Source organism: Adiantum capillus-veneris, chromosome 22 (assembly GCF_014529385.1).
Source record: "Adiantum capillus-veneris isolate H3 chromosome 22, ASM1452938v2, whole genome shotgun sequence".
Lineage (NCBI taxonomy): Eukaryota > Viridiplantae > Streptophyta > Polypodiopsida > Polypodiales > Pteridaceae > Adiantum > Adiantum capillus-veneris.
In genome coordinates, this window is record NC_140952.1 from 123693146 (window position 1) to 123837324 (window position 144179).

The 144179-nt window shown below is 43.6% G+C and overlaps 1 protein-coding gene across 2 annotated transcripts; it reads right to left on the bottom strand.

Annotated features, from left to right (window-relative positions):
* Positions 1-32456: 32456 nt before the first annotated feature.
* On the bottom strand, positions 32457-107465 carry LOC147430150 (uncharacterized). Of its 2 annotated transcripts, XR_015185845.1 has the most exons (3): positions 106896-107465; positions 52952-53516; positions 32457-32802 (listed from the first exon to the last, which is right to left on the bottom strand). XR_015185845.1 is itself a non-coding variant. In XM_086495484.1 (2 exons), the coding sequence occupies exons 1-2, from the start codon at positions 107424-107426 to the stop codon at positions 32749-32751; spliced, it is 585 nt and encodes a 194-aa protein (XP_086351610.1). In that variant the 5' UTR covers positions 107427-107464; the 3' UTR covers positions 32457-32748. The 2 variants fall into 2 exon arrangements, 1 of the variants encoding a protein (XP_086351610.1); XM_086495484.1 differs by lacking the exon at positions 52952-53516 and having other exon boundaries at positions 106896-107464.
* Positions 107466-144179: the final 36714 nt, after the last annotated feature.

A 144179-nucleotide genomic window follows, 5' to 3' on the forward strand; every position in this document is an offset into this window, starting at 1 on the left:
CTCTCTCTCTCTCTCTCTCTAAGCCACCAGAGTATGGTCAAGTGCTCCTAGGCGAGGTAGGAGCGATGCTCCATTTTTTCTAACGAGGCAAGGATGAGGGTGCCCTTTCTTTGGTCCTTTCTATGCCTATAGAATGAGATCCAATTGTTGGCTTTCTAAGCATGGTGGGTGTGCCCATGTTTTCTATGATGGGCCTCATAGACGAGCGTTGAGCACGCAAAAAAATGTGAACTCTATGGATGTTGCCATTTCCCTCCTCGCCCCCTTCTCTCTCGTGCTTGCTCACCTTTATAATCACTTACAAGATTTAGCTTTAGCAAGTGTTGTGATCTCTATCTCAAAAATATGGAGACATAGACCCTTAGAGATTCCACGAGGCAGGGGTTGTCTTAGAGAGGTTTTGTACTTGACAATGGTGGCTCACTGCCCTGGCGAGGGATGGGAGTGAAAGGCACACTTGTCTGAAACAACATGCATTGGTCGAGAGGTCCAAGGGAAGGGATTGAAGAATCTTCTAGCAACAATTTATTCTTTTAAATGAAGAGCCATATGAAGTGCACTTATATGATTTTTTTTTTTAAATGAAGAGCCAATACGTGGGTTCAATTTTGGTTAACTAGTTTTTTAATGATAATCAGGGAAAGATATGCTATGTGTATGGGGGGCTCCTAGCTGGTACCAAGCGTTGCAAGGGGCAGGAGAGTGAAGGCAGGGCTAAGTGGACGAGCGGAGCTCACGATTGAGCTGCAACATGAGGTGGACTTTTCTTTTCACTATCTAGAGTGATGAATGGCTCATCAAAGCTACAAGTTAGTCTTCTAACAAAATCTTTCAATCAAATTAATGAATATTTTTGAAATTCTACTAGTATGTGTGAACGATTGGACTCATTTTTTTGAGGGGGATGCCCCTTGGCGGTTAAAGTGCAAACAAAAAGTCTCTCTCTCTCTCTCTCTCTCTCTCTCTCTCTCTCTCTCTCTCCAGGTCATGCAACATATATTTTCCTCTCTCCTTTTTGCTATAGGTCATAATGCAAGTCTCATTGTAGATCCTCAATGTAGCAGTTTTGCATTAGCTAGAGATGCCTATCCCTCTATCTCTTCCGTTCTACCCTACATGATCTGTGACACCAAAGCCTACCCATCACTCTATGTTGTGTAATCTCCTACACGTAGATCCGTACATAGTTGGAATGCCTATCTTCTGCCTAATACACTATAGATGTTACACACAAGACAAGGGTGGGGGAAGGAGTTTGTATGTGGACTCAGGATAAGTCATTCTACCCTACATGATCTGTGACACCAAAGCCTACCCATCATTGTATGTTGTGTAATCTCCTACACGTAGATCCGTGCATAGTTGGAATGCCTATTTGCTGCCTAATACGTTATAAATGCTACACACAAGACAAGGGTGGGGGGAGGAGTTTGTATGTGAACTCAAGATGAGCTTGTCGTGGACATGAGGAGAGCCCGCGGGGCGTTTTTTTTTTTTATTTTGTTGGGGGGGGGGGGGGGGGGGGGGTGGGGGGGGGTGTGTTTTTTTTTGGAATCTCAAAATATTTTGCCTAATAGATACGAAAGAAAGCTAGTATATAGTCTAGATCTCACAAATTTTTTATCTTAAACACAATGAGACTAAACACAAAAAAAATTCCATAGACACAATGAAACTCAACATTTAGTGTTGAATTCAAAAATTGCTTGGACTGTGGCAAAATAAAACCTTTTAGCATCATGTGCACCAAGGTTTTGGACCTTTGTATTTGAAGTACTTTAGGTTTCTTAATATTCGACTCCCAAGAATCACAAGCACTTTAATAGTGCGAAGAAATAATTCCAATACATCCAGTAACAAATACAAGCCGGGCATAAAGCTTATGTCATTCTCACTGTCACCTTTCAACACTCGTCGTTGCTACTTGCTTCAGTGTCATTGCAAATCGCGGTCATCACATTATAGCACAATAGGTCATGGTCACTGTGTTGTAGCATTGCAATCTTGGTTGTAGGAACAGAGGAGGACACCATTGTCATGGTCATCTCTTTAGTAGCCATTGGATGCTCAAAGGAAGGAGAGAGAGAGAGAGAGAGAGAGAGAGATTGTCTCCATGTCGTAACAATAACCTCATCTAGCTGCACTGCTTGCCTTGCCCCCACTGCTACAAGTAGGGGGGGCAATTAGGTTGTAGCCAGCCAAACATGCTACTACAACCTGCTACAAGCATGTCGTAGCTAGTCAAATGTGCCTCCAAGTGGACACCAATTGAAGGGGAGAGAGAGAGAGAGAGAGAGATTCATTATCATCCTTGGAGGTCAGATATGGCCCATGGGACCGAGAAAACAGGCATACAAAGGCACTCTTCTTACGAAGAGGGTATCGAGTTTTACAACCGGCAAAGGCAAGTGTGGCAAAAGGGGGGGGGGGGGGGGGGGGGGGGGGGAAGAAGATGGTTGGAGGCATTTATAACAAAATTGCAACACATGTCGCATATAAGATTGAGGTGGCTACTATGAAAAGAGGGGGAAGTATACTAGAGGATGCTAGGGGGCTTTTTGTGCCCTAAACTCCTCAATGATGGCTTTACCACGAGAGAGAGAGAGAGAGAGAGAGATGTGCCTGCGGCAAAAAAAAGCCAATCTTTTCACTCAAAGATTGGCTTCTTTTGCACAATAGGTGCATCTCTCCCTCACACACGCACACAACCCATTAAAAAATTCTAGGTATCTAATCTGTCGTACCTTCGAAGAGCAAGAGGAAATGAAATTTCCTTTTTCAATTTTGAAAAAAATTGTGGAAGCTAGCTCACATTATGTGCATGCCTTAACTACCTCATTTTTGTTCTAATTTTTCATATTTAACACTCGATTTAGTGCTAGAATTCATTGTGATTAAGTGTTCCAAGAGTTATGAGAGGAACTCACTACGTAAATCATTGAAATGATGTATACGTGTGAGGTTTAAAATACTTGCATTGTAGCTACATCAAACCGCATCCCTATTGCTCGGTACTTGTGTGTGGTGTGGCTACGTGGGAGCATATATGCATACCTAGTTCTATATCAATCCACTATTTGGCACAAGCGATGTTAGAAATGTGTCAATCAGGTGAGCAAAAATGCACAAGCGATGCGAGCAAAGAACAACAAAAGAGAGAAAATGGAGATGTCTATTGAAGAGTATTTCATAGAGAAATATATGAGACTGGCATACAGAAGGTGCACCCACATCAAATTATGCTTAATCATAGTGTACACACATTGAGTTTAAGCATAATGATACAGGTAATATTTTAAAGCAAGAAAATAGGATCATTAAAATCTCTCGATATTGAAAGGGGGTTGCATTGCAATTTTATGTAATGCCAATACACAACAAATGTGGTCACCTAAACAACATAATGTAGCAATAGTGAGATTCCTAAAAACCCACCGGGTATGTCAATTCAATTTTGCATTCATTAGTTTTGGTAGAATCTAGGGAGATACCTTTGTTTAGAGGGATATAAATTAAAGCTAAGTGTTTAAGTGTTTTAGTTTGAATAGGAAAGCGGGCAACCGAGTCGGGGTATTTTGGGAATTTTGGAAAATTTCAAGGGCATTTGGGAATTTATGACAAAATATTGTGGGGGAAATTTAATGAGATGCTGCTTTGCTTCGAGGGGGGGGAAAGAGGTGGTCGACACATGCAACGGTGGAGAGAGATGGCAAGAGTCGCAGAAGGCACAGAGAGAGAGAGAGAGAGAGAGAGAGAGCGACGTGATCACTGGGAGGTGCTACATGTGGAGGCTTGCATCAGAGATTTTCTTTTTCTTTTTTTTTTGTGTGTGTGTGTGTGTGTGACGTCCACATGCGGGACTCTGCCTCGCTCGCTCTCCATCTCTCTTGCACATCTCTTCACGCAAGGCAACACTTGATCTTTTCTCAGGGATGAGCTGTACAGAATCGCCCACTGCTACAAGTGGTTGCTGAGCATACATCAACAATGGAGAGGGGCGAGTCTTGCATGCGGCAGTGATCCAAATAGATGGGGCCTTGGATCCTCAAATGAGAGAGATGAGTTTTTGGAGAGCTCTCACTGCATGGCAAAATGTCTTCTCTGTGTCACAAATGGAGCAAAGAGAGTGCGAGCAGAAGGAAAACTTGTTGTGGTGGGTTCTAAGAAAGTATGCCATCGGATCTATAAATGTTATCACGTGCAAGTTATCTTACTTTTTATAGATATTCAAGGAAAAAAAAAACAATAATATTGAGTGTACATCCATAACACTTAAATCAACACTGTAACACATGGTTCGAAATTTTGCATTTTCTCATCTCTTCCCAAGGTCATATAACATTCTCATTGAAGTTTCCTTCAATGAACTCTTTGCCCAGTACAATAATATCGTAGTTCCACACCTTTGCAAGTAGAATGTAGATTGTTGAGCCCTTTCTAGTTTCTTTGTAGACATGCTTCCATCCGCCAAAGATTTGATGTCTATGGAAAAAAAACAATTACACATTTTGACATATATCGATAATTACTAAAAATCACAATATACAATATTTAATACGTGCATGCTCAAAAGCTTAGGTAGATGCAATACCATTTGGTAATTATCCTTTTAGAATAGATGGGAACTCACCCTTTTTTCCAAGTGCCTGAGCATCTCGATCCTTTTTTTCCTTAAGTGCTTTTATCTCCTCATCTATTCTTTTCTTTTGGTCATGAATCATTCCATAATATTTTAAACAAATCATTTTTATTTAGCAAGATTAACCGCTAAGATATTCTACAATAAAATTAATAAAATTATAAGAGTAGACTGAAAACACATCTTACCAAAATAAAAAATCCAAAACTCCAATCCTCTGAAAGCTTTTGAAATTCAACTGGCAGTTTTGGTGTGATCCATGAACTTTCAGTAGACAATCATTTACATGGTATGAGCGAGATTTTTTGAAAAAACTATTGTTCAACCAATTTTTCTAAGTCTAGTAGGACTGTCTTCTCCAATCGGAAAGTACTGAAAAGGTCACTTAAACAGCTAAATAAAGCCGATAGATCAAGACATGCCTGCCATAAGTATTAAAATCTTTACAAAAAGGGATATATTTATCACAAGCACAATCAAGAACGGTGTTGTGTCGTAAAAAATCATTATTGTAGACAAGATTCTTAATAGGTTGTTGATACTTCTAACCGATAAGTACATTATCAAGTATTTCATGGTTTTCAAAAAGTAGGTCAAAACACTCACAAAGTAGTGTCTTTGGGTGTACCCAATCTAGAATTACCTTTTGGAAAAGACAATGTTTGTAAATATAGTCTTTGCAAGAAGTCTTCTAGTAAGATGCATCTTTCCACATGTGCCAACAACAACCTGCACAGGATAAATTATCATAAGTCAAGAAGGTGCCAGATGGGGGTGTTTCTTTCTCTTCCCCTAGTAAAGCTACAAGATTTTCCTCTATGAAAATTAGAGGAAGCTCTAGGTGTCAAAAATGATGTGAATGAGTTGGGGGTGGCTAAAGAGTTAGGTCTTTTCAGCGAGGGGGAGTCATCATCTTCAATACATGGCTTGAGTAAAACTGGTGATAATCTTAACACCTTTGTAATTGGCATAATTGGTCAAATACATCCTAGGTTCATCAGATTTCAATTCTTTAAGGATATCCAACATAAGACCACAAAAAATATTCAAAGCAATCTGAGCAATCACTAATTGTTTAGCTTGGCCCCCTAACCAAGAACAGATAAGGGATAGATGAAAGTCCACCGGCTTCTCGGGGAAGAGCCGGTCAAGATGGTTGAGGATAAACCAGATAGCATGGTCAAACCACATAATGTTGGATTTTCACAATGCTTTAGTATCAAGAAATTTTCATGCACATTTAATATACGGCCAAAAAACATTCCAGATTGATTTCGTGTAGAAGTCAGGATTACTTTTAGCAAACTCCATGTTCCCTTTTGTCCGAATGTATAGACCTGTATTGGAAGAGCATTTGGAATGGTCAATAAGGTTAAGGTTGAAGGGGGCTTTAATGAGTTCTCCTTTGTCTAAGAACTATCCTCCTTTTAGAATCTTGAGTCTACAATCATCAACTATGGAGGCAGGAAGATTAGCCAAATAAACCCAGGTTTCACTAAGAATTGGTTCCAAAAAGGCTTTGTTAGGTAAAACCCAGAGCTAATGGTCCACACCAAAAGATTTAATTTCAAGTTTTCTAACTAATAGGAAAGGAAAAATCTTGAACACTTCGGGTACCATTTCCAAAATATTAGTCACTAAGGGAGCAAAGATTGTTTTAAAACTCCTTGAGAGTTTCAAGTGTCGCACTATCTCTGCAAAAGATACCACCGGTTTGAGGGACAGCTTGAGTAGTAGAGGTACTGATAAAAAATAGATTGAGCGCACATAATTTTTTCAAAAGTTTTAAAATTCGGCCCCAGAAGAAGAGAACAGGGCTAGCTCTTACTAATACCGTACAGAAAGTACAGGCAATTGGGCTATGTAATGGGAAATCGTATTAACCCCGTCTTTGGAGTCCTTGTCTAGGGTAGCCAAAATCTTGACTCAATCATTAAAGAAATCATGTGTAATATAGATAACTTTTTATCCAAGGAAGAGCCAAATCATATATTAATTGAGAAGCATCCAAACTGCAAATACATTTAAGGACAAGAGAGGTTGCCATACAGAGGGGCTCAGAAGATAGTTATAGGCCTTGCAAGAGAGAAAGGGTATGCAATAGAAAAAATTACTAGTAAGCCACGGATTATTTATGGTAATATGTAACATAGCATTTGGCCCGTCGAGCCAAAAAAGGTCTATTTCTAAGCGCCAAGGCCTTTTTTGGAGAATGGTCCTTTAGGTAAAACCTAATTTGTTCTAAGATCCTTGTATGCTTCTCCGGGTTGTAGATTAATCTCATGTGAGTTGTCAATTTATAATGTTTGTGATCCTGAAAGAAAATATATAATTAGTCTTGTAGGTTGGGCCTACAATCCTTAAACTGGCAAAGTCAAAGACTATAATAGCCGTGACCAAGTATCCAAAATCTTAGCCTATGAGGGACCACCTAACACCAGCCAACCAAAAAACGAATTATAGGCAGTGGGTCCAACTTAGAATTGAAATTTGAGCTAGTTTCCAAAGCCAGCGTCCTGGTTTTTCCAAAAATATGGAAAAACCTTATGTGTAGGATGTGTGTGTAGCTATTTTTACTTATATAATAAAACAAAAATGAACTTTAACGTTCAAAAGACAACTGGATTTAGAGAAAAGGCAATAATTAGTGCAAAAACAACTCAGTTTTAGAATTATCTTTTGTACATGGCTTATGAGAATGTATACAATGATAATGACTCATTAAAGAATTACTTTCCAAGTAGTAGGAGCAAGTGAAATCATGGACAGACATTTGATTCAAGCCAAAAAAATTCCAAGAAAGGATAGAGTCCTTACCTACATCCATCCAAACAAGACAATCGATACGTTAGTCTTGAATGCATTTTACAGGTGTCAATAAACTATATCAGTTGTTATCCATGTCCATCTTACAAGTGTATATGTCTATTAATCTTTGGAAAAAATTATTTTTAAGATTTGTAAAAAAGGTTATTCCCCTTTGAAATATGGTGATTGTTATAAGTATGGTTTCAATATAGCCCAATTTTTAATAGACCTTAAATAGATATTTACATAGATATCATTCTGATCAGAAGGCCACCACCCTTTCTGATCCAAGTGTCTCAATACCAACAATGGTTCAAGGTTACTTTGTGCCTACTCCTTAGCCATATATCTTGTAACATTTACATAGCAAGTTTGTTATGCTCTTTCTTAATATGGTAGAAAATTAGTTAAACAGCTCCTATAGACTAACCCTCTTACCACCTTCATCCTTTAAAACCATCAAAACCATCAGGAAAATCATTGTAGCCTTGTCAGATATAGCTTTCAAAAAAAACATCTTAAACATTTCTGTTTGGCTTAGACAAAAAAACTCAGCTAAGCATATCAAGCCAAACAAACCTACTAGACTAGATTGGGTAAGAGAAAACAAAACGGTACAAGTGTAATGAAGCCATGCCTTTATGTGAAGAAACCCATTAGATTTAGTCTATACAATTACGGTATTGTTATCACAGGACCACCATTACCGCATGTTGGACGACTCAGACCATAGTGTTCAATATATTATTTCAAATGCGATATCATTAACATGCTAGCACACCAACAAAAACCAAGTGTCAAATGCAATAAAGGCCTATCATAACCATCCCCTTTATATGTAGTGATTCTATTAGACCCATGGGTGATTTACTAGTGTATCTTGCCTGTTAGTGGCTAATACCGCATTTTTGAAGTGCATGGGTATGCCCCAATGCTAATTTATCCTTATACATCAAAAAGCACTTCCAAAAACCAATTTTATTAAAGTACATGTCATCCAAAGCCTTGTTGCAAAGAAACCTATAGCCATTCAATCATAAAAAAGCCTTTCTTAATTATGTAAACGACACTTTAAACCTAAGCATAAAACAAAATAAGGTGCACTAAACATTACGTAGTTAAAATTTGGGTTTGACCATCAGACAAGTACTTATTCGGCTTTTACTGTGCGTCCCCCTTTTTTTGCCTACAGTATCTAAGTTAGCCTATAACTATGTTTACGTTTGCGAGCGGCAAGGGTTTAACCCTCCAACCGTCATTCATCTGCTCATGCCAAATGACTTTCATGCCCAAAGTTTTAAAAAAATCAAGTAAAAAGTCTGTCGACAACTGTTTTTTTTTTAAATCAGAGCCTAGTATAATTGCGTCATCTAAAAAGACTAGAGAAAGCACGTAAGTAAATGGACCAGCTTGTTTTACTACTCATGGTTGATAAATACCAAGCCACACCATCTCTTAATTTAGTTTAGAAAATTTTCTTGCAAACCATATAAAACAAGAACGTCTGGTACAAAAAGCCAGTAAAAGAATACTATTATAGAATGCGCACCTGAGAAGCACCATCTTTTTCTACAAGCTCCATGGTTAGACAGTAGGCAGGCCTCCAGGAAATCCCTCAAATCTCTCTTTACTCCAACACAATCACCACGCAAAAGACTGAATGAAGGGCTCAAGGCCATCCTCACCTTATATAGTATTCCATCATTGGAAGGAGTGATGATGTAGACCTGCATATTTGAATTTTTCTCGGCTTCCCAAGTGTCTAGATACAAGTGGCAGCCACCATGGCCCTATAGAGGATAGAGTGGCAGAGTAGAGAGGAAAACAATCATCATGCAGCATGCGGGTGCACAGAGATCATGTGGCAGTAAGGTCGTGAGGTAGAGACTGTAAGCGACAAGCGTGAAATTCCTACTCAATATGCACATAGTCATTTAACTCGGTATCCAAAAATGAACACCAATTACCCTTATTTTGGTGTAGTGTCCCATAATTCATGCACCTTGAGAAGCCAAAAAATTATTAAAGTGATGCTTGAGGGGCCAGTCCCAAAAGAGGGGGGGGGGGGGGTTGTTTTGAGGGGTTTTGGGGGTTTTAAAAAAATTAGTCCTAAACCAAACCTGGTATAGAGTCAACTTTTGTACTGGGTTAAATACTAACTGTAAAAGTACTTAGGGGTGTGTGTGTGTGTGTGTGTGGCAAGAAAAGAGGTTGTATTCTATGTATGAAAGAGACTCTTGGAGATTCACAATGGCCTATCACCCATAGAAAGTACAAAAGTGGGCTAACAAGGTGTGTGTACAAAAGAGTTCCAGAGATTCACAATGGCTTATCACTAAGAATAAGTACAAAAGTGGGCTAACAAGGTTTGAGTTATATATACATCAAGGTGGCATGAATGATGAATGTAAAAGGAACCATTGTGGGGGTGCATAATGCCATGTGATGGGGCCATGATCTCAATGAAAAAGACTGATGATCTCGCCCAGATTTGAAGAAGGACGCATCAATGATACTCCACTACTCTGAAGGAGCCTGTTGAAGAATTCCACTAATTGTGAAGAGTATGCAATAGCTATGTCCAAATGGTTGTTAAAACGATGGACTTAGAGGAGGACTAAGAGCCAAGAATGTGGGTGCAACAACCCTTCCACATGGTCCAAAGTTTGATGTTGTATATTGTGGTGAAAATTGTGTCTTGGTGACAAAAACACCAACTCATGACCTGCATTTGAATCATCTGTAGAGTGCCTGGTCTATATCTTAAGGGAGTAATCAAGAAGATCATATGTGTTGGTGGCAATCTTTTAAAAAAGACGTGTGACCTTGGAAATTGCAAAAGCCATGCAATTTCCCCCACATCATAAACCCCTCTATAAAAGCAGCTTGTAGGTAAGACCATGATATCAACACTTTAAACTTGTTGCCGCAAGCATAATCCCAATATAATCATTGGAACTTCATATAGTTGCACCATTGTTTCACCATTAGTCATGGCATCCTTACCACTAGCTACCATTGCCAAGCTCCTAACGGTGATGTTGTCATGCTAAGGTACTTAAAGGATCTTTTGATGGGTCTCTTTGTGTCATGTTTGCAGTTTCCTTGTCGTTTGTTTTCTAATTGATTAGCATTAAATCTACGTGGAGACTTTAAAATATGATCGTGACAATGTTTGATGATTTTCCTTGCATTTTGTGTTACATGCTTTCAATGCGAGTTCCTATAAGCTTCTTACTGAGGTCATCTCATTCCTTGCTAATGATACACATCATAATGGTATTATGTTTCTTTTCTTGATCTCATAAGATGTAATCAAAAGGATTATGAGAACCCATGGATTTTATCTGACATTTTTGCTACTTTTTTGTGGAATACATCAAGGAAATTTTTGTCCGCATAACCAAATCATACATATTTCCTATTTTTATGAAATATATAGTCCTCAATGACTCTAAATAGCACCATCTAACTATATATGCAAACCAGTGAAGAAGCTTCTCTCTCTCTCTCTCTCTCTCTCTCTCTCTCTCTCTCTCTCTCTCTCTCTCTCTCTCTCTCTCTCACGTTGATGGTTTAGTGGCTTATCTTCTCGACACGCGGAGAGAGGATCCCTTGATGGTTTAGCGGGTTATCTTCTCGACACGCGGAGAGAGGAGCCCTTGACCTACAAACGCTATCATCGATGCTTGTTGGTGTGCTTGGGGGGGTCACTATAATAAAAAATGTATATCAGATGGGTTCAACAGTAGGGATTATTTTATTCTATATTTTCTCATAGATTTATATACAGAAGGGTGTTGAAAAATGATTTTGAAAAAAAAAATTACAGATTGCATAGGAAAAGGGTTCTTTTTATTGGTGAAAAATTCATAGCTAAGGGGTTTCATAAATAGTTCTTGAACGCACGTGATATATAGGTTTTACATATAATGGACTCCCCGAGCTGGTGTGGAAGCTGCCTACCGGCATCCACGTCAAAATCTAGAGCTAGAAAAATGTTTATCTTCTATCATTGCATATATTATCTTCTATTAATGTTTCTTCTTCCATCCCGTCTGAAGACCGGTTTACACACTAGTTTTGTGAAATTTCCTCAATGAATCTATCATGAAGGAAAATCGTATGATTATGAAATTAATTTTTCTTGAACACTACTCTGGGCTCTCTCTCTCTCTCTCTCTCTCTCTCTCTCTCTCTCTCTCTCCTGGGCTCTTGCGCCCACCCCAAGCTTCACATGTGCAATCAATAGCTCCCTCATATGGCACAACTTCTTTGAAGCCTTTCCCAACGCTCTTGCAAAATGTGCAGCTTTTACTCCAACAGTATAGTGCAACATTTTCTCTCACACCACGCAGAGGGCTGAGGTGGGTGCTAGCGCCCAGAGAGAGAGAGAGAGAGAGAGAGAAAGAGAGAGATATGGGAAAGGCATGGGTATCAAGCTATTAGATATCTCAATGCACCATAGATAGCTTGTATTAACACTAGTCCTGTAATTGGACACTTAAGTGTCCTAAGCCACTAAAGTGTCATGTTTTCCTACCAAGTTTTGGCAATTTATTTGTCAAGCTAAAAAGAAGTTTTTTACACCTTGCTTCTACCATAGGTTGGTTACAAGGGAAAGAAAACAATGGATTTTTTCCATGTCAAAATACAATCCCTATGGAGAGAATTATGTTAAGTTAAATTTTAGTAAAATTTCAAACTGTTTTTTTAGAAAAATCATAAAGTTGTTTTATCTTTTTGTAGAGATGACCTTTTTTATGTTTATAAAAGCCAAGTGTTAGTGCTTAGTGTTACAAAACAATGGAATGCCCTTCAAAGACTAGTTTCCAAGTCACATGGAAGTGTTAGGATTTGGATCATGGTAGGTATGGTGGATGAAAGAGAAACATGGTGCAAGTGTGTGAGTGTGTTTAAGCAAGCTTATCACTCAAGTGAATTAGGTTCCAAGATAGATTAGCTTGGACTCATAAACACAATCTTAAGTATTGACTTAGCTTAGCAAAAGCTCACCATAGACAAGCATGTAGTGCAAAATGAGTTGTTGTTTATTGATTCAAGAAATGAGCTTTAAGTAGCTCTACAGCCTTGCTCCACAGTATGTGGGATAAATCCACTCTCCTCTCCTTGACTCACACCTTAGGACAAAGCTCACACTTTACAGCAAGCATAATTTCATACTTGAGCAAGTGCTGAATAAGAGCATAATTTTGGTCTTAAGGTCCCCTCATGTAATTGGGGCTTTTCTAGTGTACTTTGAAACCTACAAATGACTTTATATGTTGAAACCAAGAAACTACATGTTTTTTTGACTCTCTAACTAAATTAAATCTTGCTGCTTGAACTCTATCTTGACTTTTTTATTGTGCAAGAAATCTTGAAAATCTTAAATTCTCCATAATAGCATTAAAATCAAGGTTTTAGGCGCCCTAAATGTGTATGTACCATGTACTTTGATACATTTGGTTGATTTACATGGAAAGTTGATATTAATTGAGGTTTTGAATGCTTATGTCTCAAGAATGAAAATATCAAATTTTTCTCTTATGCAATTCTAAATATTTAAAATGATCCAATAATTGTTTCATACCGAAGCCCTTCTACTTGCCACCTCGATTCCTCAATGGAAAGCGTTAGCAATGTATCACTTTTTAAAACTCACAAATACATCAAAAAAATAATTTTCTTTGACGTATACAATGGCCATATCAAACACGTAAAACTTTTCATTATTCTATATACTCTAAAGTGAATTCTTTTACACATAAAACTTTCAATATCTATATCACAGTTGTGGAAAAGTCACGTAAAATTTTCTACAAGGTCGTTTCATTTTTTCTTGAGCTTATTTACAAGGATCAACTTGATGGGTATAGTTCTTGATCATGGTAGATTTTGAATTGCAAGGATATATTATTAAAAGACCCTCTAGCTAACATATTTAAGTATATCAAGAGGTTTTTCTTAAAAACGCCGTCTAATGTAAGTAGCATTTAATTTAAATTTGTAAAAAAAGGAACTTAAGTGTCATGTTTTGGTACCAAACTAGTGTTCAAGTGCAAGTTATGGGTTTTTGTAGGATATCTATTCATGACAATTAGTTGCTTCATTAATGGAGCTGTTGCAACCTCTAAAACTTGCGGATTAATGGCAAGGTAATTAATTCACTAATCTAGAGGGAAAGGTGAGAAGGACGTGATCAGTGGATGCTATTGAGGTTGAGTGCAGGCTACCATTTTCGTTCCAAAAATAAATCTAAATCATGGCCATCCATGCAGACGGCCCATGACAAAGTACACTTAACGCAGTGGTTAGTTACTTTTTGAAATAACTATGTTTCATGCATGAGAGAGAGAGAGAGAGAGAGAGAGAGAGAGAGAGAGAGAGAGAGAGAGGTAGAAATGAAGTGAAACGGTATATTAAATGTCTTCAAAGGGCTAAAATGACATATGAGACCTAATTGATACAATCTTGGTGGATCTAATACAATGTTTGGGTACAGAACAAACATTAGTGTCCAAGGATTCCCAGCATTGTGTGATGTCCAAGGATGTACTACATCAATGCCTGAAGAGCATTGTCAATATACCCCTGGTATAGGTGGACTCTAAAGTCTGCTATGAAGCTTGTTCATCTTACTGCCGAGTCTCTACTCTAAAGAAGTCAATGATCTTCATTTGCCCACTATTTAATCTCCTCAAGAGACTCTCCCTGTGTCTAAGCAGCTCTAGCAAAAACAACCTGAGGCACCTCTAACTTGATATCGCGTGACTCTAGCTAGTGGTCCAAATCCCAATCTAAATAGGTAGTGAAAGTGGCCTCATATCTCATAGTATATTGGACAATGACATATGTGATGTAACTTTGTCTTTGGCTCTATATGACACAACTAGTCAATCTTGGTCTGTGTAAGTATTCTCCTAAATCTGCCAGTCTCAATATCTAATCAATGCAATGATGTGCACATCTAACCAATAGCACATCGTATCCCATTGGATAAATGAGTCCATATAGGCAAGTCTGATCGCATAGGCATCCTTGTCAGTTGGATAAGATGCTCTATACAAAGCCATCTTCATGCCAAGCTATTATGTTGGCTCTGTTCAAGTTGTTATTGAAAATAAAGTGACTAAAGAAGTATATAGTCATATGAAAAAATCTCACTAAAGATGCTACACAGAAAGCTAAAGTTTTTTATATAGAGAATTCCGTAACTTCGGTTGTGATGAGCACATCTCAAATTCTTAAGTTGGGGTGATTGTAAGGTTTCCACCTTTTCAACGGTGGAGAGATGAATCCTAAAATTTATAGTGAGAGCATTGGACATACAAATTGGTAAACCACTATTTCAAAAGTAGCTAAAACTGGTATTTTTGAAATCTTAAGCACGGCAAACCTATGGGTAGAAATTTTCAGAACCATATTCGGGCAAAAACCGACCCCGCTAAAATTTTTCACTGCTACTTTAAATTACTAAAATAATTGAAAGGTTTTAGTAATCATTAAAGTTAAAGACTTTATCTTAACCTCCTAGATATTTACTAGATATTTACCATATATTTATAAGAAAGCATAAAATTCACCCAAATGGTAAAATTGACCAACCAATTTTGGCAGGTGCTAGGGGAGGCCATCACTGATATTCCAGGGACACATTTAGTAGTAGGTGGTGCTAGGAGAGCTGAAGGGCTACCTTGGGGTGCAAGTAACTGCTAAATGCAGGCCTTGACTGCCAAAAACCTATAGATAAATCCCTTAGGCTTCTCATTTTCACTCAGGCTCGGAGTCCTAGCCAGAAATCTCTCGTGCGAGAGAGATACTTCACAGAATCACTAAGAGAGAAAACCTCTAAGTGATTAAGCAAGGTAATTAATGATAATCTCAAATAATTAGTATTTTATTTTAATTTAGGTCTAAATTTTCTAATTGATCTATTAATTGAAAAGGTTAGATCGTCCTCTACTATTAATCACACTCTTATACATTATAAAATTGTTAATTACTTAATATTAATTAAGATTGATAATCTACTTAATTATTAATCCTAATTAGGATTGTAACTGATTAAATTTGGCCTTAATTAATGGAAATTATATTAAACAAGCTTAGTTAGCTCTAATATAATTATCAAAGCTTATTTATACTATTCGAAAGCTAGGAAAATTATTTCTTAGTTTTTTTTTATTTTTTGTATTTGATTAAGAAGAAATTAGTTTTTTTTAGAGTTAAAACTAATGGAAAACTTAGCAAAATACCTTAATAAATCACAAAGTTAGAAAACATCATAAGCAAGCTATGATAATTAGCTCATAGACAAAAAAATTAGTTAAGCTAACCAATGAAGCTAAAATTTCTTAATTTTGATTATAAATTAAAGAGAAAAACTTAATTAGCTTAGATAACTACACAATAATTATTTAATTAAAAAACATCATTAGAAAGCCATGATAATTAACTCATGGACAAAAAACTAGTTTAGCTAATTAATCAAGCTAAAATTATTTGATTTTGATTGTAAATTAAAACAAAAATTAGTTATGATTATAAGAGTTAGAGAACATGATTAGAAAGCCATGATAATTAGATCATGGACAAAGAATTAGTTTATCTTATTAATTAGGTTAAAATTGTTTGATTTTAGCTATAAATTAAATAGGATAATTAGTTAATTAGCTTGGATAACTACATGGTAATTATCAAATTTAAAAAAATCATTACCAAGTTGGGATGATTAGCTCATGGATATTAAATCAATGTAAATTAAAGAGGAAAATTAGTTAAGTATATTAGATAACTATATGGTAATAATCAAAGTTATAAAACATCATTACCAAATTTAGATAATTAGCTCATGAATAAAAAAATTAGTTTATCTTATTAATTAAGCTAAGATTATCTGATTTTGACTATAAAGTAAAAGGAAAATTAGTTAAATTGGCATAGATAATTGCATGGTAATTATTAGTATTAAAGTACATCATTAGAAAGCCAAATTAACTAGATCATGAATAGAAAATTAATTAAGCTAATTAAATAAGTAAAAAGTATTCAATTTTGGCTATAAATTAAGGAAATAAATTATTTTTATAGCTTAGATAACTACATGGTAATTAACAAAGCTAGAAAACATTATTAGAAAGCTAAAAACATTATGTCATGGATAAAAAATTAGTTTTAAATAATTAATAAAGCTAAAACTATTTGATTTTGGCTATAAATTAAAGGGAGAAATTAGATAATTAGCTTAGATAATTACATAATACTTATTAAATTTATAAAACATCATTATCAAGCCAAGATAATTAGCTCATGGATAGAAAATTAGTTTCAATAATAATTTTAACTCAAAAATCCTAATTTTGATCAATACTTCAAAAGGATAAATAGTAAATACATATAAAAGCCTTTAACAAAATTACTAGAGGTGCAAAATAATATTATAAAGTTGAGATAGTTATATCTCTAAGAGATAATCATCGTAATAAATATGGAGTCGAAAATAAGCCAAATTTTAGTCTAGAATATAACGAGAAAATTATGAAAAAGGTTTAGATAGTTATAAGAAAATTAGATAAGCTTAGAGAACCCTTAAGGAAGCTAAGATAAAATTATCTTACTTATATAAGCAAATAAGAAATTACTAGGTCAAGAAATTATCATTTATGACTACAAATGACTACAAACTTAACATTAGTTGGGGTGAAAAGAGGAACTAGATTCAATACAAAGGTAAAGTCAAGTTTTTTATGATTTTACCAAATAAAAAGATATCCTTTTTATAAAGGTAAAAGTTATGGCTCCAAAGAGGACACGATCAAACACCCAAACTGATGAAAAAGATAATGTTCCAAAGAGAACCAGGGGTTCTTACGACCATGAGGCAGGACCCAATAGTAGGCCCACGGACGAGAGTGTCCGGGCCCAGGGATCTAGTAGATACCCGATCAGTCCCAGGTGGGTGTTCATTAAACTTAAGTTTTAAGCAATTCAAATTATTGTAAGTAATAACATTGCATACTTTAAAGAGTGGGTAAGGATTTAGAAAAAAGATAAATTGGCTGAAAATCAGAAGGATATCTTTCAAGAAACCATCCTTCAATTGGTTGATAAACTAGGAAATAAAGGTTTTGGTAAGACTGGTTGAATTAGGAAAGATATGATTGATCATCCTTAAGACAGCTTGTTTCAAGACACCTACAACTCCTTGATATATTTTGATGAATAATGATGGTTTTTTTACCACAAAAAAGTCGGTTACCCCCATGAACGATGTGTTTCTACTATGTGTCATGTCTTCATGTTTCTACATAAGTTAGGATACCGTTGTTAATCCTAGGAGAGCCGCCCAATTGTATGGACAACTGGTTTGGTGTATGGGCATCCCAAACTTTGGGTGATGGGTTTCCACCCCGGATTATGAATAAGGAATGGATGTTGTTTTTCCACCCTTAGGTGGTCTTGAGACAAGAAGAGTACTGGTCATGGTTATTATGGTCAGTGTTTTTGATTGACAATACCATGTCTTAAGTTTAAAGATGTCTCTTTGCTAAAAGAATTCTTTTCAATGTTGTCTTTAATACTTGATTGAAGGAATCACTGTGACAAAAAGTTAAAAGAAACCATATTTTAAATGTTAAAACAATGTGATAGTAATTAGAAAACAAAAGAATCATGTGTGATTGTGGGGTGGTAAGCAAGGATTGACTAAGGTTGTCAATCATGGGCGGGTGGACCTGATTAGTCAGGTAACTATCCATCTCCGTGCACTAAAAACGTTAGAAGACTTCTTTATTGGAAGAGGAGTCTACCAACGGTTGTGCCCTCACTCATGTGGGAGGGGGAGCATTGGATGAGGATACCTTAGCCCAACTACATAAGTTATAGGGCTGAGAAAGTTTTTGAAGGTTAGGATTTTTGTTTCGTTTTCGCTTGCGACACAAGACTAGGTCTTTTTCTAGGGCTATAGTCCCAATCCATTGCCAATGGTAAAGGTCTAATCCCTAGATTTTTCTTGCTTAGAGACTCTAATTTTTATTAGGCCTAGAGACCTGACAAGGATCCCATCATGACTTTGGTGTCGGCAGGTTGGGGACCTCTCAGTTAGAACAAACACCTTTGAAATTAGGGTAGAATTTACCTCCTGCTCCTTGTCCTCCTCCTCTTTATTGCCCTTGGCATCCAAGTTGATACATGATTTCACTGCATCCATAAATTGTGGCTTATCAAAGGGGGAATTTTGTACTAGAATAGGCATCCTTGTCGCCACAAGCTTAGCTTGCATGGCTTGGAAATCTTCCTCGGTCACGTGCAACTACTCGATTGTCAGAACCTCCGGTGACACAGAAGTGCAATAGTGTTAGTGATAGATTCATTGAGTGATAGGAGCTTTCTTTCAAGGGCATCTGGCATGTGGTCTAGGGGAAATTGGGTGTTGGTGCATAGCACACTCAGGCACTCATCCATGCATAGGCCAAATGCTTTCTCCAAGTCATGAAAAAAAAAAAGAAACACCTCCTCATCCACTACCACTGACGATAAGTGGTTGAGCTCTACTTTTGGGATTGCATCATCCATCAGTGGTGCATCATTTGGAGTGACACTAGTGCTACCCACAATGATGGGTTTTTCAACCACTTCCTCGATATTGAAGGGTTCATGGGGACACCCTCATGCTCCTTGGCACCCTTGATGATGGAGCCAACCGGAAGGTGTGGTAGTCGCACCTCCTCCAAATTGGGTTTCTTGCTAATAAGAAAGATGAACATAGACAACTAAGAAAGGTACTCTACCCTCAATTTAGGTTTCTTCATCATTGGCATCCCTAGAGCCTGCTCATCCAAGAAATGGTCTGCATCGGTGGTAATTTCTTGGAATCGTATCAACCGCTTAGAGAATGGGCGATCACCTTTGTGGATGTAGTGGAACAGATTGCAAGGCACCCAAATCCCTACATGTGGAGGTATAGTTAAGGAATATTTTATGATGTGCTCCTTCATGAATGCTGAAATCTTGACAAATGCGTCCATGTAGAGGAAAACTGTGGCATCAAGGTCCGAGAGATGAGTAAAAAGGTGTGAAGTTCCAGCTTTCCCTTGTAGTTGGTGTCCTCAAGGAAGAGGGTGAAGTGTGACAAAGAGATGGATGTGGGTGCAAAAGCAGAGGCTATGGAGGCATCCCTATCTAGTTCATACTTTCAACAAAAAGTGGAAGAACTCAAGGGTTGCAAAAGTGAAAACTTAGAATGAATTATCGAGGCCCCCCCTTTTATAATGGCATCCTTTTTTTAAAAAGGCACTCTCTCCAAAAAAATAAAGGCACTTTTTCCAAAAATGGACTTTTGTCTCATTGTGACACGTAGATTTCAATAATAAGTAAAACTGGTACTGAAACAAGTTGTACACAAGACTGCTATTGTAGAATGAAAAAAATAATAATCAAAGTCCAAAATTTTCCAAAGCTAAGCAAATTGATTACAAAGGGGAATTTTTTTAAAAATGTAAGAGTTACAAAGCTATGATAGTGATAGCATAGTTCCATCCATGCCCTGCCCAATCATCCTGGGCCTTCATTTTGTTTTCCATTCTGTTTCCAATCTCATAACATCCAACAATAAGTAGGCAATGATCGTCAAACTTTAATACACTGAAAATTTGATGGACGATTATCACCTTGTGACCTTCAAGACAAAATTGAGCTTTGTTGAAGGTCCTCAAAACTTATAATGACAAAATGTTCTCGCACGCTGCTGAGAGTCCCACTGCTTGTTCATCTGGACATCTTCCAAAGCATCATTGGGCATCCTCACTATAATCTCAAAGCTTGCAATAGCTCTATCTACACACTCTGAGTCCACACTCCAAGCTTGCACATTCAATGATCATAGTGAAATTGTATGTACAAGGAGGTACGGGAGCTTAAATAGCGGATCCCAATACCTGATGCTATAAACCTACAAATGGTACCTATCACAATGGTATTGGGATCCGCTATAAACCTTACAATGGTACCTATCACCATTGTGCATGCCCTTCACAAAACACTAGTTCTCTTCTAAAAGCCTCCTTTAATCATCATAATGTACATCTTACATACAAAGCATTGTGGTTGTCTCCGCAAATAAAAACTCTTTAAAGATATGCATAAAACAATGAATAGGTAAACATCAACTCAAGCCCACAGACCTTGAAGCTTTAGGATATTTCAAAGAGTTTTGGACATCTATTACCATCTTTTTCTTGAGAGATGCTACCGACCATAAATTCAGTTGTGGCCACTTCATACTTAATAAAGAAGATACCTTGCTAGATTCAAGCTTCCCATAACCTTGCGTAGAAGTAGGTACAATATAGGAGTGAGAATAGAAGAAATTTCTTCTTTGAACCAATTTGGTTGGGCAAAGGTGTGCAAAAATTGTTGCTCCAATATCCACATGTATAGCATTGAATGTGTCGAAGAGTCTATGAAGTGGCTGCTCCTCCACCAATGTAGATGGAAATATGATTGTACAAGCAAGCCAAAACATAACTATGAAGCCATAAAAACATACCATTGTAACTTCACACCCAGCTTTGTATTCTCAAAACATGTACTTACAATGTGTTGGGAATCAATTGCATGCTTGACATTGAGAAAACATGTTGCACAAGGGCTACGGTCCCCTTGTCCTTGCGATTCTTGAAGCCAAGTAGCTTTCCTTTCCAATGATGATCCAAGTTTACACGGCTTCAAAAATGGTGAGGGCCAATCCCGGGGGATTCACCATGGAACACTTATTGCACCCACATAAGTGCAGGGGAGAGGGGGTTTTCTACAAGTTACATAAGCATATAATTTAGGGGCAGGCCCCCAATAATTTATCTCCCAAGCTTAAAAATAGGGAGGGGGGGGGGGGGGGGGGGGGGGGGACCTGACCCGGGTTGATTACTTGTAACGATTGGTCACCAATGTGCACTAGATCTCAAATGAATTTAGGGGAAGTTTTTTATCAGGTCACACATCAAATTTTGCATCAAGCCAGTCATAGATAAGCATTGATTTGGAGCAGGTCAAGGGTTGATTTACATCAGCTTTGGATGGGTCAGAATTGGATGAGTAGCCAATGTAAGATGATTGGGCACATAGTTTGAAAGTCAAACTAAGACACATTGAGGGTACATCTAGTTACCAATAGAAGTGGTTCCTTAGTACATTGCCAGTCACTATGCTACACACTCTTTGACTAGTTTTACTCCGTCAGATCATGTGAGATCTAAATTTTATATGTAAGATAGGATTATGATAGTTTTCTTCATTGATTGTCATATAAGCGTAGAAAGTAGGGTCATATTCTCTAATATGAGTCGTATATAGGGGTTTTATCAAAGTTGTTTGCTCGCAAGTGGCATCCCATTTTGTATATAGAATGAATCCCCCGGGGAGCCAATAAAAGATGGTTGCCTCAGGGGGGTCACTATGCATAAATTGTGTATATCATGTGCGTTCAAGGACTATTTCTAGAACTCCTTATCTATGAATTTTTGACAAATAAAATACACCCTTTTCCAGTTCAATCTGTAAATTTTTTTCCCAATTCCATTTTATGGGATCCTTCTGTATGTGAAAATGTGAGAACAAATAAAATTTAATAACCCCTTCTTCTGCTGCACTCACGTGATAGTCACATAATAATTAATTGACCCCCTCGAGATGGTTGGTTGTATACCAAGCACCTTTGATGAACTCTTGTGGCACCCACTCACCATCTAAACTTTTGATGCAGAGATTGTGACAAAGCTAGGGCTTGCAATGATCATGCTAAGGCCATCTGCTTCTCCTTGCTCATTAGCAAAGTGGATTTGCCCCTTACTAGAGCTGAAAATGGGCAATCAGAGCCACTAGTGAGAGAGAAAGGCTGGCTGGTTGGTTGGTTGTGTGTGTGTGTGTGTGTGTGTGTGTGTGTGTGTGTGTGTGTGTGTGTGTGTGTGTGTGTGTGTGTGTGTGTGTGTGTGTGTGTGTGTGTGTGTGTGTGTGTGTGTGTGTGTGTGTGTGTTTTATGTACGTAAACAAAGGCTCAAGGTAGAGGTGGCTACCAAATCACAAGAAACAGAGAGAGAGAGAGAGAGAGAGAGAGAGAGAGAGAGAGAGAGAATCAGGGACTGGGTGTGATGTGTATGTGTGTGGGGAGAGGGGGGAAGGGGGGGGAGAGAGAGAGAGAGAGAGAGAGAGAGGGCATCAACATATTCTATGAGAGAGAGAGAGAAATAGAGATAGAGAAGTGGTTGAGAGAAAGATAGGTTGTGTGTGTGGTTGCATGTGTGTGAGGCGGGGAAGGTTTCTATGCAACAGTGGGACAAGGATGGCAAAAAAAAAAAAACCCACAATACTTGAAAAGCTGCAATAGCCTCGTCGATCACCAACTAATGCATGCAGCCACCACTTCGCATCCACTGCATGGCGGTTCAATAGAGAATACCACGCGTTGAGAATCAACCACCAAAAAATGTACTTTTCACCCAACCACATCAGGGAAGCATGAGAGATACTCATTTGCAGCAGTTTTGAGCCTTCTCTGTCAAACACTTGTGCTAGAATAATGGCAGGTCGGGTTCTACTACCTGCACTCTCTCTTTATCTCTATGTTTCCTCACCATCTCCCATAGCACTAGTCGTCAATGGTCATTCACACCCCATAGTTTTGCTACCATTACTTGTTGTCGTTAAAAATTAATTTGAAAGTCATCCCTTAAGTTATAATCTCTTAGGGTCGTATCCCATGTCCTCTTGGTCCAATTTGGTGAGAAAGAAAAATACATCCTTATGCTTCTTTTGGGATTATGTCTTGGTGCCAAAGTGTATCATTATGTTACGAGCATGCAAATTTTTGAGTAGAAAGTCGTGGCTCTACAAAAAATTCAGCATCTATAAGAGGGTATTCATGATTGGAAAGATGTTCTCAATAAACTGCTCCAAAGTTTTAGAGGTGTATCGGAACTCTCTTACGATTGGCTTGCTTTCGATCATGGTAGCAAGCTTGTATCCATTGCTCTAGGTCACCATCGGCCCATCTTTCCACATTCTAAAGATAAGTATTGGCTTAATGCTATGATGCACAAGGCCTTTGACAAGGATCATGCCACGATGCTAAATAGTCATGGCAATACCCTCTTCTAGCTCCATTTATATGGTGGATTTCCCGTGTAGCATGAGCTTGTAGATCTTGGCCATGTACACTGTATATTTCAATTTTCGATGCATCATTCTGACCTACTTCACAACAAAAAAGTGACCTTCACCAACTTACGTAGCCTGCATGTGAAAACCTAAAATTTCACTAAGCAAGTGAAGGACTAGGGAGGGTTAGGCTTTCATCCAAAGCAATTGTATTTATAATAGAGGGACATGTAGAAGATGTGACTGTTATGGAAATTTGGGCTACAGATTGAACGATTGCTTCATGAGAAATTGGTCCTTCCTCTTCAGTCCTTGGACGTTTTGAGGAGTCGGATTGTCTATTTTTTTCCTTGAGCTCTAAATGGAGCTATGAAATAAGTTGCATTTGATCTAGATTCCTTGGGGTAGTCTTGATCTCAGGACATAGGTGGATGCTCTTCAACGTCCTAACAATCTACCCTAAGAGTTGCTTGATCGCTATATGCATGAGTCCATTTGTTAGCATGATGGGTCAAATTGCGTCAAAGAAAATCACGCTTATAGCTTGGTAAAATAGTTTCTCACATGCTTTAAAATGATGTCCTCAAACTTTGACACAAGTGGACTAAGTGTTCGTCGTACATGATCCTCTGTAACATGATATAGGTAGAGTACAGGAGCATCAATAATGACTTCACAATGAGCACGCTGGAGAGGGGGAATGGGGGAACACACCTAGCACACAACACAAGGACTCTCTATAGCTCAGGGCATTCACAACACCCCTGTCCTCTCAAAAACACAATCACAACTTCACACTTTTATCGGCAGACCACCATCTACACACTCACCACAAGCAAATCACCACTCGATTACACACCACACTCACACTTGCCGATACTAGCTACACACACATATTTCATAGCTCATTTCAATCCACACACCGTTGCCACACACAACACCTCTCTCTCACTTCCACTCCACACACCAAAATGGCCCAGGGGGACACACTTGCTCATAGACCCAAGTACCACGACACAAAAGTAGAATAAGTAGAGAAAGGGGCAAGGAAAAATGACACTCGAGAAACAGGATATGCAAGCTTGATCACACTCAAGAAACACCATACATAAGATCTTCTACAACCAACGACATACCCACATGGTTGCCAGGAAAAAAAACTCCTTGGGCTCTATAGGCACACACCTATGCACAAAAGCCTCTCTGCATACACAAACACAAATGGCTCGAAGGCCCTGGCCAAAAATCATTAAATATGTACAAAATATACACTTTATAGGGGGATTCCACTCAGTTTTGGTATGTGGTCTCCCATTGGCCTATGTAATCCAAACTTGGAAACTCTTGAAGGGTGGTGCCCTTTACTTGAAAGTTGCTATATCTGCTCCTTTTACTTGAGTCGAGGGGGAGCACTAGTGATGTCGCTAGTGCCCCTTGGCACTTTGGAAACTTGATATCTCACTTCTCTCTCTCTCTCTCTCTCTCTCTCTCTCTCTCTCTCTCTCTCTCTCTCTCTCTCTCTCTCTCTCTCTCTCTCTCTCTCTCTCTCTCTCTCTCTCTCTCTCTCTCTCTCTCTCTCTCAATCAATTTCCCTTGGGATTTAACTCTTATGAACTCACCCTCTCCTTTCCTGGCACTAGCGATGTCACTAGTGGGGGGAGGATGTTTCTCCTTGCCTTTAGAAGTTATGGGCCCCTTAGGGCACGGGAGCAGACTTCTACGAATCTATCATGTCATCATCTGCACAACATTTTCGTGCGACAGTGGACAACACCAGTAGAGTGCCATCGGTGCCACAAAATCATCCAAGGCCGCCCGAGAGCATTGGACATAGCGCCCAAAGGGCACCCGCCATAGCCACCAACACAAGGGAGCTCTTTTCTCCACTTTGATGCTTAATGAGGTGTTCCATTCCTATATAAATACCCTATGCAATCTACACTGCCGTGCGCATGTGGGGATTTCCACATGCCATGTAGCACACTATGGATGCCCCCCCCCCCCCCCCCCCCCCCCCCCCCCCCCCCCCTCCCACCCCCCTGGTGGGTTGAGAAAATCATCTCATGAAACCCTACAAAGAAACAAATTTTTTTCACACTTTAAATCGGCTTTATTTTCTGCTTCGATGTCTGATTGACCTCTTGTAAAACCCATTTGAAACTTCCCTTTCTCTGAGGCCATGAGAACCCCGACGCAGTTCGACTCTCTGAGGGCTGCAAACTGACACCCTAAAAACGTGCAAAAACCATTTGGCATCGTCCCTCGGGCAACTGCATCCAACTTTGACAAGCCGTATCTTGGCAACCGCAACTTTTATTGACAAGCTGTCAAATCTCGCTGTCTCCACACAGTACACACAATCCTCAAGGACCCTAGAGAACCCCAAAAACTCTAGATGGAGCGCCTATTGAGACTGTCAAACTGCCACATAGTTGGGCATAACTTGCCCACATGAGCTCCGATTGGCGATCCAAAAATACCAATATGCACCACAACTTGAGCAATTCAAAGCCATCCACTGACATCAGATCTAGCCATCCATCCTCATTTGCCTTGTCTGTCGGGGATCTACAAAGCCTTGCAACTTTCAACTGTGATATTATCCACACCGTAGCTCCGTTTGAGGAGCCATCTAGACCGGATCTTAAAGCATCTTGAAGAGCACACTCTAAGGCACAATACCAGCACTTCAGATGTCTCAACTTGATTAGCCTTTTTTGGAGCCTTCTTGGCTGATACAAATACTCCTTCACAGCTACCTCTGCAAGCATAACCATAGTAACTGACAATCGCTCACCTAATTTAAGGAAATTCCATTTGTGGAGAGACAAACTCTCACTTCACTTGTATCCTGGCCAAAGCTTTACCAACAAGCACCTGCGACTCTTCATCCATATCAACCACTGGGTCATCAAACCCCAATAAAGATCTTCTTCAAGGCACACCTAATCAAAAGAACATATATCCAAGGCATCATCAGTGCAATCCATAGGCAACTGCGGTTGCTCCCTTTGTTCAGCATCTAGCCCCTTATGAGCACAAGAAGGGTGCCCAACTCCCTTCATTTCCACTTCATCCTTGTCCTCTTGTCGACCTTGTAGGTCAGCCTGGCCATCCATAGATGCGGTCTTGTCTTTTTTTGCAAAGCTACAAACTAATTGCACCGCTACATCGCTTTCCACCATAACCCTCATTAGCATGGCCATCAACATGGTTCCGCATGCCATCCTTGACTGCATACCCTCATTCACAGGCTCTGATGCTTCAACCTGCTCTTCTTTCACATTACTGATCACCATATTCTTAGACATACAACAAGGAAACTTTACTTTTACCAACACCAGCTCATCGGAGTCCGTCCGCTTGCCATAGGATGTGGACTCATCCGTGCTACCCTCTAGCTTGTCTCTCAAAGGCTCAATCTCATATCCTCATCATCATCACCATACGTTGAGCCTGTATCTGCATCTTCATCTTCTTTCTGGTCCACAAAAGCTTGACTCCCATCTTGGCCTCACACACACTCTTCGTCTAGCTTCAAGCTCTTGGAATTTGTGACTTGGTTACACCCTGCTACCTTTCCATTCGTAAACTCCATGAAAATAGGGTCTTTTACCTCTTCACTCTGTTCTTGAGACCTGACATCGGATGGCTTTTTGGCACACAGGTATGGAACGCTCATCCTCGTTGCCAAGATCGTCTACCAGTGGCATGGGCACACCGTCAAGAGGAAATTTCGAAGGAGCATCATTGACTGTTGGCCTTACCCAATGGGCTCTGCATTTTAAACAATTGACACCACCTTCGATTGAACCGTAGGGCACACTGACATTGCAACATGCACATAATTTACACGCTTCAACAAGCCCATTCCAGCTTCTGCTTCACTTTCCTGCTCTTCACTTTGGCCAACGAGGTCATATCTTCATAGCTATCCACAGCAAACTCCACCTTTTCCCTAATCCTCGGATGCATGCAACGAAGAAACTTTGACAACTTGAAGTATTGGTTGCCTCTAAATCTCATAGCAATCTCTGACTGCTTCCAATATTCTTCAATGTTAGCTTTTGGATCCTTTCACATACTTTAACATATATAAACTACTAACTGAGCTAGAAGATCTCTCTTCCAACAAGATGTCTTCACAATGCCATTGAACTAGTTTCCTTCATCTAGTAGTTGGCTAACCATGTGGTAGATGTTTTTGTTGCTCTTCAGGCTTCTCCTTCCCCAGGCTAGTATTGCCAGCTTCGGCCAAGGCTAATCGGACTTGCCTCATCTCCTCAAACAGACCTTCAATTGTAGCTATCACAAGAGTTTAGCTTCTTTTTGTTTAGCTTAGGCACCTTGTCCTGGTTGTGTAGACCTTTATGTCACACTATAGGGGGATTAGAAAACTACACACTTTGTCTTTGGCTATGTAGACCATGGTGTCGCACTACAAGGAGAGTATAGGGAGTGTTAGATTCTTCATCTCTAAATGTGCAAGCCTTCGTGTTGCATTGTAGGGAGGGTTTAGTGTTGAATAATCGCTTTATCTCTAGCTGTGCAGACCATTGCGTCGCACTGTAGAGAGGCCTTAAGGAATGATACACTTCGCTGCAATGAAATAATTGATTACTTGTTCACTATAGTGCATTACAAATTCAATGAGAAATTGGAGAGTTGCAATATCGTCACATCTACCATGCTTACGTACACACATCCTCTTAAATGATTGCATAGCAAGTTGTGCAACCCTTTAAGCATGTTTGTGTGTGTGTGTGTGTGTGTGTGATAGATGTATCAATCGTGCGTGTTTCCTATTTCTTATTGAATTCATAATCGCTCGTTCTGAACAAGTAGCTTGCTTATTAAAGGGTTGTTTAACCACTTGTGCATTATTTTAACAAAATTTGTGTGCATCTTCAATCATGACAGGTGTGCACAATTGACAAATACACCAATTATGCACATTTTCTTTTTTTGACTAAATTTATAATCGATCATTTTGGACAAAGTCGCATACTTTACTTCAGAGTCCAAATAAGTGTATATATTTGTCTTATCCCTTACTGTGCAAGGAGGACCGTTGTAGTGTGATGCTTTGGTCTACACAATCAAAGATGCGTATTGACCTACAAACTAACCCTAAAGTGTGAGCCTATGCTCCACAACAATAGGGCGATCAAAAAGAAAAAAGCTAATTATAAATCATGAACACTTAGAAAAAGTTTAATGATCATCTCAAGTAGAAGAAGAGGGCTCTAACAAGCTGGAAAATGCTTTGCATGGGCTCTACAAGTACTCTGACCAGTCAAAAAATGAGAGAATCTGACAGTTCATTTGAACTATGGACGCCCTTTTTTTTATATAAAAAGTATATTTCGATCAAAATATACTTTGTATGGATAAATGCGTATAATACAGGTATACAATGTTTAATTTCTTTTTATATGTATAAAAATGATTATACAAACATATAAATGCAACTTAGGTCCCTACATCCGTTGGACTAATTTGTTCTCCTATTTGGAAAATCTTTGATTCCATTTTCTTGCCCTTGGGTGGGTTTTTAGCAATTTTACACAATTGATTTTCCTGTCAAGTAAGACATAGTTATCTTGTCTTTAACACAATCTTGTGCATTGAAAAGCTTCAGCTACTAAGTTTCACCCTTGAAGGTTGGCATTGAAAATCTCCTCAACTATTTGGCTTTATGTTTTCTTCTACAACGTTATTGTCTTCTATTTCTTGGTTTGAAATATCAAAAACTTTCTCCTCACCAATGTTGGCAAGCCATCATGCTCTCATGTGTTCTTTATTTTATGATTCCGCCATGATGGTAAGAATTTTCTCAAATTCGTCTACAACATCATAAATGGCGATTGCGCAGACGAGCTAGTGTCATATGGCCATTAGACTTTGCAGAGCCTATAATGGACCATATTCCCTTGCATCTACAAATTTTCATTGGGATTGGTTTCCATTTTGTCGACTCCAAATTTCCTAATCTGTTACATTTTTCCCATAGGGCTCATTTGGGGCCCTATGGAAAAAATATGGCGATTATGTAACATGGGACCAAGGCTACTTTGCAAGGATAGGTAATACATCATATTGCATACCCTTGTAATGTTTCATGTGCATCGGATCACATCTCGTCGGTCTTGGTTCCCTAATTGCCAAATTTTGACCGTAGGGCGAATTTGGGGTCCTATGGCAAAAAACAAAAATTTTGTAACCCTCAACCAATATGATAGTGTCACATGGCCATGAAACTTTGCAAGAGAGAGTAATGCACCATATCTCCTACCCCTAAAAAGTTTCATTTGCACCGGATCACGTCTCATTGAACCCGGTTGCACAATGGCCATTCTAAGTTGAAAATGGAGATTTTGTCTTGTATATGTAATAAAAATGTCTTCTCTATTTTTTTTTCTAATTTGAAAATGAATATTTTATCTGTATTCGTAATAAAAACGTTTCCTCTATTTTTTTTCCTTCTTTCTATCCATAACTTTGTCAAAGTCACTATTGCTTGTAGGAACATAAAGGTTCGGGTTAAATCTCCCATTTTGGGTGTTGCAAGAAGCTCGATTGGTGCTACACAGCTACTATATAGAAGTGTGCAGCTATGCATCTGAAGATGATATTTGAATTCAAAGTCTTGGCGGCCCTCACAATGCCAGGCATTTCAAAACTCCTACAAAAAATCCGCAATGGAGAGTCTCGCCAAATGCATCTCAAGACACTACCAAAAAAGTACTACCAATATTTGCCTCTTGAGCCTTGCATCTCCAAACGTAGAGGTATTGCAAGCAAAAAAGCTTACATCTTCATGGAGCAAATCAAAATGTGAGGGTCTTCTTCACTTTTTGATAGCATTGTGTCATTTCTCCTCTAGGCCACCTTTAAGCTAGCATCTCAAAACATCGTCGTTAGCAGGTCGAAAATGCAACTATCACCACAAACTCAAGATAGGAAGCCAAGGCTCTAATACCATGTCAAAGTCGATGATGTGGACCCATATAGATAGAGAGAGAAGCACGAGAGAGACAAAAAGAGAGAGTTTTTTCTCAAACCAACCAACTTGGAAATGAATTACATTCTTATACAATGGGGGAGACGTTCCTCTTCCTTGGGAAACATTAATTTGTGGTCATAAATCCTCACATCATACCTATCAAAGGGATTGGTATGTATCTAATCATCATGCTCATTTTGCACAGTGGTCAAAAACAATATTGTTTCTCATATTGGAAACTCTTTTTTTTGAGATATTGAATCTTTAGAGGCCATGCTAGAGCTAGAGTTAAAAAAAAGCATCAGATATCTCTTTTGGAATAGGTGACAATATCCCCTGTTGGTTCACACTCCTCTATCGACACTCTAATCCCTTCCCACGAACCAGTTTTCAAGAACTCTAGTAGACCTACAGTTTATCAAAGAATGAAGAGAATGTTGATATTTCAACCAATTATCCAATAGGTTGTGCTTACCACTTACTTATGGATCACTTGAAATTTAGCTAAGTTACCTTGTATTAGAAGGGATCAGATGTGCTGATAATAATTTGTGTAGGTCCTCTACAAGCTCCAAGATAAAGTCTTTCCTATCAATAGTGCAAAATATATAATTCCAAGATTCTTTCAACAGTCTTTGATCATTTAAATTTCACCAATTTAGGTGTCCAACCAATTCGCAAAGTATTAACAGCTTCAAATAGGAAAAGTATCCACATGGGAAAAAAAAAATTTGGGGTTATTTTTCCAATGCTACTTCACTATTTTTTACTTTTATGAATTACATCAGTAGGTCGATATAACATGATAAGATGATTTTAAAAGAAAGATTTGTCAAAATTTCTTGACATGGCTGCCACATTCTTTTTTGTATGCATGAGTCTAGGCTTATTCTGTGGTGATGGGGCAACCTTAGCTTTGCCCCCATGGTTTACATTACACCCATGCTTTGAAATAATGTAGAAGAATGTCAAGCACACAAAACACTATATATTGATTAATGTGCATGTACAAAGATAAGCTTTCCCCATAGTAAAGGGGTATATGCTTTGTACAAAAGGAAAAAAACTTCTAGTGAGGGAAAAAGTAACCTCGTAGTACCTATATCACTACCAGAATATGGTAGCAACTACCCAATGCCCCACTTCCATTAGCAAGAGCAAACAAAGAGATTGAGGATGTAGTTTATCTTAAGACATACAACAATTATATTGCATGCTTCCAAAACTAGCTAGCAAAATGGGGGTGTGCTCTAAATGGTTTAAAATGGCACAATGTACTACTTCGGCATTGGTATACTCCACTCCTTGCTGCGCTGAGCCACCATAAGATTAGGTAGTTACCATCTCTAAAATTTTCCCAAATTCTGCTAGCATTGCGATACTCTTGCAAGGTTGAGTGCAATCTTCTCTAGCAAATGATAGCAATGGAACTTTGCAAGAACACTAACCCCGCTACCCCTACAAAGTTTCATTGGTATCGGACCCCATCAAATTCCATAGGCAATGGTGGCCAGAAAAGCTTTGCACCTACAAATCAGATTTTCCTTTTATGTCACATATTAAAGCTACACATCACAATGCCCCAAGAAGGTGATTTCAAGATGACCTGTTTCATGCGACATCAAACCTCGTAGGTTCCTTGGGTTATGCAAGGATAATGACACGTATGGATAATACCACTTTGGTTTAATACCACTTGGGTTGCATGTGGTTTAAGGACATGCACACCTTCCACGTTCCCATTTTAAGCACTGGCAAATGTTGCAATTAACTTGGGTTAGCACTAAGCTACACTACACTTTTGAGCAACACAACATGTAATGCGCTTTTGATGGTCTGTTGGGCACAAGGTAAAAAACTAAACCTGTAGTCTTCAATGATTAAATAAAATTGTATATTGAGGGAAGGTGTTTGTTTCCCAGACTTCTTGCCAAAAAGCGGATGGTCAGGAAAGTCTATTGTAGAACATCCATGGACCATCAGTGACATCTAAGTGCCTCAGTCCAAAGCAACAATGCCTTCATCAAGAGCCAAAAAGACCTATAGACGCTATCGACATAGCCTTCCCAGGATCAAAGACAATAATGGCCTTGGTTTTCTATTTTCTTCAATGCTGATCTTTCTAGAGACATTAACCTTCGATTCATAGGCCTGAGCTTCTTTCCATGCGATAAATCGCTATGACTTTTTGTAGCTCCTGTACACAAAACACTCGGACACATGAATATTGACAACTATATCAGGACTACAAATTTACATGCAAAAAACCCTACAAGGCTACAAGAATTCAGAAACAATCCTTTGTTAGTTAAAAACGCCAGCCCCTATCCCCAAGAGCGAGCTCCAATGGGAGGACCAAAGCAACCTTGACGACTAAAATCGGCCTCCAAATTACATAGTGTGCATGTGCTTCATAGCAAGCCCAACCTCAGACCTCTACAATGCCAACAGCTGGGCAGTGCCCACTGACACCTACTACACTTAGTTCATCCAAGCCAAACCTAGCATGCTCGCCGGGAAGCTTTCATTATGCTTGATAAGGTTTGCATTTACATTTCAATACCGCCTACCCTGTTTCCAGCTGCTGGTATGTACTCGACCATGAGAATCCTAGTATAGTTTTTAATATCGGTGCTCCTTTTCTGAGTTCCAGTATCAACAAAACTTACTAGGAATGAAAAGAAACAAAAAAACAATGCACAGTATGAGAAAATCGTATGATTAAACTCCCTAAGAGATGCTGCTGTTGACTCTAAGAAAATGACAACTCGCCAAGGTCGAATTTCGAGACCAGTACAAGGTGAAGCGCTTAAAGATCCACCATGAATGACTCCATAAGATGACATAGTTGTCTGCAGACACAGTGCCGATGATGACTCTTTAAGTAGCCATGGTTCAAACTCTGATGCTGATACCGATGCCAAGTGCCAAGATGGCCGTCATATGTCGAAGCCAGATGCCCATACAACACTTAAGAAAATGTGATGGTTGCTTAATGTGCCGGCTGGAACTTGAGAGATTCAACATAATAAACTATTTAAACCCAGAAATTGACTCCTGCTGTGGTGCCATTGAATATCTCGAGTGGTCAAAATTAGATAGCTGCTTTTCTGTGTGAATATGACCTTCAATTATCTTCCACATCTCAAGTTCGCAGTCACCTTTTGTGAAGAAAAATGAAAGCCTGTTGCAGCAAGAGAAAGACCCAAGGCCTTCTGAGCAAGCTATGATGTAGCAAAGATTGATGTGGTCAACAACTAATCATGCAAGGAGTCCAAGTTGTATGCATGACTGTCCTCTAACCTCCTTGATAAGAAGGTTGTAACGGGCTTGGACACTCCAAGCGAGAAATCAATAGCAAGAAACTTCAAAATCACTGAACTTTAATATATATATATATATATATACACACACACAGAGAGAGAGAGAGAGAGAGAGAGAGAGAGAGAGTCGATACGGCACGGCGGAGTTCCGTGCCCAGAAGCATTGACCCCAAAGACTGGCGCTCCTTTCGGTATTTCTTTATCATTGACCATTGCAAAAGTACAACTCCCGAGGGACCTCTGCTCTCAGACTCTGCATCCAGATCCTCTGTAGAGTGAGGCCCCAAGGGCTCTTATAAACAGTACAAGGGATGCCCAAAAGCAGAGCCCCAAAAGCACTTCTTCCCAAAAGCGTATGCTCTCAAAGGCTAGCACTAGGGTCTCCCAAAAGCAGCCAGCATAATTTGCGGAAATCCGTACAGCCTGCCACGTGGCACCAACAGTGCAAAACGCGGAGACCTGTACAGCTTGCCACGTAAGCATGTTAGCGCAAATTGCAAAGGTTCCGTACAGTGCTGCCACATCAGCAATTCAACTCCTCTTTTAGCTTCTAGTGTCCCCTGGAACACTTATAATTTCTTGTCAGTTTCTCTAGGTTTGTCGGGACGCACATGCCACGTCATCACTTTGTGACATATCCCCCTCTTGAAAGAATTGTAATTGCCCTTGATTACACCTGCAAAACCGACTTAAGCCAGAAACTAGTTCAGTAGACACTGACTCTAAGTACTGATGCACTAGACAACACATATCCAGTACTTGCACAAAGACGACAGTCACTCAGCATTCAAATCACATTCTGTCTTTTACTTGGTTCATAATCTCTTCATTCTGTGCTCAGCTCACACAGTAAGGTGGCCGATTCGGTGGTGTGATTCCAGGTATCAGATCAATGGTATGATCTTCACGACGAGCAGGTGGTAACTCTACTGGTAGGCCCTCTGAGAAGCAATCGGCATGAGAGTGGAGAAAATCTTGGCGTTCTTTATCAAGTTTAGACATATTTGTCCTATCCTTATCGCTCAATTCTTTCATAAAGATCGAGTAAACAAACAGACTGGATTTCATTAATTTTAAAATGGCCGAAGCCGATACAATAGGTACAGACTCACCCTTTAGTTTAATATCAAGTACAATTGCTCTGCCCTTTTCTGTAGTCAAAGTCGCTTTTCTCGCCCGATAATCGACCACGGCGTTGTTCTTGTGGTACCAGGGAATCCCTAAGAGAACATCACAACCCTCCAAAGGCATTATGAAGAAGTCCTCATGCCCCAAATACCCTTGACAATGCAACCGAAGTTTGCCAATGACAGGTGTAATGGCTATGTCCCTGCCGGATGCCGCTAGAACTGCCTCTGAAAGTGGTCCCATCCGATCGGGAGTAATCTCGAGCCGCGCCGCCAATTCCGGTGAAATGAAGTTGGCCTTGGCTCCTCCATCAAAGAAAATCAGGGCCTCTTGATCTTTTACTTTACCCCAAGCTCGGCAAAGTTCTCTACTCTCATCCATGGTGTCGAGATCCCACACAATCTAGAACCAGTCCTGTTTTCATCTTGCCTTTTCGTCCACGTTCCTCAGCTACTCTCGAACTCTCAGGCCTGTCGTCGTCCTTATCATTCTATTCTTTCTATGCCTTTTGGGGGCACTTCGCGGAGATGTGTCCCGGTTCCCCGCATCCAAAGCACTTCCCCTCTTTGCTGAATCGAGCTCGCTCCTAAGGAGTAAGCTTGGGTCGTGCATCCTTTTGCTCTGGGTTGCTCTTTTTCTTTCTACTTTCATTCCCAGAAGTCTGTTCGGCTCGCTGTGTCATGTTCTCATCTGTGGGGTAAGTCAGGCTGCCAGAGTGAATGGCAAAGCCCCGCTTCGCATGACTCATCAACTCCTGAATAGAAGCTGACTTCTTCTCCAAGCAGTGATCTGGGATCTCTATAGGTAGACCCAAGGTGAACCGCTCAATCTGTTCTCTGAAAATAATGTTCTTGAATGAAGAGGCGGGTAGAAAAGAGCTCCAGAATCTTTCACAATAAGCATTGATTGTATCTTTCTTGGTCATCCAAAGATGGTTCCAAGCAGCTCATATATCTCGTTCATATTCTTGCATCAACCAAAAAGAAATAAAAAGATTTTTGAATTTCAGCCATTTAACTGGCGCAGTCTTGTTTAAAAGAAGCATGGACCACCAAGTACGAGCATTCCCCTTAAGGTAAGAGGTAGCTCTCCAAATCTTGGAGTGCTCTGAATAGCGTCCTCCCGCGAAAGCAATGTCAAACTGCTATATAAACGACAAATCCTTCGAAGCATCTGAGTATCCTGAAAAGGTATCAAACTTGATCGAGTGGCCACCTTCCTTAAACTCTCGGACGTTCTTGCTTTTATCTTCGAGAAAGTCATACTGGTTGGCTTTGTAAAAATTCTTCTTGTTCGCATAGAAGTTTCCATCATCAGAATCTGAGCTGTCTGTAGATGAGTCCTCAGTAGAACTGTCAGGCTCTGGGCGAGATTTAGCCTTCTTTGCCTTTTTCTTGCCCTTTCCGAAGCTTTGTTTCTTGCTTCACTTTTTACCTTTTCTGTCTTCTTTGCTCGAATCTGAAGAGCTAGAAGAACTGTCAGAAGAAGAAGAAGAAGAAGAAGAACTAGGTACTCCTTCAAATCGAACATGCTTCTTCTGTTTCTTTGCCTTATCAAAAGTTGACTGATGACCCAAATATCCCGGGGAGTCATTGCTTTTCTTCTGCTTTTTGCCGTGCTTTTTGGCTTTCTTTTGCGCGTCAAAAAGCTGAGCAATCCGTGCATCAACCACCTCTTGTAATTTCTTCTCTGAATATTGTTTGCGATCAGAAGGTTTCTTGAGAGCGGGTTTCAGTGGTGGTGTAGTGGTTTTCTGCCACTGTGCATGCACTTCTTGAAAAGAAGTCTCGCTCATATATTTTGCCAATTTCGGATCCTTCGCAAAACTGAGCATCATCTTTGTTGCATCGCCGATCAATTTCATCTCTCTTTGCTCCGCCTAAGTAGGCCGAGACGGACCATACTCTCTGCCGGAATCTTCGTTGTGATCCCTGCCCGCATCTCCAGATGCAGAGGGAGTCGATTGATCCTTGCATGAAGCCATAGGTGCCGCGGAAAAAAATTGGGGATCGGATTTCCCGTAGAAGAGAAATCGATCGTGCTCTGATACCACTATAACAGACTTGGACACTCCAAGTCAAGAATCAATCGCGACAGCACCAAATAACCACTTTAAAACAATTCACAGATCACAATAGATTTACACTGGCCCGACGGAGTTCCGTGCCTAGAGATATTGGCCCCAAAGACTGGCGCCCCTTTCGGTATTTCTTTATGTATAATCAATGTCAAAGTACAAGAGCGGTTAGGGTTTCACTCTCATACTGTGCGTCCAGATGCTCTGAGAAGTGAGGCTCTCACCACATATTTAAATGTTACAAGAGATGCCCAAAAGCAGAGCCCCAAAAGCTTGAAAGCAAAAGCAGATTCTCTCTCTCAATGAGAGTAAAAATAAAGCATATTCTCTCTTTATCTCTCTTCCAATTTCCTTGCAAAGCCAAAAAGCAAGGATTTGTGTCGCTCAAAAAAAAAAAAAAAAATCCACCTCCGCGATTTCCGGAAATTAGGGTTTCTGTCAAAAATTAGGGTTTGCAGGAATTTTAGTGTTTCTGGCAAAAATTAGGGTTTCTGCTGTCGGTAGCCACGTCATCACTTTGTGACAGCTCAAATACCACTGCAACAGACTTGGACACCCCAAGTCGAGAATCTGACCGGACACACGTGAGAGAAATTGAAAAACCACTTAATAAACCTAATCACAACTGAGAGAGACGACACGTCCAGGCATAGTTTCGTGCCCAGAGATATTGGCCCCAATGTCTGGCGCCCCTTTTGGTATTTCTTTTTATATGAATTCTTGGCAAAGTACGATGTCCGAGGGGTTCCTCTCTACTCCAGTGCTCCCTAGCCAATCTAAGGGGGAGAGACCCTAGCAATCCTTTTAAAGCAACGTAACCGTGACGCATTTCAGCAGGCTTGAAACGCAAAACAGATGAAACAGCCGAAATGGTTCACCTACAGGGTGAAACGCGTGGAGTGAAACGCCTCGAAGAAAAATATTCTCCTTAAGAGAATTTGGCATTAAGTTGTAATTTATTTATTATGTATATGCTATTTTTTTAAGGTTAAACATAGCATGTGTCTCTACTCACTGCACCTATTCTATCTTTAAATAACTCTATACATACACAAAATTGGCGTTTCGGTTGGATGTTTTAGTGAGGCCTTAGCCTAGGGTAAAATGTTTCGGGTCTGTAACTTTTCGCAGTTACACTGTTTTAAAGGCCTCTGGCCCAAAAGCAATACAAGAAAAGCTTCAAGTTTCAAAAGCACTGGCCCCAAAAGCAGCCAGCACTGCTACCAATAACTCCACCATAAAAGGCGGAAGTCCGTACATTGTGCCACATCATAAGCCCGCCCGCGATTTTCGGGGATCCGTATTTCTAGTGTCCCTCTGGGCCCCATCGGACAAGACCCTATAAGTTGGAACAACTTATACATTTAAAGTTTGTCAGTTTCAATGGGGTTTGTCCGTCTTGACATGCCACGTCATCACTTTGTGACAGGGTTACTAGATATGGTGGGTGATAGGCCAAATTCAGATGCCAGTGAGTTATGCAGGGCATGGGGTAAAGTCAAGGATCAGACAGCACTTTGATCCAGGTGCTAAAGCAAACTTTCTCACCAGAGTTGGCCATCAAGCTGGGCATCAAAGCTATCAAACTGGGCATCAAAGCTGGAGAGATGGGGTATACAGCAGAGGCAGGGTTGGCATGTCCTGGCCAATTAGTGTATTGCTCCTATAATTGGAAAGTTGCGTCTACATATTCAATCATATGTGGACACAGAGAAATTTTATATCATGCCACTGGAAGGGTGCGATGCACTGTTGGGAATCCTGTGGATGTTCCGTATACCTTGAGTGCTGAATGTCTTCAACAAAAAAATCACCCTCAGCATAGGTTCAAAACTCACATCCTTGATGTAAAGCTTAAAGGGAAGTCTGTCCCTATTGTATCTGCTTCGGCTATCACTTCTGTAATTAAGAATCATCTTTCTACGTACATGATTTTTTAACGTGATGTTTCAGATAATTGTCAATCAAATTTATCAGTGTTAGATAAAGAAAGGTCAGCGTTTTTGCGAGAGTTTAGTGACTCTTTTTCTGATTCGTCAGTTGTCATGAGATAGGCCCGAGGATCATGCGATAGATTTCGTGCCAGGTTGTAGCCCACCAATAGGCCTCCCTATAGGGTTAGTGCGGCTCAGCAGAAAGAGATTATGGGCCAAGTAGAGGAGTTGTTAGAAAAGGGGCCGATTCAACCTAGTTCTTCACCCTTTTGCTCCCCAATGCTTCTAATGTAGAAGGGTCGCTCTTGGCACATGTGTATTGATTATCGTGCGTTGAATAAGAATACCATCAAGAACAGATTTCCTATCCCAAGGATTGATGATATTCTTGACCGACTAGAGGGTGCGGCAATTTCAGTAGAATAGATCTTAAAAGCGGGTACCATCAAATTCGTATTAGGCCAGAGGATGTGCACAAGATTGCGTTTAGGACAACATTTGGTATGTATGAGTTTCTAGTCATGCCATTTGATCTTACAAATGCTCCTACTATGTTTAATAGGATGATTGGTCGGATTTTCTGCCCACGTCAAAAGTTTGTTGGCACATTCTTTGATGACATGATAGTCTATTCGAAGAATGAAGAGCAACATAGGCGTCACTTGACCATTGTGTTCGAAGAGCTACGCAGTCACATGTTGCTTGTCAATCCTAAGAAAAGTGAATTCTTCTTAGAAGAGATCCACTTTCTTGGCCACATAGTGTCAAAGGATGGTGTCCTAATGGATCCTGCAAGGTTGAAGCAATCAAGGCATGGCTAGACTTGAAGACTGTACACAATGTCCGTAGCTTCTTGGGCTTATGCTTTGTTGGCCACATAGTGTCAAAGGATGGTGTCCTAATGGATCCTGGAAGGTTGAAGCAATCAAGGCATGGCTAGACTTGAAGACTGTACACAATGTCCGTAGCTTCTTGGGCTTATGCTCTTACTATATAAGGTTTATCACGAACTTTGCCGAGATTGCTTCACCCCTACATGCTTTGCGAAAGAAAGAGGTCACTTTCAAATAGAAACAAAAAGAAATTTCAGCTTTTAATCTCTTACAGAAAAAGATGACTTCGGATCCAGTAATTGTTTTACCAAATCTTCGGAAGTCATTTGTGGTCCAATGTGATGCGTGTGGCAATAGTATTGGGGCCGTATTAATGCAAGATGGTTGGGCAATAGCTTATGAAAGCAAAATCTTCCAAGAACGCTGACAAGGAATGATGGTATATGGACCATTATTTGCACATTCAGTAAGCAGGCCCATTTTATTCCTGTCAAGAAGAAGATAAAATCTGATAAGATTTGGCACGACTGTTTTGTATAATAAGTACCACGTTATGCCACAGTCTATTGTCAGTGATCGAGATCCTCGTATGACGAGCCTATTTCGGAGAGGCATATTTGAAAACATGGGCACTACACTCAAGTTTTCCTCCTCATTTCATCCACAAACTGGTGGACAGTCAGAAGAGGCTAATTCATTATTCTATTGTCTTAGACCTGCTGAAATATTATGTATCAGATAATAAGGGCAAGTGGAAATAGTACCTACACACGACAATACGGTGCATTCGTCAACTGGCAAGGCACCTTTTGAAATTGATGAAGGTGGCAAAAAGGTTCCTCCCATTTTGCACACAAAGAACAAGATTTTTGAAGCAGATCGATACGCTGATAACATGGATGAAATGTCACGTGACACATTCAACCCTATGTGTCCGTGGACAAGCTACAGCATGATCAGGGTTCAGTCAATCCAGTCAGTCTAGATTAGAAGTGATCTGGCACTTTTGTGAGTCTATTCGTAGACCGTGCATGCCGAGTCACTTAGTGATGCATATCCTCTGGTTGCACACAGCATGATCATAAGCATTCCCATCAGAATTCATCAAAATCCTTCAAGGGAATTTTCCAGTGCATTTAGCCTATTTTACCTATTTTTTGACATTTTTCACTTATTATTTTTAAGTGACTTTTGTTGGAAAGTAGGTAGGGCAAATTGAGTAAGTTTATATATAAGCGAACCTAAACTAGCACTAATTGGCAGAAGAGGCAACAGGAGCCAAGCTCATCAGGCAACTTCTCAAAGCAAGAACTTGGTGGATTTCCTCCAAGCAAAGACCATCCCTCACCTAGCATTTTCTTCATCAGCATCCCCTGGCGTTTTCTCAACAAGGCATCATCGCCCTAGCCTACCACAGCCTGGCGTTTTTGCATCCAGATACCATCGCCACAGACCCCATCAGAGAGCGTTTTTGCATAGCCACATCCCTAGCGTTTTTGGATATCAGCCGCTACAGATCTCAACCTTTACAGCCTTCAGCCTTGGCGATTTTCAGCAGTAGAAAGACCTGCAAGTTCAGCCCCTAAAAGAGTAGCAGATTCAACCCAGAAAGACCAACAGATTCAGCCCTTAAGAACCTCAGTTTTTTGCCCTAAACCTGCAAATTTTCAGCGACATAGACCTACAGAAACAGCCCCCAAAATCAGCGTTTTTGGACTAGTCGCAGATTTCAGCCCATAGCGTTTTTGGACTAGTCGCAGATTTCAGCCCATAGCATTTTTGGACAGCAGATACTTTCTTGCAGATTTCAGCCTTTAGACCGGTGTCGTCATCCCCGTCGTCATCGCCGACACAGCCTAGACTTGCATCAGTCACATGCATTCAGTTTGTACCAGTTTGTGCAATCAATCGTAGACCACTCTCGCCGACGAGAGTGGGGCCTTCTGAGGAGGGTTTTACAACGTCTCTGGTGTCATATCTCTCTTCTCTCTCTATCTCTCAGTCTCATACACTTGCACGCACAGTGTCCATTCACTTTGTTTGTGATCATAGCATTCTCTCATTAAGAACGGAAGGCTCTCCCTTCCATAAGAACAAAAGGAACCTTGAGCACAGTTTGGAGCACTCATCTTGAGCAAAGCGCAAACATTCATTCCGCTGCACCTAACATGAAATGTATAAGAAAATCAAGCTTGCCTCTGGGAGAAAACTTTGGCAAACTAGACGTGAATTGTTGTTTTCACCTGGTGATTGGGTTAATTTGCAATTTAAAAAGGCAAGGTTAGAGAAGATGAAGGGCAAAGAAAGGTTGTTTCCCAAGCTCAACATGCGTTACTATGGGCCTTTTCAAGTACTTGACAAGATCAATGATGTTGCTTATAGGCTAGAATTGCTTGACACTTGGAAGATTCATAATGCGTTTCACGTGAGTCTTTTAAGACCCTTTGTGGGTGATGTGCCAGAAGATATGCCAGATGAGGATCAACCAGAAGTTGAGGAACTTGGTACTTGAGCAGATTTTGGCACATAAGGAAAGAAAAGTTAAGGGAAAAGTTGCACTATAGTATTTGGTGAAGTTCAAGAGCTATCCACCTATGAATGCAAAGTAAATAGAAGAGAACGAATTGCTAGAGTCTCGAATGTATTGCAGGTTTACCTAGAAGCCTTTGGGTTACAACCTACGTATGCCCCAACTCAACGTGTTCAAAGGAGGGATAATGATGGAGCTAGCACATCATATTTACATACGGATTCAATGCAATAGAAGTGTACATCGCTCTACAAGTGTTAAAGGTATAATGCTCACTTCTATGATAGATGGAAATGACAAAAGTACAAAGGTTTCATTAAGTTATTTGTATCTATGGTCCATAACCTTTCTTGTGGATACATGTGATGATAAAAGGGTGCTAAACACGCTAAATCATCTATGACATGTATATCTGGCATGCAATCAAGAATGTTTGCAATTTCAAGAGGAGGGTATGTCACGAGGCTGTGACAACCACTAGCCTTAGTTGTTGGTTCCTTTCTCTTGATTTTTATTTGATTTTTGGGACCCTCTTTTTGAAGTCACATATGCCCGGACAGTGTGAAATGGCCGACGGCCGAGAGTTTCACCTGCATCAGTGAAGGACACCTCGCCATGAGATAGTCGGGGCTCGATCGGCACTAAACTCCGAGCAGTAAAGGTTGGCTAGGCTTAGTTCAAAGTCATTTAGGCCCACGCGACACTTATAAGTTGTGGGTACTAGGAGATTAAACCAAAAGGAGTAAAGTGAGCACATGGCAGTAGGAGAGCAACCTGCAAGCCACACACACACTCCAGAAGCCTCATCCAAGAGGGGGCCCCAAAATTGAGAGTGGAGGCTGAATTTTCATTCATTATGACTACAGTGTGTGTGAGTAGTGGGTGCAACTTCAATGGAAAGCTTGTCTTCTCCCTTGTCTCATGTAGCGCGACGATTTGCTCTCGTGCATCTCTCTTCCCTTTGCACATATGGTAATGCCCCACTAGTTGGGCTTCTCAAATGATCTTGTACAGTTATGGGGGTTATATGCACCTTTGTCAAGGCAAGAGCCTTCTGAACGAGTACCCGATTAGCTAATTGCTAATCCCCCATAGGTACGCACAGTTCCATCACGAAGGATTGCGAAAACGAGAGTTTTCTCGCGTGAAGACTCGTCCGATTCAAAGGTAAACTGTCCCATTGCATGCGGGAGCACCTAAGACACGCATAGACATGTTCGCTCTGCTCGAAACGATCCAAAACAGAAAATTACAGCCTGCTGTGTTTTTTTGCAGGTTTAGGGTTTTGCACCGAAATTACAAGAGACCTCCAAGGGAGCCCCGAGAAGGCCCAAGGATGCTTAAATGACGCTTTAGACACCTGACAGTGACAAAACAGGGAAATACAGCATGCTGAAATTGACCTGCAGCTCACAGGAAAGCTTCCAAAATGCGTGGGAAAGTGTCCTAGACATGCACTTTTGACCTGCAGGGGTTTTGGCGCCGTTATGCTACCGAAATTGGGTCAAAAACCTGCAATTACAGTCATGAACAGGTTTGGACAGCTAGGTGAGAGTTAGGTGAAAGTGTACGGATTGTTTATTTGCAATAAGAACAAAGAAATACCGAAAAGGGCGCCCTCTAGCTAAAGTCTACCACCCTCTAGCGAGTCTACGGGCCGGTATCACGATGCCATTTGGGTCGTTGTCGATCGACTCAAGAAGATGACACGGTTTATCCATACACGTTCCACCGTAAAGAGCCATGCCACAAACAGAAGCGCATAACAATATAAAATATACTCAGATAAATAGAATTTATCACTTGCCAATTGATATAGAAAGAAATGGAGAAAGAGTCAGAAGATCCACACAATACTGGGGACCAATGGTCCCCCCCCCCGCAAAGAACTCTCTTCCAATCCTACACACAAAAGACACGTGTTTCTAGGGTTCCTTCTTGTAAATTAGCCCTATCTACCGCCTTCATGGGCTGAAAACAGAGAGAAGCAGCAGCTTGTCACGATGGAAACACTCTCCATAGGCACTTCTTCGCAATGGACCTCGCAAACTGGGTCCTGGCAACCTCTCATACACATGGGGCAGCCATGGGCATCACTATCACGATTGTGACTATGTTGCACTATTACATCTACTCCTAGTTGCGGATACGCAAAGTGCCATGCCAAGCAGAACCCCTACGCTTGGATGGTCATGACCCTTCGCTCAAGAGACGTGCCTCTTTGCCAAAAGCCACACTCCTTCGATGATTGGTCACACCCCTTCGGTCTATGGTTGCGACTCTTCGTCCAATGGTTGCAGCTCTTCGCCGAAAGGATGTGCCTTTGCGTTTAAAGTCATGTCTCTTCACCATGAGACGTGTCTTTTCATTTGTGTCTCTACGTCTCCTATATAAGGAGCCTATTGTACTCAGTTTTGAAACATTCGTTCCATCAATCAAACACACATTCAGTCTATTGAGTCTTGATTTGATCTTACGTATGAAGTTTAACTCTTAATTATAGGATTAGCACCACTAATCCTCACAATGGTATCAGAGCAAATTTTTTTCCCGGGACCCGAAGGTATTGAGCCTCTCACCCTCACCGCTACACTCTACCCCCTTTCCCGAAGTTGCATGGAAGCAGAAGAAACATGGTGCATACGACCATATGAGGTAACTTGAATTTTATCACTCTAATTCTATATAAAAGACAGAAAAGAGATGTATTTGTGTGCAGCGTACCCGGAGAACTCTGCATATCCCTTCATCGGATTGCATTCCTTCGCACCTGTGTGCTCACACCCTTTCATGTGAAAGGCCATTGACTTGGTAGAAGGTTCCCCCTTGCCCGCACCCTTCCAGGCGACCTTGCCACGCTCATACCTTTTCCCAAGGCAATGTGTCCCTTCACGGCACCCTTCCCCACACACCCCGAAGGGCTGAAATCTGCAGCGATGGGCTGAATTTTGTTGCAAATGCTGGGCTGACCTCTGCAAGCGTTGGGCTGAATTTTTGAAGCACTGGGCTGAAACGCTGGCTGAGAGACGCTTGGCTGATTTCAGCCCTAGATGATTTTTTTTAATTCTCACGTTGGCTAAAGAGCTACGATGCAAAGTTTTTTTGAAACACTGGAGAGGGGGAATGGGGAACACACCCGACACACACGCAACGGCCTCTATATAGCTCAAGGTATTCACAGCACCCCTGTCCTCTCGAAAACACCTTCAAAAAAGACGACTCACACTAGCAGGGCCTCGCCTGCACTTCGCCCAACGCAAACACGCTTTGCACAATCCTCAAACAGCGATCACACCGATCTTGCCCGCTTCCAGCCCTTCCACAACTCAACACCTCTCTCTCTTTCTCTCTCACACACAGAGGGGGCTCAAGGGGCACACACGCTCACACACACCGGCACCACACACCTTGGAGACGAGCAAAGAAGAAAGGGGAGGAAGGGGGGAAAGACGACGCCAAAACCGGCAATGATAGCTTTCCTTCAATGAAAAACACCATGCACAAAATCCGTACAGTCTGCTCTAGGCCGCACCATGGCCATCATTGTTTCACACAGAGGGGCACACACCTCCCTCAAAGTTCGGCTCCGTCGGCAAACGCCTCGACAAAAAATCCAACTTTGGCTTCGCTCCAACAACAGCTTTTCCTCTTGGTAGCCTTCGCTGGCTGCCTCTCCTGCAAGGCCTTCGCTCTTTCGAGCCACGTCACAGACCAAGCATGCTGGCTTCGACCGCCGAACACGAGCGCACGAAGAACTCCTTCCTCCTCCTCAATTCCCTCTTCCTCCAAGCCAAAAGAAAAAGCTCTCCTGCTCGGTTTCGAAAACCCGTTCCTCTTTTCTCCTTCTCTCTTTTCTTTCCCAAAAGCCCTTTTTAGCAGTAGCGCCCGGCGCTATTGACCCTCTTAAGGGTTTTTGTTCTTACTTAAATTGCCCTTTTCTTTAACTTGGCCCGGAAGTTCATCATCAAAAAAAAAATTCCCCTTCCTTGTGAGCTTTATTTCTTTTACAATCAAGGACTTTAATCTCCGGGTGCTCAAAACCACACATCCTCATCAGGTTTCCGTTCAGCCCCAGATTTCCTCTTGCTGAATCTATATCCCAAGAGCCTCACCACATTTCAGCCGTCTCACATCCTCGAACGGTGATCCATAATGCAGGAGAAACCCGACCCGCCTTTGTCACGATCGTGTGTGAGCTTGGCTTGGACGTATCCCAGTGCCCACAACTTTGATCAGTGCGATGCAAACTCTCGTTGATTTCCCACATCGCATGCTTTCCCAAAACCTTGGCCAGTCCAAAAAAAGTCCCTGTCAGCACGCCTATCGACGTGGCTCGGTGAGCACGTACACGACCCCCTGCAAATATTCCACAGGCCATACCTTGCTCGTTCAAGACCCGATTGACAATCCGAAAAGACCGGCATGTTCCACAGCTCAAACACTTCACGTGTATCCATTGATCCCAGTTCTGGCCGCATGTCTGGATCTGCCCTGTCCGTCGGGATCTGCAAAGTCTTCCAACTTCAGACTGGCATATCTTTCACACCGTGGCCCTGTTTGATGAGCCGTCTGGATAGGCTCCTAGTGCATCTGGAATACCACATTTTGGGGCACCTATTTCTCGCATCTTGGACACCTTGACCTATCGTCCTAATTAGCCCACTTCAGAGGCCCCTCCTGGTCTAAAAACCCGTCTTAAGCATACATTTCCGCTATCATTGGCTTTCCCAGAGCTTTCATACCTGCTTTAGCCCTTTGCCATGCGCCTGCTAGCACCCTTTGCATTGCATAGCACGGCGGCTGGGCTTGAGACTTAATTTTTTAAGTTGTCCGCTGCCCCTAATTGGGTGACCGGCCAAAGAACCCATTTTTTTAAAATCCATGTGAACACACCTTTTAAGTGACCCTCTTGGCCACATTCCACTTACGTAAATATTTAAATTATAAAAAAAAGACAGGCAGCTAACCGGCGATTCCAGTCCACGCTGCCCTTCTCTCTCCTGTAGCGCTAGCTCTTTGCTACTTATCTGTGCGCCGTCGGAACCACCGCCATGGCCGATGATCACACCTTCCGTATATCTCGTACGTAGACAAAACTCCAGGAGTTTTACCGACAAATTCTCGTACGCTCGAGGTGGTCATCATAATTCCAAATTCCTCTACTCCATAGCCCGAACCCGTTCGGAACAGCGTTTTCGCTCTCGGAGCACCCATCCCAAAACCTATTCCCGAACCAGAACCTACATCTGTTCGCGAGTTCCCTTTGAGGCGTAACCATGTCAAATTCTCAAGACGGAGGTGGTCAATCTAACGATGCCCTTACTCTTATCAAGGAGCAGATGGCCACACTTTCCACAAGTCTCGCATCCCTTCACACTCGCTTGGATGAGATGCAGACACAAAACACTTCTCGGAGTCGTCCTACTGCTTCTCGGACGACTAATGTTGTTTCTCCACCACCTTCTTCCGAAGCTTCAGTGGACGAATCAAATGAACCAGATCCAACTGATGAGGTAGACAATCGCAAACTTCAATTACTTTATAAAATTTTTAATGTTGCAAAGAAGAAGCTTGATGATAAACTGTCGGAACCCTATAATGGTCGTCGCGACAAGCGCGTGCTGAACCAATGGCTGTTCAAAATGGAGGTCTACTTATCAAAGTTGCACTTGCTAGTTCTCTGCTTAAGGACACAGCATTTCTTTGGTGGCAACGATGGGTTGTTGATGGTAAACACACACCTTCTTGGGATAAATTCCGATGTGCTATTCGCAAGGCGTTCGAACCTGCCAATGCAGATTTTCATGCCCGGTTCTCTCTTCGCCGCCTGAGCCAGACAAGTTCCTTGGCCGTGTACATCACATAGTTCCAAAGTCTAACTCTAGAGATAAAGACCCTTAGTCCCTTTGATAAACTTCGCAGCTTTATCAACAGACTCGAACCCAACCCGAAGGACGATGTGCACAAATACAACCCTACCACCTTGGCTGCTACAATTGCCTATGTGGAGCGTCTTGGCGATAATCGGCGCCCTACACGGAATTTTCTTCCTGGTGACAGATCTTCAAATAGCACTCGCTTTTCACAACGTGATCGCAGAGAACGCTATAGCCAAAGTAAGCAACACCAATCTCAATTCAAACAACAAGCAACAACGCCTTATTCAACTTCAAGGTCCTATTCTCAAGATCGACCATCTCAAAGCAATGCTCCACTTGATCGTGGCAAAGGACGTAATTTTTCTCAAGATCGGCATTCCAATAGTCAGCAAGGCCCTTCGTCAAATGCATCTTCGACTTCAAAGAAGGGTGGCTTATGTACAACTTGCGGTGGTGACCATAGATGGTATCAATGTCCAAAGAAACCAAATCCGTCCAATTTGAAAAGAAATTCCAAGGCGGAAACGTCATCGGATTCTGAACAACCAGATTCTGCTAAGGATAAAGGAAAATTTGTGGTCAATACAATTCGTGTCTCAGAGGATATGACTATTCTTATGAAGCATATTTTGGTGGACAGCGGATGCTCGAATAATTTCGTCAGCACTCACATAGTTTGACAGCTTGGCTTGCCAACTCAGAAGACATCTCACTTATAAAATGTGGAATTTGCAGATGGATCAATTTTAACTTGTGACGAGACAGTTCGACAATTGCAGTTCGAGATTCAAAAATATGTAGATCAACTGGATTTCGAAGTCATGCCTTTATCTTACTACAACATGATTCTTGGTCAGCATTGGTTATTCCAATATGATCCAGCAATTAACTTTCGAGGACATACTATCAATTTGTTCAAAGATGGACGTGAATTGGTTTTACACGGGCTATATCATGCGGAACGAGTGATTCAAGCCTCACGTGTACAAGTCAAACAACATGATACAGTGGATTATGAAACGAACATAATCTCCGATGTAGATGCACAAATTATTGATGAATTTTTGAAATCATTAACTTCTCCTGAATCAATTGATGAAGAAAAAGATGATTTCAAGCAAGAGGTTTTTTCAAGTGATACTTTGTTACCAGACAAATATAAGGACATAGTTGCAAATTCTAAGTCTGAAGATGATTATGCTTTGTTTGATTCTTTGTTGGATGATGATATGCCAATTGCAAGTCATGAAGTGATAGTTTCTGAAGATGATTATGAAGAATTTTGGAATTCATTATTGGAAGATGATTGCAATCTCAATCTAAAATCCTCTCTAGTGATTACTAAAGTTGAAGTTACCCCATTTGAAGAATGCCTTGAGAAGATTTCCTCTTCACCAACTATTCACAGTTATTGGAAGATTTTGAACCAGAAGTCTTACATCACATGAAGGATTTTGAAGATCAATCTCTTATTACAGTCAACATGATTATGCCAGATTCCTCTAAAAAGTCTTTGAATAATGCAATGACATGGGATTTAGCAGTCAAAGCAAAAAGGTTTCGCAAGAATCAAAGGTTCAAGACAAAGGTTTCAGATAACTCAGAGACAAAAAATTTCAAAGATTCAATGCTTTTCCAAAATTCTATCAAAATCAGAAGTCATTCCTTTAGTCAAGGCTCTCATTTTAAATGGGAGGGAATGTCACGATTGTGACTATGTTGCAGTATTACATCTACTCCTAGTTGCAGATATGCAAAGTGCCATGCCAAGGAGAACCCCTACGTGCTTGGATGGTCACGACCCTTTGCTTAAGAGACGTGCCTCTTCGCCAAAAGCCACACTCCTTCGACTACTGGTCACAACCCTTCGCTCTATGGTTGCGACTCTTCAATGGTTGCAGCTCTTCGTCGAAAGGATGTGCCTTTGCTTTTGAAGTCATGTCTCTTCACCATGAGACGTGTCTTTTCATTTGTGTCTCTTCGTCTCCTATATGAGGAGCCTATTGTACTCAGTTTTGAAGCATTCGTACAATCAATCAAACACACATTCAGTCTATTGAGCCTCAGTTTGATCTTAAGTATGAAGTTTAAGTCTTAATTATAAGATTAGCACCAGTAATCCTCACAATCACCGGCGGCATCTTCTTCACAGCTGAAATTTGTGGCAGCATATTGGAGTCTTTGGCACCTTGTTCTCCTGCGGAAAGCACCATCGTCTTGGATGAAAATCGGCAGCAGCAAGTATTGATCCTTAGGGCTGGCTTTTTTTCTTCTCTCTGTGTCTGAGAGCGGAAAAGACTTCGCCTTTACAGCTCCTAGCAACCGGCCGAAATAGAGGCATTCTCGCCGGCAAGAATAGGGGAGGGGGAGGGGAGCCAAAGCTCGAGGAAGAGAGATTGCTCGCGCATCAGCCAAAAAGAGAGAGATCGTGCGCTGCAAGAGAGATAGCACTGGCCACCCACTTATTAAGTGGACGGCCTGCCTATTTTAAAAATGGTATGAACCTGTTAAAAACTCAATAAAACCTTATAAGCTGAAAATAATGCTTACACAATCACAACCCACGCGTCCTTGGATGTAGTCTCATGCACAAATGCAATGCTAACATCGACCTCTTTGCAGAAAAGCGTCTGATTTTCCAAAAAGCAACCCGCTTTCTTAGACAGAATCTGTTTTTCCTCATAGTTTCCTCTGAACCCATCTTCATTCAAGTGCTTGCTCATCCTTGTGCACAATTCTACCACAGTTCAGAATTTCCCCGCGACTATGGAATGTTCTCTTTCCGATGTTCCCATCACCCATCATGTGACGCATCAAGAATACCCATCACCTAGTCCTTTCTCACCGAACTTGCGGTACAATCTCCTTCTCGATGCTCTCTCACCCATCCTATGACGCATCAAAGATGTCCATTCCTGGATGGTCGAATACTTCTTTCCAATGCTCCCTGTTACCCATCTGAAGTGACGCATTAGAAGTACCCTTCCTTGGTGGCCTTACAGAGAATCCCGTTCACAATGCTCACGTCGTTACTCTGAATGACACACTAGAAATATATGTACTCGGATGTTTCCAATGAGAAAACCCTCTCGCTTGTATTTCCGATAATTTACTTAGAGTTATTTTTCCTAGTGTCCAAAGCGGGAAAACCCTTTCACTTATAAATTCAATAATTCATTTAAATTTATTTTGTGTCAGATAAAGCTAATTTAGCAACATCCCTTTCATTTATAAACAGATGTTCTCAACTGTAGAGGTCCAACTGAACTGCCCGGTGAACACCAGAGGTAAGCTGGTTCTTTCTCAAAAGAGAACTTAAAGGTTCAATTAAACAAAAATTCAATAACTCAAATACTTACCGGTTTGAAAGTAGATGGGGTACTCAACTCCATTAGGAGAAATTATGTCTTGACTCTAGTTCCTCGAGGATATCTTTCACTAATCATCTATCTTACAAGTCATGTAGATTCAATTCCTCCTCCTCAACCCCGAGAAGAATAATCCTCCTAGAAATCAATCTAGGTATCTGTGCTTGTGCGTAATTTGTGTGTATGGTCTTGAGGATATTAAACCATTTGTATCCTCCCGCATACGGAATGTCCAAATCATAGAGCATTAATCTCATGTGAGGAGATCTTCCTTTGGCAAACAGAGTCCGCCATCTCACTAGAGAAAGTTGTTGTTCTAGGCCTTTGCTCAGTGTAGACCAATTGTTCCGATCTGATGATCCTTTGTGCACTGTGGCACATCTTTCACGTTTTCCTTTTGCCGGTTGTTAGCACCGGCAATGTCTACTTGACACCCATTAACGTCTCATCCGTACGACGATCATCAAGAATTTTTTCTCACTTCGCAAGCATCAATGATGGCTTGCAAAACCTTAAGTTCTAGCCATAGCGTTCTTTGAACGTATGTTCCCAATAATGTTCTCCCAAAGGTAGTTCTTTCAATCTTGAACGGTTAGCCAATCATTACACAATTCCTTCCGATGTGGGAAATTGCGAGAGACGAGCTCTCAATTCCCTCTACACACGGAGTGTGAAAATCTACAGACGGTTCCCGATTCTGTTTCCAAAATTCCTAAGCGCAAGCCGAGGCCTCCTTGCTCCTCCTCCGTAACGGAGTACCTGCAAAGGTGCAAAAGTGCAAACGCAAAACAACTCATAGAGCATATTGACAATCGGTACTTGACCCTCCAAGTGCGGAAAAGCGACCTTTGCACGCTGGCTTCACACAATCACCTGCAGATTCTCGATGGTGGAGACTTGAATAGCTAGCATTGGTGAAACTAGGAGACAGAGAGAAAACGTTGAGTGGTTTTATAGGCACCTGGGATTGGCAGGAATAGCCGGTGTGAACAATCTCTTAAGTCAAACTGTCGTTCCGCCCGGCCGGCCGTTGCGTGTTCCACATGGCATTCTGCCTGTTTTGGGGGCCATTGCGGCTAGCGTTCCGGCTACTGTCTAGAACAGGCCACCGTTCCGTGAGCGTCTCCGTTTTCGCCAAGAAGACCCTCTTGCGAACGTATTCCGGGAACGGATGGCCCCCTTCCCCACCCGTTCCCTGTTACTTTGGCTCCTACTCCCTCGCAAAGTACTCCTGCAAACAAATACTTAGGAGATCAAAACATGAAAAAGCTTACCTTCGAAGTCTCGACCCTCGCAACGCAGCTCGATTCTTGAAAAAGCAACTTCTCGAAGGAGATATCGTCGCAAAGAACCTTCACTTCCAATCCTACACACAAAAGAGGTGTGTTCTCAGGTTCCTTCTCATAAATCAGCCCTATCTACAACGTTTATGGACTGAAAACAGAGAAAAGCAGCATCTTGTCAGGATGGAAACACTCTCCATAGGCACTTCTTCACGATGGAACTCGCCTAGTGGGTCCTGACGACCTCTCGTACACATGGGGCAGCCATAAGCATCACCAGCGACGTCTTCTTCACGGCTGAAATCTGTGGCAGCATACTGGAGTCTTTGGCACCTTGTTCTCCTGCCGCAAGCACCATCGTCTTGGATGAAAATCGGCAGCAGCAAGTGTTGATCCTTAGCGCTGGCTTTTTTTCTTCTCTCTGTGTCTGAGAATGGGAAAGACTTCACCTTTATAGCTCCTAGCCGCCGGCAGGAATAGGGGAGGGGGACGGGCGCCAAAGCTTGAGGGAGAGAAATCGCTTGCACATCAGCCAAAAAGAGAGAGAGATCGTGCACTGCAAGAGAGATAGCACTGGTTTTTTATAATAATAAAAATTAGTACCCCTTTGTTTAAACTGGCCACCCACTTATTAAGTGGACGGCTTGCCTATTTTAAAAATGGTATGAACCTGTTAAAAACTCAATAAAATCTTATAAGCTGAAAACAATGCTTACACAATCACAACCCAAGCGTCCCTAGATGTAGTCTCATGCACAGATGCAATGCTCACATCGACCTCTTTGCGGAAAAGCAACCCGTTTTCTTAGAAAGGATCTGTTTTTCCTCGAAGTTTCCTCCGAACCATCTTCATTCAAGTGCTTGATCATCCTTGTGCACAATTGTAACACAATTCAGAATTTCCTCCCGACTATGGAATACTCCCTTTTCGATGTCCCTCTCACCCGCCATGTGACGCATCAAGAATACCCATCACCTAGTCCTTTCTCACCGAACTTACAGTACTGTCACAAAGTGATGACGTGGCTACCGACAGCAGAAACCCTAATTTCTGCCAGAAACCCTAATTTCCTGCAAACCCTAATTTCTGCCAAAAACCCTAATATGCAAAACCCTAATTTCTAGAAACCCTAACCCTAACTGCTAGCTGAAACCCTAAAGTGGCTGGAAACCAGAATCTAGCGGCTGATATGCCACGTGGCAGTAGTACGGTATTTCCGGAATTTGCGGAGCTGGGAAAAAGCAGCAAGCGATGCAATTTTCTTGAGCTTTTGGCTACGCAAGTTGAATTGGAGAGAGAGACAGAGCTGATTTGCTTTATTTTTGGCTCTCTTGAGAGAGAGAGAGAATTTTGCTTTAGAACTGAAAGCTTCTGGGGCTCTGCTTTTGGGCATCCATTGTAACCTTTAAGTAAACGGTTTAGGGCTCACTCTGTAGAGCATCTGGACGCAAAGTCTGAGAGTGAAACCCTAACCGCTCTTTGTACTTTGGCATTGATTTAATACATAAAGAAATACCGAAAGAGGCGCCAGTCTTTGGGGCCAATATCTCTAGGCACGGAACTCCGTCGGGCCAATGTAAATCTATTGTGATGGCTTCACGCAAGGATCAGTCGACTCCCTCATCATCTGGAGATGTGGGCAGGGATCACAACGAAGATTCCGGCAGAGAGTACGGCCCGCCTCGGCCTACTCAAGCAGAGCAAAGAGAGATGAAGCGACGTCAATTGATCGGCGATGCAACAAAGACGATGCTCAGTTTTGCAAAGGATCCGAAACTAGCAAAATATATGAGCGAGACTTCTTTTCAGGAAGTGCATGCGAAGTGGCAGAAAACCACAACACCACCCCCGAAACCCGCTCTCAAGAAACCTTCTGATCAAAAGCAATATTCAGAGAAAGAATTAGAAGAGGTGGTTGATGCACGGATTGCTCAGCTTTTTGACGCGCAAAAGAAAGCTAAAAGCACGGCAAAAAGAGAAGAAAGGCACTGACTTCCCGGGTTATTTGGGTTGTCAATCGACGTTTGACAAGGCAAAGAAACAGAAGAAGCGTCTTCGATTTGAAGGAGTACCCAGTTCTTCTTCTTCTTCTTCTTTTTCTTAGAATAACACGGTGTCCATCTTCGGAAGACCAAGAAAGATACAATAAATGCTTACTAGGAGAGATTCTGGAGCTCTTTTCTACCTCCCTCTTCATTCAAGAAGATCTCGTTCAGAGAACACATTGAGCGGTTTACCTTGGGTCTACCTACAGAGATCCGAGATCACTGCTTGGAACAGAAGTCAGCTTCTATTCAGGAGTTGATCAGTCATGCAAAACGGGGCTTTGCCATTCACTCTGGCAGTCTGACCTACCCCACCGATGAGGTCATGACACAACGAGCCAAACAGACTTCAGCGAATGAAAGTAGAAAGAGAAAGAGCAACCCAAAAAAGAAGGATGCACGACCCAAGCTTACTCCTGAGGAGAGAGCTCGCTTCATCAAGGAGGGGAAGTGCTTTGGATGCGGGGAACATGGACATATCTCCGCAAAGTACCCTAGCAAGGCACTGAATGAACAAGATGAAGAAAGGCCAGAAAGTTCAAAAGCAGCTGAGAGACGTGGCAGAAAAGGCAGATAAAAAGCAGAGCTGGTACCACATGGCGTGGGACCTGCATCGAATCAAATGAATGAAGTACAAACTTTGCCGCTTTTAGGGCAAAGTGAAGGATCATGAAGCTCTTTTGAAGGAGCCAAGGCCAACTTCTTTTCACTTGAAATTGGCGGCTCGATTTGGAATTACGCCCGACAGACTGACGCCACAGGCGGAGGTAGTTCGACTGGCACCCGGATACGGAATGTTGCCATTACACTGAGCATTGGTAAACTTCGTTTGCAATAACAGGAGTTCAAGGCACGCGAGTGACGTTCCACTCGGAATCCCTTGGTACCACAAGAACTACGCCATGGTTGACTATCGGGCCGAGAAAGCAACTTTGACAAATGAAGGGCTCAGAGATTGTACTTGATGAACTTCAGTTTCTTTACGCATTCTTTTGGGAGAGAACTGAACGATGGATAAACATCAAATACGTTTTGACCTGAACAAAAGAACGCCAAGATTTTTCTCCACACTCACGCCGATTGTTTTTTTAGAGGGCCTGAAGATCATACCATTGATCTGATACCTGAAAGCACGCCACCGAATCGGCCACCTTACCGTGTGAGCCGATCACTGAACGAAGAGATTATGAACCAAGTGAAAGACCTCTTGGAAAAGGGTCTTGTCCAGCCTAGTACTTCACCATATTGCTCTCCAATGTTGGTGGTTTTGAAGAAAGACGGATCTTGGAGAATGTGCATCGATTTTAGAGCTCTCAACAAAATCACCATCAAGAACAGATTTCCGATTCCTAGGATCGATGATATACTCGACAGATTACAGGGATCCTCGTGCTTTAGCAAGATTGATCTGAAGAGTGGAGTGGATATCATCAAATCAAAATCGCGCGGAGAGACGTCTACAAGACAACTTTCCGGACGACTTTTGGGTTATTTGAGTTTTTGGTGATGCCTTTTGGCTTAACCAATGCTCCTACGACATTTAGCCGAATGATGGACAGGATTTTTCAAGAGTACAGGCTATTTGTTGGCACTTTCTTTGATAATATCATTGTTTTCTCCAAGAATGAGGCAGAACACAGAGATCATCTGGTTCAGGTCTTTCAGGCATTACGAGATCACAAGTTAGTGATTAATGCAAATTCCTACCAGAGATACACTTTTTGGGACACATTGTCTCAGCAGCAGGAGTGCAAATGGATCCGGCCAAGATAGAGAGTATACGTGATTGGCCCAATTTGAAGAATGTCCATGAAGTTAGAAGCTTCTTGGGACTGTGATCGTACTACAGGCGGTTCATACAAAAGTTTGCAGAGGTTGCTTCCCCTTTGCATATCTTGACACAGAAAGGAGTCCCTTTCTCGTGGGGACCCTCAGAGGTGACTGCCTTTCAGACATCGAAAGAGAAATTGACTACGCGACCAGTTTTGACTTTGCCGGACTTGCAGAAGTCATTTGAAGTATATTGTGATGCTTGTGGTCGTAGTCTGGGTGCGGTCTTAATGCAAGAAGGCCATGTCATTGCTTACGAGAGCCGATTGTTCTCAAGGCCGGAGATGACAGCATAGATTTATGAGAAAGAGCTTTTGGCGGTTATCCATGCTTTTACTCAATGGCGGCATTGCCTACTCGGAGCGGATTTTACTGTCTTTACAGACCATCAGAGTTTGCGCTACTTCTTGTCACACAAGCAATTTTCGAAAAAGCAGATGCGGTGGGCGAACATCTTGCCACAGTTTCACTTCCAGATTGTCCATGTGCACGGACAGAAGAATGTGGTGGCAGATGCTTTGTCTCGAAAACCGTTGGTTCTGGCTATTTCCGCGATACATCATAGGAGCTTCGATGATATGGTCGACCAATATGCCAAAGATACAGATTTTGCAGACGTTTTCACACGGATACGGGATGGGGAGACACTAGCAGGATACTCCATTCGGGAAGGCTACTTGATGAGAAAAACCATCTTGTGCGTTAAACAGCCGTTGAGGGAAAAGGTTATGACTGAATGCCACTATCCACCTTTTTACGGATCACCGCGGCATTGCTACCACCATGAAAGAGGTAGAGAGATACTTCTTTTGGCCGAGACTCAAAAAGGATGTGGAAGAGTTTGTGCGCACTTGCTAAGTATGCCAGAAGGTCAAGTTTGACACGCATAAGGCACAGGGATTGTTACAGCCTTTACCCATACCCACCCGCCCCTAGGAAAGTATTGCAATGGATTTCATTTTTGATCTCCCAAGAACACAAAATGGTCATGATGATTTTCCGATTACATGGCATGCCTGAGACGATTCTCTCCGACAGAGACCCCAGATTTACGAGTTTGTTTTGGAAGGCAATTTGGGAGAACATTGGCACGCGGTTGCAGTTCTCGTCATCGTTCCACTTGCAGACTGACGGGCAATCTAAGATTGCCAATTCAGTGGTTTTAGATTTATTGAAGTCATCTCGGATCAGAAGACTCAATGGGAAAAGTACTTACCTTTGGTGGAATTTGCCTACAATAACACGATCCACTCTTCGACGGGGAAGGCGCCATTTGAGATTGTTGAAGGTGCTGCGAAGGTTCCACCCTTCCTTTGCACAAAAGATAAGATTTTTGAAGCGGATGAATATACGCAAGACTTAGATACGGCTTTTGCCAAGGTTCGCGAGACTTTGCAGAAGTCTTAAGAACGACAGAAAAAGGCAGTAGATCGCCATCGTCACAATTTGAAATTGAAGGAGGATGATTGGGTGCTCTTACGTTTTAAGAAGGCAGCTTGAGAAAGAAAAAGGGAAAGGAGAGGCTTTTTCCAAAGCTTAGTATGCGATACTACGGACCTTTCCAGATCACTGAAAAGATAAATGTGTCTCCTTCCGACTGAAACTGCCAGATACTTGGAGGATTCACAATGCATTCCATGTGAGTCTCTTGAAACCTTTTAAAGGTGATGTGCCTGATGATGGGGAGCCTGATGAGCAACCCGAAGTGGAAGAAAACTAGGAGATCCTTGTTCCTGAACAGATTTTGGCACATAAGGATACGAAGAAAGGTAAAGTCCGAAGCCGGTTCTTGGTTAAGTTCAAGAACTATCCTGCATTTGATGCGAAGTGGATGGAGGAGGAGGACCTAGCAGATACTCCTCGGATTGTGAAACTTTACCTCGATGTTTTTGGTTTAGCATAGTCTACTCCAAATGGAACCCAGAATTCAGCTTGGCCGGAGATCTGGTGCAGTGGGATGCACAAGAGGGAAGTTACTCTGCTCCTTTGTCAACACATGCCTCGATTTTGATACTAAAGTCATTGATGCCTCTTTGAGCTTCAGGGATACTGAGAGCTCACAGTATTCTGCTGAATGACTTTATGATATGGAATTCCTGATTATGATACTGATTTGTTCTTGACTTCTTTTGAGTGCAAGAACTGATAGACGAAATGACTGCAGCATTTTGGTCTGATTGATCTGGAATAGACACGGTTGCAATAGGGGTTAGTCAATCCGACATCGATGAGGTCCAGATTGGACCTAGATGCGATTGCTAGCTACATTGCCGATAAATCATGCTCTAAGATCCGAATGAATGTTGAATGTCATGTGATGTCCTGTAATGTCTAGTGATGTCCTGTGATGTCGTGTGATGTGACTGTCAATTTGGAACATGTGCTAGATGTGTGTTCCTAGTACGTAGGTACTAACAATCAGTGTCTGCTAAGACGGTTTATGGCTTCTGTCGGTTTTGCAGGCATAATCGCGGTCGATTACAATGCTTTCAAGAGGGGGGTATGTCACAGAGTGATGACGCGGCTACCGACAGCAGAAACCCTAATTTCTGCCAAAAACCCTAATTTACAAAAACCCTAATTTCTGGAAACCCTAACCCTAACTACTGGCTGAAACCCTAAAGTGGCTGGAAACCCTAATCTGGCGGCTGATATGCCACGTGGTAGCAATACAGTATTTCCGGAATTTGCGGAGCTGGGAAAAAGCAGCAAGCGACGCAATTTTCTTGAGCTTTTGGCTACGCAAGTTGAATTGGAGAGAGAGAGAGCTGGTTTGCTTTATTTTTGGCTCTCTTGAGAGAGAAGAGAGAGAGAGAGAGAGAGAGAGAGAGAGAGAGAGAGAGAGAGAGAGAGAGAGAATTTTGCTTTTGAACTGAAAGCTTTTGGGGCTCTGCTTTTGGGCATCCCTTGTAACCTTTAAGTAAACGGTTTAGGGCTCACTCTGCAGAGCATCTGGACGCAGAATCTAAGAGTGAAACCCTAACCGCTCTTTGTACTTTGACATTGATTTAATACATAAAGAAATACCGAAAGGGGTGCCAGTCTTTGGGGCCAATATCTCTAGGCGCAGAACTCCATCGGAAAGGGGCGCCAGTTTTTGGGGCCAATAACTCTAGGCACGGAACTCCGCCGGGCCAATGTAAATCTATTGTGATCTGTTAATTGTTTTGAAGTGGTTATTTGGTGCTGTCGCAATTGATTCTTGACTTGGAGTGTCCAAGTCTGTTACAGGTACAATCTCCTTCGCAATGCTCTGTCACCAATCCTATGACGCATCAGAGATGTCGGTTCTGTTAGATTCTTCATCTCCATATACTTCGCACCCAGCCTACATGCTTCACACACATCACGTGCACTGGCCCTTGGTTGTGGGTTGGCCACCCGTACACCTGCTAGACAGGGATCTTCACGCAGATTTAGGGTTTTGCTCAGCACTTTGCCGAGCCAGACCTATTCTAGCCGTTTTCCATTGTTTCCATATTCATGGGTTTTTGTGCTAGGTCGTTGGGATTTCTGGTTTGCCCTACCTCCTCCTATTCTCCTATATATAGGAGGGGGAGGCTGCACTCTCCCATTCATCTCATCTTGTCTTGTACACAATAGTTTGTCGTCTGGAGTTATTGAGGCTTGCCAGCCTTTTCCATTTCTCTCTCTTGTGTTGATCGCCATTGTCTTTCTTTCTCTCTCCACCTTCCGCTGCACACTCTGACATGGTATCAGAGCTCTAGGCCTGAGGATCTACCATCGCCTACCCGTGGGAGGACTTTGCGGAGGATTTCAACGCGGAGAATTACGTCAGCTCCACCAGCGTTTTTTAGGACCTGTGTTTTTCACAACCAGCCTAGCGTTTTTGGTGGCGAACAACCTCTTCTGCATATCTTTGCTCTCGCCCTCCCTCATTCTACCTCATCACCACTTGCTATCCTCTCCTCTGCATCAGCGTTTTTCAGCCATCTAACTTGGCGTCTTTTGCAGGAGAGCAATCTGCACCAGCGTTTTTTTTCAGCCAGCACTTGGCCTAGGGATTTTTGTTCCAAAAGGGCAGCCCTTTGGCCTTGAGTTTTTGGCAGACAGGCAGCCTTTGGACCAGCGTTTTTACCCTCTGCTTGAGCCTTTCCTTCTTGCGATCTTGGACAGCCGGAGCCCCGCTCTTTGCCCCTTCGTCTCCTCACTTGGAAGCTGATAGCCACGTGACCTACCGGCATCTTCCCGATCACTTACTTGCTGTTTTGGTGCATTTACAGCCCTCACCTTACCTCCTCGGTATCCGGTGTCCATCACTTGGCGTTTTGCTCAAACCCCGGCGTTTCTCGCAAGGTGCCAAGCTCCCTTTTGCTGCAATTTCAGGTTTGGACAGCACCTCGACTTTGCTTCATCGGCATCCCTTCAGGTTTCCCTTGCCTCTCCCATCACTTACCCTCTACTTCGGAGTCTTTTGGCGTTCTATTCGGCGTGATTTTCTGATCCTATCCTCACCTATCACTTGGGAGGAGTTCTTACCCGCTGTGGAGCAGATAGCTTCACGCATTCAGGACATAGCCACCTCAGACGCCTCTGCGGCTGCTTCTGCATTGGTTTCTACGTCCAGTCGGGGTGCTAGTGCTCTCGGACAGCCCGGACATGGTTGTACACCTTCTCGCCCCGACATTTGTAACAAACTTGGACACCCCAAGTCTAGATTTTGTCGCGACACAATAGAGATTCACTTCAAAACAGTTCACAATTCAAGAGTCGACACGGCCCGGCGTAGTTCCATGCCAAGAGAGATTGGCCCCAAAGATTGGCGTCCCTTTCGGTATTTCTTTTATATTAATCTTTGACCAAAGTACAACTGCCGCAGTGCTCGCTCTCAGACTCTGAGAAGTGAGCCCCCCATGGGTCACTTATAAACATTACAAGGGGTGCTAAAAGCAGAGTCCCAAAAGCATGAAAACTCAAAAGCAACTTAATCCCAAAAGCTACCAAAAAAGACAATCAGCACACCTTGTGAAAATTCGTACAATCACGTCAGCACTGTCAGCGCAATCTGCGGAAATCCGTACAACCACATCAACAGTCAGCCCTTCACACAGGCATCCAAGAAAGAGGGCCATCTGCGGCGTCCGTACAGATGCCACAACAGCAGGCTTCTACGCAATTTTTAAGATCTTTGTGTCCCTTGGGAACCTCGTCCCTTGGCCATAAGCTGGGACAACTTTATTAGGTGGGGTCATGCCACGTAAGCACTTTGTGACATACCCCCTTCTTGAAAGAATTGTAATCGCCCTCGATTACACCTGCAAAACAGACACAGGCCATAAACCATTTCAGTAGACACCGACTCTAAGTACCGACGCGCTAGGAGCTGAACGACGGGCTCGCTGCTGCTGCCGCTCACCCCCTCGCACCTGAACTCCCTAGTGCTTACCCCCCCCCCCCCCTGTCGCCTGCCCCTCCTCTTGCGCCCACCCTCAGCCCCCGCTCCCGCTGCCCACTGCGCTGCCCTGCCGCTCCCCCTGCCCGCCCGCCCTCAGCCCCCGCTGCCCGCTGCCCACTGCGCTGCCCCTGCCTGCCAGCCCTCAGCCCCCGCTGCTCGCTGCCCCCCCCTTTGTTTCGCTGCCCTCACCCTCGCCTCGCTACGCTCCCTGTCCCGGCCTCCCCCACCCCTCTTCATTCACTGAAACCCCCCCCCCCCCCCCCCCAGCGCGTGGCTCATTTCGTACTGTTTTTTCTTCTCACGCCGTGGTTTCTTCTATCGATTGGCTTTGGCAGTGCTGGTTCTTCGACAGTGCTTGCTGGGGTCCCTTTGCGGAAAAACTGCTTTACCCACTCTTTCTCCGACACAGTAGTAGACACAAATGGAGGCTCCAGCTTCGCCACAGAGGGACTCGCCCGAAGCCCCCTCGCCCGACCCCGTTGAGCCCACCATTCAACTTGCTCTCTCGCCGACAGAGCAAGCGAGCCTTGCCGCAGAGGTAGAGCGATTGCAGGCGACTTCGGTCATCTGCAAGATTCTCGGCACCCGACCTAGCAGAGGAGAGCTGCGAGACCTTCTCCAGGCCCGCCTTCTCGCAGAGGTGGGCAAGATCTTGGATGTACAGATTCTCGACGGGGTTACTATCAAATCGAGTTTGAGACCTCCGAGATGGCGTCCAAGGTCATAGCTATGAGTCCACTGGCCATCCGAACATCACGTGCCCACTTTCGACAGTGGAGACATGGTTTCGACCCAGCTTCGGATGTTCTAGTAGAGGAGGCAGACATCCCTATTGGAATTAGGGTTGCAGAGAAAAACACACAGCTTGGAGAAGACGAAGGAAGCTCAAGGCACACAATAGAGAGTGTATTACTTAGTGTGCAATGGAAAGATAGATAGCCCTAGAGTGATGGGCGTATATACAATGCACGGGGGAAAAAACCTCCTAAAGAGGGAAAAAATGCCCCGGCGGTCCTAGTGTGTTCACACACATCACTACCACATGTATATGGTAACAAATCCCCGCTGGAGTGATGCTGTGAACGAGAGCTGGCACATGAGTAAAGGAAAGTGCCATGCCCTGAGGACAGGATCAGTCCACAAAGGGGAGTAAGCCCAAAGCTTTGCGGAAAGCTTCAAGCTTCTCACGAGACAATGCCTTTGTGAAAAGATCTGCAAGGTTGTCCTGTGTTGGCACATAAGCCAAGCTGATCTCTCCTGCTGAGAGCCTCTCCCTGACATAGTGGTAATGCACCTCAATGTGCTTTGTGCGAGCATGAAAAACTAGGTTTCTCGCAACTGCCAATGCGCTCTGACTGTCAGTGTAGATAGTGTTGGCAGTGTCCTGTCCAACACCCAAATCAGCCATAAGGCGTCTGAGCCATACACACTCAACCGTAGCTGTGAAGATTGCCCTGTACTCAGCCTCACAACTCGAAGTGGCCACAGTAGGTTGCTTCTTGCTCAACCATGATATACATGAACTGCCAAGCATGAAACAAAAACCACTTGTGGACACTCTCGTGTCAAAACAACCAGCCCAATCTGAGTCCGAAAAAGCATGTAAGTCTGGCGGCAATGATCCCCCCTTGGGATAAAACAAGCCAAGATGTAACGTGCCACTAAGGTAGCGGAAAATCCTCTTGACAGCCTGCCAATTCTTAGACCCTGGGCTATGCATAAATCTGCTGACCTGTGAAACTGCAAACTGAATATCCGGCCTCGTGTTGCATACATAAATGAGGCAGCCAACAGCAGTTTGGTAAAGAGTGACATCAGCAGGATCGCCAGCATCATGTAGACTCAACTTCAAACCTGTTTCCATGGGAGTGGCAATAGGTTTGCAATCCTCAAGTCCAAACTTACATAGCAATGTCTCTATGTAACTTTTCTGACACAAGGCAATACCACCATCACACTGCTTAAACTGTATACCCAAGTAATGATGCAACAACCCCAAATCTTTCATCTTGAAAGTAGCATTCAAATCAGCCTTAAATTCAGCAATATGTCTCTCATTTGGTCCAGTGATCAGCAAATCATCAACATAAAGAACCACGATGAGAAATACATCACCCTCACGCTTTACATACAATATGCTTTCTGTTGGACTGTTACGAAAGCCTTGTTTGACCAAATGAGTGTCAGCTTTCTCATACCAAGCACGAGGAGATTGCTTCAACCCATACAAAGCCTTGTTACATTTGCACACTTTGTCCTCTTGTCCTTTTATGACAAAACCGCGAGGCTGCATTACATAAACTTCCTCAAATATGTCACCATTCAAGAAAGCAGTAACAATGTCTGATTGATGTACATCCCAACCAAAATGAGCTGCCAATGCACATAGCAAACACACAGTAGTCATACGACAAGTGGGAGCAAAAGTCTCTTCATAATCTATGCCTTTTTGCTGTGCATAACCCTTTGCAACAAGTCGAGCCTTATGGCGATCGATCTCACCATCCGGTTTGCGTTTCAACTTGTAAACCCACTTTGTACCAATGGCCTTTTTGCCAGGAGGCAAATCACATAACGTCCATGTGTCATTTTCTATAAGTGCATCATATTCTGATTGCATGGCAGCCATCCAATTTTCTGAATTCTGTGCTTCATCAAAAGACAGAGGTTCCTCAACATCATGTAAACTAGACACAGCCAAAGCATAACAATCTGATGAAAAAGATGCATGGCGAGAGCCTGAACAAGTACGACTAGACAAAGGTGCATCCAATTTACTGTCACGCAAAGTGTGCACCAGCCATTTTGGCATACCTCTAGCCTGCTCATTTTCAGTCCTTTCCTCATCAAGTACATCATGTACATCTGCATCAGTAATAGGCTGATCTAAAACATTTTCAGAAACCCCCATAGGCTGTACATTTGCCTCATTGGAACTTACATTCGTATTTCCACCACTGAAAAGAGGCAACAAAGTGTCATAAATGTCCTGTGAGCTTACATTACTGCTCTAGTACATGACAACAAGGGCTGAACAGAATCTTCCACAAACACTACATCCCGAGAAACCAGAATACGTTTTGTTTGCGGATGATACAAACTGTAACCTTTGCTTTCAGCACTATAACCAACAAAAATACATTTGACAGCCTTATCATCCAATTTTCTGCGCTGCACTTGTGGCACCAAAGTATACGCCAAACAGCCAAAAACACGCATGTGCTCAATAGAAGGCTTTCTATCCTGCCATGCTTCATATGGAGTAATAGACTGCAAAGCTTTCGTAGGACACCTGTTTAGTACATAAGTGGCACACATGATGGCCTCAAGCCAAAAAGAATGCGGTAAAGCTTGACTTTTGACCATACATTGTGCCATTTCCGTCAGTGACCTGTTTTTCCTCTCAGCAACACCATTTTGCTGAGGCGTATAAGACACTGTACATTGGTGTTTTATCCCACGACTAGCCAGAAATGCATTAAATTCATGAGACATATACTCCCCCCCTCGATCGGAACGGAGGGTGCCCATAGTACATTTCGAGACATTTTCAGCCATAGCCAGAAATTGTTTGAAGCACATAAAAACTTCGGACTTCGCTTTAAGCGGAAATACCCATGCATGCCTGGAGTAATCATCAATGAAAGTCACGAAGTACAGGTAATTGCCCAAGGACGGAGTTTGCATGGGCCCACAAACATCACTATGCACAAGCTGCAACCTGCATGTGGCCCGAACTGAACCATCCTTTGGAAACTTAGAACGCTGCATCTTACCCAAAATACAGCCTTCACAAACATGTTTGACAGGTGCTTCAAGAGGTGGCAAAGAAGCAACCATATCAGATTTCTGCAAACGCAGCAAACTGGTAAAATTCAGATGACCAAAACGTGCATGCCAAAGTTTTGCATCTGAAATAGCCCTTGAATCTACAACAGCATTTGCAAAATTTTGTCCACACTTGTCATACAAAGTGAGCTTATACAGCCCACGGCACAAAAGCCCAGATGCAACAATTTCATCACCAAAACTGAGATCATGAACTGTACATCTGTCATCCACAAATTTGACTACAAGTCCAAGTCTAGCAAGTGCGAATACAGACAAGAGATTCTTCTTGATCCCAGGTACATAAAGTGCATCAACAAGTGTGAAGGAACTGCCATTCGCAGCAGTGAGCACAATCTTTCCAACTCCTTGAACTGGATAAGAGGCGTTGTTGGCACAAGTGACTGAATTCCCATGAGGGACAGACTCGAGAGAGGTAAACAATTCACGATGTGAGGTAATGTGCTTTGTAGCACCACTGTCGAAATACCACACATGTGAATCTGCAGCAACTGACAAGCATGCATCATGGACAGCAGGATTGTAAGTGCACTCTGCGCTAAAAGCCCATTCTGCATCAACATCAGCATTACAGTCTCCTTTCACAGAAGACTCAACAATGGCTGCATTTGTAGTGGAACCAGCGATTGCAGTGGAACCACCCTCTTTCTTCTTAGCCTCTTTGGCCTTCAACTTAGGACACGACTTGATCAAGTGATCATTGGCTTTACAATAATGGCAGTGCATCTTCTTTTTGCCCTTATCACCAGAATTACCAGACGAAGTACTGCCAGCAGAAGCATTAGGAACATAATTTTTGCCACTCGCAGCAAGACCATAAGAAGTGGCTGCATTGTTGTTACCACCCTTTCTTTGAGAAGCAATAAAAGCCTGTTCAACTGCACGCTGCCTAGTCCTGTTTTTTCTGGAAAGTGACTCTTGCAACAGCAATGTGCATAATGCATCAAACTTGACAACTTCAGGATTTCCTTGGGTCATCAGTCTCCAAGTACTAGCAAAAGTCTGGTAGGAATCTGGTAAGGCATCAAGAACAGTCTGCACAAGGGAACTGTCAGAAATGACTTCACCTGCAGAAATAAGTTGCTCATTGATATCCTTGACACTAGCAAGGAAAGTGTCCATATCATCTTCCTCATGCATAATCTTCGACTCCAACTCTTTACGCAGCAAAGCAATTTTAGCCTCATTGCGGCTTGCATAAAGACCTGCTAGAATATCCCAAGCCTGTTTTGCAGATTTTGTTGAACGGATGTGAGGAACAATGGTGCGCTTCACAGACAACGCAATCAATGCATGAGCCTGCGCATCCTTAACATCCCAACGAGCTTGTTCTGCCATAGGCAAAACAACTCTAACAGCTGCAATCCTTGCAGCAAGACCTGCAACATCCTCAACATCGCCTACATCCTCAGAACCAGGACGTACATCAATGCCCTGCACAATGTTCCAGACACCCTTTGACACAAGAACATGTTGCATCATATAAGCCCACATAGGGTAGTTGTCCCCATCCAACCTGTCCTCAGCAGCAAACATCTTGAACGCATCTGTGTTGTTGTTGTCAGCCATGGTAAATGCTGCACCTGATGTAAAAACTGCCCGAAAACAGGAGAAACGGAGCGGGAACAACCTGTGCTATATAGCACAAACCGTAGAAGACTGTAAGGCACCTGTTATGCAGAAAACGGCACTGACAGAAATTCTGCACAAAATGACGAAATAGCCTGTGCAGTGCTGCCTGTAGTGGAAACGGAGGCCGAAATGAGCCCAAATCAAAATTCTGAGCAGACCTGCGAACGCTCGCCAAAGCTCACTGAAATCGGAGAAAGTGAGCAGGCGTGTACTGGAGCAGCTGGCGACTAAGCCCGGGAGGACGTGACCTGCTCTGATACCAATTGTTGGAATTAGGGTTGCAGAGAAACACACACCTTGGAGAAGACGAAGGAAGCTCAAGGCACACAATAGAGTGTATTACTTAGTGTGCAATGGAAAGATAGATAGCCCTAGAGTGATGGGCGTATATACAATGCACGGGGGAAAAAACCTCCTAAAGAGGGAAAAAATGCCCCGGCGGTCCTAGTGTGTTCACACACATCACTACCACATGTATATGGTAACAATCCCCATCTCGGTCTTCTTTCCGGGTTTACGGAGGAAGTACTTACCACTTCTATCCAGGATCGGCTCAGCCATTGGGACTGTTCTGGAGACACCTCGTACGGCAGCATCAGTAGCTGCCAAGGCTGGCATTCCCTCAGTTCGAGTTTTGGTCAGAGACACCCACACGCTCCCAAAGGTTATCCTTTTGCCTCGGGTGAGTGGGGGATGGTTTAAACAGAGTGTGGAGTACTCGGGCCTCCCGAACCAGTGCTTCATTTGTCGACAGATGGGCCATCTAGCGAAGGCCTGTCCACGGAGGAGGCCGCAACCTGCACCACAGCCTCAACCCCAGCCTGCCAGGGCTGGCCCGCAGCCACAGTCAGCGACACAGCGCCCACATGCAGAGCCACCCTCCGAGCCTGGGGCTCCAGCGGAGGAGGGGTGGCAGCAGGCCTGTGGTAGACGACGACAGGGGCCACAGCGTCAACCTGACACTCAGAGTGGCCCTCAGGCACCTACTCAGCAGCAGTGGGTTCCCACGGGGAACCCCTTTGGTCCTCTTGAGCAGGAGGAGATCCCTGCTCCAGCCCCCACCTCGGCTTCACCCTCGATAGCCTCTCCCCCCCCCCCCCCCCCCCAGAGTTCCCCCCCTCTTCCTCATCCTCCTCCCCGCCTTCTGCTCCCATTGCCTTTCCACCTCGCCTCTCTACCTCTGTTGCCCCATCCCGCCCCTCTTCTCCACCGCTCCCCCCAGCTCCTTCTCCCCCCCCTCCTACTCCAGTTCCATAGTCGACCCAAGGGGCAGGGCCTTCTTCGGCGGCTAGGAGATCTCTTGGTAGCGCCTTTGCCACGAGTCGCCTAGCGAGAAAGGGTCAGCCTTTCTTACGGCCCCCTCTGCAGATACAGACATCTTCCCTTGCAGCTATCCCTCGTGGTCTGACGAGCATTGACATCCGGCGCCGCTGGGACTTCTTTGACTACGGCTTCACTCGTTTTCTCGGCAATCCTTCAACAAACCATGAGGCAACCTGCTTCAGGGTCCATGCTTTGTTCCTTGCCGCTAGGGAGACAAAGACCTTGGACTCAGCAGTTGGTTTCTCCTTCCCCCTCTATGGTAGGGCCGAGACAGAGTGGACCCTCGACTCAGTGTTGGCATGGCTGCATACACAGGTCCTAGAGTTCTCTCACCACATGGGAGAACTTCGAGTTACAGACATGCTGCAGACTTTGTGGCCATTGGCCAAGTTTGTGGTGACACCCCCAGACTCAACAGGATGTAGGCACATTGTGGTGTACTTCTTTGTTGATACGCAGTGTTTGCCATGCTATGTATTCATTCATGAGGACTCCTGGACAGAGGAGGTTGCTTTACGCACGGCTCGCTCTACTTGAGCTTGGGCTAGGCACTCACTGCAGTCACGCCTATCTAGAGGACGCTCGGATGCGGATTACTCCCCATCCAAGCCAGCCTCGAAGATAGCCCATCTAGCTGCTGCGGCAGCATCTGTTCTCTCTCGCTCCCCATGAGGATCGTCTCATGAAACATGCAGGGACTAAGTGGGCCCCAATTTCAGCGTCAGCAGGGCCGATTGCGTCAACAGCTTCAGCGTTGCCTTGTGGGAGGAGAGATTGATCTCCTTATGCTTCAGGAGCACCATCTGTGTGAGCCGCATTCGGCGATTTTGCGTGGACGATATGATACCTTTTGGTCAGCTGCTTTTGGACCTGGAGGCATCCAGAGTGGGGTATGTATGACTATTGCGGACTCATTGCAGCAGGCCATTGTGGGCAGAGCGATTATTGTGCCAGGCAGGGCTCAATGGATTACTATGCAGGTTCAAGGTGTCCTTGTGGGTTTCCTGAACATCTATGCGCCCAATGTGGCGAGTGCTCGTGCAGAGTTTTGGTCACAGATTGTTGAGTCTTTGTCGTAGGCAGATCATTGGTGCATAGGAGGGGACTTCAACATGTTGGAGGACCCTTCTGACAGGATCAGTGGCAGCCATGCTACTGTGCATGGAGTCGAGTTGGCAGTTTGGGAGAAGTTGTGTATGATTTTGAGGGTCTCGGATACATGGCAGCATTCTGGTTTTGTGAGGCCCCCAAATAGTCTTGCCTTCTCTAGATCGGACCGCAAGGTGGAGGAGTGAATCTATCGCGGATAGATCGCTTCTACACTAGTTACCACTTCAGTGACTTGGGAGGATCGGTGGCCATCCTGGCAGGGACCTCCTTCTCAGACCATGCACCAGTGATCCTCACAGTGGCAGACAGGCAGAGGAGTGGGAGCACGATGCTCCGCATCCCAGAGAGGGTCTTGTTGGACTCAGCACTCAGAGAGAGGGTAGAGGCTCTCTGGACAGAGGGCATGGACAGACAAGATTCTCCTGCAGACAGAGTGGCCTCACGCTTAGCTCAGATTAGCCATTTTTTTCTTCAGGAGTCTCTGGCTCGCTGGGCTGCAGCGAGAGAGGCGGAGCAGCGTCTCAGACGGGGCATTGCTTCACTACAGAGGATGCAGGAGCAGCATCCACACGCTCCATGGTTGGAGGAGCAGTTACAGCAGGCTCGACAGGAACTTGCTAGCACAGAGGAGAGGCGTCATGAGTTTGCTTTCCACCGACAGGCATCTCAGTGGACTCAGGTGGGTGACAAAGTGACTGGTGTTTTTTTTGAGACAGTAGGACCTCGGCACTCGCATGCCAAGGTCAATCACTTGAGGAGGCCCGATGGGTCAGTTGCTTGTGAGCCCGAGGATATGCGTACAGTTGCTACTGACTTCTACTGTGAGCTACTGTCTGCTGAGCCTCAGTCAGAGTGGCAGGATGCATGCAGGGAGCAGGTTTGGACACAGATGCCATGTCTTGTGATTGAGGAGATGCGTCAGAGGTTAGAGATGCCACTTCAGCTTGAGGAGCTGCACACAGCTCTTAGGGCCCTCCCCCGTGGTAGCTGTCCAGGTGAGGATGGGTTGACTCCCAGCTTCTTCTTGGAGTACTGGGACCTGCTTGGCCCAGATCTCTGTAGTGCTTTTCAGTACATTTTGCACACAGAAGTGATGCCTGACAGCATGAGTGAGAGCCTGATCTACCTCATTCCCAAGGAGGGTGGCTCCTTGGATGAGATTCGACAGTGGCGCCTCATCACCATCCTCAACTCAGCCTACAAAATTCTTGCCAAGGCTCTGAGTTTAAGGATTCAGCCACTTTTGGAGAGCCTTATACATGGGACTCAAACAGGTTTTGTCAAGGAACACAGTATACTTGACAACATCTTTACTTTCTGGGAGGCTTCTGCCCTGGCACGGCTCTATGGTGAGGACCTCGTGATTCTTCTTCTCGATTTTGAGAAGGCATACGATAGAGTTGACTGGGACTTTCTAGAGAGCACTCTACACAGGATGGGCTTCTCAGATGCTTGGATCAGAGGGGTGTCAGCCTTGTACAGACAAGCTCACAGTCAGGTGCTTTTGGCAGGAGGTAGAGGTGGTCACTTCACGCTTACACGCTCGGTCAGACAGGGCTGTCCTCTTGCCCCCTTTCTCTTTCTGTTCTACGCGGAGACGATGAGCAGATTTTTGGTGTCACAGCAGGTTGGTCTACGGGGCTTAGCACTCCCTATTCGGGGAGATAAGCTACTGGACGCTGACTTTGCTGATGACTTAGCCTTGTACTTAGATGGCCAGGAGGCCAATCTTCACAGATGTGAGCAGGCTTTGGAGACCTTCTCTTGTGCATCGGGCGCACTGATCAACTGGAGAAAGACAGTGGCTTTCTCGGTTAGTAGTGCTCCTGTGCCAGATTGGATGCCAGGAGAGGGTTTCAGGTGGATTCTCCCAAGGACTGCAGTTCGGTACTTGGGTTGTCAGGTTGGTTTGGACTTGTCTCCCGAGCAGCAGATTGCTCCCCTTCTCCTATCTATCAGGAGAAAGTTGTTACATTGGAGCTCAGCACGACTTTCTCTGGCTGGCAGAGTAGTAGTTGCCAACCAGGTGTTGTTGGCGACTATGTGGTACATCACTTCCTGCTGGATCTTCTCGAGTTCTTGTATCAACCAGGTAGAGAGGCTAATCGGGAACTTCCTTTGGTCAGGACGTGACACTCAGATAGCCCGAGCCAAGGTGGCTTGGCAGGTCATCACACTTCCTTGTTCTCAAGGAGGGTTTGGGATCATTGATCCAGCACAACAGAGTAGAGCCCTTCTTGGGAAGTTCATAGTCAGAGGACTTCTTCAAGGTGAGGAGCCCTGGAATGAGTTCTTGCTGCAGAGGCTTCGTGCCAGGGTGCCTCAGTCAAGAGGCCCTTGGCAACCTTCGACCAGATGGATCTTTACAGAGATGCGCAGAGTTGGTTTGAGCAGGAGACTGGAGGACCGCTTCGCTGTGAGTTTACTTCGATCTTGGGAGCTCTTACGGCGTGGCTTGGAGCAGAGACAGCTGACGTCCACAGAGGAGCGCCTACAGCAGCCCCTCGTCTGGAACCCCATGGTTAGCACTCAGAGAGGCCACTTGGTTGGTAGTCGGCCTCATGTTTCCTGGGGTCTCATGGCAGCAAGTCCAACGCGCTCTCTGGGTGACTGGCTAGAGTTCACAGGTTTGTCAGAGGAGGTGCAGGGTTTCCAGCTACTACAGGGCATGAGAGGGGTGCAGAGCATGTATCAGGACATCGCACAGTCAGTTCCAGCTGAGTGGCTCACGCCTCTCGAGCCAGTAGCACCCCGATGGATGGGAGCCTTCACACGACTGGAGGTTCTCATCTCAGTCAGGGCCTGCTCAGAGACTGTCCCAGCCCTGTTTTTCGAGCTTCAGGGTGGGGGACGACTACAGCGAGTTGCAGTAGAGGCCCCGCAGGTAGCAGAGTGTTGTTTCTAGAGGATCCGAGTAGTGGGCATCTGTGGGAGGACTTGCGTCATAGACCCTGACCCAGCAGCTCTTGAGACTGGACACTGGAGGCTATGGGCTTCGGAGTGTTGTCCACTGGCACGAGTACAGTGGGATCCTGGTGAGTGGCTATGGAGGGACCCCTTCTCTTCTGCAGACCACCCAGGAGTCCCTTTCTTTCAGTACACTGTTCGGCTTGGACGTCATATACTTGCAACACAGAGAGAGGCCCGCCCCGTTGCAGCACGTCATTGGCAGGAGGAGGGTCTCACAGTCGAGTTCTTGGCAGCCTTTTGGGAGAGGCTGTGGGACTCCAGACAGCCGAGGCGCGTCACCTTGTTTCGGCTGGTCGCACACAGAGCTACAGCAGTAGGGAGTTGGCTAGTGCATAGTGGTCTCTCGGCCGCATGTGCAGCCTGTGACCAGTTGGTGGAGAGTCAACGTCACTATCTTTGGGAGTGTCCCTCGGCCCAGCAGGTGTGGCTACGAGTTCTTCGGCTGATGCCTACTCTCTCCACGGCTCGACCGTACACTTGGGGGGCAGCGGCTTGGTCCACTCTCACGAGCCCGGCACTTCACTTTGAGCTATCTTCCACCAGCAGGATGATAGTGATACAGGGGGGGCGACCTACACTCCAGCCTGCTACAAAGCTTACTCCACAGGAATGGTGCAGTGAGAGAGAGGAGTGTTGGGAGCTCATCAGTGGCCTGACACTTTGGTTCATCTGACGGGCCCGTTGTTTCCGCATCTTTGAGGCTTGCCCGGTGCCACCAGCAAAGACTGTTCGTGACTTTTGGCTAGAGCTGATCCATACTCTCAGAGGACAGCTTGAGGGACTACAGGGCAGCTCCGACCGCATGCAGGAGCGCCGCGAGGCTTTCCTTCGACTCTGGCGCCCTAGGCCTTTCTACACTATTGTCCAGGGTGTGCTCAGATGGCACTACCATCCACCTGTGTGGCTCTTCCCTCCTCCCATCTCTTGATTTAGCCTCATTGTATATGTGTTGTTTTTTTATTGGGAGAGTCTCCCCATCATGTTTGTTTTAGCCCTCTCTTGCAGAGGTGGTTGTAGCCCTATGGGAAGTTTTCATTAACTAATAGAAGGATCTTTTTCACGGCAAAAAAAAAAGTACCAACGCACTAGACACGACACATCTAGCACTTTGTACGACAGTCACATCACTGCACATGACATCACATGACAAATCAATCACAAAAAAATTCATTCCAAATCTCAGACCATGACTGCCAGCAACGTATTTAGTAACCGCATCTAGATCCATCACGGAGCTCACTGATGCCGGATTAGCTAATCCTTATTGCAATCATGTCTATAGAGATTTATGAGACCAAAATGCTGTAGTCATTTCGTCTTTCAGTTCCTGCACTCAAACAAGTCAAATGAGAGAGTTCAAATCGATCATATTCAATTTTCGGGAATTCCGTTTCATAAAGTCATACAGCAGGATATCTGTGAAACCCAAAGGGGACATAAGTGACTCTATTTGTAAGGTGCAGCGGATGAGAATGTTGAACTTTGCTCAAGATGAGTGCTCCGAACTGTGCTCAAGGTTCCTTTTACTTATGGAAGGGAGAGCCTTCCGTTTCTTTAGTGAGAGAGTGCAAATGATCACTAACAAAGTGGATAAACACTGTGAATGAAGGTGCTGAGACTGAGAGATAGAGAGAGAAGAATACGACACCAGAATGTTGTCAAACCCTCCTCCAACAAGGGCCCCACTCTCTGTGGCGAGAGAGATCTATGTTATTGATTACACAATCCTCGTACAATGGTCTAATGCAATGGACTTGGCGACGATGTTGACGACGATGAGACGATGACTAGACGGGCTGAAATCTGAAAATGCTAATGGCTGAAATCTGCAAATCTTGTATCTGCTGAATTCTGACTCTATGTTGGTGACGGCAGCGATGAGGACGATGCGACGACGACACGCTGAAAAATGAAGACGCTGAAATCTGCGAATAGCGGGCTGAATCTGCAAACTCTTGCTGATCTGACCGTGCGGCGAGGGTCTGCAGTGAGAAGGTGAGATATGCGAGATTTGGGGCCTATTCTGTAGATGCTGACTGCTTAAAACTGAAAACGCTACTGCTAGGGCTGAATCTGTCGCCGAGAGTCTGCAAAACGCTAAGGTAAATTTGCAGTGCAAAAACACTGGGCTCATCTGCTTCTTGATGCAAAAACGCTAGGGAGTCTACAAAGGTATGCTCTCGCTTGGATGATCTGCAACTGCAAAACGCCAGTGCTGAATCTTGATGAAAAACGCTAGGCTGGTCTTTGGTCTATTGGCTGGAAAACGCTAGGTTGGCCTGTCGGGGAGTCTTGCTGAGAAGGTGCACTGTCGGACGCCGGGTCCCTGCTGCCTCTTTTGCCAGAAAGTGCTAGCGCTAGGTTTTCTTATATATATGCTTAGCCAAATTGTCCTACCCAGTTTCCCAACAAAGTCACTTATTAATAATAAGTGAAAAATGGCTAAAATAGAAAAAATAGGTCTATGCACTGTAAAAATGCTCCTGATGGGTTCTGATGGTAATCTAATGATCATGTTGTGTGCAACCAGAGGGTATGCATCTACTCTAAGTGTCTGGACATGCACGGTCTGCGAACAGACTCAAAAAAGTGCCACAACATTTCCTAGGCTAGGCTAACTGTATTGAACTGAACCCTTGTCATGAAGTAGCTTGTCCACGTACACATAGGGTTAGATGTGCACGTGACATCCCCTCCTTTTCAAAGTGAGGGGATGGTATTGGTACCAAACTGTATGGCGTCGAGAGAGATAGCAAATAGCGTATGGAATCCTGTCACAAACTGGTGACGTGTCATGCTTGGGCATAGCCGGGCAACAAAAGACACACACACAGCCGGACTGTCTGCCTGACACGTGGCTGCTCCTGTACGGACCCGAATATTGTGATGCTTTGCTGACGTGGCAGGCCGTACGGCACCAGTGGAAAATGCGTTGCAAGGCTGACGTGGCAAACTTTTCGTACGGCAGATTCTATGCAATTTTTGGCTGAAGCTTTTGGCCTTGCTTTTTCCTACACAATTGGAGATAGAGAAAGAGCTCTCTTGCTTTATTTTTAGAAAAGCATAGAGATAGAGAGAGAGAGAGAGAGAGAGAGAGAGAGCTAAAAGCTCTGCTTTAATTTAGAAAGAGGGCTTGTGAGAGAGTAAAAGAGACTTGCTTTATTATTGAAAGCTTTTGATTTCAGCTTTTGGGGCTCTGCTTTTGGCATCCCTTGTACTTTTAAATATGTGAGCAAGCCTCTCACAACTCAGAGCATCTGGACTTTGAGTATGAGCGCCTGCCCGCACTCTTGTACTTTGAACTCAGATTAATACAAAAAGAAATACCAAAAGGGGCGCCAGTCTTTGGGGCCAATAACTCTAGGCACGGAACTCCGCCGGGCCAGTGTCGAATAAATTGTGAACTGTGAACTGTTTTGAAGTGCTTATTTGGTGCTATCGCGGTAGATTCTTGACTTGGTGTGTCCAAGTCTATTACAGAGGTATCAGAGCACGGCCAATTTCTCTTCTACGGGAAATCCGATCCCCAAAAAAAAAATTCCGCGGCACCTATGGCTTCAGGCAAAGATCAGTCGACTCCCTCTGCATCCGGAGATGCGGGAAGCGATCACAACGAAGATTCCGGCAAGGAGTATGGCCCGCCGCGGCCTACTCAGGCGGAGCGTCGAGGACATGGAGCGTCGTCAATTGATCGACGATGCAACCAAGATGATGCTTAATTTTACCAAGGACCTGAAGATGGCAAAATATATGAGCAAGACCTCTTTGGAGGAGGTGCATGCGTAGTGGCAAAAACCACAACACCACCTCCAAAACCCGCTCTCAAGAAACCTTATGCTCACAAGAAATATACAGAGAAGAAATTAGAAGAGGTGGTTGATGCGCGAATTGCTCAACTTTTTGACGCACAGAACAAAGCTAAAAAGCAAAAAAAGGCACTGACTTCCCGGGATATTTGGGTCGTCAGTCGACATTTGAAAAGGCAAAGAAACAGAAGAAGCGTGTTCGATTTGAAGGAGTACCCAGTTCTTCTTCTAGTTCTTCTTCTTCTTCTGATAGTTCTTCTAGCTCATCTGATTCGAGCGAAGAAGACCAAAAAGGCAAAAAGCGAAGCAAGAAGCAACGCTTCACAAAGGGCAAGAAAAAGGCAAAGAAGTCTAAATCTCGCCCCGTGAGTGACAGTTCTACACAGGACTCGTCTACAGACAGTTGAGACTCTGATGACAGCAACTTTTATGCAAAGAAGAAGAATTTTTACAAAGCCAACCAGTATGACTTTCTAGAAGACAAAAGCAAGAAAGTCCGAGAGTTTAAAGAAGCTGGACAGTCAATTAAATTTGACACGTTTTCTGGTTATAGAGATGCTTCAAAGGCTTTGTCTTTTGTACAGCAGTTCGGCATCGCTTTCGCGGGAGGACGCTACTCAGAGCACTCTAAGATTCGGAGAGCTGCCTCTTACTTTAAGGGGAATGCTCGAACTTGGTGATCCACGCTTCTATTAAGCAAGACTGTGCCAGTTAAATGGCTGAAATTCAAGAGGCTTTTTATTTCTTCTTGGCTGACTCGAGAGTATGAACGTGATATACGAACTACTTGGAACCATCTTCGAATGACCAAGAAGGATACAGTGGACGCTTATTGCGAGAGATTCTGGAGCTCTTTTCTACCCGCCTCTTCAATTAAGAAGATCTCGTTCAAGGAACAGATTGAGCGGTTTACCTTGGGTCTACCTACAGAGATCTGAGATCATTGCTTGGAACAGAAGTCAGCTTCCATTTAGGAGTTGATGAGTCATGCGAAACGGGGTTTTGCCACACTCTGGCATCTGACCTACCCCACCGATGAGATCATGACACAAGAGCCGAACAGACTTCGCAAAATGAAAGTAGAAAGAGGAAGAGCAACCCAGAAAAGAAAGATGCACGACCCAAGCTTACTCCTCAGGAGAGAGCTCGCTTCATCAGGGAAGGGAAGTGCTTTGGATGCGGGGAAACTGGACATATCTCCGCGAAGTGCCCTAAAAAGGCACAGAAAGAACAGAATGACAAGGACGAGGGAAGGCTTGAAAGTTCGAGTGCAGCTGAGGAACGTCGGCTCGAGATCGCTCCCGATCGAATGGGACCACTTGCGGAGGCAGTTCTAGCGGCACCCAACAGGGACGTAGCCATTACACTTGTCATTGGCAAACTTCGGTTGCATTATCAGGGGTAATTGGGACATGAGGACTTTTACATAATGCCTTTGGAAGGTTGTGATGTTCTCTTGGGAATTCCCTGGTACCACAAGAACAACGCCGTGGTCAACTATCGGGCGAGGAAAGAGACATCGACTACAGAGAAGGGCAGAACCATTGTACTTGATATAAAACTTAAGGGCGAGTCTGTCCCTATTGTATGGGTTCGGCCATTTCTAAATTAATAAAATCCAGTCTGTTTGTTTACTCGATCTTTATTAAAGAGTTGAGTAATGAGGATAGAACAAATATATCTGAACTTCATAAAGAACGCCAAGATTTTCTCCACTCTCATGCCGATTGCTTCTCAGAGGGCCTGCCATGCGAGTTACCACCTGCTCGTCTTGAAGATCATACTATTGATCTGATACCTGGAAGCACACCACCGAACCGGCCACCTTACCGTGTGAGCCGAGCACAAAACGAAGAGATTATGAACCAAGTGAAAGACCTCTTGGAAAAGGGTCTTGTCCAGCCTAGTACTTCACCGTACTGCTCTCAAGTGTTGTTGGTTTTGAAGAAAGACGGATCTTGGAGAATGTGCATCGATTTTAGAGCTCTCAACAAAATTACCATCAAGAACAGATTTCCGATTCCTAGGATCGATGATATACTCGACAAATTACAGGGATCCTCGTGCTTTAGCAGGATTGATTTGAAGAGTGGATATCATCAGATCCGAATCGCACCGGGAGACGTCTACAAGACAGCCTTTCGGACGACTTTTGGGTTATTTGAGTTTTTGGTGATGCCTTTTGGCTTAACCAATGCTCTGGACAGGATTTTTTGAGAGTACAGGCTATTTGTTGGCACTTTCTTTGACGATATCATTGTTTTCTCCAAGAATAAGGCAGAGCATCAAGATCATCTACTTCAGGTCTTTCACGCATTACGAGATCACAAGATTTTTTTTTCCGACAAAAAGATCCTTCTATTAGTTAATGAAAACTGCCCGTAGGGCTACAACCACCTCTACAAGAGAGGGCTACAACAAACATGGTGGGGAGACTCTCCCAATGAAAAAACAACATACATACAATGAGGCTAAATCAAGAGATGGGAGGAGGGAAGACCCACACAGGTGGTCGGTAGTGCCATCTGAGCACCCCCTGGACAATGGTGTAGAAAGGCCCAGGGCGCCAAAGTCGAAGGAAAGCCTCGCGGCGCTCCCGCATGCAGTCAGAGCTGCCTGTAGCCCCTCAAGCTGTCCTCTGAGAGTATGGATCAGCTCTAGCCAAAAGTCGCGAACAGTCTCTGCCGGTGGCACAGAGCGAGCCTCAAAAATGCGGAAACAGCGGGCCCGCCAGATGAACCAAAGTGTCAGGCCACTGATGAGCTCCCAACACTCCTCTCTCTCACTGCACCACTCCTGTGGAGTAAGCTCTGTAGCAGGCTGGAGTGTAGATCGCCCCCCCTGAATCACTATCATCCTGCTGGTGGAAGATAGCTCAAACTGAAGTGCCGGGCCCGTGAGAGTGGACCAAGCCGCTACCCCCCAAGTGTACTGTCTAGCCGTGGAGAGAGTAGGCATCAGCCGAAGAACTCATAGCCACACCTGCTAGGCCGAGGGACAGTCCCAAAGAAAATGGCACTGACTCTCCACCAACTGGTCGCAGGCTGCACATGCGGCTGAGAGACCACTATGCACAAGCCAGCCCCCTATTGCTGTAGCACTGTGTGCAACCAGCCACTGAAACAAAGTGACGCGCCTTGGCTGTCTGGCGTCCCACAGCCTCTGCCAAAAGGCTGCCAAGAACTCGACTGTGAGGCCCTCCTCCTGCCAATGATGTGCTGCAGCGGGGCGGGCCTCTCTCTGTGCTGTAAGTATATGACGTCCAAGCCGAACAGTGTACTGAAAGAAGGGGACTCTTGGGTGGTCTGCAGAAGAGAAGGGGTCCCTCCATAGCCACTCACCAGGATCCCACTGTACTCGTGCCAGTGGACAACACTCCCAAGCCCAAAGCCTCCAGTGTCCAGTCTCAAGAGATGCTGGGTCAGGGTCTATGACGCAAGTCCTCCCACAGATGCCCACAACTCGGATCCACTGGAAACAACACTCTGCTAACTGCGGGGCCTCTACTGCAACTCGCTGTAATCGTCCCCCACCCTGAAGCTTGAAGAACAGGGTTGGGACAGTCTCTGAGCAGGCCCTGACTGAAATGAGAACATCCAGTCATGTGAAGGCTCCCATCCACCGGGGTGCTACTGGCTCGAGAGGCCTAAGCCACTCAGCTAGAACTGACTCTGAGATGTCCTGACACATGCTCTACACCCCTCTCATGCCCTGTAGCTGGAAACCCTGCACCTCCTCTGACAAACCTGTGAACTCTAGCCAGTCACCTAGAGAGCGCGTTGGACCTGCTGCCATGGGACCCCAGGAAACATGAGGCCGGCTACCAACCAGGTGGCCTCTCTGAGTGCTAACCATGGGGTTCCAGACGAGGGGCTGTCGTAGGCGCTCCTCCGTGCACGTCGGCTGTCTCTGCTCCAAGCCACCCTGTAAGAGCTCCCAAGATCGAAGCAAACTCACAGCGAAGCGTTCCTCCAATCTCCTGCTCAAACCAACTCAGCGCATCTCTGAAAAGATCCATCTGGTCAAAGGTTGCCAAGGGCCTCCTGACTAAGGCACCCTGGCTCGCAGCCTCTGCGGCAAGAACTCATTCCAGGGCTCCTCACCTGGAAGAAGGCCTCTGACTACGAACTTCCCAAGAAGGGCTCTGCACTGCTGTGCTGGATCAATGATCCCAAGCCCTCCCTGAGAACAAGGAAGCGTGATGACCGACCAAGCCACCTTGGCTCGGGCTATCTGAGTGTCACGTCCTGACCAAAGGAAGTTCCTGATCAGCCTCTCTACCTGGCTGATATAACAACTCGAGAAGATCCAGCAGGAAGTGATGTACCACATAGTCGCCAACAGCACCTGGTTGACAACTACTACTCTACCAGCCAACGAAAGTCGTGTGCTGAGCTCCAATGTAACAGCTTTCTCCTGATGGACAGGAGAAGAGGAGCAATCTGCTGCTCGGGAGACAAGTCCAAACCAACCTGACAACCCAAGTATCGAACTGCAGTCCCTGGGGGGATCCACCTGAAACCCTCTCCTGGCATCCAATCTGGCACAGGAGCACTACCAACCGAGAAAGCCACTGTCTTTCTCCAGTTGATCAGTGCACCCGATGCAAAACAGAAGGTCTCCAAAGCCTGCTCACATCTGTGAAGATTGGCCTCCTGGCCATCTAAGTACAAGGCTGAGTCATCGGCAAACTCAGCGTCCAGTAGCTCATCTCCCCGAATAGGGAGTGCTAAGCCCCGAAAACCAACTTGCTCTGACACCAAAAATCTGCTCATCGCCTCTGCATAGAACAGAAAGAGAAAGGGGGCAAGAGGACAACCCTATCTGACCGAGCGTGTGAGCATGAAGCGCTCACCTCTCCCTCCTGCCAAAAGCACCTGACTGTGAGCCTGTCTTTACAAAGGTGACACCCCTCTGATCCAAGCATCTGAGAAGCCCATCCTGCATAGAGTGCCCTCTAGAAAGTCCCAGTCAACCTTGTCGTATGCCTTCTCAAAATCGAGAAGAAGAATCACAAGGTCCTCACCACGGAGCCATCCAGGGCAGAAGCCTCCTAGAAAGTAAAGATGTTGTCAAGGATACTACGTTCCTTGACAAAACCTGTCTGAGTCTCATGTATAAGGCTCTCTAAAAGTGGCTGAATCCTCAAACTCAGAGCCTTGGCAAGAATTTTGTAGGCTGAGTTGAGGATGGTGATGGGGCGCCACTGTCGAATCTCATCCAAGGAGCAACCCTCCTTGGGAATGAGGTAGATCAGGCCCTCACTCATGCTATCAAGCATCACTCCTGTGTGCAAAATGTACTGAAAAGCACTACAAAGATCTGGGCCAAGCAGGTCCCAGTAGTCCAAGAAAAAGCTCGGCTGCAATCGCTCTATCTCTGTGGCAAGGCTCGCTTGCTCTGTTGGCGAGAGAGCAAGTCGAATGGTGGGCTCAGCGGGGTTGGGCGAGGGGGCTTCGGGCGAGTCCCTCTGTGGCGAAGCTGGAGCCTCCATCTGTGTCTGCTGATGTGGCGGAGAAAGAGAGGGTAAAGCAGTTTTTCTGCAAAGGGGCCCCAGCAAGCACTGTCGAAGAACCAGCACTGCCAAAGCCAATCGACAGAAGAACCACGGCACGAGAGGAAAAAACAGTACAAAAAAAGCCACGGGCCGAGGGGGGAGGGAGGGGTTTCCGTGAGTGAAGAGGGGTGGGGGGGGGGGGGGGGCGGGACACGCGGCGAAGCGAGGTGAGGGTGAGGGCAGCGAAAAAAGGGGGGGGGGAGCGGGCAGCGCAGAGCAGCGAGCAGTGGGGGCAAGTGGCTGGCGGGCAGGGGCAGGGACAGCACAAAGGGCAGCGGGGGCTGAGGGCAGGCGGGCAGGGGGAGGGGCAGGGCAGCACAATGGGCAGTGGGAGTGGGGGCTGAGGGTGGGCGCAAGAGGGGGGGCAGGCGACAAGGGGGTAGCGCTAGGGGGTGTAGGTGCGAGGGGGGGAGCAGCAGCAGCAGCGAGCTCGTCTCAAGTCTAAGAGATCACAAGTTAGTGATTAATGCAAAGAAAAGTGAATTTTTCCTACCAGAGATACACTTTTTCGAACACATTGTCTCAGCAGCAGCAGGAGTGCAAATGGATCCGGCCAAGATAGAGACTATCCATGATTGGCCGGATTTGAAGAATGTCCATGAAGTTAGAAGCTTCTTGGGATGATGTTCGTACTACAGGCGGTTCATTCGAAAGTTTGCAGAGGTTGCTTCCCCTTTGCATATCTTGACACAGAAAGGAGTCCCTTTCTCGTGGGGACCCACAGAGGTAACTGCCTTTCAGACATTGAAAGAGAAATTGACTACGGGACCAGTTTTGACTTTGTCGGACTTGCAGAAGTCATTTGAAGTATATTGTGATGCTTGTGGTCGTAGTCTGGGTGCGGTCTTAATGCAAGAAGGCCATGTAATTGCTTACAAGAGCCGATTGTTCTCAAGGCCGGAATTGACAACACAGATTTATGAGAAAGAGCTTTTGGCGGTTATCCATGCTCTTACTCAGTGGCGGCACTACCTACTCGAAGCGGATTTTACTGTCTTTACAGACCATCAGAGTTTACGCTACTTCTTGTCACAGAAGCAGCTATCGGAAAAGCAAATGCAGTGGGCGAACATCTTGGCACAGTTTCACTTTCAGATTGTCCATGTTCAGGGACAGAAGAATTTGGTGGCAGATGCTTTGTCTCAGAAGCCGTTGGTTCTGGCTATTTCCGCGATACATCATAGGAGCTTCGAAGATATGGTCGATCAGTATGCCACAGATCCGGATTTTGCAGAGGTTTTCACACGGATACGGGATGGGGAGACAGTAGCGGGATATTCCATTCGAGATGGCTACTTGATGAGGAAAACCATGTTGTGCGTTACACAGCCGTCGAGGGGAAAAGGTTATGACTGAATGCCATTGTCCGCCTTTTACGGGTCACTGCGGCATTGCTACCATCATGAAAGGGGTAGAGAGATACCTCTTTTGGCCAAGACTCAAGAAGGATGTGGAAGAGTTTGTGAGCAGTTGCTTGGTATGCCAAAAGGTCAAGTTTGACAGGCATAAAGCACAGGGATTGTTACAGCCTTTGCCCATACCCACCCGCCCATGGGAAAGTATTGCAATGGATTTCATTTTTGATCTCCCGAGAACACAGAGTGGTCACGATGGTATCTGGACTGTTATTGACAGATTTAGCGAGTAGGCTCATTTCATTCCAGTGAAGAAAACAGTCAAGCCGGATCACTTAGTGAGACTGTTTGTGGCCCAGATTTTTAGATTACATGGCATGCCTGAGACGATTGTCTCTGACAAGGACCCCAGATTTACGAGTTTGTTTTGAAAGGCAATTTAAGAGAACATTGGCACGCGGTTGCAGTTCTCATCATCTTTCCACCCACAGACTGACGGGCAATTTGAGATTGCCAATTCAGTGGTTTTGGATTTATTAAAGTCTTATATCTCAGATCAGAAGACTCAATGGGAAAAGTATCTACCTTTGGTGGAATTTGCCTACAATAACGCGATACACTCTTCGACGGAGAAGGCGCCATTTGAGATTGTTGAAGGTGCTGCAAAGGTTCCACCCTTCCTAATCACAAAAGATAACATTTTTGAAGCTGATGAGTATACGCGCGACTTAGACACGGCTTTTGCCGAGGTCCGCGAGGCGACAGAAAAAGGCAGCGGATCACAAGAAATCTCAAGAACGACAGAAAAAGGCAGCGGATCACCATCGTCGCGATTTGAAATTGAGGGAGGATGATTGGGTGCTTTTACGTTTTGAGAAGGCACGCCTGAGAAAGAAAAAGGGAAAGGAGAGGTTTTTTTCAAAGCTTAGTATGCGATATTACGGACCTTTCCAGATCTCTGAAAAGATCAATGTTGTCTCCTTCCGACTGAAACTGCTTGACACTTGGAGGATTCACAATGCATTTCATGTGAGTCTCTTGAAACCTTTTAAAGGTGATGTGCCTGATGATGGGGAGCCCGATGAGCAACCCGAAGTGGAAGAAAACGAGGAGATCCTTGTTCCTGAACAGATTTTGGCACATAAGGACACAAAGAATAAGGGTAAAATAAGAAGGCGGTTCTTGGTTAAATTCAAGAACTATCCTGCATTGGATGCAAAGTGGATGGAGGAGGAAGACCTAGCAGATACTCCTCAGATTGTGAACCTTTACGATTTTGGTTTAGCATAGTCTATGGAACCCAGAAATCAGCTTTGCCGCGGATCTGGTGCAGTGGGATGCACAAGAGGGGAGTTATTCCGCTCCTTTGTCAACAGGTGCCTTGATTTTTGAATACTAGAGTCAATGATGTCTCTTTGAGCTTCAGGGATACTAAGAGCTGACAGTATTCTGTTGTATGACTTTATGAAATAAAATTCCTCAATATGTAACTGATTTGTTCTTGACTTGTTTTTAAGTGCAAGAACTAATAGACGAAATGACTGCAGCATTTTGGTCTAAATGATCTTGAATAGACATGGTTGCAATAGGGGTTAGTCAATCGGGCATCGATGAGGTTCTTAGTGGATCTAAATGCGATTGCTAACTACATTGCCGATAAATCATGGTCTAAAATCCGAATGAATGTTGAATGTCATGTGATGTCCTATGATGTCTAGTGATGTCCTGTGATGTCGTGTGATATGACTGTCAATTGGTACATGTGCTACATGTGTGTTCCTAGTACGTAGGTACTAAAAGTTAGTGTCTGCTAAGGCAGTTTATGGCTTCTATCTGTTTTGCAGGCGTAATCGAGGGCGATTATAATGCTTTCAAGAGGGGGGTATGTCACAAACTGGTGATGTGCCATGCTTGGGCACTGCAGGGCAGCAAAGGACACACACACCGCCGGACTGTCTGGCTGACACGTGGCTGCTCCTGTACAGACCCGAATATTGTGCTACTTTGCTGACGTGGCAAGCCATACGGCACCAACAGAAAATGCGTTGCAAGGCTGACGTGGCAAACTTTCCGTACGGCAGATTCTACGCAGTTTTTGGTTGAAGCTTTTGGCCTTGCTTTTTCCTACGCAATTGGAGAGAGAGAAAGAGCTCTCTTGCTTTATTTTTAGAAAAGCATAAAGAGAGAGAGAGAGAGAGAGAGAGAGAGAGAGAGAGAGAGAGAGCTAAAAGCTCTGCTTTAATTTAGAAAGAGGGCTTGTGAGAGAGAAAAAGAGACTTGCTTTATTATTGAAAGCTTTTGATTTCAGCTTTTGGGGCTCTGCTTTTGGAATCCCTTGTACTTTTAAATATGTGAGCAGGCCTCTCACAACTTAGAGCATCTGGACGCAGAGTTTGAGTGTGAGCGCCTGCCCGCACTCTTGTACTTTGAACTCAGATTAATACAAAAAGAAATACCGAAAGGGGCGCCAGTCTTTGGGGCCAATAACTCTAGGCGCGGAACTCCGCCGGGGCAGTGTCGAATAAATTGTGAACTGTGAACTGTTTTGAAGTGGTTATGTGGTGCTTTCGCGATAGATTCTTGACTTGGTGTGTCCAAGTCTGTTACAAATCTTGGAAAGGACTCTTCGCCAGCCCACTCTGATACGTGGGTCATGCGATACTTGAACTTCATAAAGGTCTGCAACGCTTGCTTCTTTGGGCCGCGCCGTAAGCGACAGTCATTTGTGGCTCCTTCAATGCTTCAACTTCGTCTCAAGTCATGCGTCTACCTTCTTCAAGAAACTCGGAGGATGAAAATTCCTAAAACCACTTCCAACACAAAAACATGAACATACCCATTCCATGTAACGTGACTGGAAAAATTATAGTCTTCTTTAAAGATTGTGCATGTAATGTAGATGAACATATAGACAGAGTGCCAAACCGTTCATCAAACACACGCAAACAATGGATTCGAAACTTGTCTTTCTAATCTAAATCTATTAACTGTGGCAAATCACACTTGAAATACCAATGCTTCATGCTCAATCCTTTTGTGCTCTTTCAGATACTGTGGCATGCCAAGGAAGAGACATGGAATGTGAATTCCTTGGGTGCAAACATTTTCATCTTTTCATGAGTAATCCGCATACGTCCGTGCTCATTCATGAGTGAATCGTGTTCATCGTGCAATATGGAATGCCTATGAAAAGGGATCACATAAGGACGGTGACTAAAATACAGAAAAGCATCACTAATGAAACACTTGAACAATGCGTGCTGACTAATCATTCGAGCACAGAATACTTCCTGTGGGGATTCTCTAAACCTCGACTCGAGAGCCAAGATCGGTTCTTCGTGATTGATCGAATTTGTCATGAGGTTAGGTTCACTAGACAAAGTATCAACTAAACCATCATCCTTGTGAACAATCACATCTTTATCCTGCAAATCATCATGCTCGTGAATAATCACATCTTGATCATGCAAATCATCATGCTTGTGAATAATCACATCTTGATCATGCAAATCATCATGCTCATCATTATCATGCAATTCATCATGCTTATCATTATTATCATGCAATTCCTGTGTGTCGTCCTTTGGAGAAAAAAAGATTGAGAGAGTCTCCTTCTCCCGATTCTTTTCAATATGTGCATGCACATTAGAAAATAGTAGGACCAACTGTTGCATGTGTTGGGTCTCTCTGTTCGGCCGCCAAGCGTACTTGCTCGCGCTCACGCTCTAAAGTTGCCATTCTTTCTTCGTGTTCACAATCCAATTTTGCCTTTCTTTCTTCACGCCACGCTTCTCTCTCATCATGTCCATCATCGTCTTGACCAAAGCCTCCATAGGATTTGGTACAATCCTTGGCGTAGATGGAGAAGGGGGAGGGTCGGAAAAACCTCCTGATGGGGAAAATTCTTCTCTGCCACTTCCATGCTCATCACCTCCATGCGAAGTATCCATTCCACTTCGGGTGATGACCATACACTGAAGTCTTGGGTTCTCAAGTTCACGAAGAACTTGGGTTCTTGTGGTTCTCGGTTCTTGAGGTTCTTGAGGTCTTGAGTCTTGAGGTTCTTGGGTTCTTGTGGTTCTCGGTTCTTGAGGTTCTTGAGGGTCTTGAGTCTTGAGGTTCTTGGGTTCTTGTGGTTCTTGGTTCTTGAGGTTCTTGAGGGTCTTGAGTCTTGAGGTTCTTAGGGGTCTTGAGGGTCTTGGGTTCGTGGGTTCTTGAGTCCTTGAGTTCTTCAGTTATTGAGGTTCTTCTTTAGCTTGCAATCTGTGTTAGAGAAGGATCTTCTCTTACCCGAGCTCTACTCTTTCCCGTGGGCGCACCCCTTGGCGGCCTTGCGCTCACACCAAGGTTGCTTTTTCCCAACTCACGTCGATTGGCCGGCCGTTTGTCACGTGACACATCCCAACCCTATGTGTCCGTGGACAAGTTACACCATAGCAGGGTTCCCGTCAGTCAAGTCAAGTTTAGATTAGAAGTGATCTGGCACTTTTGTGAGTCTATTCGTAGACCGTGCATGCCCAATCACTTAGCATAGATGCATATCCTCCGGTTGCACACAGCATGATCATCGAAATTCCCATCAGAATCCATTAGCATCAGTTAGGGGAATTTTCCAGTACATTTAGCCTATTTTCCTATTTATTGGTATTTTCACTTATTATTTTTAAGTGACTGTCCAACAAAAGTAGGTAGGGCAATTTTGCTAAGTTAATATATAAGCAAACCCAAGTTAGCACTTTCTGGCAGAAGAGGCAGCAGGAGCTTCCCGGTCAACAGGCAACTTCTCAGCAGTACCCCCCCTCAGCAGTAGACCCTTGCCATCCACTCCTTCCCTTTGGCGTTTCCTCCCAGCAAGCCATCGCCTACAAGTCCTCTTGCCTAGCGTTTTCCAACCTCAGCAGATACATCCCAGCCAGCGTTTTTCAGCCTTGACAAAAACGCTAGCATCACTTGCAAATTCAGCGTTTTTTCAGCCTTGTCAAAAACGCTAGCTCAGCAGTAGCAAAAACGCAGAATTCAGCAGTTGGATTCTCGCAGTTTTCAGCTTATGACACAGTAGCAGATCAGCCCCTAGACGGTTGCAGATGTTCCCCCATTTTCAGCCATAAAAACGCAGCCAAAACAGTCATTTTCAGCCACCGAAACAGTCCCGAAATTCAACGATTAGAAGATCTCAGATTTCAACCATCAAGTCGTCATCGTCATCACCGTCGTTGTCATCGACATAGTCCCATTGCATCAGTCCATTGCATACGCATTGTACACCTTTGTGCAATCAAAGTAGACCACTCTCGCCGACGAGAGAGGGGCCTTCGAAGGATGGTTTTACAACCTCTCGGGTGTTTATCTCTTTTCTCTCCTTCTCTCAGTCTCATTCACTTGCACGCACAATATCCACTCACTTTGTTCGTGACCACAGTACTCTCCACAAGACGGAAAGCTCTCTTTCCCTAAGAATTAAAAGGAACCTTGAGCAAATAAAGATCACTAATCTTGAGAAAATACAACATTCATTACGTTGCACCTTACATTGGTATCAGAGCTTTGGAAGTGTTCTGCATTACTCAAGGAAAGAACCACAAGAATTTTTTTTGCTTGTTGCAATCGCACGAACCCAAGTTTACTTGGGCGTGGCGATTCCTAATCGTGTTTTGTTGAAGAGTTACATGAATCCCAAGAAAGAAGGGCTTGTCCAACCTCCCTTGTGTCTCTTTTCACTCATTGAGAGCGGACCGTGCACTTAGCGGCCGGCCAATCGACGTGAGGTGGGAAAAAGCAACCTTGGTGTGAGCGCAAGGCCACCAAGGGGTGCGCTCGCAGAAAAGGGTAGAACTCGGGTGAAGAGAAGATCCTTCTCCAACGCAATTTGCAAGCGAAAGAAAACCTCAAGAACCCCAAGAACCCAAGACCCTCAAGACTCAAGAACCTCAAGATCCTCAAGAACCCAAGATTCTCACGAATAAAGGACCTCAAGAACCTCAAGACCCTCAAGAACCCAAGTTCCTCGCAAGCTTAAGACCCCAAGATCATAGTGCATGGTCGTCACCCGAAGCGGAATGGATACTTCGCATACAGGTGATGAGCATGAGAGAGGTGACGAAGACTCGTCCCCACCCGGAGATGATTTCTTCAACCCTCCCCCTTCGCCATCTACGCCACCAAGTACACCAAATCCTATGGAGGAAATGATCAAGCAGATAATGGCCATGATGGATAGACAAGAAGCAAGTCGCCTTGCTCAGGACCATGAGCACCTTGCTCAGGAACGTCAGCGCATTGCTCTTGCCACAAAACAAGAAGAAAATCGACTTGCTCAGGAACGTGAGCGCATTGCTCTTGCCGCAAAACAAGAACATCAACTTGCTTTCGAACACGAGCGCGATGAACGAGAGGCTCAAAGGGAGATTCGTCATCAAGAATTTATTTCCCACATCCTAGCCTCAAAGACCGAACCACCCAAAGATCGTGGGAGTTCGTCAAGTGGCGCAAGCCACGACGCGGATTCCAACCATCCAATCACAGAAAAGTTGACTTTCAGTAAGTATGACGGTAAGATGGATGCTACAGTTATTCATTCTTGGTTGCATCAATATAATGCTTATTTTGCGACAACTAAGAAGACAGGAAATAGCAAAGTTTTGACGACAGCTATGTACCTTACCGGTGATACCATCAATTGGTACCACCCATGGCAAGAGGCACAGCTAGCCGCGCACCTAGAGGCAACCGACGATTTCACGCCCCTCTCTTTTAGTTGGGCTGATTTTCAAGACAAGCTCAAGGCGCAGTTTATGCCACCTCAGTACCTCGCACGATTGAAGGACGATTGGCGCGCTCTCAAACAAAATGGTATGCCGGTTATGTCTTTTTCTAATCGTGTTTTGCTTTTTCTAATCGTGTTTTGCAGCTAGGTACCCAGCTACGCATGTCGGATGATGAGCGCAAAGAGGCTTTTCTCTTTGGATTGGACGAGTATATCAAGTACGATGTCGAGGTATTCGATCCAATCGATCTCAACAAGGCGGTAGCGATTGCTCTCGCACAGGAGATGAAGCACAACAAGGGAAAGCCTAAGGAGAACAAGACTTCCACAAGTACCTCGCAGACTTCTCAGAACGGTAAGAATGGTAAGAATGATAACTCTTCTCACCAATCTACCAACAGTATCTTATCAAAGAATTCTTCCAATGAATCTAAGGGTAAGGCTAACACAACTGCTAAACCTAAGCTTACTCCAGATGAAAAGGTAGCACAAGGAATTGTAGGAGATTACATCACTTCGGAAGAACAAAGCACTTATTATAAGGAAGGTCGCTGTTTTCATTGTCACATTAAGGGTCACATAAAAAGAACGTGTCCTAAGCTTGAATCGAATGAATCTAAAGAACCCACAGCACCCACTACATCTGTCAATGCAATGAATGATAACACGACTGTGCCCAAAGTTTCTCAGGACCCTCCCATTGATGATTCTCTCATTAAGTGTTATGGTCGTACGTCGGGGCACCGTTTTGTCATATTGTTTGACCCAGGTAGTATGCATGATGTGATCAGTTCCTCTCTTGTTGAGAGAGCCCGCCTTGAAGTTAGTCCGAGATCTCCTATCGAGGTCTTTGGCTTTCGTCCCGGTATGGACGCTCTCATCACAGAGGAATGCCTTGATGTGTTGTTTGCAATTCAACAGACTCCCTTCACTAGAAGATTTGTTGTTTCTCCTCTCTCAGGATGTGATCTGATTTTAGGCATGAAATGGTATCGTGAAATAAACCCTCTCGTTGATTGGAAGGCTAACACTTTAACTCTCAATGCCAAAAGTGATTCTCCTACTGTCTTTCATGGAGTGGGCATTGTTCCTTCTCTATCTCTCATTGCTAATATGCAGGACAAGGTTGAGAGGATTCAGGAGAAGGAGACTCTCTTAGTCTCTTTTTCTCCAAATCATGACACACACGACTTGCATGATTATGAGAAGCATGAGATTTGAAGGATGATGATTTGCATGATGATTTGGATGAAAAAGACAAGCATGATGAATTGCATAAAGAAGATGTGATTGTTCACAAGAATGATGTGTTAGTTGATACTTTTTCTAGCGAAGCTAACCTGTTGTAGATTCGATCAATCACCAAGAATCGATCTTGGCTTTCGAGTCGAGGTCCACAGATCCCCCACAAGAAGATTTAATAGATCCCGAAGAAGCGATCTTGGCTCTCGAGCCTTGGTCCAAAGAACCCTCACAAGAAGTATTGTGTGTTCGCATGATTGATACGCACGCATTGTTCAAGTGTTTCATTCGTGACGGTTTCCTATATTTTAGTCAGCATCGTTATGTGATCCCTTTTCCTATCGAGGTCTTTGGCTTTCGTCCCGGTATGGACGCTCTCATCACAGAGGAATGCCTTGATGTGTTGTTTGCAATTCAACAGACTCCCTTCACTAGAAGATTTGTTGTTTCTCCTCTCTCAGGATGTGATCTGATTTTAGGCATGAAATGGTATCGTGAAATAAACCCTCTCGTTGATTGGAAGGCTAACACTTTAACTCTCAATGCCAAAAGTGATTCTCCTACTGTCTTTCATGGAGTGGGCATTGTTCCTTCTCTATCTCTCATTGCTAATATGCAGGACAAGGTTGAGAGGATTCAGGAGAAGGAGACTCTCTTAGTCTCTTTTTCTCCAAATCATGACACACACGACTTGCATGATTATGAGAAGCATGAGATTTGAAGGATGATGATTTGCATGATGATTTGGATGAAAAAGACAAGCATGATGAATTGCATAAAGAAGATGTGATTGTTCACAAGAATGATGTGTTAGTTGATACTTTTTCTAGCGAAGCTAACCTGTTGTAGATTCGATCAATCACCAAGAATCGATCTTGGCTTTCGAGTCGAGGTCCACAGATCCCCCACAAGAAGATTTAATAGATCCCGAAGAAGCGATCTTGGCTCTCGAGCCTTGGTCCAAAGAACCCTCACAAGAAGTATTGTGTGTTCGCATGATTGATACGCACGCATTGTTCAAGTGTTTCATTCGTGACGGTTTCCTATATTTTAGTCAGCATCGTTATGTGATCCCTTTTCCTAGGCATGACATATTGTATGTTGAGCACGTTTCTATCATGGATGAGCACGAATGTATGCGGATTTTTCGTAAAAAGCTGAAAAGTTTGTATGTCAGGAAGTCACATTCCATGTCTCTTCCTTGGCATGACACAGTTTCCGAACGAGCACATGATAGTATGAGCACCAAGCATGGGCATTTCCATTGTGATTTGCCACAGTTGATTGATTCGATCAAACAGAAAAGATTCGACCTCATTGTTTGCATGTGTTTGATGAATGGGTTGTCACTCCGTCTCTATGTTCATCTACATTGCATACACAGTCTTTAGAGAAGACAAGATTTTTTTCCTTCACTTTACATGGAATGGTATGTTCATGGTTTTGTGTTGGAGATGGTTTTCAGGAATTTTCAGCCATGGAGATTCTTGAAGACGAAAGAAGCAGGACTCTAGACGAAGTTGAAGCATCAAAGGAGCCACAGAAGACTTTGAGTCGCTTTCGGCGCGGCCCAAAGAAGCAAGCGTTGCAGACCTTTATGAAGTTTAAGTACCGTACGACCCACACATCAGAGTGGGCCGGCGAAGAGTCCCTTCCAAGATTCCAGATGCTGTTGGCGATCTCCCTCGACGCCATACAGTTCGGTACCAGTACCTCACTTTGAAAAGGAGGGGATGTCACATGACACATCCCAACCCTATGCGTCCGTGGACAAGCTACACCATAGCTGGGTTCCCGTCAGTCAAGTCAAGTTTAGATTAGCAGTGATCTGGCACTTTTGTGAGTCTATTCGTAGACCGTGCATGCCCAGTCACTTAGCATAGATGTATATCCTCCGGTTGCACACAGCATGATCGTCGAAATTCCCATCAGGATCCATTAGCATCAGTTAGGGGAATTTTCCAGTACATTTAGCCTATTTTCCTATTTATTGGTATTTTCACTTATTATTTTTAAGTGACTTTCCAACAAAAGTAGGTAGGGCAATTTTGCTAAGTTAATATATAAGCAAACCCAAGTTAGCACTTTCTGGCAGAAGAGGCAGCAGGAGCTTCCCGCTCAACAGGCAACTTCTCAGCAATACCTCCCCCTCAGCAGTAGACCCTCGCCATCCACTCCTTCCCTTTGGCGTTTTCTCCTAGCAAGCCATCGCCTACAAGTCCTCTTGCCTAGCGTTTTCCAACCTCAGCAGATACATCCCAGCCAGCGTTTTTCAGCCTTGACAAAAACGCCAGCATCACTTGCAAATTCAGTGTTTTTTCAGCCTTGTCAAAAACGCCAGCTCAGCAGTAGCAAAACGCAGAATTCAGCAATTGAATTCTCGCACTTTTCAGCCTATGACACAGTAGCAGATCAGCCCCTAGACGGTTGCAGATGTTCCCCCATTTTCAGCCATAAAAACGCAGCCAAAATAGTCATTTTCAGCCACCGAAACAGTCCCGGAATTCAGCGATTAGAAGATCTCAGATTTCAGCCATCAAGTCGTCGTCGTCACAATCGTCGTCATCAGCATAGTCCCATTGCATCAGTCCATTGCATACGCATTGTACACCTTTGTGCAATCAAAGTAGACCACTCTCGCCGACGAGAGTGGGGCCTTCAGAGGAGGGTTTTACAACCTCTCGGGTGTCGTATCTCTTTTCTCTCCTTCTCTCAGTCTCATTCACTTGCACGCACAATATCCACTCACTTTGTTCGTGACCACAGCACTCTCCATAAGACGGAAAGCTCTCTCTTTCCCTAAGAACTAAAAGGAACCTTGAGCAAATAAAGATCACTAATCTTGAGAAAATACAACATTCATTCCGCTGCACCTTACACCGTTAAGTGCACGGTCCACTCTCAATGAGTGAAGAGAAACAAGGGGAGGCTGGGCAAGCCCTTCGTTCTAGGGTTTCTTGTCACTCTTCAAACACACGATTAGGAATCGACACGCCCACGTGGACTTGGGTTACGTGCGACCGCAACAAGCAAAAAAAAATTCTTGTGGTTCTTTCCTTGAGTGATACAGAACACTGCCAAAGCTCTGATACCAATGTAAGGTGCAGCGGATGAGAATGTTGAACTTTGCTCAAGATGAGTGCTCCGAACTGTGCTCAAGGGTTCCTTTTACTTACAAAAGGGAGAGCCTTCTGTTCCTTTATTGATAGAGTGCAAATGGTCACTAACAAAGTGGATAAAGACTGTGAATGAAGGTGCTGAGACTAAGAGATAGAGAGAGAAGAATACGACACCAGAATGTTGCAAACCCTGCTCCAAGGGCCCCACTCTGTGGCGAGAGACGTCTATGCTATTGATTGCGCAATCCTCGTACAATGGTCTAATGCAATGGACTTGCCGATGATGTCGACGACGATGAGGACGACGACTAGACGGGCTGAAAACTGAAAATGCTAATGGCTGAAATCTGCAAATCTTGTATCTGCTGAATTCTGACTCTATGTTGGTGACGACGGCGCTGATGATGATGCGACGACGACGTGCTGAAAAACGTAGATGCTGAAATCTACGAATAGCGGGCTGAATCTGCAAACTCTTGCTGATCTAACCGTGCAGCAAGGATCTGCTGTGAGAAGGTGAGATCTACGAGGTTTGGGGGCTATTCTGCGGATGCTGACTGCTGAAAACTGAAAACGCTACTCCTAGGGCTGAATCTGTCGTGGCCAGGAGTCTGCAAAACGCTAAGGTGTATCTGCGATGCAAAAACGCTGGGCTGATCTACTTCTTGATGCAAAAAAGCTAGGGAGTCTGCAAAGATCTGTTGTCGCCAAGGCTGATTTGCAATAGCAAAACACCAAGGCTGAATCTTGATGAAAAACGCTAGGCTGGTCTTTGGTCTATTGGCTGGAAAACGCTAGGTTGGCCTACCGGGGAGTCTTGCTGACAAGGTGCACTATCGGACGCCGAGTCCCTACTGCCTCTTCTGCCAGAAAGTGCTAGCACTAGGTTTTCTTATATATATGCTTAGCCAAATTTCCCTACCCAGTTTCCCAACAAAGTCACCAATTGATAATAAGTGAAAAATGACTAAAATAGGGAAAATAAGTCTATTAACTGTAAAAATGCTCCTGATGGGTTCTGATGGTAATCCGATGATCATGTTGTGTGCAACCAGAGGATATGCATCCACTCTAAGTGTCTGTACATGCACGGTCTGCGAACAGACTCACAAAAGTGCCAGAACACTTCCTAAGCTAGGCTAACTAAACTGACCTGAACCCTTGTCATGAAGTAGCTTGTCCACGTACACATAGGTTTAGATGTGCACGTGACATCCCCTCCTTTTCAAAGTGAGGTATTGGTACTAAACTGTATGGCGTGGAGGGAGATTGCCAACAACGTCTAAAATCCTCAAATAGACTCTTTGCCAGCCCACTCTGATGCATGGGTCATGCGATACTTGAACTTCATAAAGGTCTGCAACGCTTGCTTCTTTGGGCCGCGCCGAAAGCGACATAAAGTCATCTGTGGCTCCTTCAATGCTTCAACTTCGTCTATAGTCATGCGTCTACCTTCTTCAAGAATCTATGAGGATGAAAATTCATGAAACCACTTCCAACACAAAAACATGAACATACCCATTCCATGTAACGTGACTGGAAAAATTCTGAACATTGTGCATGTAATGTAGATGAACATATAGACGGAGTGCCAAACCGTTAATCAAACACACACAAACAATGGATTCGAAACTTGTCTTTCTGATCTAAATCTATCAACTGTGGCAAATCACACTCGAAATGCCGATGCTTGATGCTCAATCCTTCTTGTGCTCTTTCAAATATTGTGGCATGCCAAGGAAGAGACATGGAATGTGAATTCCTTGGGTGCAAACATTTCATCTTTTCAAGAGTAATCCGCATACATCCGTGCTCATTCATGAGTGAATCGTGTTCATCGTGCAATATGGCATGCGTGTGAAAAGGGATCACATAAGGACGGTCACTAAAATACAGGAAAGCATCACGAATGAAACACTCGAACAATGCGTGCTGACTAATCATTCGAGCATAGAATACTTCCTGTGGGGGTTCTTTAAACCTCGACTTGAGAGCTAAGATCGGCTCTTCGCGATTGATCGAATTTGTTATGAGGTTAGCTTCACTAGACAAAGTATCAACTAAACCATCATCCTTGTGAACAAACAATCACATCTTTATCCTGCAAATTATCATGCTCGTGAATAATCACATCTTGATCATGCAAATCATCATGCTCATCATTATCATGCGATTCATCATGCTCATCATTATCATGCGATTCATTATTATGCAATTCGTGTGTGTCGTGCTTTGGAGAAGAAAGGACTAAGAGAGTCTCCTTCTCCCGATTCCTTTTAATATGTGCCTGCACATTAGAAAATAGTAGGACCAACTGTTGCACGTGTTGGTCTCTCTGTTCGGCTGCCAAGCGTACTTGCTAGCGCTCACGCTCTAAGGCTGCCATTCTTTCTTCGTGTTCACAATCCAATTCTGTCTTTCTTTCTTCGCGCCACGCTTCTTGTTCTCTCATCATGTCCATCATCGTCTTGACCAAAGCCTCCATAGGATTTGGTACAATCCTTGGCGTAGATGGAGAAGGGGGAGAGTCGGAAAAACCTCCTGGTGGGCAAAATTCTTCTTCGCCACTTCCATGCTCATCACCTCAATGCGTAAGTATCCATTCCACTTCGGGTGATGACCATACACTGAAGTCTTGGGTTCTCAAGTTCACGAGGAACTTGCGTTCTTGTGGTTCTCGGTTCTTAAGGTTCTTGAGGGTCTTGAGTCTTGCGGTTCTTGGGGGTCTTGAGGGTCTTGGGTTCGTGGGTTCTTGAGTCCTTGAGTTCTTCAATTCTTGAGGTTCTTCATTAGCTTGCAACCTGTGTTAGAGAAGGATCTTCTCTTACCCAATCTCTACTCTTTCCCGCGGGCGCACTCTTTGGCGGCCTTGCGCTCACACCAAGGTTGCTTTTTCCCACCTCACGTCGATTGGCCGGCTGCTAAGTGCACGGTCCACTCTAGGGGAGGCTGGGCAAGCCCTTCGTTCTTGGGTTTCCTGTCACTCTTCAAACACACGATTAGGAATTGACACGCCCAAGTGGACTTGGGTTACGTGCGACCGCAACAAGCCAAAAAAAATTCTTGTGGTTCTTTCCTTGGGTGATACAAAACACTACCAAAGCTCTGATACCAATGTAAGGTGCAGCGGATGAGAATGTTGAACTTTGCTCAAGATGAGTGCTCCGAACTGTGCTCAAGGGTTCCTTTTACTTACGGAAGGGAGAGCCTTCTGTTCCTTTATTGATAGAGTGCAAATGATTACTAACAAAGTGGATAAACACTGTGAATGAAGGTGCTGAGACTGAGAGAGAGAGAGAGAAGAATATGACACCAGAATGTTATCAAACCCTCCTCCAAGGGCCCTCTTTGTGGCAAGAGACGTCTATGCTATTGATTGCACAATCCTCGTACAATGGTCTAATGCAATGGACTTGGCGACGATGTCGACGACGATTAGACGGGCTGAAATCTGAAAACGCTAATGGCTGAAATCTGCAAATCTTGTATCTGCTGAATTCTGACTCTATGTTGGTGACGACGGCGATGGCGACGATGCGATGACGACGTGCTGAAAAACGCACATGCTGAAATCTGCGAATAGCGGGCTGAATCTGCAAACTCTTGCTGATCTAACCGTGCGGCGAGGATCTACTGCGGGAAGGTGAGATCTGCGAGGTTTGGGGCTATTATGCGGATGCTGACTCCTGAAAACTGAAAACGCTACTACTAGGGCTGAATCTGTCGCAGGGAGTCTGCAAAACGCTAAGGTAAATCTGCAGTGCAAAAATGCTGGGTTGATCTACTTCTTGATGCAAAAACGCTAGGGAGTCTACAAAGATTTGCTGTTGCCAAGGCTGATCTGCAACTGCAAAACACCAGGGCTGAATCTTGATAAAAAACACTAGGCTGGTCTTTGTTCTATTGGCTGGAAAACGCTAGGTTGGCGTGCCGGGGAGTCTTGCTGAGAAGGTACACTATCGGATGTCGGGTCCCTGCTGCCTTTTTTTGCCAGATAGTGCTAGCGCTAGGTTATCTTATGTATATGCTTAGCCAAATTGCCCTACCCACTTTCCCAACAAAGTCACTTATTAAAATCTGGCTAAAATAGGGAAAATAGATCTATGCACTGTAAAAATGCTGCTGATGGGTTCTGATGGTAATCTGATGCTCATGATGTGTGCAACCAGAGGATATGCATCCACTCTTAGTGTCTGGACATGCACGGTCTGCGAACAGACTCACAAAATTGCCAGAACACTTCCTAGGCTAGGCTAACTGAACTGAATTGAACCCTTGTCATGAAGTAGCTTGTCCACGTACACACAGGGTTAGATGTGCACATGACACTATTCAATCGAGGTAATCTGTGACAAAGGAGCGGAGTGACTCCCCTCTTGTCCAATCCCTCTACAGTAGATTCAACCTTGCTGATCTGTGGGATCTATTGGAGTAGATGATGCTAAACTGAATGCTTCAAGGTAAAGTCTCAAAATCTGAGGAGTATCTGCTAGGTCCTCCTTCTCCATCCATTTCACATCTAATGTCGGATAGTTTTTAAATTTAACCAAGAACCACCGAATCACTTTACCTTTCATCTTTCTTTCCTTGTGTGCCAAAATCTCTTCAGGATCGAGTATCTCCTCGCTCTCTTCCACTTCGGGTTGCTCATCAGGCTTCCCATCAACTGGCACCTCACCTTAAAAGGTTTCAAGAGAGTCACATGGAATGCATTGTGAATCTTCCAAGTATCAGGCAACTTGAATCGAAAGGAGACATCATTTATCGTTTCTTTAATCTGGAAAGGGCCATAATATGTCATGCTAAGCTTTGGAAAAAACCGCTCCTTTCCCTTTCTTTTCCTTAGGCGTGCCTTCTCAAAACGTAAGAGCACCCAATCGTCTTGCTTTAGTTTCAAATCTCGTCGATGTCGATCTGCTGCCTTCTTATTGAGACTTCTCTAAAGCCTCACGGACCTTGGCAAAAGCAGTGTCCAACTCCCTCGTGTACTCGTCAGCTTCAAAAATCTTGTCTTTAGTGCTAAGAAAGGGTGGAACCTTCTGAGCACCTTCAATTATCTCAAATGTCGCCTTCCCCGTCGAAGAGTGAACCGTGTTATTGTAGGCAAATTCCACCAAAGGCAAAAAAAAAATCCCATTAAGTCTTTTGATCAGAGATATAAGACTTCAATGAATCTAGAACAACTAAATTTACATTCTCAGATTGCCCATCTGTTTGCGGGTGGAATGATGACGATAAACTGCAACAGCATGCCAATGTTCTCCCAGTAGCCCTCCAAAACAAACTCGTGAATTGGGGATCTCTGTCGGAGACTATTGTCTCAGGCATTCCATGTAATCGAAATATCTATGCAATGAACAGTCTCGATAAATGATCCGGCTTGACTTTTTTCTTCACTGGAATGAAGTGAGCTTGCTTGCTAAATATGTCAATGACAGTCCAAATGCCATCGTGCCCACTCTCAGTCTTCGGGAGATCAAAGATGAAATCCATTGCGATACTTTCCCAAGGACGGATGGGAACGGGTAAAGGCTGTAGTAATCCTTGTGCCTTATGCCTGTCAAACTTGACCTTCTGGCATACTAAACAACTGCGAACAAAGTCGTCCACATCCTTCTTGAGTCTTGGCCAAGAGAAATAACGCTCCACAACTTTCAACGTGGGATCAATGCCGCGATGACCCGTAAAAGGTCGACAATGGCAGGGTTAGTGCGGCGCAGCAAAAAGAGATTATGGGCCAAGTAGAGGAGCTTTTAGAGATAGTTCTTCACCTTTCTGCTCCCCAGTGCTTTTAGTGCAGACGGATGGCTCTTGGCGCATGTATATTGACTACCGTGCGCTGAACAAGAATACCATCAAGAACAAGTTTCCTATCCCAAGGATTGATGATATTCTTGACCGTTTAGAGGGTGCTGCAATTTTCAGCAGGAGAGACCTTAAGAGTGGGTACCATCAGATTCGTATAAGGCCAGAGGATGTGCACAAGACTGCATTTAGAACGACATTAGGTCTTTATGAGTTCTTAGTGATGCCATTTGGTCTTACAAATGCTCCTGTTCAATAGAATGATGGACCGGATTTTCCGCTCGCATCAAAAGTTTGTTGGCACATTCTTTGCCGACATGTTAGTCTACTCGAAGAATGAAGAGGAGCATAGGTGTCACTTGACCATTGTGTTCGAAGAGTTGAGCAATCACAAGTTACTTGTCAATCCTAAGAAAAGTGAATTCTTCTTGGAAGAGATCGGAGATCCACTTTCTTGGCCATATAGTGTCAAACAATGGTGTCCGAATGGATCCCACAAAGGTTGAAGCTATTAACACATGGCCAGACTTAAAGACTGTGCAGGATGTTTGAAGCTTCTTGGGATTGTATTCATACTATAGAAGGTTTATCAAGAATTTTGCAGAGATAGCTTCACCTCTTCACGCTTTGCAAAAGAAAGACGTCACTTTCAAATGGACCCAAACAGAGATTTAAGCTTTCAGTCTCTTAAGGGAAAAGTTTACTTCAGATCCCGATATTGTTTTACCAAATTCAGGAAGTCATTTGTGGTCCAGTGTGACGCGTGTGGCAATAGCATCGGAGCAATGCTAATGCAAGATGGTCGGGTAGTAGCTTATGAGAGCAAAATCCTACAAGGGCCAGAAAAGACTATACAAAACTATGAGAAAGAGCTATTGGCCATGATTCATGCGCTCTCTAGCTGGAAGCATTGCCTAATAGGTGTTGATTGTGTTGTCCAAACAGACCATGAGACCTTGCGATACTTCTTGACACAGTCAAAGCTATCCGAAAAGCATATGCGATGGGCAAACATTCTTTCTATGTTCCACTTCCAGATTATGCATGTGTAAGGCAAGAAGAATGTTGTGGCTGATGCATTATCAAGGAAGCCACAAATTTCAGCTGTGTCAAATCCTTATCATCATGAACTAGATGACATGAAGGAACAGTATGCTACTGATGAAGATTTTGCAAGGATTTTTAAACAGTTGCTAGAGGGGCAACATCATGAGCACTACCTCATGGCAGACTTTGTGTTACTAGGCCATTGCAACATAAGGTCATGGTAGAAAGTCATGTCCCACCGTATGCAGGGCATCGTGGTATTGATGCGACAATTAAAGCGGTAGAGACATTCTTTTATTGGCCTACTTTGAGGGGAGATGTGGATGCCTTTGTGCGAGCATGCGTGATTGGCCAAAAGGTCAAGTTTGACAGGCAAAAGGCACCAGGGTTGTTATAGCCACTGGCGATTCCGGATAAGCCATGGAAAAGCATTGCTATGGACTTTATCTTTGATCTTCCAAGAACACCAACAGGGAATGATGGTATATGGTGTCACAAGGCGGGCACTGTAACAAAATGCTGACGTGTCAGCCTAAAGAATGGAGCCAACTTACAGATGATATGGCTGCCCGAGAGCAGAAACCCTAATCCTAATTTCTGCTAGAAACCCTAACTACTGAAACCCTGATTCTAGAAACCCTAACCCTAAAACCTGCAAACCCTAATCCTAGAAACCCTAAGAAGAACAAGTAACAGAAGAAGAAGTCCTGCCAACTTATGCAGACCCCGTCTGATGGGGCCCCAAGTGACATAAAGGCATTAAAAACAAAGCAAAACACACTCAAAAGACATTGCACATCAAAATATGATGATGTGGCACATATACAGACGTTCCGGAATTCGCGGCGGATTTTTAGGGAATCCCGAAATTTTAGGAAAGTGATTTTTTGGGGTCAACTTTTCATATTTGATGCTTTTAGGCTTTTGGCCTTTAAATATGAGCCTTGGGGGCCCTCTCTGGCACTTTTTAGCGCGTAGATTGCAGAGCAAGTGCTCCCCGGCTGTTGTACTTTGCGAATCAGCAGTAATATAAAGAAATACCGAAAGGGGCGCCAAGGTTTGGGGCCAATACTCTCTGGAGTGGAATTCCGCCACTCTGTGTCGCGTGTCGTCTCTCTCTCTCTTACAGTTCAGTTGTTATTGAAGTGCTAAAAGTCTGTTCAGTCTGTTCTTGTCTATTGGCACGTGGTGCCCGTCTTGTGACAATGGTATCAGTCTGTTCTTGTCTATTGGCACGTGGTGCCCGTCTTGTGACAGTGCTAAAAGTCTGTTCAGTCTGTTCTTGTCTATTGGCACGTGGTGCCCAGCTGTTGTACTTTGCGAATCAGCAGTAATATAAAGAAATACCGAAAGGGGCGCCAAGGTTTGGGGCCAATACTCTCTGGAGTGGAATTCCGCCACTCCGTGTCGCGTGTCGTCTCTCTCTCTTACAGTTCAGTTGTTATTGAAGTGCTAAAAGTCTGTTCAGTCTGTTCTTGTCTATTGGCACGTGGTGCCCGTCTTGTGACAGTGGTATCAGAGCATCGGGCGTGTGCTTTTCTGAAAGCATACCGATCCCACAAAAGAGCAAACAAAGCTTTATTTGAGGTATCTTCGTCCTCCAACCCGGACTTATTAGCCACTCTCACCCTTACTTCATCGCGCATCGAGCACGCTCCCGTCTTCACCGCTCATGTCTTACAGGGCATAAGCCATTAAGATCGCTTGCAAAAGAAGATCCCAGATTTGTTTCGAGTCACTGTTTTTCTCAGAACAGTGCCATGCAGATGTTGATGTCTATAGCTACCAAGCCGCACACTTCCAAGGACTTGGCAAGCTTTCAAGAAAATTTTTGCCCGAAATTATATGGTTTTTGACATCTTCCTTCAGAGTGCAACTTCTGGCACAGTGGGGTATCCTGAAATGCTTGCCATGGAAACCCTAGCAGATTATATCTTGAAATTTCTCGACATCTCTCAGTAGATGTCTCTTCTCAAGTTAATAACCTTGGAGGTTCGGTGTGATTGCTGTCTTTTGGGACGACCATCGCGCCAAAGAAACACTGTCTGTCCAAGAGCTGATGGACCATGCTATGCTCGGCTACGACCTTATGGAATGAACCTAACCCAAATTTTTGGTGCAAGTTTCAAGATGGAAAGTCGGTCGACTTTTCGAGCTCGACTGGTGTCGAGATTGCTTTTTAAGTTTGAGTTCTGTTTGAACTTGTTTGATGATCCTGTTTGGAATTTGTTTGAAATGGATGGTATCTGTTTTGAACCTGTTTTAGTGCCGATTTGAATGGTTTGACTCTAGTTTGATACTGGTTTCAATGATTGGTGATTTTACTCCCGTGTGGAGAAGTGAGAAATCCTGCTTTTGTTTGAACCTCGGAACGACGCAGGCCGATGCCTGGGGAGCGTTTCGTTGTATGTTTGAAAACCTCGGGACGACGCAGGCCGATGCCTGCATCACTCCTCCAGCATAACCTAAAAAGGTCCGGGCAGGGAGATATAGAGGCCTTTTACAACCAAACGCCCCCCAGACCGCAACCTGCGTCGTTTGGAGGTGCTGAGAGTAACCATTGCTCAGACTTCTTAATACTCCTCCCGCATAACCATGCAGGTCCGTGCCGGGAGTCACAACAACAATTATTTTACAAGCATTTCAACCAAACGCTCCTCAGGCATCGGCCTGCATCGTTCGGAGGTTTTCAACCATACAACAAAACGCTCCCCAGGCATCGGCCTGCGTCGTTCTGAGGTTCAAACAATACCAAAACAGTATTTCTCACTTCTCCACCCGGGAGTAAAATCACCAATCATTGAAACCACTATCAAACCAGAGTCAAACAATTCAAATCGGCATCAAGACAAGTTCAAAACAGATACCATCCATTTCAAACAAATTCCAAACAAGTTCTCAAACAGATTTCAAACTTAAAAAGCAATCTCGACATCAGTCGAGCTCGAAAAGTCAACTGACTTTCCATCCTAAACCTGCACCAAAACTTAGGGTTAGGTTCATTCCGTAAGGTCGTCAGCAGGGTCCATCAGCTCTTGGACAAACAATGTTTCTTTGACGGCGATGGTAGTCCCAAGATAGCAATCACACTGAACCTCCAAGGTCATCTGCTCGTGAAGAGACATCTACTGAGAGATGTCGAGAAATTTCAAGTTATAATCTGCTAGGGTTTCCATGGGAAGCATTTCAGGATACCCCACTCTGCCAGAAGTTGCACTCCGAAGGAAGATGTCAGAAACCATATAACTTCGGACAATTTTTTTTTTCTTGAAAGCTTGCCAAGTACTTGGAGTGTGCGGCTTGGTAGCTATAGACATCAACATCTGCATGGCACTGCTTTTGAGAGAAACAGTGACTCGAAACAAACATCGGATCCTTCTTTGCAAGTGATCTTCTGGCTTATGCCCTGTAAGACATGAGCGGTGAAGACGGGAGCGCGCCCGATGCGCGATGAAGTAAGGGTGGGAGTGGCTAATAAGTCCGGGTTTGACGGCGAAGATACCTCAAATAAAATTCCAATAGCTCTGTCTCCTCCTTTGTAGGACCGGTATGCTTTCAAAAAAGCACACCTGATGCTCTGATACCACTATCACAAGGCGGGCACCACGTGCCAATAGAAAAGAACAGATTGGACAGACTTTTAGCACTTTAATAACAACTGAACTGAAAGAGAGAGACGACGCGCGACACGGAGTGGCGGAATTCCACCCCAGAGAGTATTGGCCCCAAACCTTGGCACCCCTTTCGGTATTTCTTTATATTGCATCAACACAGTACAAGCCGATACTCGAGACTCTGCACCTTCTCCAAGAAGCATGCCAGAGAATGAGCCCTAACCTCATATTTAAAGGCCCTTGGCCAGAAAAGCAGTTACAGTAAAAAGCCTTTAAAACTCAAAAGCTTCTGGTCCAAAAGCAAAGCCAAAAAGCTGCCATCGTAAATCACGGAAATCCGTACAGCCTGCCACATCATCGGCCAGAGCAAAACGCGGAATTCCGTACAGCTTGCCACGTCATCATGACAGCGCAATTTTTGAAAAATCTGCCACATCATCAGTTTGTGTGTGTGTGCGGGTCCTGCTTTATTTGAATCCTTTATGTCACTTGGGGCCCCATCGGACAGGGTCCCCATAAGTTGGTAGGACTTCTTCTTCTGTTACTTGTTCTTCTTAGGGTTTAGGCCCCTCTGCCGGCATCTGTAAGTTGGCTCCATTCTTTAGGCTTTGACATGTCAGCAGTTTGTTACATATAGACCATTATTTGCAGGTTTAGCAAACAGACCCATTTTATCCCTGTCAGAAAGAAGATTAAGTCTAACCAGATGGCACGGTTATTCATGTACAATGTGTTCAAGTACCATGGTATGCCACACAATCGATTTTCACTGATTGTGATCCTCCTCGCATGACAAGTTTGTTTTGGAGAGGATTGTTTGAGAACATGGGCACTACGCTCAAGTTCTCATCTTCATTTCATCCACAAACTGATGGACAGTCAGAAGAGGCTAATTCTACAATCTGTTGAAATCAATAAATTCCATCAATGCTACCAAGGGGTGCCTGTTTAGAGGCTAGGATCACTCAACAAGGAACTTTGCCCCTCTTGTGCCTTCTGCACGTGTTGCCGTTTCAGTTGTTTCCCAATTTTTTTGTGGAGTTCGAATATGTTTTGTTCATCACCGCTTATGTTTGCACTTCCAAATGGCTTCACTGCAAGCTCGAGAATAAGGCTGTAAAAGATGAACATGATGCAGAAGAGGGCGCCAACTCATTCATGCTCCCATATGTTCTAGCGGGCTACATTTTGTTGCTTGGGCAACAAACTCTGATACCAGTATCAGCATGGAAAACCCATATAATGCATACTTGGCTAGAGTCAAAAAAAGAGAGCCAAAGGCCTCGATGCCCAATTTCCCGTATTATTGTGTATAGATGCTTCTCAATCTCTGTACTAAACCTCTTTTTCAAACAATCTCAAACCTAATAATTATCCACTTCAAAAATGTCACAGATTTCTTGTTTAGCTGCAATCATGGAATACAGAGTGTAAAGAAATGTACGATGTACCTCATCCTTAGCTGAAAGTTCCAGTTGAAGCTGCTGATTCTGCTGCAACTCAGCCTTCAAGCGGAGTACCAGCACGGTAATCCCCAGCACTGTTGCAGATATAGCAATTGTCCAAAGTGCCATTGACCGCTTGGACCTCCGACGCTTAACTTGTATAGCTTGACCATCTGTAGTAACAATCTCAGCAACAACAGTTGGAAGAACATCAGCTTCTTCCAAAGCAGAAGCAACCGTCTCTGGATTTGGGGATCCTGAAAGCACAGTTTCTTCACTGTAGTCACGTGCATAAAGGTCTGCAGGTGCGGAGGGCAAAATCTCTTCTATCTTCTCCGAGAAATCTTCATTTGAACTTCCATGGAGAGGATTGATCCCCTCCACCTTATCAGAGGTGGAAAAGCCTCCTCCTATTTCCAAGATAGGGAGCTGTAAGAGGTTTTTACGTGTTGCGTCTTCACTGCTGTTGATAAAGAAGGCGGCCATGGACATGGTAAGCGACTCCCAATCAGGTGGTGTGCTTCGTTTGTCAGTCATCGGGAATTCGGAGGGAACGGGAGCTACAAATAAGTACGCTGATTTGGCTATATTTTTATAAGGAAAATTACAAAATACCCCTCTAATTTGTGGAAATTCCCTAAATACCCCTCATATTTTGTCATAAATTCCCAAAATGCCCTTCAAATTCTCCAAAATTCCCAAAATACCCCTAGTTGTGAGAGTACATTTCTCAAAAGATAAAAAAAATTGTAGCTTCTCATAAGAAGACTGATTGTCTATCAATGCGAGATACTAAAATAGAATTTGAGCTGGTTATGCAAGCTTTGGAGATTAATTGCTTCATTATTTTTAAACATAATTGTCTTTGGTAATTTGTGACAAATTACATATTAAGCACTCAAAAACGGATCTCCATTGTCAGAAGAGAATAAAGATTAGAGAATCGTGAACGATTGAACTAAAATAGATACAAGGGTATTTTGGGAATTTTGGATATTTGAGGGGTATTTTGGGAATTTCCACAAATTAGAGGGGTATTTTGGTAATTTTCCCATTTTTATATAATCGAGAGGAAGAATTTTTACAAAGAGAAGAAAGGGCATTCAAGAACACTGATTTTGGCTATATTTTTATTTAAGTGGGGGTGAACCCCTTTCATTTTCATGAGTATCTTTCAAGATACCCCACTTTTGGGATGAAAAGCAAAACCGGGAAGGTAACTCCTCCCAACATGGAGAAGGTAAGGACGACTCGTGGCAAAAGAGCAGAGGCGAGCACGAAACGGAGGCAAGGGGGAGGTGGCAGTACAGACGTCACTTGATGCAAGTAGGACTCATGTAGGAGGGAATTGACCCACATGGCACAAGTAGGTTTCCCCAATTTCAGAAAAAGATAAAACATTGAGAAAATATGCAATATTCTGTGATAAAGATGGAAGGTGAAAAGGTTTTGAAAGGTCTCGTGTACAGAACTTGGAAGATGAAAAGTCTTTTATAACAAAAAGGACTACTTTCGTAATAATGTTGTGTAGTTGCTTGCTTCAGAACTCTCTCTCTCTCTCTCTCTCTCTCTCTCTCTCTCTCTCTCTCTCTCTCTCTCTCTCTCTCTCTCTCTCTCTCTCTCTCTCTCTCTCTCTCTCAGCAGTGGACGTCGCAAAGGTAGCACAAGCTTGCATGTGTCTTTGCTTCGTGTCGGTTTTGTGTTATTGGAAAGGGGTACCTGTGAGGGTTCATACGATAGGAATAGCGAGAGAAGTGTCGAAAACAAAAACGTTGTGAGCTTGGCAACACGAGGTAGTACCAGAGGATTGCCTAGGTTTTTGTTGGTTTGTTGCCATTGCAAGCTATCGGTTAAAGCGCAGCCTTTGACTGGTTGAGTCACCTACGGCGATGAGTAGCACTACATACTCTGCATCCCTAGCTGATCTCTTGATTTGCAGCGCACATTTTCAAGAGGTCCACAAGAGAAGCATCCTCTTGTGCTCTCTCTTGGGGTGTATTACTATGAAACGCCCTCCTTGCTTGTGCTCTCTATCACAAGCAGAATCTCCATCGAATTCCTTATGCGAAAGGTGGGATTACACTAAACCTTGGCAATGAAAACTATGTGCATCCATGCAGTAGTTTAAAAGCTTTGTAGTGTAGCCTTAATCTAAGGTAGAACATGAAGGAGAAGGGGCTAGTGATCGTCAACCAGTTGAGAGGCAATGGAGGGCATTGAGGGCAGGCGGCAAGATGATGGGGAGGAGCAAGTGTAAGGTGGCAAGTTTGGGGGGCGGGGGGGGGAATAGGCGACCGAACAAGTACCAAAGAGTTTAAGGAATCTTTGAGTTAGGAACACCTTTTAATTTTAGTGAAGCCATTAGGCACAACGAGGGGATATCCAGGTGGAAAAAATGGGAAAACACATTGAATAGTGTTCTAAATCTAGGACGAATTGAAAGTCGAAGGGTGAAAGTGGAGGGTTGAGTGGATTCTTTTTTGGAAAATCCATCCAATGGCGTGCTCTTGTTGGAGTTCATGTTGGAGTTTGCATGTAACGGGTGCTTGCAAATTCTTTATTAAAGGCCGAGTATGCATAAAAGCATGCGCATGATTGGGGCGGGATTGTGTAGTACAGGTTGCGCATGATTGGGGCTGCATTGTGCAGCACAGCCTTTGAGGTAGCGACCTTTCTAGAGGTAGAGCATTATAGAGCCTTCTCTCGGTTGTTGAATGCACCTTTTCAAGGGCGTGGGATGCCGCTCAAGAAGATCAAAACTACATACCACGATGTTATTGATATTTTCGTCCTTGATGAGCTCTACACAAATGCACAGCCTCGAATTGATTGGTTCCTCAGAAGGTGGCAGGATACCCACAGGTATATTCATTACTTTCTCTCGTTACTTGTGCTGCAATTCTCCCTTTCAGTGTTGACCAGCTTGTTCACAGTGAGCATGTGAATTGGCCAACTCCTCAGCATCTCACTCCTCAGGCGCCACAGCTACAGAAACGCACACCCCTTCGCCCCCCCAACGGATGCTCATCAGGGCTTGGTCAGCAACCCTTCAAGCTCAAAATCCAAAGAAGCCATTATCGTATTGGATACTTACGATGAAGATGACGCAGCCCTGGGCGCAAACTTCATATCCCTTCGTATGTTAAACGTGTTGTATGCTTCCCTCACGACAAGATCCATTTCATGTAAGACAGGGGGAACTAGAGCTTAGGAGTCCACCACCCAACCACCCAATATGTAGCATGGCCCCTGGCCCTTTGCCCTAGTTGGACTCCCTTTCCACACTGCCTAGCCCGGCCTTGCCCTGTCTAGTCCGGCCTTGCTGTTGTCTTGACATTACTCCCCCCTTAAAGAAGAGTTTTCGTCCTCGAAAACAAAAGTGTGGAACTTCTTCTTAAGAACACTAATGTTTTCCCAAGTGGCATCCTTCATGGATCCAACTGTTTGGTTGACCGGAACACGGTTCAGCAGGAGGTTCAATGAAACCAAGAGTAACATCTTGATTTCCACATTGTTGTCCATTTGCAACCATCTTGTGTTACCGATTCCTATCCAATCATAGTGTGTAGACGCCATGTAGAACACACATGAGTATGCAAAACGAGTTATCACACAAAGATGTACCCTAAAGAGTACCTCTTTTCACTTTCCATGAAAGTAACTTACTAACATGACTCATCAGTCAAGTGTAAGTCCTTGACTTGTTTTCCAAGTTCATCATTAGTAAACAACCCCACCCTAACGAGTGTTCAAGATTGAGAACCTGACTTATACATGAAGAGACTACCGAGTCGCAACATGCGTTAACTGATAGTAAGTAAATTCCAAGAAGAGCAATAAATTCTTATTACTTGGAATGATTGGTGCTAATGTACACACTTTGAATATCCTTTAGCTGAAGATTGTAATCTGCCTATCCCCTTGGATAGCTGACACTACTGAGGTGTGTATCCCCCACGGTTTACATACAGTCTTCCGAGATGACTGGTAAATGGGAATCACACATCGTATAACAGTGTTGAGGAAGCAACAATGTCTGGAATAACCATTGTGGTTATCGTGAAAAATCCCCAAGCACCCAAACCGGCCATGACCTCTATGGGTGATTGGTAGACTCTAAAGTAGTCTCATAGAGATACTGCACATAAAGTGCTTCATAAGCAACAATTGGATGAATACGCATGCCATTCCAAATCAGCTTTTGCTAAACACTAGGGCCCATAACACCTAGTGTGCATGCATTTAGCAAAAAATAGATCCGAACCTAGCTGTATATCCATGGTGATCCTTGCCAATACTTATGGCAAATGTGATGCACCTAGCACACATTAAAAAGGAATGTAAATAGGTCTGAAAAGAAACTAAATACTTTCAGTTGCAATCTTGTGCCAGCCTTGCTGAAACGTCTGAACCATAATAGAAGGTGAAACATCGATCACTTCTAGGTACAAACAATGAAACTTTTTCATTACCAACTTAGAGCCTTGCTATATGTATAAACAACCATCTGTAATGTTGTTTAGTAGTACTTGTACGTGAACAAGTCATTCTAAGTATCCGACAATTTTTGGCCACTAAAATTGCTCCTAATACGTCGTGCTGAAAATGGTCTAGAAAACAGATTTGACCAGCACCTAGTTGGACTTTGTCATGACACATTATTGAAATAATGGCGCCAGTGTCAGTCCAAAGACTCATATTCTCCACATGTGGAATATGTCTCATGTGAGGATGTATAAAAAAGAACATCCGTCAAATACAAGATGTACTTGTGTGTGGAGGTAACTCTAAACACTCTGCGAGACAAGAGTGAGAGGGACCCTCATTCATTGCTCCACACTGGCTAAACCGAACTCCTTGAGTTCCTAGACCATGTTGTATCCCATGTGACAACATGTGCCAAATTGAACCCTACAAGTACGTTCGTAACAACATAAGGCAGAAGATAGATTGGACACTTGACCCAAAATACTTTGTGCCGACATGCCCTTGGCATGGCTCTGTAACATTCAAGTGTACTTATATGTCTTGAAAAACCAAGCAAAGCATACTAAAAATGGAATAACACCAAATCAATAGATGCGTACCTGGAGATTTGAACGTAATGTTCACTTACCCGTATTCAAATGGAGAGGAGCACGTCTCCTACCTGAAAAAACAAACAGCATTGCACTGGGAACTCTGGGTGTTGCCTTTGCAATCCAAGCCCTTGGATTAGAATCTACGTAGTCAAACCCCTTGGTAAGACTCTTTGTAGAAACTGCTCAACTAGCAGATAACGATAACCAACATAGTCAACCGTGTATAGAATGATTGGAATCAACTTGAAAAGTGTGTTCGTCCGCTACCGCATGGTAGATTGCGCAATTCTTTCCTTGAAAGTATAACTGGGAGAGATCAATTGTGATCCTCAATGCAGATCAAACTGACTGCCGAGCTCTTATGGACAGTCATGTTGTCGCAACGGATTGCTGCATCTATACTTCCTTGTAGAGATTAGCTGCTGTGAGTTGAAGATTATCAAAAACTCAACTTGAGTGTCGCACTGAAAACATGTAGTGCAAAAATGACACCCTAAACATCCGTAATGACAAGACTCTTGCTTGTCCATTAACGTCGATGTGTACTTCCTTGGGTAGATCTTGAAAACAATCACCCAAAGAATGCCGATAGTTGGGTCTTACTCTTTGCCTGACAACGGCTCTTAGCCTGTTTGGCTCATAGCCCTTATGTAAAATAGTGTTCAATCGACGAATCGATGAAGACTAATTTGAGTAGCATCTTAGCCACATGCTAGCTGTGAGTTAGAGCACCTTGGCTCAAGCTGACTCACGAGAAAAACATGTATCAAAAGCTTCTTAGAAGATTTTCATTTTTTTTCCTTTAAGGAGAGAGATAGAGAACGAAAAGAAGAGCATGCTAGGCTGAGGAACTTTCCTGTTTTTAGAGCGTGTGCCCAAGCTATGTGCTCTTACGCATCTTATGCCTGAGTTGCAGCTTATCGTATAAGCATTCCCCAGTTTTCCGGTAGTGACTCTCTCATCGAGAGAGGTAACAGAAAAACACAAAACTCATTCCGATCCACCTACATTGCAGGGGTCGTGATTGTATGAGGACAACTTAGCATTGGCACTTTGCCCATGAAATAAGTCCTAGATTTAGGTTTCATTTTAGTGTTGTTGTGTGTTAATAACAACCAACAATCATGTTAAACAATCCATCACTGATTCTGTCCTTGACAGATTTGCAAGTGTGATAGCGGAAGCGTAATCCATGAAGTGGTGGAGGTCATTCCACCTGGCTAGCATGCCTTGCATGCACAGTGATGGCCTCAAACGTGAGAACCAAAACCATAAGTGCCTTGCACAGTTCAGACTGGTAGGGAGTCTCTTTCCAGTTCCCCAAACTTGGGTGCCAATGCTCTTGATTCCAAATCAATGGGCAGTATCTCGACACAAGGGAGAAGCCTTGCTTCGTATAAAATTGCCAAAACACTTTACTTTGCACAATGATAGTAACTGCCAAGTAAAGTGTAAACATGGAAAAAAACAAGAAAAACTGAAACTTGGCTAACCTGGTTGTTATTGCTGCAACCAGTTGTCATGAGATTTGGAAGGAAAAACTCATTCCAAACCGGCTCAAAGCCATGGCTCATAGCCATATCAGCACAGACGCCCTCGTATATCCTATACACCAGTCTGGCACGTAATGAAATAACCTGCAAGCATATTGCCAAATCCTTCCAAGTTTGTGTGCTCATAGCATATGCCGAACATGGGGAGTCTCAATGCCAGATTCTTGGCTTGAAGCCTTGCTTCGTATAAATAATGTTGTGGTCCTAGCCGACGGAGTCGGTTGTTAAGATACAGATATCATGACGAAAAGAATCGACCTTGTCGAGTGATTTCAACTGAAAGTAACCAGTACTGTGTGGCAAACATCCTCAGTTCGCTTTGAGAAATGGTGACAAGGAGTCGGCCATGCCAAGCAACCTGCCCCCCTACATCCAATCTAGAAATAGGATGCGCCAATCTCCTTGAGAGTCTGAAACATGGCAAACATGCTATGCTTTTCCAATTATAAATATGCCCCATATGCAGAAAGTGTATACAAGCAATTCTGTACATGAATGATCAATCCTGTTAGTCAGTCCTCCATGTCGAGAAATGGAAGTGACTAAAGGCAATACTAGCCATGCTGTAATGACAGTCAAGCCTTGCTTGATATAATTATGCCTGCCCTCATTGCCACCAAATGCTATTGACGACAGATGTCATAGCAAAGAGAAGTCGACCTTGTTGATCATGCACATATAAATTATTGTAGCTAAATGTATATCTGATTAAGAAGTGAGAAAAATACTTCGAGTGGAGATATCTCTTACCTGCGAGATTGGTATGCCATTGTTCGTAACAATCACCACAGAATGTGGTTGAACGATGTAGTGGGATAGAAGCCATGCTTCTCCGCAACCCCAAACTCAAGGCTCTTGCCCGTCGTCCTGAAATTGGCCATGTCGACCAGCAATCCAGCTATGCAGAACAGCGTTGCATCCATGAGCCAAACGAGCAACATGTCTGGTTAACATGTCGATCAACCACAGTGGCTTCCCCTACGTGACTTGGCCAATGCCTTTGTTAATCGGCTCCTTTGCTGATACCTGTGAGCACCGTAGCAGAGAACCATGTCCGCTACCATACCTGGGATAATCACAGTGCGGAACCATGTCCGCTACCGGCTCAGATGTTCCATACTGTATGTGATGTGCCCGCACTTGATGAGACGCCATCAACAAGTGTAGAATTCCGACGTGGATGCATTCTCAGCTTTTTGTAGAAAATCTGAGAGCCCAAGACAGTGGCCCTTGGCCCACATGATGCCATGCAACAAGCACGGTTGTTTGGTTGCTCAACCATGGGGTGCGGCCTTGCATGCATAACATGGGCCGCAGCCCTTAGCAAAATTGGAGTTTAAAAAAATAAAAATATCTTCTTTTTTTGAAGCAAACCTGGACATGGCGGCCTGTGAGCCTGCGTAGGGAAGAAAACCATGCATGCTCCCGCTACGATGCTCAATTCCTTGCCCCCATGTGATGAAAATTTGTCTATAGAGCAGCGCGAACGCATTCCTTGTGTCTCCTTGCCGTTCCATGCAAGTCAAGAACCCGCTTTTCCTGCATGCAAGGGGTGCTGCCCACGGGCCCCCTCTCTGTCGTCCTCGACTTAAGACCTTTTCGACTGATGAACCTAGCCAAGGAATTGCAGTTCAAGAAAAGGATTTCACCATGGAAAAAACATGCAAAACACAATCTCTTTTTTTAATCCATCATGCTCTGTGCCGATCCAAGCTTGCCAAACCAAAAAACTTCGACGAAAATCCATGCCTCGTGAGAGAGAGTAATCCACCATGGAGAGAGCGAGAAAGAGAGAGAACGCCATGCCTCGAAGAGAGAGCACACGATGCCTTCTTCTTCTTCCTCCCTCTTCTCCCCTGAGCTTTGATACCAGTGTACGATAGGGGGGATTAGAGCTTAGGAGTCCACCACCCAACCACCCAATATATAGCATGGCCCCTGGCCCTTTGCCCTAGTTGGACTCCCTTTCCACACTGCCTAGCCCAGCCTTGCCCTTGTCTAGTCCGGCCTTGCCGTTGTCTTGACATTTCAACTACTTTACAGACATTGTAGGATGTATGCGAATGCAGGTGCCTCCAGTCATTAATACCTTCTGCTTGTTACGCGCCTTTTCATCACTAAGGTCTTTGCGAAAATTTTATGTTGTGCATTTCTATAAATGGCAAATTTTTTGAAGATGATGAAGTCCCCGTTTCCACGTTCTCATGGTCGTGCCATACTTTGTTGCAACCTTGTTAAGATCCTAAGGAATCTTGAAAGAAATGAATTTTTTTTCACACCTCTCAGTAGGGGCTTTGGCAATTATGTGTGCACCACATCCAAAAAAAAATCAAAGATACCTCAACATATTCTCTCTCTCCCTTTGTTGATTGATTCTCTTGCTCAGTTGGAGCCTTGCTCTCTCTTTCTATTCCTGCTGCCCAATCTCTCTCTCTCTCTCTCTCTCTCTCTCTCTCTCTCTCTCTCTCTCTCTCTCTCTCTCTCTCTCGGAAACAACCCGGCGCTCTCTATTGGGGTGCCCAATTGCCCCCCCCCCCCCCTCTCTCTCTCTCTTTTTGTGCCGCCTCAGAAGGCGAGGGTGATATGGGGGACTGCACAACGGACTCTCTCTCTCTCTCTCTCTCTCTCTCTCTCTCTCTCTCTCTCTCTCTCTCTCTCTCTCTCTCTCTCTCTCTCTCTCTCTCGCGTGCAACCGTTTTTTGACCTAGTAGACAATAGTTCACTCTTTTGATCATAACTTCTTTATCCAAACTCCGATTTACGTGATCTGTAGCCTCAATCGAAGAGCACAATTCTCTCTATGTATTGATATAAAGACATATATTTTTACATTATGAAAGCCATTTTTGCAACAACATTTCTGAAGTGAATAGGTTCAGAGAAGTTGACTCTAATCTCTTATTTTACATACGATGTCTTTCGGCACTTTCAAGGATTTTTCTTCTTCAACAAGGTCCACAACCATTGTAGAAAATAATCCAAAATCTCCTAAGTGTGGAGATAGCAACACAACTTCTCAACCAACAACATCAGAAACCATGATTATGGCATACTTGGTATCGTTGCAAGAGACCGTAAACAAATAAGGCAAAGACTTACGGGTACTTGCAATGGAGAATGACACACTAAGGGTTCTTGTGGTTGAGAAGGAGAATCTCAAGAGGACACTTGAGATGCAAACAACATGTTTGATGCAACTTGAAGAGGAAGTGAACGAATGTCAACGCACTCTTGGGGTCTTGAATGGTGTAAGAGAGCGCATGCGTAAGGTAGAGCATGATCATGTATTAAAGGTGGAGAAATTTGACACCATGAGTCGGGATGTATGCGCCATGAAAAATGTATACACAAACAAGCCTTGGGCTGATGTATGTGGTAGCAATGTGGTTTCTAATTTCTCCCTCATGCAAGCAATGGCTCAAACAAAGAATGTTGAGAAGTGGACGTAAAGGAGTTATAGAAATGGGAGCGACATTCCAAGAACATTTTTATTCGTGGAATTCCCAAAGAGAAGTTAAAGACACCTCCTTCTCTTGCCATTGTTATCAAACATTTCTTCAAAACCCACTTTGGCATGTCACGAGTTATCGTTAACGGAGCACATAGAGTGGTAAGCAAGGAGCTCTTTGCTTGGGAGAATGGCCAATTGTATGCACCATGCCGGATGAGACCAAACGAAAGATTATCCTTGATAATAGTTAGATATATTTGAGGGATACAAAATGTTTTGTATGTGAATATCACACTATTATGCAGCAAAATATGTGTCACAAGGCATATGAGGAGAGGAATAAGAAAAACAAGGAGATCTCTCATGAAGAAATTGTGCCCAAGGAGGAGACAAGTCCCTTGAGAAAATAAGAATACACAATCTATTAGGCCGAGCTACAATTGAAAGTATGCTTTTGGAATTGCAATAGATACCATGGAATGCAGGGATTGGCATGATGAACTCACAAGCAAAGCCGATGTTGTAATTCTTGTTGAAATTTGGGAGCATGATACACAGAGGATTAACGGATTGGAGGATTACAATGTACATTCATTGATGTGGTCAAAGAATTTCAAGCAACAAAGAGGGCAAGGAGGGATAGCATATATGGTTAAGAAAGGAATGGAAGATTTTGTATCAATTGTGAAAGATGACAAGCACAAACATCATGTATGGTTAAAAATTATGACACCAAAAGAGCACCCATTTTTATAATTGGTCGCTACATTCCTCATCATGATTCTCCCTTTTATGCTTGCATGGATAGAGATAAACCATTTTTTTATTTAAAGAAGGACATTGCTTATTTTAAGGGCGAAAGTGATGTTATTGTCTTTGGGGATATGAATGCTCGCACAAAAACATTGCAACATGATACTCAAAAATTTGATATGCCATACATTTCAAGGTAGTTGGAGGAAGTTCACTTGTATAATCATATTTCAATGGATGAGCCAAATCACTATGTACAGGTATGCGCATTGTCTATGGTGTATCTTTGTGGAGTGAAACCAATGGATTTACATGTAGAAAACATAATGGGGATAGTGTGATTGACTATATTCTACTTTCTGAAGTCATCACGTATCTGATCAGGAGTTTTACGCTTGGCCAATGGACCTCGGAATCAAACCATCAAACCTTTTGTATTGACCTTGTATGTGTGGAAGCAACTAAGCATGACAATCTCAGCCAAAGAGAAGCGAAGTTATCACTATTTATGAATTTCAAACAGGCACCTATGTACATTGAAATGGTTGAGCAAAAGTTATGGATGACAAAGCTTATTGATGCAACTATAGACAAAGAAAACTATCAAAGTCATTTTCATACATACAAGGCATTGATTCAAAAGAGAGAAGAAGATGGGAAGTAATGCAACAATTTTTTTCAAGTCCAAGAAAAGACACATGTATGTGGAAGATTTTTGAGAAACTTGAGGGGCAAGCAGGTTGAGAGTTTTGGTAACTTGAGTCTTGTGGATATGTACACACATTGTAGGCAACTATATGAGCAACCAAATTCCATTTTACAATTCACTCTCATGTATGCCCTCTTTTTTTATTATTGAGGATGTATGCGTGGACTCAAAAAGTTGGCCACTTGCAAAACGAGAGATCTTCAAGGTATCAAGCCAAAAAAAATTAAATGGACAGGAGATTTTACACATGAGTGGATGTGTGATATATTCAGCCTTGCACTTCAACATGGTATGCCTTATGATTGGAGTACTAATTGGGTCAAGCCTTTGCATAAAGGAGGGGATGTAAAGAATGTAAATAACTATCGGACTATAATGATTGGGTCCCTTATGGCAAAGTTGTTTGGTTGCATAATGGAGATAAATTTGAGTGATTGGACTGAAGAGAATGGTAAGCGTGCGAAAGTCGGTCGGAAGGCAAGAAATTGTATTGTCGCTTTGTGGACTTTAAGAAAGCCTTTGATATGACTCCACGTAACAATTTGTGGAGGAGGATGGAAGAACCCCAAGTGCCAAGTGAATTTATGCTTGCGGTTTCTCGAATCTATGAGAAGGTGATGTGTCAATTGCGCATGGAAAGATGAATTTTAAAAAATTTGCAAGCACTATTGGGGTTAAACAAGGATTCCCGTTGTCACCAACTCTCTTTGGTCTATGCATCAATCAATTGGAACAAATGGTACTTGACTTTATGCAAGAAGAAGGCATTGAAGAGGTCACTATTTGCAATGCGGTAATCATGATTTTGTTGTATGCGGATGATGTAGTGCTTCTAGCACACAATTTAGAGGATGCACAAAAGCTTCCGGTTGTCCTTGAGAACTTTTGCTTACATAGTGGGCTGATTATGAATGAGTCCAAAACAAAGGGTATGTTTGTGAAAACCAACCATAAGGAGAAGACATGCATTGTGTACAACAATGAGACATTTGAAGTTGTTGAGAGCTTTAAGTACCTTGGCCTGAGTGCGGAAAACATCAAGTGTTGGATTCTCAAGAAGTACTTTTTTGACACATTGGTGACACCAGTTCTTCTTTATGGAGTTGAAGTGTGGGACGAAAGCATCTCACAGTCTACTTGGAAAGAGTTTGAGAATGTCCAAAAGCGTTTTCTTACAAATTTTCTCCAAGTTAAGACACAAACACCATATATGCTCCTACTTCTTGAGTCGGGATCTCTTCTAATTGAGGTTATGGGCATGGAAAGGGTTGTGGAGTACATGATAAAGATGTGTCAAAACCCCTCACATCGACTTCCTACAATTGCATGGGAAGCAAGCCAAAAAGTTCAAAAGACGCATGAAAGAAGGATCTTAAGCACGGGATGGGTGCAAGACTTAACAAGTGGTTTGGGAGATGGGATGCATTACACTTGTTACATGATGCCTCAATTGACTCCCAAGTGAATGAAGCTTTTCTACAACGCATAAAAGAAAGATCTTAAGCACGGGATGGATGCAAGACATAAGAAGTGTTTTGGGAGATGGGATGCGTTACACTTGTTACATGATGCCTCAATTGACTCCCAAGTGAATGAAAGCTTTTCTACAACACCAATGTATTACGGCTTGGGAGGAATTTGGTGGGTCACGCTTCATACATTACACCACCCATATTGCCCCCAACTACAAAACCATGTTCTTTGCTAAAAGAGGAAAATGTACTCTATCCCCTTTTCAGTGATACACACTATCGCAGCCATTTGGCTTAGCTCCCACTCCCTTTGATGCGAGACATGGCATTAGGGCAATGGAGAAGAATCAAATTGATTGTGCAAATTATGCTCACTGTAAGTTCGAGAGTCTGAGTACCACACATTACTAGAGTGCTCAACATTTAGTCACATCCGAACTTGCTTCCCTCACATTTTTAGTAATGACTTAGACCTTCACAGTTTCCTCTCCCAACCACAGTAGTGTGGGCTGTCCATTGCGACTCTCATCACCATAATTTTGGAGCATTGAGAGTCACTCATCAGCCACACACATACTACGTCACATGTAACTTTGATCCCATAGGTCATGTTTGACCTCCGAGGAAGATATCAAAATCTCTCTCTATCTGTGTGCGCGTGTGTGCGTGAGTGAGGTGGGGCTGAGGGGAGGGTGTGTGCGTGAGGGAAAGGTTGTGGGAAGGAGATCTCTTGGCAATAGGGTTGTGGAGAGCAGCTCTTTGACTGTTTGTGGGGATGACGACACAGTGCAACAGTGTGACGTGGATTTTGGGTTTTTTCTGGTTTTGGGGGCGGGGGGGGGGGGGGGGGGGGGGGGGGGAGGAGGGAGGGGGAATCTCATTATTGATTGAATTTATTTTCATCGTAGAAGGTAGTAGCTAGAGAAAATTCCAAAAGGCGCTCATTAGTGAAAGGGTGGCAAAAAGGAAACATTAGTGGAAGGTTAGGAAAGGTCAAGATTACATTGGCCTGCCAAAATAGAAACGATAGAGGGAGCTGAGAGATGTACCATCTCTCTCTCTCTCTCTCTCTCTCGCAACTTTTCTTGGCGACTCATATACCTCTCCCTCTCTTGCGACGTCTGTAGGAAGTGGGGCTAAGGTGTGTGAGGTGTCTTTCTCTGCCACTGCTAGTCTGCATCCTCCTCTTTGCGTGTATTACATGCTCCTGTGCTTCCTCTCTATGAATCATGTTGTGTAGCCTTCTCTCCGTGTGTATTGTGTGTTGCTATTCCCCATTTAAGGGCCTGTAGAGGTGGAGGGCGTGGACGGGTTGCATGTGTCGTGCATGCAAGGGGCAATCAACTACAGGCATTGGGCAAAGGAGAACAAAAGTAGGTGAGAAAAGGGGGAGCTTCAAAGTACAAGGGCACACGTTTTGGGGGAGGGAATCTTAAACATTAATAGGATATTTTATTTTAAGAGTTTCCAGTAGGCTTCTATGTGCCTACGATTTTGATTTATTTCTAGGTTCAATAGAACCTTGAGAGATGCTCTTTGAAGTATTCTATTAAGCTCTAGTCTGCATGTGATAGTTAGCGACTCTCTCTCTCTCTCTCTCTCTCTCTCTCTCTCTCTCTCTCTCTCTCTCTATCTATATATATATATTGCGTAAGGCGACATGCATATAAGTTGAAAGAAAAGATGATTGCATCTGCAAAGGCCTTCCCCTTGAATATATATATATATATATATATATATATATATATATATATATATATATATATATATATATTGCGTAAGGTGACATGCATATAAGTTGAAAGAAAAGATGATTGCATCTGCAAAGGCCTTCCCCTTGAATATATATATATATATATATATATATATATATATATATATATATATATATATATATATATATATATATATATATATATATATATATATATAGAGAGAGAGAGAGAGAGAGAGAGAGAGAGAGAGAGAGAGAGAGGTCTCAACATCTTGCATAAGGCAACATGCATATAAGTTGAAAGAAAAGATAATTGCATCTGCAAAGGCCTTCCCTTTAATGTAGAGAGAGAGAGAGAGAGAGAGGCAGAATGTGCAGGTTAGGCCATAGCAAGTGCATAGTAGGTGAGGAGAGGGTTACTTTAGGAGGGGAGGGAGAATCTTACATCCATTGATTTTTTTTAAAGTCGACCAACTAGTATGTACTACCACTTCATTTTCACGTCAATCTCAAGATCTACTCAAGCTTGCCAAAAAATCTCTTTACTTGGTAAGCCTAATGTCCTCGTGTGGCTCCTAGAGTCTACAAGTGACCACTTGGCATGATCTAAATCCTTGAACTTGTCCCAAATTGGATGGCATTGATAATCTAGGTGTTAAATATTTTTCTTTTGTTTATTTTTGACCTCTATTCTCTAGCACTGACAAAACTCATGTCCCCACAAGTGCTTTTTGATGCTTTCGACCATGATTCTCAAGCGCAGGCAAACTTGTACCATCTCAAGGTTCTCTCCTCAACAACTTGCATTGTGTATCATTCCCAACAAATTCAAAGGCATGCATGCATTTGTAGTGATAGAGCATTGCCACCGTGAGCGAGCGGTGCTAGGTTCAAGGCTTCCGTGTCAAAACTGTGTTGGCTTTTTTGGTCAGCTCTTGCCAGCGGATTCCTAATCCTATTAACTGGGAGACCCACCACAAGAGATCGCTTAAATTTCAACATTAGATTACCAAAGTCAATGGCGGACGTCGGTATATGTGTAGGTAAATCTGGAGGGACATCAAATTAAAAAATAAAAAGGATTTTCAAATTTTTGACGCCGATACTGGTGCGTCACTACGGGCACCTGTATCGATGCCTATACCGGCGCTTATTGCGGGGTTCATTTAGATGCGTATATCGGCGCCTGTTTGGTGGGCTCTGTAAAATAAAACCCGTGGGTCTCTCCTGCTCATTTTGCTTGTTTTTCTCTTCTTCTCTTGCCCTCCTCCTCCTCCCTTGCTACAAAGTTGTTGCCACACGGCTTGCCAGACTTGAGATTTCCACTCATAGGCTGCTCCCCATTAATAAAGGTAAGCTCCTTTTCAAGATTTGTACACTTTTTTGTGTGTGTGAGTAACATATTGTGTGTGTGTGTGTGTGTGTTTTTGCAGGTTTGATGACATTTGTTCAAGTGTTTCTTGCTCAAATAGGCCGCATGTGAGTGCTCTATTTTTCTTTTGTTGCATACACACATACACATGCACACAAGTAAACAAAAATTCACACTAAACAATATAAACAAACTATATACAGTGCACACACATTTTTCAATTGAAAAAAACAAAAATAAAAGAAAATATAACTTTTGTTATTTTATAAGTAATATTGATTAAAAATCATCATTAAAGATAACGGCATTTAATCATTAAAAGAAAGATTTATTTTGATTTATGTTATTTTATAAATAGTTTTGTTATTTTTGTGTATTTAAATTTAAAAATTAAGAAATTATATTGTTATTCTTTAATTGTGACTTGTCGTAGGTGTTGTAAAGGTAAATTAGAAACCTTATAGTGTAAGGTTCTAAGTACCTTTGATTAGCTACGTTTATTTGTTAATTTGCAAATTGTTGATCGACGTTCTTATGTCGATCGAACATAGTTGTTCGCTTCGGGATATTCGCTTATTTAAGGTTATCCCCCCCCCCCCCCCCCCCCTTAAGACTAACCATTTAGGTAATAAGTCGTTTCATCGCTTAGGACTAGTCTGTATTTAGACCGTTGAAGGCTAGCTGCTTAGGTATTGAATCGTTTAGCCGAGCCCGCTTAGTCCTTACACGTGGCTTGGCTAGCTTCGCTATTTAGCCACTTAGCCACTTAGGGCTAGTCATGTAGGTCTAATGATATTTAGACGGTTTATTAGGGCTTGCTGCTTAAAGCAATCTACTTAGGAATGTAGTCGCTTAGCCACTCAAGCTGGACTACTCTGTATTTAGGCCGTTGAAGGCTACACGCTTAGGGTTAGCCGCTTAGTGTTAGCCACCTGCGACTAGCCGTTTAGGGCTAGTCGCTTGAGTATTCAGTTTCTTAGATGCATTGCTTAGTCCTATCCCCTACTTTATTTAGCCGCTTAGTCGCTTATAACTAGTCGCATAGGGCTAATGAGTATTCACACCGCTTAATTAGGGTTATCCGCTTTGTTATTTAGCCATTTAGCGGCTTAAGTAAGGCTAGTCGCTTAGGGCGAATCGATATTCAGATCGCTTAAGACTTATCGCTTAGGGCTAGCCGCTTAGGGCTACAGCCTCTTTGCCGTCAAAATGTTTAGTCCTACCCGCTTCGTTACTAAGGTAGGGCTAGTCGCTTATGTGTTTGGTCACACAAACCCTGATATATAGGCATTGACCAATAAAGACGAGATTATTACTCGGTGGTTTTGATCTCCATGCCCTCTAGACCGAGGTGTGCGGAGATCGGGCATGGCTAGAGAATGTGAAGTTGTTAGAGCTAGCGGCAAGTGGTAGAACAAACACAAACAAACTTCAGAAACACAACGATCTTCATAAACGACTGTGCACTTCAAAAACGCAAACAGACTTCGACAAACGAAGTAAAATAAAGCAAACGATCTTCCATAGCGCACATAGACTTCAAAAACGCAAGCCAATTTAAAAAACCCAAACAGATTTCAAAAACAGACTTTTCTCGAACCTTGATATATAGGCATTGACCAATAAAGACGTGATTATTACCCGGTGGTCCTGATATCCGTGCACTTCTAAACCGAGGTGTGCGGAGATCGGACATGGCTATAGAATGTGAGGTTGTTAAAGCTAGCAGCAAACGGTAGTAAAAACCACAAATGGACTTCAGAAATGCAATGGCCTTCAGAAACGACTTGTCTACTTCAAAAACGCAAATAAACTTTGATAAACGAAGTAAAATAATACAAACAAACTTCAGTAGCATACATAAACTTCAAAAACGCAAACATATTTTAAAAACAGACTTATGTCGAACCTTTATATATACGCATTGACCAATAAAGAGGAGATTATTACCCGATGTTCTTGATCTTTGTGCACCTTTAGACCAAGGTGTATGGAGATCGGGCATGGCTAGAGAATTGAGGTTGTTAGAGCTACCGGCAAATGGTAGAAAAACCGCAAATGGACTTCAGAAACGTAACGGTCTTCAAAAACGACTTGTGTACTTAAAAAATGCAAGCATATTTTAAAAATGCAAATATATTTCAAAAACAGACTTACGAGGAACCTTAATGTATAGGCCTTGACTAAAAAAGACTATAGTTAGTGGTGTGTACTTATAACAAGAGTGATTTGTTCATTTATTGCATCATTGGTAGATAAAGTATGGATGATAGGATGGCGTGTCCTTGTGCGCATTGCAAGCATCAGATCTTTCGAAAATGAAAAATTTGTGATCAGCACATACGCAATAATAGTTTCTTTCCCATAGAGCAACTACAAGATCTGTGTTATCAATCTTATGGGCTGGATGTAGTAGATCAACCCTTGCAAGTAGATATTACTCCAGTTTCATCCCAAAGAAGACGATTATCAAAACAAACAACCAACGATGGAGTCCACCCCACCAATACCAGATTCCTCATTTCAAGAAGTTGAGATAGAGCAGATATTAGACGCGTTCTTTGACATGGATCCCATCATTGAAAACCTAGAAGGTGACAACATTCAAGGCCACAATGCGAACCAACCTTAATGATCCCGTCCCACTACAAGAGGTACTTCATATTAGCGACGCTCAAAAGTGAAAATCCACGGCGTCGCTATAGGCGTCGCTACGGGTGTCGCTAAGTTACAAGTAAACTAGCGACGCCCATAGCGATGCCTATAGCGACGTCGACAGGGGTAAAAAATAACCAAGAGCGTCCGAAAACTCAGATCTCAGATCTGAGTTTTCGGCGCTCAAGCAAGCAAAGGTAACTCGCGCTCTCCCTCTCTCTCTCTTTCTTCTCCACACACACACACACACACACACACACACACACACACACACATACACACACATACACACACAAGGAGAGGAAGGAGAGCCAGGTATGCTCCTTCCCTCTCCTCTCTCTCATGTTCCCTTCCCCTCTTTCTCTCCCTCTCTCTCTCTCTCACACACACACACACACACACATTGTGTTTGAGAGAGAGAGAGAGAGAGAGCATGCATAAACAAAAAACACACACACACACACATGCATAAACAAAGAATGCATACACACACACATTGAGAGAGAGAGAGAGAGAGAGAGAGAGAGAGAGAGAGAGGGAGAGAGAGAGAGAGAAGAAGAAGAAGAAGAAGAAGAAGAAGAAGAAGAAGAAGAAAAAGAGAGTTTTAATGTCGTAGGAAACTATCCCAAGAGACCTTAAAGATCTAGCCGACGAGGAGTTGAACTCAAGACCTGTTATTCAAGAGGGAAATGACATAACCAATCTACCACACTTGGGTGATAGAAAGGTTATACCATTTTCCTCTTTTTATTGGCGCGCACACACACCCACACACACACACACACACCCGAGAAGAAGAGAGTTTTAACATCGTAGGAAACTATCCCAAGAGACCTTAAAGATCTAGCTGACGAGGAGTTGAACTCAAGACCTGTTATTCAAGAGGAAAATGGCATAACCAATCTACCACACTTGGGTGATAGAAAGGTTATACCATATTCCTCTTTTTATTGGCACACACCCACACCCACACACACACCCGAGAAGAAGAAAGTTTTAACATCGTAGGAAACTATCCCAAGAGACCTTAAAGATCTAGTCGACGAGGAGTTGAACTCAAGACCTGTTGTTCAAGAGGGAAATGGCATAACTAATCTACCACACTTGGGTGATAGAAAGGTTATACCATTTTCCTCTTTTTATCGTTTAAGATTAGGTTAGATTTAGATTTACGTTAGATTAGATTTAGGTTTATTTAGATTAGATTAAATTAGATTTAGGTTTATTTTGAGTTAGATTTACGTTAGATTAGTTTAGGTTTATTTACGCGCGTTAGATTTAGATTTACGTTAGATTAAATTAAATTTAGGTTTGTTTTGAGTTTGATATTAAATTAGATCTAGATTTATGTTTGATGGACCATGCGGACCAGCAATTCCACGATAGTCTAGCGGTGGTGGTTATTGTGGCGAGGAGCACGTTATTCCTGGAGCTCATGTGTTGTAGAGTCCCCAGAACACACCGAGAAGTGTCCCTGCTTGTGAGCAATTCCACGATAGTCTAGCGGTGGTGGTTATTGTGGCGAGGAGCACGTTATTCCTGGAGCTCATGTGTTGCAAAGTCCCTAGAACACACCGAGGAGTGTCCCTGCTTGTGAGACTGCTCAGACTACACCGAAGGATTATACTGCCTACGCGTTTGAGAGTGGTGTTCGTGCCACTACGCCGGAGATGCTGAGGAGTGACCCGAACACTGCATCGGGTCGCCTAGAGGCCCGGACGATGAGCATTCACCGGACAGGGTTGCTATAGTTCACAAGAGCGACATGCCAAAGGGATACGCCTACCTCATCAATCGTATGTCCGATGAGATCATTATGACCCCTGAGGGGAAGCAGGTGATGGGCTGCATACGACAGTTGTGTAGACAGGTTTTTTGACACACTGTAGTCTGTCATGGTCTCTTGGAGGGCTCAGGATAAAGCCTCCAAGGATTATCTTATTGCTATGCTGCATCGGGAGTTTCCAGTTCCCTCTCTGGAGAATACATTTGATGATGGTTGGATGAGGAGACGCATGCGCGACTACATGAAGCATCGGAGGTCAGATGCACAGATGCCAGACCTAACTGGCTTGAAAGAGAGGAGCGGGTCATGGATCGACGGGGTGGAGAGGTGAGATTATTAAACTCTTGCATTGAAGTATTTGTATATGTAAGGCCCATTCACATCTACGCAGCTAGTAGCCCCATTGGTATGTCTTTTACCCTTCAATGGAGCGAATCACCACATGTTCAACTAGGTTAGATTTAAGATTAGATTTTGGATTGAGTTTTTATATTAGAGTCTACCTTCGAGATTACGGTAAAAAAGTAGAGTTAGACGAACGGTGAAAAGATCTACTGTGAAAAGATGTTAAGATGCTGTGAAATGCTATAGCTAGAGAAGAGGCAAAGGGGTTTTGTCCACTACATGCACTATCATGTAGACGTGGGTGTGTAGATTTCTTGTACCCACAAATATAACCATTGACCAATAAAGACGAGATTATAACCCGGTGGTTCTGATCTCCGTGCACCTCTAGACTGAGGTGTGCGGGGATTGGACATGACTAGAGAATGTGAGGTAGTTTACAGTGTGAACAAAGAGAGAGAGAGAGAGAGAGAGAGAGAGAGAGAGAGAGAGAGAGAGATAAGACGAAGAATGCCAAAGAAGATTAAATTTGTTGTCCAGGTTATAAGGTTTTTACCCTTATTATGAGTAGTGACGAGGATGTGGGGCCGTCCTGTTGGGGTATAAAGCCCAATGTGGTCGCCCAGGTAAGTGGGCGGGCCGCCAGGTATGTACACATATTCTTTTGTAAAAACCTAATAAGAACTCACTATGCTCTACACATTACAGTAGAGCGAGTTCACCATATCGTCGTGCTCTTCTTCTCGCACTCTCTCTCGCGTCGCACTTCCGCTCGTACTCCTTCAACTGGTATCAGAGCTCAGATCGAGGCTCGGGGCAGCACTACAGGAGGCTAGAGTCACCAACTCAGATTGGAGTGAAATTCGACAGGCGAAGACACGGCCCCAAATCTCGTGGGTGAGCTCGAAGGGCTCGGTGTTGTCAGAATTTCATTATGAGGTCATCTTGGCCACCGTTCGACTTTGACAAAGGTCTGCGCACGCCATTTTCGACTACGTGGTCTCGACGGGTGCAGATCCGACTCTGCAAATTTGGGGTTTTTGGCCTACGACTGCAGGTGCTGAGGATATCGACACTCCCAGAGTGTTGATTTGTGGTTGTCTACACATCGAAGTACGGCTCACAGTTCTTGGAGGCATGTCACATACGACACGGGCGCATCTACACACAGACAGTAGGCGACATCCACTAGTTCATCAGGTAGCTTGTGTTTGCTGCTTGATATTTCAGATTTCATCCTGACATTGCAGGTACTTCCACATGGGATGTATTGTCAGAGATGATGTATGTCTGTTGAGGGTTTGCTGGCTGTGAGTCACGCAGCAAACAACCGCCGCAGCGGTTACAGCATACAGTGGGAAATTTGTGGATGTATGACTTTGTGGGAAGTCTATGTACTGTCAGATTTACTGCAGCCTTTGTTGAGGGTCGAGTGAGGTTTTATTGAGCTGGGGGATTCTCGAATGTTGAGATCCTTTCGGTGATACAGGTCTTGGAGCGATCCCTCGAGCACCCTTAGATAGGCAGCTAGGATGTATTGACTGTGAGTTAGACAGTTGGGATTGCATCTTTGCTTTACTGCTGTTGAGGCATTGTCGCAGTCTATGCTTATAGGACAATGACAGGACAGCGAGAGACAGTACAGGTGCAGGACAGGTTTACCCGCAGCTTATAGTGTCAGAGAGACAGTGTTTTTTGAGCTGTTTTTTGGTCTATTTTTAGTACACCAGAGCCATTTTACAAAGGAGACTCTGCCAAAATTTCTGCAAAATCTGAAGCTTTCTTGGTTCATTTGACAGGTTGATATTGGTTCAGAGGTCAGTTCACAGGGGAAACTCTGCCGAATTTTTCCCAGAAAAGTAAACTACTGTGAAGCGTAGCTATGGCTGGATCACAGGACACTGCTCTTTACAATATCAAGAAGCTGGATGGAACCAATTTCCCATTGTGGAAGAAGCAGATTTGGCACGTGTTGGTACAAAAGAAGCAGATAAAACCTATAAAGCTCAAGGGGATAAAACCAGAAGATATGGACGAAGATGAATGGAGCGAAATGGATGAATTGGCACTTTCTACCATTATGCTGACTTTGGCAGAAAGCGTTTACTTCAATGTAGCAGACGAGATGTCGGCTTATCAAGCATGGTTAAAGCTGAGTGATCTTTATGAGAAGCAGAGTGCAGCTTCACAGGTATAAAGGCTTAAGAAGCTTGTTGACTTGAAGATGAAAGAAGGGACACTTATGTCCAATCATCTGAATGAATTCAACACAATCTATAGTCAGTTGTCAGCTCAAGGTGTCAAGTTTGATGAACCTGTTAGAGCTATGTTCCTGTTGATCACATTGCCGGAAAGTTGGGACACTTTTCGCACAGCTTTGAGTAATTCTGCACCTCCAGATGGTTTGAACATAGCAGGTGTAGAAGGAAGTCTGCTTACTGAAGAAACCAATAGAAAGACAATGGACAAAGGCAAAGGAACAGCCTTAGTTGTCAGGGGAAGGACCAAAGAAAAGTACAAAGGTGGAAAGAGGAATCAGTCTCGTAGCAAGTCCCGCACTGCTAAAGGCAAGAGTGACATAGAATGCTACCATTGTGGCAAGAAGGGTCACATGAAAAGAGACTGCAGAGAATGGAAAGCAGAAAAAGGCAAAGAGAAAGTTGAAGACCATGGTGAGAAGAACAAGTCCTCAGTGAAGATTCAAGAAATAAATGTGACAAACACTGTTGCAGAGGATGAAAGTCTAGTGTCAGGAGACATCTACTTCTTGAAGAATACAATGGACTCAGCTCTTCTTACAGCATCTGATGGAAATGCACTGAGTGACTGGATAATAGACTCAGGGGCATCACTTCATGTGTCTCCAAACAAGGAGTGGTTTACTTCTTATGTGACCACTAAAGATCATGTTCGGCTAGGAAATGGGCAGACATGTGAGATCTTAGGTGTTGGAGATGTTCAATTGAAGTTCCAGAATGGCTCTTCTTTCACGCTGAAGAATGTGAGACATGTTCCTGCAATTACAAAGAGCTTGATCAGCACAGGTTTACTTGATGATGCTGGCTACGTCACTATTTTTGGATGGAACATGTGGAAGATATCCAAGGGTTCTATGACAGTAGCACATGGAGTAAAGTCTGGAGGACTTTACATGATTTATGTATCAAATGTCTCTAAAAATGTAATCAATGTAACCGAGCAGCCGAACGTTTCTTTGTGGCATAGCCGGTTAGGACATATGTCCAAGAAGGGAATGGAAATCTTGTCTCGTTCTGGTTATTTGCCTGGCTTTTCATTTAATGATTTTTAATTCTGTGAACATTGTCTGTATGGTAAGCAAACACAGCAGCCACATAAGCATAGAAGCAGTAGAAGAGATACACAGTTGGCACTTGTTCATAGTGATTTGTGTGGACCTATGCCTAACCTATCTCTAGGGGGAGCTTCTTACTTTATGACATTTATAGATGATTCCTCGAGGAAAGTATGGGTTTACTTTCTCAAGCACAAGGATGAAGCGTTTAGTGTTTTCAAAACGTTTGTGACACTTGTGGAGAATCAGAGTGGCAAGAAGCTTAAATGCTTACGCACTGACAATGGTGGAGAGTATGTTTCAAAGGCCTTTCAGGACTTTTGTGAGTCAAAAGGTATAAAACGTGAACTTACTGCTCCTTACAATCCTCCTCAAAATGGTGTTGCTGAGAGGATGAATAGGACCATACAAGAGAAGGTCAGAAGTATGTTGTCTAATGCACAGCTGCCAAATGGGTTTTGGGCTGAAGCTGTATCAACAGCTGTTCATCTTGTAAATAGATCTCCTAGCAAGGTTTTGCAGAAGGATTTAGTGCCAGAGATGGAATGGTCAGGCAAAATGCCCTCATACAAGCATCTCAGAGTCTTTGGCTGTGAGGCATATACTCACGTTCCAAAGGAATTTAGGAACAAACTTGAGCCAAAGAATAGAAAGTGCATCTTTCTAGGCTATGGTAATTCTGGCGAGATGGGGTACAGACTTTGGGATCCCGAATCCAGAAAGGTTGTCTACAGCAATGATGTTCACTTTAATGAATCCAAATATCATTCTAAACGAGAGAGGGTTGAGGAGATTAGAAGAGTTGTCTTGCAAGAAGATGGACCTGCACGTGCAAGACAAAATGTCAGAGCTCAAGAGGAGCAAGGATAGGATAGAGTGGAACCACAGGTTGTGGCTGAGCCTGAGCCACCTATTGTGCGTAGATCTAGACGTGTCACGCGACCTCCTGATAGGTTTGTTCCATCTATGAATTATGTCATGTTGACTGATTGCAATGAGCCTTCATGTTACAAGGAAGCAGTGCAAATGAAGGACTCCGGGAATTGGCAATTGGCCATGCAGTCAGAGATGACAGCTCTGCATAAAAACCAGACATGGAAGCTAGTTAAATTACCACGTGGCAAAAAAGATCTACCCTATAAATGGGTTTACAGGTATAAGATCACCGCTCATGATAGTCAGCCAAAGTACAAAGCAAGGCTTGTTGCCCAGGGCTTTAAGCAAGAACAAGGCATTGACTTTGATGAAGTCTTCTCTCCGGTGGTCAAGATGACTACATTGAGATGCTTTCTTGCATTGGTTGCCATATTAGATTTGGTGTTGCACCAAATGGATGTCAAGACAGCGTTCTTGCATGGTGATTTAGATGTGGAAATTTACATGCAGCAGCCAGAAGGGTTTGTTGAGAAAGGCAAGGAAGATTGGGTATGCCAGTTGTTAAAGAGTCTTTATGGCTTAAAACAATCACCGAGGGCATGGTACCATAAATTCCACAAGTTTATGCTTTCTCAAGGCTACAAACGTAGTGAGTTCGATCACTGTCTATATACAAAGAAGGCTAAGGATGGCAGTTGGCTGATCCTTATTTTGTGTGTGGATGACATGATTGCTGGCAAGCACTTGGAAGAAATTTCAGCTTTGAAGTCAAAGATGGCAAAATCGTTTGACATGAAAGACATGGGTGAGGCAAGTCATATACTTGGTATGCGCATTGAAAGAGACAAATCAAAGAATTTGATTTGGGTATCTCAAACAGAGTATATTGACAAGGTTTTGCAACGTTTCAATATGGAGAAGGGAAAGGCATTGAGTGTTCCATTGCCACCATATGTGAAACTTAGCAAACAAGATTGTCCTGTGTCTGAGGAAGAACATGCTGAAATGGATAAGATTCCATATGCGTCTGTAGTGGGTAGTTTGATGTATGCAATGATTGCTACTCGCCCAGACCTTGCATTTGCAGTGGGAGTAGTAAGTCGATACATGTCAAACCCAGGCAAGAAACATTGGGAGGCAGTGAAAGGAATATTGAGATACTTGAAAGCTACAAAGAGTATGCGTATATGCTATGGGAGTCAGGAGCTAAGTGTAAAGGGTTTTACAGACTGAGATTATGTAGGTGACTTAGACAACCGAAGGTCTACGTCAGGGTATGTCTTTACATTGGCTGGTGGAGCAGTATCATGGCGTTCTAGATTACAAGATTGTGTTACTCAGTCTACTACAGAGGCTGAATATGTTGCAGCATCAGAGGCATGCAAAGAATCAATTTGGCTTAATCGACTAGTAACAAATTTGGGAATCAAAGAAGAGATGCTTGTGTTATATTGTGATAGTCAAAGTGCTATACAATTGGCTCGCAATCCAGTTTATCACTCAAAGACAAAGCATGTGGATGTGAAGTATCATTTCATCAGGGAAATGCTCGAGGATAAGCAACTTCAGCTTGTCAAAGTTCACACCACAGAAAATCCTGCTGATCTACTTACAAAAGGACTTCCCTCAGAGAGCTTTGCGCATTTTCGCAAGCAGTTAGGTGTAGGGTAGTGCATCACTTGTCTACATCTCTTGTATATTAGTTTGTATAGTAGCTTCTCTCACACTTAAAGTACCACATTGGACTTTAAGTGGGAGGTTGTTGGGGTATAAAGCCCAATGTGGTCGCCCAGGTAAGTGGGCGGGCCGCCAGGTATGTACACATATTCTTTTGTAAAAACCTAATAAGAACTCACTATGCTCTACACATTACTGTAGAGCGAGTTCACCATATCGTCGTGCTCTTCTTCTCGCACTCTCTCTCGCGTCGCACTTCCGCTCGTACTCCTTCACGTCCAATCGAAACACCTATCTCTCAACGAGGATCTTATGTCCTTGTAATCAATGCAAGCATGCTGTGCGACGGACAAGACACGTTTCATTGCAGCACGTTTGCAAATTTGGCGATTTCGATCCATCTATTATAGATCGAGTTGTTGCCAATTATAACTTATCACGCTCTGACGCTAGCCAACAGGCAGCAATCTTGCAACCCAATAGACGTGTTCGCAGGTGCTTTGGTCAAGAAGCATATGTGAGGCCACAAGATGTAGCCTCTGACAGCTTGGGGGATGATCATGCAAACCACATTCCCAACGAGGCAATATTTGAGCCCGAGATCGATGAAATGATCGAGACGATCATGGATTCAGAAAGGCTTATCTATGATGATATGAAAAGTGAAGCCGATGCATCATTGTATGATGGAGCACGTGTGTTTAGATTGAAGGCGTTCCTGGTTCTTCTCAACATGCAGACAAAGTTTGGATGGAGTGACACTAGGTGTTGAGAAGAAGATGATGGAAGATCTAGAGGCTAAAATCAACCGATTTTGCATGCTTCACAATCCAATGATGCAAAAGTGGATTTCACAACATGAGGATGCAAAGCAAGAGAGACAAAGGGCACAAATCTAGTGGAGATGGAGAAGACGACCACCGATGCACTATCTGAAGGGTCTACCAACATTCATGAGCTTAAGATTGGTTGCACAACCAATTGAAAAGTGCACAACAGTGCGGTGAAGAAGTGACTGAGGAGGAGTGGGAGTACTCTTGGGGTTGCGCGACCAAGGTAAGTTTGCAATGTACGACTGGTGACTTTCTAGATGTTTGAACGACCGCTCATAATCTTTGTTGGTTGTAGTATAAGTCATACACAACAGCATGGTATAAAGGTCGACTTTTAGTGTGGAACGGATCGACAAAAAGCGTTTTACTCAAGATTGTGGAATCATGGCAAAATTTGAATAGTCTAGTCGACGACGGTCCTTTGATGCAGATCTTGTGGTGGCGGAACTCACTTACTTCGGCATGCTACAAGAGATTTTGAGGATCGATTATAGATTATTTTTTGTTGACTTGTTTGACGTGCAACGGTTCAAAGATAATCATGGAGGGTCGCAACGCTACTGTGCGTAGAGGAGAGTCTGGTTTTCTTGAGGTGGATTCAACTAAGAAATGGACTGACCTAAGAGACACTTTTGTACTACCCGAGCATTGTGAACAAGTAAGTATGTAGATAGTTAACATCCAATTTTAGAAGTTATGTGCTTGGAAGCTCGCATGTAAGTTATGTGGCTCTGGCAGGTGATATTTCATCCTACAAAGTCTGCATCAAATTGGTGGTATGTCATAGAGGTAGCCCCTCGTAGTGCACGGATGTATGAAGGCTACCATGTGCCAATCACAACGGCATCAATGGAGGAGATCGGAGAAGATGTTCAGTCAGAAGCCGCTGAGGTGGTGCCAGACGAGCATCAAGCTGCTACTCTCTATGGGTGCATGCAGAGGATCTACAAAATGAAACGGAGGACATCTGTTTAAACGGAGAGCTCTATATAGATATAGGAAGTTATGCTGAGCTTTGTGAGGATGAGAGAGAGACCTCTTAAAACCATAAATATTGTATTTGAACAATCTTGATCCATTTTATAATGTATATTGTATTCACGTGGATTTTTGTCCATTCTGTCTTTATGCGTCATTGCGTCATTGTCTACAGAGGAATCCCTCCCCCTTTATGAGTCCCCTCTCTCTCTCTCTCTCTCTCTCTACTTGTCCATGTTTTCTTCTCCATTCATTCAATATTAAGTTTAAATGTTAGTGTGTTTAATGCAGGTATGGATGATGAGGAGTTTCTTTCTTCTTTGTCACCCCAACAGAGAGAGTGGTACGTGGAGTGTCATTGCTCTGGCGCACCATCACGCGTTCCTATTCCAGCCATGTCCCCCTCTGTTTTGGAGTATTCAACGTGCTGTGAAGCTTCGGTGTCAACGAGACAATCTTCACACTCGTCTCGTCGATGACGCTCTAGTGGTGGCGGCAGCGGTTGACACTCCTCGCTTCGGGGCCCAGACTCCAGTGGAGACACCTGATGTCCGTACCCTCGTCTCGACACACCACTAGAGACCCCTGTCGGGACATCCAGGTTCACGCGTCACCGGCAAGAGGGCTTGCCTTACTCTGTCGACTTCAGCGGCGGCATCATCTTGGATGATGAAGGCAAGAAGGTGATCTCGGGCATGCGCGGTCTTTGCTCTCAGGTGTTTAGACACTACATACTAAACACCTGGAGTGAAGTACCAAGTGATTAAAAGACAGAGTCATTAGCATGCTTCATGACGAGTTTTCCGTTCCAACATGGGATGACCGCTTCAATGAAGGCGTGATGAAGGTTCGAATGCACGAATACTGCAAGCACAAGCATTCTGAAGTGCAAAAAGCAATTAAGCATGGGTGGAACAGACCAGATTGACTGGCCAAAGCAGATTGAAAGAATGCGAAGAAAACAGCGTGCGAGAATCCCGACAAGTGGAAGCAACAAAAGGAGGCAGCTAGAGTACGAGTAGAGGCAGGGAGCTCGCACCACTTGGGGAGCGGCGGGTGGGCATCATTTGAGGCTTTTGTAAGTGTTTTTGCATTGCTCTTTAGGTTTGATAGTTTAGGGTTTAGGGGTTTTTAAATTCTAACTTAATGGATTCTTTGTATGTTTTGACAGTGGTCGATGATACGACATGATCCCACACCGTACGAGCGCGAGTATGCAGGCAGGAAGGGCTTAAACGCCTTGATGGACATTCTGAGTTCTCGCGGCGGCATGGTTAGTATTAGGGTTTACTCTTTTCTATTTGTTGTATTGTTTTATAAACGTCGCTATATGGTTATACTTACAGAAAGCTCTCTTATTGTTCTTTTTTGCAGAATCCGACAGATACGCCGCTTGGACGTGATGAGACATTTGATTAGACGACGTCAGTTTAGCCGTAGCTAGATAGCATTAGTTTCCTTTTGTCATAGCATATGTATCATGAGATGACGTTTATACGTCTTTTTGAAAACCATGTATATTTTTTCAATAATGACAATGGTGTTGTAACTATTACATTTGCAAAGTTTAACAATCAAGTGATTTTGCCTATGATGTGTACAATTGTCATTGATTTACTTTCATCAATTTACTTTTGACAATTTTGTATCTTTATTCTGCAAACAATATTATGGATGATGGAGTTAATAGTTATATTGTCTTGTGGGTGACTGCTTTGGGTCTATACCTAAGCTTGCACTTTCTTTCAAAAATGAATCAATTAATGAAACATTCAATATGGTTGAATGCCCTACCACCAATTTTTTTTCTCTCGCGCGTCGCTAAGACCATCGCTATATAATGCTCCACAGCGTCGCTATAAACGTCACTATAGGTGGCCTGTAAACGTCGCTATGATCATCGCTATAGGAGTCGCTATATAGCAACGTCTATAGGTGGCCTGTAAACGTCGCTATGATCATCGCTATAGGAGTCGCTATATAGCGACGTCTATAGCTACACATATAGCGACGATTTTAGCGACGCTCATAGCGACGTTCCCATATCGACGCTCTTAGCAACGGTCTTAGCGACGTCGGGGAGTATCAAAACCCAATGTATTTCCGTCGCTAACAGCGTCACAAAGTGCACACAACCTCTTGTAGTGTCCATATCGACGGCATGATATCAACTATGAAGAGGGCGAGATGATGCAAACTCTTGCACGTATGCCGCTTTATAATGGTGCACCGCTTTGGCAATGATTAATCTACAGTCTGTCTTTGGGTGGTCTGACGCCTCCTTCATAGCGCTTTTCAGGTAAATATATTGTATCTTAAGTATGTCAAAGTCCAATTTATAGTGCAATAATATGATCAATATTGCGTTCACTTGTTGATGTAATGACAAAGTTATTCAACAAGCAAATCTTGCCTGAAGGCAATCACATGCCCCCTCCCCTTCCAACCGCTAAAAATCTTCTTACTAACTTGGACTTGGATTATCACAAAATACATGCATGCCCTAATGATTGTATACTCTTTGTAATGAGTAGACAAGTTTAGAACAATGTCCCAATTATGGATCAAACATGTATAGAGAGGACACACAAGGAAAATTTGTCCCTCAAAGATCCTTCGACATTTTCCTATCACTCCAAGAATAAAGAACATGTTCAAGTGCAAGTTTATAGCCGCTTTGATGACATGACACTCAAATACTAGATCAACAGATGATGTGATGCGGGTACCAACTGACTCTTGTGCATGGAAGCACATAGAGGAAAGACTGACTACATTTAAGGATGAGCCTCGATGTATCCATTTTGGTCTGACAATGGATGGAGTAAACCCATTTGGATTACGGAGTTCTTCATTGAGCACGTGCGCTATTTGCTTGGTTAATTATAATCTTCCACCATGGCTAGCTATCAAGAAGGGCCATTTTTTGTTGTCATTGATCATCCCAGGAAAGTATAAAGCAATGAACATGGATGTCTATCTGACACCACTTATAAAAGAGCTCCAAATCTTGTGGACAAGGATCGATGTGGTTGACATGTCCAAACCAATCGGACGATGAAATGTACATGTGCAAGGAATTCTCATGTGGACCATGCACAATTGGCCAGGCTTCGGCGAGTATTTAGGTAAGTATCTTTGACACCCTCATGTATATATTATTCCTAGCTATGCCAACGCTTTTATTTTAATTTTATGATTTTTCAAGCTTGAGTTACTCTGGCAATCATACATGTCTAAAATGTGGTCCTCGATTTGGCTTCCGTCGCTTTGATCATTTGAGCAAGATACTTTACGAGGAGCATGGTAGATTTTTGCATGAAGGACATGAGCTATGTGGACCATACATATGCAAACATGATAAAGCGAGCAATTGGAAAAACATGTGTCTATAGAGGGAATATTTCATGCCATCCTGCATGAAAAGACTTTTTATTTTCCATGAACTCTTGTATTGGCCCGGGGATTCACCATGGAAAACTTACCACACGACGTAAGTACAGGGGAAGGGTTTTTTTTTACAATTTACATAAGCGTATAAGTTAGGGGTAGGCCCCCAATAATTTTTCTCCCAAGCTTAAAAATAAGGGAGGGGGATATCATATTTATGGGGGGTGAGGGTGGGAGGGGGGACCTGATGTGCACTAGAACTCGCATGAATTTAGGGGAAATTTTTTTATCATCTCACACATCAAATTTTGCATCAAGCCAATCATAGATAAGGGCTAATTTGGAGCAGGTAAAGGGTTGATTTACACCAGCTTTGGATGGATTAGAACTGGACGAGTAGCCAAAGTGCATGCTGATCGGGCACATAGTTTGAAAGTTAAACTAAGAGACATTGAGGGTACATCTAGTTGTCAACAAAAGTGGTTCCTTAGTACATTGCCAGTCACTATGCTACACACTCTTTGACTAGTTACACTTAGTTAGATCATGTGAGACCTAAATTTTATATTTAAGATAGGGGTATGATAGTTTTCTTCATTGATTGTCGTATAAGCATAGAAAGGGGGGTCATATTCCCTAATATGAGTCGTATATAGGGGTTTTATAAAAGTTATTCGTGGTAGGTGGCATCTTGTTTTGTATATAGAGTGATTCCCTTGGGCGTATTGGAGTGACCTGCTGATTAATAATATGCTTGACCCAATGCACATATTCAAGAATGTGTGGGAGATCTTATGGAAAACCATCACTGGAAAAAGGGAGAGTAAGACCCAAAGAGATGACATGTAGGCTGTGTTTCGAATGCCAGAGATGTGGGCCTCGACTTAAACCCAATGGAAATTTTGCTATATCAAAAGGTCCATGGGTTTTGAGTTGTGCAGAAGAGCAACAAGTGAAGAAGAATATATCTTTATTCAAGACTCCCACAAGGGACATGGGATGTTTGAAAATGGCTTTTACTAGAGATGACAATCTTAGTGGTTTTAAGTCCCATGATTGGCACAAATTTTTACAGTTTATCTTACCAATTGCCATAAGGGATTGTCTAACTGATGACATTAGAAGAAAAATCTATAAATCCAGTGAGTTGGTATGTTGGATCAACTCAAAAGAGATAAGAAAAGACAACATAGATACATCATGCTTAAATGCTATTGAAGCAGTGTGTATGGTGGAGAAGTACTTTCCAACAAACATTCTTACCATCCAAATGCATCTACTTGTGCATGTGGTCGATGAAGTTGCAATTGTTGGGGCAGTCCATAGTAGGTGGATGTTCTTCTTGGAGAGATTCTTGAAGACTTTAAAGGGGTTCGTTTGTCAAAGGGCTTGCTCCGAGGGTAGCATGGCTAAAGGATGGCTTGTACAAATGTCTCTTGTTATCGTCAATGACTTTTTGGGCTCAATTGATCTAGAGATGTCCCAAATGTGGACTAATGAGGTCAACATCAAGGTGACAAGGTATGAGCCGCATGGACAAGGCATCATTAGGAAGATGGATATCACAATGCAAGAAAAGGTTATGAGATTTTCACTTGCAATTCAAGTGCAACACTAGAAACCTTCTTCTTCAAGATCATCTTCATAAATTATTTGACTTTCCTACTGGGCGGTGGCTAGATGAAACAATCTCAGAGGTAAAGAGGAAAGTAGTGTTGATTACTGAAGAGGAGATGTCAAGGGGTTGCAATTGGCATGTAAATATTTTCACAACTTCCTTTTGCAGGTCCACATGATCACATTACTTTAAGTCCGATGGAGCTTTGTGGTCACATGGGAGACAATTTAGAGTGCAATGGATAGACAAACAAAGGGTCACATTCAATAGTGGTGTTATGGCAAGCTTCATCCAAGAAAGTAGGAGTAGTGCCAGGGATGCACTACAAGACGTCGCACAGAAGTCGGCACAGGTACTGACAAAATAACGCTAATTTTTAAACTAAAAAGCGTTGAAATAAGCCTCGTAAGAGACGCGGGTATCGTAGCGTCGGTATGACCATCGGTATACTGGGCATCGAAATAGGCCTTTGAATAGGCATCGGAATATGCAACGTAATAAGCACCGGTAATAATATATTAAATTTTGACGCTCATTTCGTTGGCCCTATCGACTGTGATACCATCACCTGTACCGACGACCAAAACCTGTAATTTTTTTTTGGGCAGAGAGGGCTAGGAACTAATGTTGCATGTACTGCAGCAAATGAAAACAACCCTCTCTGCCCAAAGGAAGAGTGCACAAGCAACCACACTCCACCTACAAGTTGACGCTAAAGAGCGAGTGTATGGCAATTAGCAAAATTGTAAGAATAACATAACTTGTTAACATAATTAAAACATAAGTCGAAAACTGTAAAACCATAAACATAACCTGTTTTCCATACCATAACCATAACCATAACCATGACACGATTGCTATACCATCATAGCAAAACCATAACCATCACTTGAACCAAAACCATAACCATAACCTTGCACAACCATAACCATAACCATAACCATAGCAAAACCATAACCATAGCAAAATCATAACCATAGAAAAACCATAACCATAACCATAACCATAACCTTGCATAACCATAACCATAACCATCAGATGATTGTCATACCATCATAACAAAACCATAATCTTAAATTGACTGTCAAACCTTAACCATAACATCTGTGCCATACCATAAACATAACCATAAGCCATAAACATAAGTACTACAAAACTGTACATATGCAAACAATCACTGAGTGAGAAGACCCTCATGGTAATGCCTCACAATCGACGTCCTCTCCCTCCTCTTGCAGCTGGGTCAAAAGGGACACAAGCCAATGCTTGTACCCATACTTCTCCTCTTGGTGCATCGGAAGGCGCTTCATGGCAACTTCCTGCAAAATTATGGGTTAATCATTAGATAAATCTTCAAATAACATATATATTATCAATAATTAAAGCCATACGTATAATACTTACAAACTCATGTGGAAGCATATCGTAGCCTCCACTCCCAAGATGTGATGCTCCAGCAGACTCCAAACGTGCTCTGGCTGCATCTCTCTGCTGATGAAATCTATTGGGATTGTCTTGTGTCTCTCGTGCAATCCCCGTCCACTCCTCTGCGTCCAACCATGCCGGCTTGGGACTGCCATCATTGTACCTATCTCTGGCCTCTGACCAACGGTGTGACATTGTGGACCTTGCCATGCTCAAAATCCAGGCGTTCGAGACCCGATCGTACCCCTCTGTCGGCCTGTACTCTCTCTGAATGGCATCGACGATGTAATTCTTTCTCTCAAGATTGAGATTTTCCCAAATCTCCATCACAAAGTGACCAAAATGAATCGTACAGAGTTGTCGAATCCTCTGCCGCATTTCCTTTTCGACCCTATCTGCCACAACAACCCCATCCCTGCTCCTGTACACCTTGCTAGGATCATGCTCGTGTGATCCCCAAGGTGTACGTGGTGTGCCCATCGGTGAACTATCTACTGAAGTGGGTGGTGGACGCTCTCTCGGTGGTGTGGACGCATCGGTAAAACCGCTACCATAGTAACCACCACCTCTAGAACGACAGCTACGTCGTCTCGAGGATGAACCACATGTCGGTGTAGAGGGCACACGAGTCCTAGGCATAGGGGGCATACTAGACTGAGGTGTGGGGCCCCTCGATGTAGGGACCACACTAGTCTTGGGTGTAGGGTTGGCCGTAGTAGGTCTAGAGGTACCTGCAATCCAAAGGTACTGTGCCATCGCTCTGGTGTGAACTGAGACAAAAACGAGCCCATCTGCTCGGGTGACATGCCGGCCGGAGTGACTGGAAAACTAAAACTAGGAGAGTATGGCTCATTGTCATTGGCCATGGCTAATCATACACAAATACGTTTACGTAAGAAATGCTTAATCAATACAAATAACAAATCAACGAAACTGCTACACAAATGACCAAAATCTAAAGTGTATTGTAGACTAATAAAAAGAGATTTACAAAAGGTTTCCTAGCAAAAGTCATTAGTTAATCTCTCATCCTCTATGAGATCTGATGCACAAAAAGTGTCTATCTCAATCTGTACTTCTGCATCTTCATCATTGAACTCTACTTCTTCGTCTCTCTTCGCATCAGCTTCACTATTTGACACCTCATCTCTAGGTTCAGACAATTGCTCAATGCTGACATCCACCTCAAAATCTAAACTTAAAGTTGGAATCGGTCCTGCACTTTGTTCATGAATCACCTCTTTGCGCTCAACATCCAATCCTTCACACACTTGCTACGTGGAGCAACTTGAATGACATAGAGCCAGCAGGGTTTAGACAGATCATGCTCACTTGGATCAATCCACTCTTGTCTTTGCTCACAATTGCATTAGGGCCACTGGTAATAACTTTGAACCACTTGACATCAAAGATAAACATATCAAACTTTCTAAAGCTAATCTTCAAGATGTCTTGGATGTAGCCAAAGTATTCAAGCTGGTCAGTCTCTGTATTCTCATCCCTGGCACTACTTCTACTTTCTTGGATGAAGCTTGCCCTAACACCACTGTCGAAAGTGACCCTTTGTTCATCGATCCATTGCACTTTGAAGTGCTTCCTGTGAGACCACAAATCTCTATATTTGTGATACTGCAACCACAAAATTGAAACAGACTAAAAGTTATTAAAGCAAACTAATTTTCATGTGGAGCTCGAAAAGGAAGTTGTGAAATGTACATGCCAATCGCAACCCCTTGACTCCTCTTTCTCTTCAGTAATCAACACTCCACTCCTCTTATGCCGTTGATAGCTCTAATCTAACCTATAATCTCACTTAACATATAACATAAACCTAACCTAACATAAAAACAACACAATAGTGAGGCGTTTAGCAAAACGACAAGCCATACAGCTTGCCCACAATGCATATGCGATGTGAGCAAGCTCTATGGCTTGCCAATTTGGCAAACGGCTTACCATTGTGTTGTTTTTAGAGTTGCGAAGCGATTTTATGGCTTGAAAACTGTTCGCAGACATATAGACAACACAATGGAGAGCCGTTGGCAATATGGCAAGCCATAGAGCTTGCCCACAATGCATAAGCCTTGTGGGAAAGCTTTATGGCTTGCCGTATTGCCAAATGGATCACCATTGTGTTGTTTTTAGGGGCACAAGGTAATTTTAGCGCTTGAAAATCGCTCGCAAACATATAGACAACACCATGGTGAGCCATTTGGCAATACGGCAAGCCATAAAGCATGCCCACAATGCATATGCATTGTAAGCAAGATCTATGGCTTGCCATATTGC

Bases quoted from the DNA above. Each gene is read 5' to 3' on its own strand.
- LOC147430150 (XM_086495484.1), bottom strand. From the start codon at position 107,426: ATGACTGACAAACGAAGCACACCACCTGATTGGGAGTCGCTTACCATG. The intron at 32,803-106,895 runs GTACATCGTACA...TTTTGTGTACAG, and splicing joins AACTTTCAGCTAAGGATGAG to GAGCTACAAAAAGTCATAGC.